Source organism: Phoenix dactylifera, chromosome 1, assembly GCF_009389715.1.
Source record: "Phoenix dactylifera cultivar Barhee BC4 chromosome 1, palm_55x_up_171113_PBpolish2nd_filt_p, whole genome shotgun sequence".
Taxonomy (NCBI): Eukaryota; Viridiplantae; Streptophyta; class Magnoliopsida; order Arecales; family Arecaceae; genus Phoenix; species Phoenix dactylifera.
In genome coordinates this window covers 33,375,350-33,504,162 of record NC_052392.1, presented here as the reverse complement: position 1 = coordinate 33,504,162, position 128,813 = coordinate 33,375,350, and the positions used below count along the sequence as shown (strand labels likewise).

Genomic DNA, 128,813 nt, shown 5'->3' with positions numbered 1-128,813 from the left:
CGGAGATCGTCGACTGCTCCCGGGGGTCCACTTTGTGGCGCCCCGGGTGGAACCACCCTTTCCACCCCTCACGGCTTCTTCCCGAGGTCGAGGGAGTCTGGTTCTCTACGGTCGACCCTCGGGGCATCCCGACCTTAGTCGAGGGATCGTTCGTCAAGTCGGCGGGTCTGGGCACGCTCTACCGACCTGCGACGCTTCCCGAGGTCGAGGGAGTCTGGTTCTCTACGGTCGACCCTCGGGGCATCCCGACCTTAGTCGAGGAATAGCTCGCTTCGGGGATCGGGGATCGTCGACCGCTCCCGGGGGTCCACTTTGTGGCGCCCCGGGTGGAACCACCCTTTCCACCCCTCACGGCTTCTTCCCGAGGTCGAGGGAGTCTGGTTCTCTACGGTCGACCCTCGGGGCATCCCGACCTTAGTCGAGGGATCGTTCGTCAAGTCGGCGGGTCTGGGCACGCTCTACCGACCTGCGACGCTTCCCGAGGTCGAGGGAGTCTGGTTCTCTACGGTCGACCCTCGGGGCATCCCGACCTTAGTCGAGGGATCGCTCGCTTCGGAGATCGGGGATCGTCGACCGCTCCCGGGGGTCCACTTCGTGGCGCCCCGGGTGGAGCCACCCTTTCCACCCCTCACGGCGCCTTCCCGAGGTCGAGGGAGTCTGGTTCTCTACGGTCGACCCTCGGGGCATCCCGACCTTAGTCGAGGTAGGAGAACGAGCCGAGCTCGTTTGGTCAGAGAGGACCGTGCTCATAGATGGAAGTTGATGGAGAACGAGCCGAGCTCGTCTGGTCAGAGAGGACCGTGCTCATAGATGGAAGTTGATGGAGAACGAGCCGAGCTCGTCTGGTCAGAGAGGACCGTGCTCATAGATTGACGTCTCGAGCATCCCTATAACCGGGGCATCCCGACGAACCGGGGCATTCTGACCTTAGTCGAGGGATTTCGCGCCAAGTCGATATTTCGTCGTCCTGCGATTCTTCCCGAGGTCGAGGGAGTTTGGGACTCTACGGTCGAGCCTCGAGGCATCCCGATTTTGGCCGGGGAATCTGAGGATCACAGACGACCCAATATTAGAAGAGAATTACAGCCATCAAGATAAGAGAATTGTTTGCGAAAAGGAAACTGAGTCCATTGTCCTGATTGTCTTGAACCCCTAGGGATTTTACTGGTAGTACATTCGTAGATTCTCGGAGTTCCAGCTTCGCGGGATCAGGGTCCCCTCTAGGGACTTTAATTTATACGCCCCTGGTCATTGTACCCGGGCGATCTGATACGGCCCCTCCCAATTTGGGGCGAGCTTTCCTTGCTCAGTTGGTTGAGAAGCCTCGGCTCTCCTGAGGACGAGGTCCCCCACTTTGAAGAGCTTGGGCTTGACTCTAGAGTTGTAGTATCGGGCCGTTCGCTGTTGGTATCTCGCCATGCGGACCCGGGCAACCTCTCTTGTCTCTTCGACGAGGTCCAAGTTGCTCCTGAGCTGGGAAGAATTGGTGTTGGGGTCGTAATGCTCCACCCTTGGAGAAGGCAGGCCGATCTCCAACGGGATGACGGCCTCAGTGCCGTATGCTAGGTTGAAGGGGGTCTCTCCCATGGGCAGTCGAAACGTGGTCCGGTACGCCCAAAGGACATTGTACAAGTCCTCGACCCACTGTCCTTTAGACCGATCAAGCCTAGCCTTGAGCCCCTGCAAAATAGTGCGGTTAGTTACCTCAGTTTTCCCGTTTGTCTGGGGGTGAGCGACTGAGGTGAAACGGTGATCAATGCCGAGCTCAGAGCAAAATTTCCTGAAATGAACATTGTCAAATTGTCGACCATTGTCAGATATAAGGATACGGGGTAGTCCGAATCTGCAGATTATGGACTTCCACACGAAGTCTCGCATCTTTTGCTCGGTGATCCGGGCGACGGGTTCGGCCTCGACCCATTTGGTGAAGTAGTCGATGGAGACGACCAGGAACTTTCTCTGTCCGGGGGCCAGGGGAAAGGGCCCCAGGATGTCGATCCTCCATTGGGCAAACGGCCAGGGGGCGATGATGGAGGTCAGCAGAGCTGAAGGTCGGCGCTGGACATTGGCGTTTCGCTGGCACCGATCGCACTTCCGGACGAAATCCGTTGCATCCTTCTGGAGTGTGGGCCAATAATATCCTTGTCGCAGGACCTTATGGGCTAATGCCCGACCCCCCAGGTGATTTCCGCAGATCCCTTCATGGACCTCTCGGAGGGCATAGTCCGCCTCGGAGGGGCGGAGGCATCTGAGGAGGGGAGAAGTAAATGATCGCCGGTAGAGTCTATTCTCGTATAAGACATACCGGGGGGCCTGGCGCTTGATTCGGCGAGCTTCCGTCTCGTCGTGAGGTAGGGTTCCGTCCTGAAGGTAGCAGACGAGCCCATCGATCCAGCTTGGCTCGGAGTCGATGCACATGGTGGGCTCGGGTTCCTCCGTGCTGGGGATCCGAAGATACTCGAGCGCTGTTCCCTTGGGAAGCTCGCTCATGCGGGAGGTTGCCAATTTGGATAGCTGGTCTGCCCTGAGGTTTTCCGCTCTGGGGATGTATTGAATATTGAAAGAATTCAGGGCAGATATGAGTTCCCGCACCTTTTGGAGATACTTTTGCATGGATGGCTCTTTAGCTTCGAAGTCTCCTTGGACCTGGTTCACTACCAGCTGGGAGTCGCTGAAGGCCGTCAGGTCTTCCACTTTTAGTTCTTTTGCCAGCTTGAGCCCGGCGATGAGAGCCTCATACTCGGCCTCATTGTTTGAGGCCGAGAATTCGAGGCGCAAAGCTTGCTCTGCCACCACTCCGTCTGGACTGGTGAGGATGAGTCCGGCCCCGCTACCCTCCGAGGTCGAAGACCCGTCCGAGTGCAGGACCCATGGCTGCCTCGGGGCCTCCTCTAAGGATTCGGGTGGCCTCTCGGGGTCGTCCGGAAGGGTGCACTCCACGATGAAGTCGGCGAGTATCTGAGCTTTGATAGCCGGCCTGGGCCGATATTCGAGGTCGAATTCTCCGAGCTCGACCGCCCATTTGGCGATCCTCCCCGCACGATCCGACCTCTGCAGTTTTTGCTTCATAGGCTGGTCGGTCAATATAGCTATCGTGTGGGCTTGGAAGTAAGGCCTGAGTCTCCGAGCCGAGATGATGAGAGCGAAGATGGTCTTCTCAAGTTTAGAATATCGGGTCTCAGGATCCCTGAGAACCCGGCTGGTGTAATAGACCGGCTTTTGGAGCTTGTCCTCTTCCCGGACGAGGACTGAGCTTACTGCAGCTGGGGAGACAGCCAGATATAAGTAAAGGACCTCGCCTTTCTGGGGCTTGGTGAGCAGCGGGGGAGAGGCCAGAAGGCTCCGAAGCTCCTCAAAGGCCTGCTGGCATTCTTCTGTCCACCGGAAGTCTTTCGGCCGTTTAAGGCTCTTGAAGAAGGGGAGGCATCGCTCGGCTGACCGAGAGACGAACCTTCCCAGGGCGGCAACCCGCCCCGCGAGCCGTTGCACCTCCTTAACAGTCTTTGGGGGCGACATCTCTTGCAGTGCCCGGATTTTCTCCGGGTTGGCTTCAACTCCGCGCTGGGTCACTATGAAACCCAGGAACTTGCCCGAGGTGACCCCAAACGCGCACTTCGCCGGGTTGAGTTTCATTTGATATCTTCTGAGCTTGGCGAATGTCTCGTTGAGATCGGCTATGTGGTGTTCTGCCGCTCGGCTCTTTACCAGCATGTCGTCCACATAGACTTCCATGTTCCGGCCGATCTGGTCTTTAAAAATTTGGCTGACCAGTCTCTGATATGTGGCCCCAGCGTTTTTCAGGCCAAAGGGCATCACCTTGTAGCAGTAGGTGCCCTTGTCGGTGATGAAGGCCGTCTTCTCCTCGTCTTCTGGCGCCATTCGGATTTGATTGTACCCTGAAAAGGCGTCCATAAAGGTTAGCAGCTGGTGTCCTGAAGTGGAGTCGACGAGTTGGTCGATGCTCGGAAGGGAAAAGCTGTCTTTCGGGCAGGCCTTGTTCATGTCGGTATAGTCCACGCACATACGCCACTTCCCATTGGCCTTCTTTACGAGGACTACGTTGGCGAGCCAGTCCGGGTAGGAGACCTCCCGGATGAAGCCGGCCCCGAGGAGTTTGTCCACCTCCTCAGCCGCAGCTCGTTGTCGTTCCGGGGCGGAGCCTCTTTTCTTCTGCTTTACAGGCCTGCTGGTCGGTCTCACCTGGAGTCGGTGGACCATGACCTCAGGGTCAATTCCTGGCACGTCCGCGGGCGACCAGGCGAAGACGTCAGCATTGTCCCGCAGGAAGCTGACGAGGCAATCCCTCTCGCGGGCGCCGAGGCCGGAGCCGACCTGCACAGTTAGCTCGGAAAAATTTTCTTGTAGTGGGATTTGAATAAGGAGCTCACCGGGCTCTACTTGCTTCTTCCAGAGGGTGTCCCTCGCATCGAGGGTTTCTATGGGCAGCGAAGGGCCCATCGGGTGGTCCGGCGCCTCGGCTGGTTGCTTTACTGGGTGGGCCGCCATGTAGCATTGCTTGGCGACCAGCTGGTCTCCGCGGACCTCGCCTACTCCTTGGTCGGTGGGGAACCGCATGAGCAAATGGCGAGTTGAAACCACGGCTCGAAGGGCATTTAGCCCTGGGCGCCCAAGGATGGCGTTGTAGACCGAGGACAGACGGACCACCAGGAGGTCCATCCTCACTGTGCTCTCCTGGGGGGCGAGGCCGACTGTGACAAGGAAGCTAGCCTCACCTTCAACCGGGACTGCATCTCCGGTAAACCCAACCAACGGGGCATTGACTCTCCGGAGATGCCCTTCTGTCAAATCCCATTTTTTGGTAGGCATGATAATACAAAATGTTGGCTGAGCTTCCATTGTCAACTAGGACACGCTTTACATCGAACCTATTTACAATCATAGAGATGACCACAGCGTCATCATGGGGGGTTTCGACCCCTTCTAAATCCTCATCCGAGAACGAGATGACTTCACCAGTACGTGGGCGCTTCGGGGGTGCTTCCAGGGCGGCCGTCCCTGCCGAGGCCCGCCCGATCATGTTGATGGTGCCGGCGATGGGCCTGTTGTCGTGCGGATTTTCGGTTGGTGCGACATTCTCCGCCGGCCTCCTTTCCTCAGGTCGGTTCCTCACGAACTGGTTGAGTACTCCCCGTCGGATGAGCGCTTCTATCTCATCCCGGAGTTGGTAGCAGTCCTCCGTGTCGTGCCCACGATCTCGGTGGAAGCGGCAATACTTCCTGGGATTCCGGGGGAATCCCGTGTCTCGCATAGGAGGCGGGGGTCGGAAGAAGTCCCGACCCTCGATTTCCATCAGGATTTCGGCCCGGGGAGCGTTGACGGGTGTGTAGTTCTCGTACTTTCCCGGGTACGTCCGAGGCCGTGGTGGGGACCTCGGCCGAGGAGGGGTCCTTTGCTGAGATCGCCTCTGCTGTCGGGGCGGACTTCTCAGTCTGGGGAGGTTCTTCTCTCGGCGGAGGGATCGGCTCCTTTGTCGGCCGCGCTCCTCGTGGCGTTTCTTCTGCTTCTTGGAGGCGGGCTCAATTGCCCCCCGCCTGGATGCAACTGCCTCCTCGGCCTTGGCATACTTCCGGGCTCGGGACAACATTTCAGTGAAGTCGGCCGGGAAGCTCTTCTCGATGGAGAAGAGGAATCGGTAGGAGCGAACCCCAGTCTTCAGAGCCGACATAGCCATCGACTGGTCTAGCTCGCGAACCTCCCATGTGGCGGCGGTGAAGCGGTCCAGGTACTCCTTGAGGGGCTCCCCCTCTTTCTGTTTGATGTCGAGGAGGGAGTCTGACGTTCGTCGCTGGCGCCGGCTGGCAGCGAAGTTGGTGGCGAACTGCCTGCCGAGCTGCTCAAAAGAGGACACCGTATTCGGCTTCAGCCCAGAAAACCAAAGCCGAGCGGTCCCTCGGAGGGTCGCTGGGAAGGCCTTGCAGAGCATGGCCTCCGAGGACCCTTGTAGGGCCATGAGGGCCCGATAGCTCTCCAGGTGGTCGAGAGGGTCGGTCGTCCCGTTGTAGGGTTCCACCTGAGGCATTTTGAACCTCGCGGGAACCGGCCCATCCTCGATCTGGCGGGAGAAGGGGGACTTGGTGGTGAACTCAAAGTCTCCCTCTTGTCTTGCCTTCTTGCTGTGGAGCGCTGCAATCTGACGCTCCAGATGCTCAACTTTCCGGTCGAGCTCCCCCACCCGTGGGATTGTCGCTGTGGTTTGCGCCGGCTCACGGTGATCTGGGGCTGACTCTGCCTCAGAAAGTTGGGGCCTCCGATCGAAACCTTCTTCCGGTAATTCCCTCCGGGGAGAAGCTCGTTCTCCGTTGTTGGCTCTAGAAGAGCCATGCAAGTTTTGGCTTGGAAAAATCGGGCCGTTGGGGAGACACTCCGGCGGGGCCTGAGCCCGTGGGGGGAGCGTAGGCAAAGCTTCCTCGCGCCGCAAACTCTGAACGGCGGCGGCCAGGGCCTGGACTTGCTGTACCAAGGCGTCGAACTGTTCCGGCTGGACCAGAGGAACTGGGTCAGCCGGAGTTGGAGAATTCTGGACAGAGTGTCCAGGGCTTTGCGGGGGACGCCGGGAGATGTTAGAGGCTCCCTTACTCCTCAACTTCATGACTGCTACTCGGTCCCTTCCTCTAGCGCCAACTGTTGCTGGAAATTGGACCCGGGGGCAGTCTTCGGTCGAGGAGAGGGAGCGGCGATGAGTTCTCACGGTGGGGCGGCGGTCCGTCGGCGAGCGGCGTCCTCCGTCTGGGGCAGTCGGAGAGAAGGGGCGGCAGGTCCTCGTGGCGAAGCGGCGATCCGTCAGTTGGCGGCGTCCTCCGTCCGGGTGCCTGCACACGAACCGGTGGCCGGGTTTTCCGGCGCCGGCCCTCCGACGCTCAAGTCAGGGAGGGGGCAAATAGTGTAGAAAGGGAGATAAATAATGTCTGTAGAGTGTATCAATCTTCCAACCCCCTCTTGAGAGGCCAAGGCTCCCTTTTATAGGCGGGGGTCGGTTTACCTGCAGTGTAACAGGGCGAGGCCGTAGTACGGCTCGGCATGTTGTTCAGGTCGGCGCATGGTCAGGCGAATCATTGCTCTGATGTCGGCGGTGAGGGCGTCGTATAACCCGAACTAGCACGCTGTCAGACGAATTATTGCATTGGTGTCGGAGGTATGGCCGAGATCGGAGACTTATCATAGTTGACTAGACTCTGCTGGGCTGATTTGCCGTGGAGAGCTGAGAGTCCGTAGATGACAGGAGCCATGCGCATTTATGGTGGAGTAAGCCAGAGATCCGCATTTATTATGGAGTAAGCCGGAGATCCGCATTTATTGTGGAGTAAGCCGGAGATCCGCATTTATTGTGGAGTAAGCCGGAGATCCGCATTTATTGTGGAGTAAGCCGGAGATCCGCATTTATTGTGGAGTAAGCCGGAGGGTTACAGCGACCATGCGCAGTAAATGCCAGAGGGGCGTCAGGGTATGGTCCTCGGCCAGACCTCTGAGGCGCACGGCCGTAGTAGGTGGCTGACAAGAGTAGACCTCGAACATCGGGGTTTTTCTTAGGTTGGAGGTCTCGAGGTCGGGCGTTCCGAAGCCGGACGCCGACTTCGGCCGTCCGGGGTCGGAAGTTGTACGGCTTCTTAGGAGTATTTATGTCATTTGGGAAAAAATCTTATTCCCCCCAACAAGACACAAGAAAAATATAGCACTAGGATAAATAAACATAACAAGCTTCAAAATTACTAAATCCACCATATTTTCACTACGCAACTCGGATCCAAATCAACTAAGATTTACTGAGTTCGCTAAAAGGTCCCCAACCAGAATATTGCCTATACGACAGGAAGATTAGGACAAAATATGAACTATAGTTTAGGGGAAAAGCAATCGGAATCAAGATCAACGTAAGAATCATGTGATAATGAAATTTTAGATTTGCAACATGCTTGCTCTTCTATAAATGCTTGATATGATAAGCTCCGGATTTAAGACCATAAAAGGAACCAAGACTATAAAATTTTACTAATATCAGACAAGGATCATAATTGTTGAATTTTAAGCTGAAGTGAAATGAATCGAAAATCATGATATCGATTGCAATTAGTTCTTATCAAATCATATATGTAGCCTATAGAGTATAGAGAGATCATGGGTGCATCAACGTAACATAATAAGCTAAAGTGATAGATGTAAATATTCTTGCATGAACAATTTATCTTAACCTACATCTGATTTAAGCTAAGATAACCTAGGATTCCTTTGATAATTCAAAAAAAAATTCTAAATCAACCATTCTTTAGGAAGATTTACTCAATGCTCTAATGAATCAAAAGATTATCAACTCACTTCTGAGTAGATTCAATTCTTCTTCAAAACTTTTTAGCATTTTCAGCAATCATTTAAAAATTTCATCTTTTTGAAAAACTCTCAAACTAGTTTCTCTATTCAATATTTGATTTTATTGGCAATTACATTAACTGTGGCAACAAATCGTTGAAATTTCAGGTAAAAAGAAATTAGTCATGATTTTTTTTATTTAACAATTTCATTCCTGAAATTATTCATGATTTTTTTTTTCATCCGGCTCTTTCTCAATAAGGCATCTCAAAGCGTCAAGTTGCGGCTAGCAGGCCTAGTAGGTAGAGTGGTCCAATCAGGCCAATCAGGGAAGAGCACCGATCTTTGAATTGATCTACACTCTTTTCCTTCTGTTTGGTGAATCAACCTTTGGCATTACCTAAATTAAATATTCAATTCATAGAAAAAATTACTCCCTTTTCAGTTCTAAATATTATCCATAATTTATGGCTATTGTATAGAACTCTCTCTTAAACTATACCTCAAAAAGCTTCTTAGTGAAATTATTTTGTTTTCAAAGTAAAGAATTATTATAATGCATCCTTTTATATCCTAAATTCTATCCCTCTCTCAATAACTAATCTAAGTCTTAAAGATCTAAAACCTAGGCTCTGATACATTACGTGTCCTGCCCCAAATCTAGAACATGACAAGGCCATGCTATCACAGGGTAAAAAACACAATAACATGAAGCTCAAAAAAACAATTTACACAAAATTTCACAATCAAAAAGTACATAATAGGAGAGGTCCAAAAATTCCTCCATTAAATAATGAAGGTGTTGGTACAAAGCTTCTAAATCCTACATGAAATAAATTCATAATTCATCAAAACTATTAACCAACTTGATTTTTACTAAAAGGCTTTCAGGCATATTATGTCAACATCCAAACCTCAACTATTCCTTTCCGCTCCTAGCAGGCTGAAAGGAAAGAGAAACAAGGAGAGTGAGCTTCACAACTCAGATAGTAACTATGCACTATCTTATCAAATCAAGCATAAGTTTTATATGATTTAATACATTATTTAGAAAATAACTTTTACTGTAAAATAAAGTAATTCATAGACATAATAATATAAGAAATTACATTGTAACAATCTAGTCATGTATACATAAATCATGCAGGTTGATAGAGATGAATTGAAGTGCAATTTTAAATAATCGTAGTTGTAGGCAATTGCCATTTAGCCACTTGTAAAATATTTCATATTTTTCTTAAATCATACTTATATAAATAGGTTGAAAAATGCTAAATGGCATCGTAAAAACTTAAAATGCACAATCATGCCATATATATCTATATATATCATTTTTCTAGCAACACGCAATTTTTCATAATTATAACTCATACATAAGTCATTCACAGTAAAGTATTCAGTAACAATGCTATTTGATCTAAAACATGAATTATTCACAATCATATGCTTGATGCTAAATTTGTAAGAAAATACAAGACTAGTCATGTTAAATATAATTCATAGTTTCATATTTGAAATTGATAAGCAATTTGATATTAATAAGTTTTGTGCAAGGGTAACTTACCTTAGCACACCCAAAGATTACTCGATTCAATTAAGCAAATTGAGTACACCTATTAGAACACATTTAAGAATATAAATTAATTTAAATTTTTAGAAAAACTTTAGAGGATCAAAATGGACTTGATCAAGCTTCATGCCCAAATCAAAAGGCGCAGGAGGAAAAGATTGACCGGGTGGTGGTGCGAGGCATCCCAAATTTGATCAGATCTTAGTAGGGACAACATGATCAAGATTGTTGATCTCGATCAGCTGGGGCTGGATGAGAATCTACCGGTAGGAGCGTCAAAAGGAAGGATCAAAATAATCCAAACATTGACCTTTAATAGAGGATTTGACTTCAAACCAAGGAATAGTTAAATTGGGAAAAAGATACATCGGGATGAAGGACATTTTGATCAAATTTCACTGAGCATAATACCAATATTTGCTAATTTGTCACTGTATTTTATTATGATCTTATAAAAGCATACATGCATGGATGTTGTGATTGCTTATTTTTGCCTCAAGGCTATGATAATACCAATGTAGCCATATTCCTTTTAAGATCATAAGTCCACATGCCTTGATGGAACCATGTAATTCTGAATATGCTTAAATGAGTTATGTCGGATAAGCAACATGGACTAGAGAAAGAAACATCTAATTTGACTAGCTACAGATGACATTACTGCATATATCCAATTTAAAAGGTCATCACTATCAAACTCAAGGAAAACACATGTGCCAAAAGTATTCAAGATGGTCAAGTAAAGCAAGGCACAGACCCCACAACGATCAGAGTAGTTTGATGTTTAGCATCAATAGAATCTAAGATGTAATCCAATATAATAAGAAATGATGAGGTGAGATCAAAAGGGAAAAGAAGAAACAATGGCTTTTTAATGTAACTATAAGATACCATATGATCAAAGGCAAAAACAAGCCAGTCATTTGAGCTAAAGACTTAAACATGCAAATATTAGCTTTATGAAACATAATAGATTATAATTGGATAAATAGACAAGATTCGTATGGCTATTACAATCAAGTTGCCTAACAATGATCTGCACTTTGAAAAATGAGTTCAGTGTCCATATGAGAGAAATAAACATAGATCAAAATGTCAAGGCTGTTTATCTTGGTTGGTCGGCTAAGGCGACGCTCCCAAAACTTTGGTGGTTCAAGAAAAGAGGCCGAGATCTTGATGGACCAAAAATCAGAGAGGTAAAATATAGGGCTCGTTTGGTTTGCGGGAAAAGAAGGGGAGAAAGTGTGGTCAACGGGAAAGTAATGTCTCTTGTTTGGTTGGAGTTTTCAAAGGAGAGAGACGGAAAAATTGCATTTTCATGGAAATATGATTCCCACATTTCATGGAAAAGTCAGAAAGTTACTTTCCCATGAGGCGGGAATCACTCTATTTTTACTTTTTTCCAAAAAAGCCCTTCAACATTAAAGAAGCATTAAAAAAGCATTAAAGACCTAATTTTTATTAAGGGCATAATAGAAATTATACATAACTTTTCCAGAAAAGTGGATGACCAACCAAACATAAGCACTTTGAAAATTTGTCACTTTTCTATGGTCAACCAAACATGCCAAAAGTACTTTCCTAGGCATCCTTTTTCTAAGAATTTGTTTCCTAGGAGGAAAAATGTTTCCCGCGAACCAAACGAGCCCATAGGGATTTGATAGGTTTGGGCTGCCGACCTAGAAATAAGGTCCGACCGATGCTGGTAGATCAACATTCCTGAAGAGATAGAGAGAGAAGGAATCAAGCAAGGGATGGGAATTTCTTTTTTTTTTTCTTTTGATTAACAAAAGAACAATGACCGAATTTTGAGACAACATCTGGTTGAGGCATCTATCAAATTTTTGGCAAGCAATAAAATGATCCTCGTGAAAAGCACCTACTAAACCTCATGTTGCCCAAAACCTGAACCCAAAAAGCCATAGAAATGAGAGGTTAGAAGTGTTCCCGTTTCAGAATAAAGAAATATCAAACCATGTTGGAAGAGTAAGGTTCTTTGGGTAGCTTTCCCTAAAAGGGAATCTTAGCTTATATTTGGTGAGATATAAATAAAATAGGTTGGAGAAGGGATGAGAACCGACGACTCGCCTTTGAAACAAGAGAGATGGAAGGTCTTTGGTTAGTGACTCGATCATACATGCCTGCGAGGCTTGGTCATGGGTGCCAGCGACGACGAAGGCAAGGAGAGAGAGAAATCTGGCTATTTTCGGCAATCATGCGCAGCCACCAAGATTCTCGCATCTACTCGGAATTCCAGCGATGACAGTATGCGCAGCCACCAAGATCCTAGCAAGATTTTCCCCACGTGTTGCTAGATCCTGACGACCAGCCTAGATATTGCTGGGGGAAACAAGTGATGGTCCACGGACCATAGTTCGGCCCCTCCCGGTCAAAAGGCCCAAAAGTTCGGGCTTTACATCAATAAAACCAGCCTATCATTAAAATTCTGTTGGCTGGATCTAGAGAACACTCATCTATATTTAGGTGCAGGAGTTCTGTAGTAGCTCAATTATCCACTCAGTTTTCCATTAGGGATCACTCTAGTATCCCTTGATTTTTGGAAAAGTTCTAATTTTTCTTGCTCAAGTCAGCAGAAATCCTTAAGGAGAGCAGTTAATGAACTATTACAAACAGAATTATAATTACTAGATTAACATATCAACAGATGACTTAAGATAACAGCTACTAGCATCGCAATCTCATACAAAAAGCCCTGCCATGAACCTAGGTAGGAGTTCAGGGATAGTCAGGTTTATATAACAGCTCATATTTTGCCTACTATATTCTGGTGATTCTTATCAAAGCTTTTCCCTCAAAAAACTCTATAGTGAAGTCAAGGGATTATGGGAACCTTATAATCATTAGCATTGTGCTTTAGGGTGGTCTAGCAACTTCTCTCCGTATGTGCGCACATACACGCGTGTGCGTGCGTGCGTGCGTGTGCGTGTATAGTTTTTCTGTTGAAGATTATAGGCTAAAAAGTTGGCTTTAACAAATTGACACACCATTAATGGATTATTAAGTTTTCCATTCATGTTATGTAGCTGCTGTACCATGCTCCTAAGGTCCCCCTGGTGGAGCCTCTTCTCCTCTTGTGAATTGGTGATAAACCTCCATCTTTACAATGAAATCAACAGCTACAAATAAGCAATGCGCAAAACAGCATGGAACCAATGTTACATCTTTTTTTTCTGTCATGTCTAGTAATAATACTTCATGCAAAAGATACATTGGGTGGCTCTTGGTTGCTCCATTGCCATACCAAAGCTATTTCTCAATTATTGTCTATGAGCATGGCGATTTTTTTTTTTTGGTCCAGATGGTAGGAAATTTTAAAAAAGAAATTTTAGACTTTTCCTTACTGGAAGAACTTATTGTATAATTGAGACCTTAAATTTTAGGGATTTTTTTTTTTATTCCAGATACTTTAGGCACTTTTTTTGATCCGAGGAATGCTTTAGCTAGGTAATTTAGTTGAGACATTAAACTATATAGCTAGTGAATTAGCCATAATAGCATTGTTGTGAATTAGCCGACTAGGAAGGATAACAATTATGTTGAGTCGCGAATCAACGGGAATTGAACAAAGGTGGATGCCTAGTAATCATGCCCAAATGTTCTTTCAATCATATTTTATGAAGTTTCATACTAGTTTTATGTTTTTTTTTCCTTCTAGCCTTAAAGCTATTAGAATTGTTTTTATAGTAGTAGCCCAAATGTTTATCTTTAAATACTGTAGGCTTTATGAGCATTCAAATCTTGCAACACCCTTGGAGAATTTAAAGAAAAAAAAAATAGCTCAGTATTTCTAAGGAACAAAGACTGGACCTCTATAAACCAAGTTTGTGTTCCGTATCTTTATAAATACAGAGGCAGACTAAGATCAAATGATGAAGATTCCGAGCCTATTTCAGCCTGGTGGCTTTCAACTCCTTAAATGGATGACCTCGGCCTTGGCATTAATACAGGCCTTTGATACTTCTAAGAGACCAATGTCAATGTGAACATGTGAATTAAAGACATCGCAACAGTATCTGTTTTAGTTGGATCTTTCTAAAGCAACAGTATATGTGGACTTTCAATCCCTCCCTTCGTTTGGTTACAGACTTTCCAATCCACTTTACTATGAGATAGCCCTGCTTTTTCTCCACTTTAGATGTGGCTTAGCCATTAAGCATGGACTCAGCCACCTTTGCCACTCCACTCAAATTCTACTGCCACAACTTTTTTCAAGAGGAATCTCCTACACTTATATCACATGGAGTTGTTTGGGTTTGGAATGAATCCCCCCATGAGGAAGCATGTTCATCTTTGTCATCGACAAGAGATAAACATTAGCCATTTGCCCACACATAGCTAAGATCCTCCACAGGAAACATCAGGAAACACACAAGTCAAAGAAAGTCTTTCTTAATCTTGAAACTAATCCTTGGTTTGCACATTTATTACTCTATCAACTATTTAGCAGGATTCTACTCAATGAGGGACTTAAACAAGAGAGAACTTCCACTTACTATCTTCATCAGGTTCCTCACTGAAAATGTCTACCATGATCTAAGGGTTTATTAGTAGACTAGCCTAACACAATTTTAATGGGTTTGACCTGCATGGCTTAATTTACAGTGCTTCAGAATTAGTCTATCTGGTCTGGCCTATTAATGATTTCGTACATGATCTGCCTAGAAATGTTGTCCTGATGTTACTACTTGGTCTGTTTAGAATTGCATGCAGAGGATGTCAGCTGAATTGAGCTCCCATGTTTATAATCTTGTTTATCGCATTGCATTTTCAATTTCTAAGTTCTAGATTAAGGTTCTTTTACACACATACATGGAAAGGATGGGGGGAGGTTGTCGTTTGGGTTCAAAGATTCAGTATTTATGCAGTCAAAATCTAATGATGAATGTTTAGGTACCATTTTCCTGGAAATGAAAAAAATGCTATGGTTAGAATTTATAGTTGTTTCGAATATTTTATTCAAATGTTTTTCATATATATTTTTTTAAAAAGTGATCTCCACAGGAAAATGCAGAGATCTTGTTCGCCACCCATAAGAAATGGGCATTTGATCTTGTGCATTCATCTGGTTAATCACCACAAGTAAAATTCATCACATTTCACTCTCAAATACTTCTCAACTACGAAGTAACCGTGGCAGCATCCTATTGTGAAGGAAAAAGATATAGTTCCCTGCCTTGGATTATACAATTCTAGCTTCAGGCCAGTATATCAAGCATCAGAGATATAGACAAGATCATAGCAAAATCATGAACAAAGAAAGGGAAAAAGAATTTCTCACAAACTATATAAGAAAAGAAGAAAGAGGAAAAAATAGTGCAGTCAAAAATTAGTTCCCCATATCCCTTTAGATGAGAACTTATCTATCTTGATAACTCTTTGTTTCGGGTGGCGACATCTGCTATCATTTTCCTTAATATTAGCTATCATGATGTCTACCTTTACAATGTGATGATCTGAAGTCCCTTTCGAAGAGAGAACTCCATAAGATCCAGGCACAAACTTATATGGTGAATTTGGTGAGGCTAGTATGTAATCAACCCTTGTCCCATACTTGCATGTCCCTTGCACATCTGCAATGGAGAACAGAAACAGTGTGAGGAGCAAGATAGTCTATCTGATCACAATTTCCACTGCTCTTTAAAAGTGGTGTCATTTAATTGAAGCATCTACTTTTCTTTTCTTCTACAACCTAAATCTTGCTAGAATTGTAGTTGAAGTAACTCCATTACCTTGCCCTTTTGCGACTACGACAACAGCTTCACATTCCCCTGCAAAGTTCTTGGCATCCAAGTAGTGTTTCTCCTTCAAGAATTTCATCACCTCAACTTTTGGTGTTGGTTTCCCAATCTCTTCATTATACTGCAATGAATATTTGAACTTGTGTGAAGCCTTGAAATCTGAAACTGACATCCAGTTACAAAAGAAGGCCAGGCCAACCCAGGACCACATGAAGGCTAAAGAAAGTTAAGGCCCTTTTGGTATTGCTTCCTTTTTCTGTTTTTGTTCTCAAAAACCCTAGAAGAAAACTGAAGTAGACCTGACAACATCTATGATAAAAACCCTTTTGTTTTTGAAATTGTTTGTAAAATCTTTAGAGCATTTGAAAGCGAAGATTTATCGCTTTCAAAAACGAGTAAAAGCAATGAATAGCAGAAATTCTGTGCAAATGCTGCCTTCGACATCAATCTGAACATGGTATTTTACTAATTTGTAAAGAAACAAAACACTAAGGCAGCAAAAATGACAAAGTGGCCCTTGGTTGTCAATCATAGTTGAGATATTTACCTTGACAATATCAGCCCATCTTTCAGCAGAATAGTCTGTTTCTTCAAGAGCATTCAATCCTCCGGCTAGTATATGCGGTCCATCACTGAATCTAAGTATGGAGTTCATTTGCTTCATTCTCCAATTTTCGTCGAGATGGTCGAGATGCGTGCAATGGAAGTTTACTTCTCCTGCGTTGGGGACCTCGATCGTGGCCTTCAACACATTTCTGTGGGCAAATTACAGCATTAAAGAGCATATGGTCAGTTAACAGATTCATGGAGCTAAAAATCTTCCAAACAAGGCAAATCGTATGCTCTAGATTGGGATTCCTCATCTGATCATAACTTAAGTCCAAAATTAGATAAAGCATTGCAGATGAATTATGATCAAGGAGTTGAGACACATGATTTACTTAAAAATTCAGAAGAGTTTGCAATAATACTCTGTTCAGTCTTTTAGCTAGGCCACTGAGACAAACTGCTCCAGGTACTCAGATGTCAAAGTAGAAAAAGGCATTTGAAATTAAGATATGTGGAAACCAAACAACTTCTAGAGACACTAATTTGTATTGTTTGCTTCATCTTTCCCATCTATGTGCTGTATTGCCAGAAATAAAAAAAAAAAAAAAGAGGAACCAAAGACTCCCCACCTTTAAATAAATTTTGACAAGCATCTACGACAAAGATTTGTTTCATTCTTATTAATTAATGAAAATAAAAGTTCTTTTGGCATGACAACCATGTTACAGAGCAGCTGCGATTAGCTTATGATTACCAAACCTAAGAAGAAGTTTCCTTTCTCTTTACAATATAGTTGCTTATATTAATCAAACTAAGCAATCTATTAACATGGGCACGGCTTTTCAATAAACAGTCTTCTTCCTTGGATTCCAAGGGAATGTCAAGTCACTGCTTTCCATTTCATTACTCTAATTCCCTTTCCATAGAGTAAGCAAATTATCATCAATAATGTAGAAAACCAACTCCTCTATGTCCCCATAGAAACCAGATGATTGAAGGATTCATCCCTCAAATCACCTTCATTTCTTCTTTTTTTTTTGTTGTTGTTAATAACTGTCATATGGATTTTATGATCATTCGGTTGCCAATTCAGAATCACACTTCCATTACTAATAATATGCATAAAAGGCATAAAAGATTTGAACTTCCAAACAATTATTTGCCAGAGATTCATATGAACAAACAGAAGAATTTTCATAGAAAAACTGACCTGAAGTCAGTGTCGTCAAAGATTTTCTGAACTCTCCAATGTTTTATAGGCCATTTCGAGAGGATCGCATTCCCATACTCCGGCGCCCAACTCTCAGCAAACACATAGTTCATCCCCAGCCCGGCCGCCAAGTCCGATAAGGGCTTCATCCCCTTCTCCTCCTCCGCCTTCACATTCTGCAGCCCAATTATATCAGCACCAACCTCTCTCAAGACATCCAAAACACTCCTACTGCCCCTGAAGCTCTCCCTCCCCCTCTCGCCCCTGAGGGGGGCTGAAAGGCTAAAGCTATAAGACACAGGAGCTTTCCCTTTCCAATCCGCTCTCGTACTGTCATAGCCTTCTTTAGTAGAATTCATCTGCTTGCTTCGCTTCGCCGAGATTTCATTGTCAGGGAGATTGATAGAAACTCTTAAATTAGACCTTGCAAAACTCTGCTGCTTTAATATGCTCTTTGGCCGATCATTTGCTGTTTTGCACCGGATGTCGAGCTCCACAGGGTCGACGTTCGAAGATCTTTGGACCTCCGGGACGGCAGGAGCCATCGAAAACATGGCAGCATTGAAGGTGGCGATCCGAACCGGCCTACCGGCTTCTTGCGCATTTGGCAGGCTGTGGACTCTTATCGAGGCCTCACCACCGGCGGCGGCGGCAGCTGATTCATCCTTCATCTTTGACCGGCCGAACCTCCGAATGACCACCCGGGACTTGGCCCGCCGTCGAGTGGGCCACCGGCGCTGCGGGCAAAGGTGGCGGAGCTTGAGCTTGACCGTTCTAAGCATCGAGGTGAAGTGGGAGCGGCAGTAGCGGAATGAAGGTGTTTTTAGTTGGGAGAAGGAGAAGAGATTTGCTATGGTTTTCCCAAAACCATAGCTCTTGCTTCTTCTTCCTCCTCCACAGAGGGATGACATGAGATGAGACGAGATGAAAGAGAGAGAGAGAGAGAGAGAGAGAGAGAGGGCTTCGTTTTGCTTTAGATTGGGTTTAGTTAGGGAGCAGGCCAAAGCATTCATCTTCTAGTTTTGTTTGGAAAATGGTAGGAGGACACGTGGCGGTGAGATGAGAGGTAGAGAGAAATAAATCTATTAAATCTCCTTCCTCAACTGCCCCGAGAAGGTTAGGGTCCCTCATTGGCTTTTGGCCGGCAGGGTGATGCTATTGAGCCTATTTTAAGGGGATAAACAACTGGCTTCTTCAACGACTCCATGACCTCGAACCATGAATACCATGCAAGTAGGCTTCTTATTCCGATATAGTTTCTTCCATCTTGTTGACGCTCAACTATATATAAAGACATATACAGCTCACTCATTCATATAACTACAGATTAAAGTATTGATGCAAGGAGTGCTACACTACGAAGAAATTATATCCTGCATCATATGGCGGTGCATCATACCAATCATGCATCTCAGTTTGAGCTCATGCACCCTGCGCACCTCATGCACAGCTGATATGGTACGTATGATGCAGGATATAATTTTTCGACAACACGGAGCCTATCTGAAATGAAGGCTCAATTCTCTAGAATGGATAAGGCATGGATATATAGTATTCAATTTTGAGCCTGAAGATAACTGAATAGATGAATAGGAGCAAGAGATACTGTATGGAAGCTGTGGAATATTGTTAAGGCTGCGTATGGTCCTCACCTCAGAGAAGAACATTAGAAGCCAACCGTAAACAATAATTCTGACTAGGTCCTTGTAGCCTAAAGGTGGCACTCCTCCCGGTGGAATAAGGACGGGAAACTCAAAGCATGTATATAATGTGACATAATGTAGAGAGCTAGAATATAATGCTAATGATTTGGTTTAGGAGGCACGGATTAGCATAATTTAATCTCAGATGGTATCAATTAACACAAATTAAAACATTCCTGTCTCTGGTTAGCTGTTATGTGTACGTTTATATGCGATTCGAGCGCGGTATTAGTTTTGGTGTCATGAATTTTGAACATAATTTGGTATTATTCGGACTTCAGATGGCTAGATTATGTAATACTACCAACTAGTCATGTACAATGCATGTTAAAAAAAATTAAAAGTTTTAAGAAGACCGAAGGATAAGAGAAACAAAATATTTAGATTAGAAATATATATATATATATATCAATGTTAAAGAGTTTGGTTCATGAGGGATATGGATAAGAGATGAGTAGAGTCAATTTAAATTAAGAAATTGTATAGATGACAGACCGGTGCAGCGCATGGGTTATATATCTAATCTCTTAACCATATTTTTTTTTTATATTTGTGCTCAGAGGAACTAGGGATGCCTTCATCCACAAAATTTGATATTCTTATCTTATTTGATAATATAGTATAAATTTAATAGTTCACTGGTTCTTATAGCGTATTATTGTACTAAAAAACCATAACCAACATGTCCAATCTCACCAATTTGGGTTGACCTTGAAAAAGACAAGAACCGTAGAGCCATTAAGCAAGAAATAGCAATAAGATGTCCCATAATTGAACCCTATGGGCAAAATTTTCATCATCATCAATGTCCCAACTCCTATTGGTGCACTGCATTGCAAATGTAATGGCCTCTGATTTCAATCACAGGGGGACAAATTAAATGAGTGACAATGAGGGGTGTCCTAAATCCAAAGAATGTCCCAATTTAATATCCCTTAATCCTACTCTTGATAAAGAAATGTTATCTCATCTACAAGGACTTGACTCTACTGATGAACTTCCTTAGGAGTTAAGTTCACCACAATATGATGAGGTATGCACTTGAATAGGACAACATTGCTGACTTGCACCATAGTATAATCCATCTGAAGCTATTTTATGTGTACACCAACAAGTAGATAGTAGACATCTACATCCACCATAACTTACTTCTCTGAATTATTATTTGAGCTCCAATTTGTAAATAAGATAATATCCACACAAATGAAGTTGTTTTTGGCTCACTTATGTGCAGGCACTATCTTTGCAACAGCCTTGTGGAATAACCATAGTTATTACTAGATATCACCATAGTCAACCACCCATAAAAGCGTTATTGTTAGGACTTATTTGGTTTGCAGGAAGAGGAGAGGGAAAAGCATGATCAACGGGGAAATGGAGAAATATCTTATATTTGCTCGAAATTTTTAGAAAAGAGAGATAGAAAAGTAGATTTTTATAAAAAAAAATAATATAGAATATAATAAAATTTAATTTTCTTCGGTTAGGAATTAGAGTAATTGTCCTCCAAAAATACCGTTAAGATTGTATATAGAATGAGATAAGTTCTTTTTTTTATTAAAGATATATCAGATATTTTATATAATTTTTTAGAAAAATAAATATCCAATCAAACATTAAAAAAAAAAGAAAATAGTTGTGTAAGCATCACAAAAGGCAACATGACTTACCTAATATTTGTTTTGATTGGGAGGTCATCTATGAGGTTGAAACTGGGCCCAAGCCAGCGTCAAAGGTGGACGAATGTGGGGGTGGTTATTTTAATGATGCCATGCTGGTGTAGGCTCTGAGTCGTACCAAACTTTTAATAAAAATTGATGCGATTGTTATCATAAACTAATAATTCTGGGAAAGAAGACAGCAGGTATAGGCCAAATGGACTCTAGGATGTTGATGACAGGAAAAGGAACATGCCAAAGAGATGGGCCTGTTGGGATCTCACCATGTGCAACCCTTAATTTTCTGTGTTTCTTTCTTCCTTCTTCCTACCCTACTGAATTATCTTGGAAATAAACTCTTTAAGCACCAGGAATATGGGATAAATAATTAGCTAATACGGGGTTAGTATATCGTATATGTAAGGATCCGTATGAGTGTGTGTTTAGTCCTACATCGGTTATTCGCTTGATAGATTTGGGTACTTATAAAGAATCAAGAAATCCAAATAATATCTTCCGACTAGCCATTTTGGGTGAGGTCCTAGATGTTACAAATGGTATCAAAGTAGACCCAGCCCATAACCTATGTGGACTAGGGAACACTACAGCACATTCCATTAAGGCTGACTATAGGCCGATCGTAGTGCTTGTGAATAGATTTGAACCCTTAGCCTGGCAAGGACGTCAGGACTTAAACGGGAGAAGTATGTGAGAATCCGTGTGAGCGTGTGTTTAGTCCCACATCGGTTATTCGCTGGGTAGATTTTGGGTACTTATACAGGGTCAAAGAACCCAAATAATATCTTTCGACTAGCCATTTTGGGTGAGGTCCTGGGTGTTACAATATCCATGCTTGATGATTAGATATTAAGTGATAAGGACCACATCAAGGATTAGCTCAGGAATATAGGGACCGATGTCGGATCAAACACCGATGGATCCCGATCATATGGGGTCTACATGCTCATAATAGTAAAGAACAATCAATGGATTGGAACAAGTGAATTAGTGAGCTTGGTACCTACCAAAGGTAGTTGCACTCTCAAATGTATGGCTTGGCTTGGGCAAGTTCACATCAAAATGATGCTCATGATACCATTAGCTGAGAGGTTATTACCTAAGACCAGAGTAAAACACACGCAGCACCCTTCATTCCAATTTTCTTACTGAACTCCAGGATAGGAACAATTTTGCATCGAAAAAGTAATATTTTCATCTGTTCTGTTCTATTATCTGGTTCATATAATTAATCAATAAAGGAGACATTGTAATGTAGCTTTCAGCATTAAAACAACATAGCAGTATAACCTCCATGATCTATCAGGATAAGTAGTGGTTTCGAAACTTACTGATCCAAACGACAGACTTGGCTAAATTGGATTGGATTGATCAAAAACATGTACATAAATTTGAGTGGACTGGTGTGGCCAAAATATATTCAATTTTCTGGCCAAATAATTCAAAGTCTTGGTAGCTCAGTGAATCACCCCAAGTCACTAGAATGATAGGTTGATCCCATCTCAATATTTGGGTTCATACTTTATATCACAAAATCACATCTCAAATAGATCTATTCACAAAGAGCTGAGCCTGCGGGCTTATGACGGGGTTTGCCCAATGGTCGGCACAATTTACTTAGGCCTAGGCTTGGCCTGGCCCATCCTTTAAGCCTACCTTCCAGGTTCAAGCCCAAATATTTACTAGGGCTTCTGGCTGAGCCTTAGGCTTCATGACCGTTTTTAATTTTTAAACATACTAAAAACTCATTAAAATACTTAAAAAAAAAAGCTAAGTATGTGTCATGCTCTCAATCAGAGATCGCAAGCTTAGAGTCGCAGCAACTGCCACATACTTATAGTGAACTCTCTCGACAAGCATGCAAGATATCTCAACATGATATCATATAAAAGTAGCAGAATAAATTCAAATAAGCAATGCTTAAACTTCAATTTAAATAAGTAGAACCAATTTAATGTCTCACCGAAATAAAAGATCTTAAATCAAACTCTAATCAAATCTTGATCTAAATTAAAGATGTCAAATTTGACTTCTAGTCACTCTTCTGATCATAACCCTATGCCATCTTAGTTCTCAGAATCTATAAAAATAGTAAAATATATAATAATAAGCTAGACAACCAATAATCAATGAATATTTTAACCAAATTAATCTGGGGTCAAAGGACTCACGGTCGGCCAACAGGCGGCCAACGATGCCAAAACTCACTAATAAATCATAGAATCCACGACATTCTGATGGTCGTATTTCCGACTATGGCTTCTAGCCACTGCGAGCAAGTGAAGGAATACCTCGGTGATGAGCGCCAACAGCAAAAAATTGCGGAAATCAAGAAAAATAGGGGTTTGCCTACCGAAACAAGGAAAGCAGGGCGTCGCCCTTTTCTGCCAAAAATTCCACGATCTTCGGCTGGAATCAAGGCTCTAAGGAGTTCGGAAGAAAAGGAAGAAGAGTAGATCGAAGGTGGTTGGGTCTTTACCTAGTTTTCGGCAGTGTTTAGCCATGGCAATGGCATGATCGATGCTCGAGGTTCGAAGAGAAAATCAAAGATAACTTCGATGGGGAGCTCTGATAGAGGCTGGAATCTCCAATAGGATGACAGAGGAATCGAAAAAAGGTCTCTAAATAAGCTCGATTGTGATAGAAATCTTGCCTGGAGTCGAATTCCATCTGATGATCATGAAGACGAAGAAGACTCCCATCGGGAGTCCTCTTCCCTTCTCGCACATGCATAGCAGGTGCGTCAATTTTTTTTTCTTGGGCCAAATACTCTGGGCCAGGCAAATGGATCAGGCCAAGATATTGGGTGTCATAGTATGAACGATTAAATATTGCTGAAAACCTAAAACATATCTATTATATCATTTAGTTCACATATCGATAATAATTGTCAATTGTTAAAAATAGATCAAACAAAAATAAATAATGAAAGGAAAATAAACAAGGGGGGCTTCGGTGGGTCTTTAATCTTTAAGACCAAGCTCTGCCCATTTATTAGACGAGACTATTTTCTAGGCCCAGTCCGGTCCACTGGGCCTAAAACAAAAATAAAACGTAAGAGCCAAATTCTCCAAGAGCCTGCTTTGGGCCTTTAAGAATCAAGAGGAGCGTGAGGCAGTCACTTTTTAGAATGACAAGATATAGTCCAGGTTCTTTTACCTTCAAAAAAAAAATAAAATCAATACCTATGGTTCCTACTTCACATGTAGTCCTTTGCATTGGTCCTATGCATGAAAACCTAGACTATTGAAACAATGTTATGCAAGTTTCCAACTGTGTAAAATAAAGCTTTTTATACTATAATTATAATGAAAGGACTAATCTATGGTTACTGCTTCACATGTAGTCCTTTTATACTATAAACATTATTAAAATACCTTGTTCTAAAATTGAAGCACGGTAATAGTTAGAGATTGTGTTACTAATCTATATCTTAGTATAAATGAAGTTAATTTTATGTTCAAGTGTTCGTTATCATTAGGGGATGGTTTATAAATAGTCATTTTTTGATTAAATAGTGAAGGGTCAATGATTCTAATATTTTTTCACTTTTTTTGGCATAACTTATTCAAGTTTCTAAGTTGACTTGCAATAATAAAATATTTGGAGCTATCAATTTGATAACGTGTTCGAAGATTTTGAACCATAGGGTAATAAATATTGTTATATTTTGTTTTCTTCACAAATAACAACATCTAGTAAATTATTAACAAGTTGAAATATTTGGAGTGGAGTGGTTTTAAGTTTACATGCCATCCTTTGCAAAAGTCACCTATGCATGCATTGTATTTTACCATTATTGTTGTTAGACACGCACCACCTAATATTTGATGCAGAACGTACATAACTACTGTGGAGTTGCATGGTTTTTATCACACAAGAAATGACTCTCATTTGCGCACTTGCATAATGTAAAACATAATATTGAAAATTTATAGATTATTTTCCCATTTTCTATAATTCTTTTTGATTTTTTCAATGGTTTTCTCTTTTTATTTGTAGCGTGGGCAAACATTTGTTTTGGGGTTGAAAGGTTTAAATGTTATGGTCTTCTGCTCGTGTTTCCTCTCATTGTTATTTATGAAATAGATAAAAGTGTAATTATGCGGATTATAGGCCTCCCTAATGACCATTAAGATTCCAATAGTCGACTGCACTTTTCCATATCTAAATCTCCCGCATAGAGACCTTTGTATGATGAGTTGGACGAATCATATGGTGACGATGCGTAATTGTAACAACCCAGGACATATCCAAAAAGGCTAATCGGAAGGTTTTTATGACCTCCTTAGTCCTATATAAGTACCCAAGATCTTTTTGGTAAATAACTGATGTGGAACTAAATACATGCTTGCACGAGTCCTGATATATTTCTCCTGTTCAAGCCCTGACATCCTTGCCAAGCTAAAAGTTCAAATTCATTCAAATCTAATCACAAGCAATACAACTGACTCGCACGGATCCTCACAATAATTATCATACTTAATAATCTTAAATCTTAGAGATAATAGATATCATGACAATTAGTTTGATAGCTTCATCTCATTTAGTTGTCTGCAATTACAATCTGCTTGCAAATAAACCGGCAATGGAGCTGCTAGCCAACATTTCAAGTTGTTGATGTTTAACTAATTTAGTCGAAACAGAAAACATAGTCGTGTCACATGTGGAACCCAGTGATGAGTTTGGAGCATGACAAATTATATTTTGGTTTGTCCAGGATGTAATTATAGGTCAAGGTTTGAGATACAACAAAAATGACCTCAAGCATTAATAAGAATAATATTGAGGCTTTTGAAGGATGATTGTGATGTAATTAACAAAATAGTGCGTGAGATGCAAATTAATCTGCACTTGCTCTTTAAAAGATAGCCTGAAATTTGATTTGCATTGGAACAACAAGATGAAATTGCAAGGATTGATGCTGCTAATCCACTGGTTGTTTCGTAATCTGTATGGATCTGCTTGCAAGTGACTTCGAGGTTTCTTTGGCTATTTGCAAGCGCTTGGATGCATACTTACAGTGACTGAGAAAAAAAAATAAATCAATTGAACAGGAGGAAAGAGGTTCTGCTTGATATCTCTGCTTTCACATAACTTTGGAACTAAAATGTAGAAAGCGAAGAGAAGTGGCAATATTTTTCGATATAATTTTGGAACAAAATAGAAAGAAAAGAGTTCAGAAAGTTTGTCAACATCAGGATTCAGAACCTGCATGGGCGAAGCCCAGAACATTTTAAATCTGTCTCCTTAATCACTCCGACGTATCGAGGAATTTAACTTCTTGGAAGCTAACTCATCCTATTAGTGGATGCTACAAGGTCAGTGTATGTGATTTGATTAATGCATTCCTCATTTATGAAGATAAAGGAATCCAATAGCGCTTCTGAAATTGAGATACAGAAGTGGTGTTGTTCAAGTTCTGCAAAAAGCTCTGAAGGACTTTTTCTGAATGAGGGGCCTTGTGTTCAAGGAAGACTGCTAAAGCCCACTTGGAATCTTTGAGAAGGTGTCTTCGCTCATTGGTGCCACTAGTTAATGACTGCCTTGCTCTAATCTTTTTGATAAGAACTGTCTTTGTTCTGCTCAAGTTCCTTTATGTTATTCTTTTTCTTTTCTTTCTTCCTCTTTGTTTCCTTTTCCATGTACACTACTATGCATTTTAATAAAGTTCTAAGGTGGGAGGAATCCTTCGTAATTCTCAAAAAAGAAAAAGAAAAGGGCGATTATTAATGCAATCCCCCAAGGAGTCAGCGTGAGCTGGCCAGGATTTGTCATTGTCGATAAGATATGAGTAGATGATTGCAGGGACCCCAGTAAGAAAAGAAAGAGGCAGGGATGGGCCAACATTTGTCACTGGCAAATCATTGTAGACTACGAATTGTGTTCTTGTAAAGTGTGAAGCCCAACCCCTAAAAAACAAATGAGGGACAATCCACTGACCGGCCTGAAATGACCTGAAGGCCTGTTGTAATTTTTGAATAGGGCAGAGCTCTAGTCGAACATGGAGAGAAAGAAAACTCCTCCACCTCGACTTTTATTGGAGACTAGGGATCTCTGATCTATATAAAGGCCTCCTAACTTCTCTTCGAGCATCACCAACAATAGTCGACCACCGTTTCCCCTTTTCCCCTCTTTTTTTTTTTTTTTCTTCTTGAGCGTCGTTCATCTAGGGTCCCTGCTAGAATTGCAACCACAATGCCCTCCGGGGACAAGATAAGGCCTTGTTTTTCTTTTTCTTCTTCCTAGAAACCTAAATCACCCCCACCGACTGAGAAATCGGACAAAAATCGATTGACAAAAAGAGACCATTGTTCTACCGTATTTCGTCACTTTTTTTTTTCTGGCCATCAACGCCACTACCTCTTGACATCGGACCTCTAGTCCAGTCCCATGGCCTCTCTATGACCTTTTCCGTCAGAGCCATGAACGCCGGTGGGCGGCCGATGACTACAATCAAGAAAAGGCCCCAATTACCCTCTTTTTCTGGGCCTTTTCCTTGGATTTCTCATTAGCCAACAGCTTAAATAAATTATCCTAACCTCTCTTTCCTCTTTCTCTCTCTTAATTCTCTCTCTTCTCTATCTTTCTCTCTCTAATAGACCTAAAGACCCTCAGTGAAGAGTCCTATCTTTCTATTCTATAGACCCAAGTTGACCCCCTAAAGAGACCTTGAACCGCTCTGCCCAGGCAGCCTGTCGGACGGATCACCTCGGCCCTATTGAGTATCCTTGAAACCCACTATTGATGACCCTCGTTGAACGATTTTGGCCTTAATTGAGTTCGTGCTTTATAATTTATTGATCTAGTCGCTTTGACCTAATCCATTCGGAGCTACCAAATGTCGTCATCTGACCAATCATCCTTATTTCTTGTTATTTTAAATTCAAGTCATCGAATAAAAATTAATGTCATTTTTAATGTCTTCAAATAGGTTTACTAGAATCATCTAATGAATTTTGAGAGTTTAATGCGAAAGAGGTAACCTTGTCACTCTTCATTAGTTTTTAAATTTCCACATATTTTCTATACTTGTTATTTATATAAAAATACAAAAGAATATTAAATATTGATGATATCATATTTTTTTAAAATTAAGGATCGATCATACAAAATTATGAAACTTGTAATTTATCATGAAATAATGATTCCATGACTGTTATTTCTACTGCTAGTGATTTATGGACTATGAACTCAATAATGTAGTTTAATGCTTTTTACCTATTTATTTATGTATGATTTATGATCGAGCATATGTCTTGAGAAATTATGAGAAAATATGATTCAATGAATATGATCTTAGAAAATATACTTTAATAAATATGGCAAAAAGGCTCTTAGATATCTATGTATGACTCTTGAAAGTATGGTAAATCGACATCCAGAGTTAGTTCCATACGATCCTATTGTTAACCCTAGTGGTCGCATGCATATATTTTTAAAAATTTTACAGCAGAAGCATGAATTAAACTATTTAATTTCTATGCATGCTAGAGATCATATCTCTACAACAAAAATAGATCCAGGACTTTAAACATTTATCCTAAATAAGTGGGCATGATTCTATGTCTAACATGTAGTCATGCAGAATTTCAGCAACCTAGTTGATTTCTAATTTGAATTTTTAATGAGATCAGATCCCATACCTTTTTGCTTGAGAACTTTGATGATGCCTTGATCACCTTGTATAGCCGCACACGCGTTCGGCTTCTACGGATAGTCCACGCGAAGCTCTAGGAAGATCCACAATTGCAGGAGTGCTAGCTCGTGCAGAGGTGCTGCAGTGGTTAAACTTTTCTCTCTCGAACACTCAATTTTTGATTCTTCTTCAAGAGGATAAATGATGGAGATGAAGGAAAAGAAGGAGGAGAGAAGGAGGCTGGCTCTCAGAATTTTTTCAGAATTTAGAACCCTTTCTAAAGACCATCTCATCTAAACCCTAGGTGTGGGGGTCCTTTTATAGCCAAAAGACCCCCCACGCCTCACATCTCTTTTGGCCAATAAATTTGGCTGATAAAATTTTCAAAAAATTCTGGTGAATCGGTAGCTAAGAAATAAACAAATTCTCTATCAATCTTGTGCCAAGAATCCCTAAAAATCAGGGGGTTATTGCGCCCCAAACTTCAGCCGCACGCCACCCTGCTTGATGTGTCATGCAGTCCCTACAAATTAGGGATTTGATTCCTATCTTTTTAGGAAGATTTGAGGTGCCATATTTTTCTGAAAAATATCCCCACGCCTCCTCTTTCCTCATGCCAAAAATTGGCCAAAAATAAAGAGGATAGGCACCACTACTTTTAGGGATAAGGATGAGGTGTTTTTCTTTTCCAAGAAAGAAAGCTAGGGTCCTAAATTTTAGGAATTCTTCTCCATAGTAAATTCTGATTATTTGGACTCTTAATCCTCATCAAATAAGGACTCTTAATTGACTTGAGTCAATCCCAATCCAATTGGGTCAAGTCCGATCAATTAGGTTATGCCCAATCGGTTCGGGTCGAACCCGATCGAATTAGGTCAAACCCTAATTTAGCCCAAATTGAATCTAATTCAATTTGGCTTAGTTAAAGTCCAATAATTTAATCAAATTGAATTTATTAGTAATCCAATTACTAATTAACCCTCCAATAATTTAATAATTATTTTAATGCAACTTTTGCTTAGGATAATTTATCAATCGAATTGACCAAATTACCTCTGAATGATTCTTAATCATCAATCAGTCATTTGATCAACCTAGAAACTTCTATACGTGTGACCCCTTAGGTTCGAACCTAAGCCGGTAGCATAAGAACAACTTCTTGTACTAATCGAAATGACCATCTAACAATAATACCCGACGTCCGGATAGGACGAATATATGCGAAACAAATATTCTGAAACCCTGGACTATGGTTACTGTATAATTCACCCTTTGTCTCCTAATGCCAGGATGACTTCAGAGTTCTGTCAACTCTGTAATAAGTACATCCTCTATGTGATCAACTTTAGAAATCCTATGACTCCTCACAAGGATTACCCTGGTCAAGATTTTGCTAAATTGAACACAAAGCATTATCTTCTGTTTTCAGGAGGGGTCAATTCCATCTTGACTCACGCACTGATTTCGCAAATACTTGACTGCACCCAGTAACCTTCCATTCCAGAATTAGAAATTTTGCTAGTCCGGTACCAAAGTACAGTGAGTTGCTTGTTAGTCACTATGGTGATCTCAAGTCTAAGGGATACTTATACCCATATCCACTCGAAACATCTCTCGACAGTAGAGTGTTCCGAAATTGGTCACGTTCAGTGAAATGTACTCCTATACGTCACCTGTGCGACATATCAGTGTCTCCACTTCTTGGTTAAGAGGACAACCAACGTATATATCTCACAACGACCTAATCTCGACAATGCTATCGTCCTATTAACAGCAAATCATTTGGTCGCGAGTAGGTTTAAGGACTTGAAGATAAATCCTCTTTTATCATAAAACAAGTCCTAAGGACTTCATCATATAAGAGTTCATTTAAAGATATACAATGAAATGATGAACAATGCCAAATAATACTTTATTAATTTATCAATTCATTTACAAAATTCAATCATCAGCACACTGACGATTGACTCTTAGGATACAATTCCCAACAGATCCTCCCAATAGATAATAATAGTTGGCATATGACCCTACTAGCAGATAGTAGTAGTTCGTATATGACTTTGCTAACAGGTAATAGTAGTTGGTATTTTGTTGATTATGGCCTTGTTACGAGTATAATAGTAATATTAGTATTTAGTCTAAGAGAAATAATCTGATCTATGGCATTAGTTAAATAACAAATGATTTATGATTTTTTTTATACTATACATTTAGAACTATATTTATGAAATATTGATGATTGATCCATGCATGTTTGGCTTTATGACATTCTCTATCATATGGTACTATAAAATATTTTATCTTGTAATAATTGTTATTTTCTGTAAATGATGCATCGATTCATCCGAAAACTTATCTTGATCAGTAAAGTAGTGTAAAGTTTACTTACTGCGCTGTGTAGCTCTTTCTTTTTTTTTTCCAAAGGAATAGGGTCACTAGTAATAAAGAATGGTCCAAGCTTGGAGTTCGTGCCAGCAAGCTTGGAGATTATGTAGTGGAGGATTTTAGCTCTTATATTGATTATGAATTTGTAGTTAGTGACTTTATGAATTTAAGGTTATAGATTTTGGTATTTAAATTTGGATTTAGTTGCTGTGAGCGAGTATTTGCTTTGTTACTTAATGAATGATGAAATTGGAACCTTTTATTATATTTTGTTTGTGATGGATTTGGAAGCCAAATATAATTATTGACTTCGTATTATCGTAGGTTGTACTCTTCGGTAGTATCGTCATGTTATATCCTGGATTTGAGACATAAACTAAAGCATCAACTTTTTTGAGACGATGATTATAGGAATCGAGGACCTCAATCAAAAAATGAGTATTTGAGTTCCGTAATTCTATATAACTACTCAAGCTCTCACTGACAAATAACCATGAGATTAGACAAATGTCGGCATAGGTCCTTACATACTTCTTTTGTTTAAATTTTGGTGTCCTTGCCTAGTTCAAGATCCAAATCTAGTCAAATCCAACCACAAACACCATAATTAATCTATGATTAAGCCTAATGGGCCTGTGTTGCAATATTTCCTAGTCTATATGGGCTATGGTTCAAATTTGCCCCAATATTATTTGCAACAATTTTGAATCTCATCCAAAAAAATTATCTGAAAAGTATTATTCAAATTATTTAATCCTATATAAATATCTAAAATTCTCCTGAGTAATTGAAGTAGCACTAAACATATGTTCCGCAGAGATTCTCACATATTTTCCTTGTTTAACTCCTAGTATCCTTACCATGATCGATTCATGGTCGAGCCCAAAAGAGCCTATGTTATAATATCCCTTAGTCCATATAAGTCATAGGCTGGGACGGCTTTAATATCATTTGTAGCAATCTAGAACCTCACTCCAAAAGACTAGTTGAAAGATATTATTTGAACTCTTTGCCCTAAATACCTAAGATATTCGAAATACATAACCTATATGACACTAAACACATGCCTAGATGGATCCTCAGAATAATTTGGGAAGACCCATTGTTCCCTTCAACTAAAAAACTGAAATGGGTATAAAATTTATACACCAACCTAAAACTACCTCACAAAACCTGAATCATCACTCTACAATATTCATCAATTCTAAGGTTCAGAATGTTGTCTAATATAAGTTGATTTTCACAACATTCTAATTTAATGCTATCTCTGAAATACAAGCAGATAATGCAATTCCATGGTATTATACAGCAAGATGATCAACATTGATCATTGCATGCAGGACGAAAAAAGAGAAGTTTATTATTATGCTGGCATCACATGTTGAACACGGAATATACATTCCACTTAGGTTTAAGTTTCTTATGAACAGAACTAGGATTATTATTGGGAAGCACTTATTACTGCTCTCTGCAGTATATATTCTGTGCTTTCACTGCTTTTCAGATGTCGACCTGATGTTCTCCATCTATGTGCATGTCTTGGGGTCTTTTCTAAGTTGCCACTTGAGCTGCTGCTAGCCTGGCAATTGGAACCCTGAGAAGAAAAGAAGAGAGTTAAATGAATTGGATTGTAAAGAAAGTAACCAAATGACTAGTTTCAAATGATGATTGTTTACTTGAGTGTGCACATTTGAAAGAACTTTTTTTATTGAAAATAAGAAAACATGGTGGGGGAAAAACCAATATTTACATCGTAACAATTAAGTAGCCCACACAATCATGACATGTCCATATAACTCCATTTCAATGGGATATTCAAAAATACGTTGATATACTAAGTAGAGTGAAGAAAAAGGACTTGGTTTCAGAAAACAAAGTAATTTAAACACATTTTAAGAATAATTACCTGAAGCAGATGTAGAAGGGTTATTCTATCTCTGAGATATAATGTCTAAAGTTTCTTATTTCTCCTACAGGCTGCAATTTGCAGTAATCTTGGTATGAAGAACACTTAACTAAAATTTATAATAACAATATATTAAGTTGAGATCATGGAAAAGAATCTCATAATTTTGTGCTAGACCTACCTCCAACTACAACTAATAGAGTGACAAATTTGCTTTGTACTCATTAAGGTGAATAGCTATCGCTTCTTCATTCTGTATTTACCTATCAACTGATACAAAATACACATACAACATTTGCAATACTGAAGTAACATATCATGATTGCCTACACTATGCAAGTTCCTATTTTTTGGAAGAATGAAAAACAAAATGAATAGATTGAAAACTTTAAAAAGTTTTGTCTTAATTTATCTTTCTCTACTTGATTTTTTTTTTTTTTTAACATTGTTGGATCCACATTTATCTTGTCTCAATGTCTCATGTTTGCTCCATCTCTTTATTAGCAAGTGCTAAAGATACTTATTTCCACAAATGGTTCAGAAACGGTCTCCTAATCCCGCAAGTTGTTATAATAGCTTCATGCATAAACATTCTGAAAATGTGATGAATAAATAATACAAACTGTTTAAAATTGCAAAAAATGATAATGCAAGCAGAGACCTGAATGGGGAACATGAGACATAGTCCAGCCCAGCTTCTGCGAAAAATGCAACTGAAGAAGGCTCTCCACCATGTTCACCACATATGCCAACCTGTTTTACCAACCCAACACTCATACCCATGTAGAACCTCACCTTTTTTCTATCATAAAAGAAATTTATGTAGACATACACTCCACATTTTCATAAAGATCCAAAGCACATTCATAAACCACTTACCTTTAAGTCAGGCCTAGCTCTCCGCCCTCTTTCTATGGCAATCTTAACGAGCTGGCCCACTCCTTTAGTATCAAGAACCTGAAATTTCACAAACAAATAAATTAGTGGGTCATAAGCACTCCAGCATAGAAAAATAAGACTTATTTTGGTGTGAACATTGAATGTTAAGCATAAATTTTAAGGTAAACAAGATGTCCTCACATTGACCAAGGGTTCAAAAATATTGAGAAAATGAAGCAAATCAGAGAGAAACAGTTTAATGTTGTAACTATGTCCAACTTTTAAAAAATGTCCTGTTACTTAATTATTATGATTAGTCTCAATTTTTTGATAAAGCCCTTCGATGGCATTGTAAAGTGCACTGCAGATTGGTGTATAAAATAATGATTTTAATAAGATTTAAACAAAGTCTTACAAAGATTAAATGCAACTGAACTGTAGTTAAACTAAAGTGAAATAAGAACACAACAAAAGCCAAATGTAGAATTTAAGCTTCATTATGAAGGCCCTATAACAGAGCTTTTACTGGTTATAGAATTTCGAAGATTACAACCGTAGGAATCTCAAAACCTTCAAAGTTTCAAAAACTACTGGGTTTAGGCCAGCCCAGACGTACTGTGTGCTGTAAATTTTAAGTCCAAATACAGCTTAACATGAGATAGGCTTAGAATTCCATCTCTCCACCACCAATTCCATTTATGTTCCCCAACCACTAAGCCCTCACAGATTTGAAACAAATTTACCAACTGAAAAAAAAAAGATCACTTGTTCTCAATAAGAAAAAAAATAATATCCCCATGTAACTACACTTCATAAAATATATGATATGCCAAAAATTTCAGAAGCCAACTTGAAACTATGTTGCAACAAGAGAAAATCAGGGAATTGTAGGAAAAGATGAAGTCTCGGTTTTCAATAGCTTAGTGCCTCCTACATTGCTACTGGTCTTCACAGAAGCCATGTTATCCAATACATTAAAGTAGTTTAATCTATTATCTAGACATAGAGAGCCATGTGGATTCTATGAAGCCTATGCATATGGACTTTATAAGAAATACATGCAGTACTCTTACCTCAAAGGGATCATTTTGGAGGATACCCTTGGATAAATAGATAGGAAGAAACTTTCCAACATCATCTCTACTGTAACCGAATGCCATTTGAGTAAGATCATTTGTTCCAAAAGAAAAGAACTCTGCCTGCTCTGCAATCTGCCAATGACAAATTAGAAATAGAGTAAGGAACAAGGAATCAAAAAATGATAAGACATTATATGTGGTCTGAAAAGGATTTTGTTTCAGCAAGGCATCTACAGTTCAAGTATGCAACTTGATGAGGGTTTAATGAAAGCTTGTCTCTAACTAACTAAATCCTCATTGTAAATTATCCAGATTCGCCTCAAAAACAGACAGTTGACAGTCCACAACTGACCTCATCTGCAACAAGGGCAGCCCTAGGAACTTCAATCATTGTCCCCACTTTGTAGCTTATTGAGGTGCCCTTATCAGAGAAGACTTTATCAGCAACCTTTCGTATCAGACTCACTTGATGACCTAATTCCTGCCAATCAAAAATTTTAATAGTTGAAACTTGCAAAAATGGGCTTTGCATATAACATAATACAATCGCATAGAAACCCCATGCGGTGTCCTAAAATTCACCATTTCATACCTGACAAAGATTAGAAAATAATATGAAGAAAAGATGTATTGAATGGAAAATCATGAAACATACTATAATTTCGTTTATAACCTTATAACAGGAAATGGTTCTAGAATATGGAAAGAGTCTATAGGCATGAGAGTAAAAACTAGGCAAAAAATGGATTAAGGTGACTTCGAATGCGGAGATACTGATAAACCTAAAATGCTTCCATAGAGTCGATGATGAACTAGTTTTTTAGGAAATTTTTTTAATTCTCCAGTAATTTCTCAATATTTTCAAACTAGGGCAACCTTAAAGTGGCAAGTAGTTATTTAGTTACCTGAGTTATGCACAATGGAGGCATGGAAATAAGTGTTTGTGTTATATAACTAAAAGAGACAAATTGGTTTCTAAGTGTGACAGTTATTATTTCCTCGAACGACTCAGCACTCCAGAAAATTCAGATCATTTTTGAAAGTATTCTTTAGAAGAACATGATAGCACGGTCCTCTCCTTCTTCTTCTTTTTTTTGTAATTATGAATTATATAGCATGCTATCTTATAAAAAAGTGGAAACGGAATTATAGTGAATGACCAGATGGAACAATTCAATTACTTTCTTCAAACATTGCAAATGACAGGAAAAAAGAAAAGGGAGCTTACCTGAGGTGTTCCAACTAGAGGTACCATTATCTCTGGAAGAACTTTGACACCCTGATTGCTCATGGAGATAGCAGCTTCAAAGATAGCACGTGCTTGCATTTCGGTTAATTCTGGGTTTGATATACCAAGCCTAATAGCACAAGAGTATGCTGAGAATGTAGTATAAAATATATTTAAAGGTAAACAGTTTTTCCTGTATAAAATAACTAAAACACTGTAGAAATAAATTCACATGTGATCATTCAAACAATACAAATGCCTAAATACTAACGAAAAGATATCACCAAAGACATGAGCAGCCTCGCTTGAAATAAAAATGAATTCTAAGCATATATAAGGAGAAAATTATGAAGAAGAATCAGGAAAATCCGCATAATGATATGGCAAAAACTTAGCTATCAATGAGACATGCAACCAAAAGAAAGCAAAAGACACTCATAGCTCGATAAAAATCCGTAATAATGCATAAATTGCACCATTTTACAAACTGAGCAGTGAACAAACCTGCAGCCACGGAAACCAAGCATGGGATTTACTTCAGAGAGCTTTTCAACTCGTGCAAGGACTTCCTCTTTTGTCATGCCAGTGTCCAAAGACAGTTGATCCACAATGTCCTCAATGCGACCCTCTGGCAAAAACTCATGGAGTGGAGGATCTAATAATCTGATAGTCACTGGAAGTCCTGAAATTTAAAAGTTTACGAGTAATGATGTAAATGATTAGACTGGAACTACCATACCAAGTAATCCATGGGCTAATGTTAATCACATGACATGAATGTGTGTGTGTGAATTAAATGAGATTTTCACCCCATAAAATGAAGAAGAGAGGCAAAAGATGGGGGAAAGATGATGGATATCTGAACCACTATCTGTCTCATGACCTTCACTGACGTTATCAGCAGCTAGGATTTACATCTATGCACATGAATAGTGGGATCCTTTACAATATTTACTTGAGATAAGAACTGCACATTTGATTAGTCACAATCACGGAGAAATATCAATACTTGTTAAGCCAGACCATGATATACGAATGTTTTCTTTGTTCCCATCAAATCACAAGATACCAAATGAGCGTGGCAATAATTTTATGCATGATACGTGAAAAAACACTAAAAGATGCAATTTTAAGGTCTCACCATCCATAGCACGAAATATGCCTTCAAAGTCAGATCTCTGGTAGGGTAAGAGGAGATCTAATGCTCTTTGCCTCTGTTCAAGATTTCCTGCCATTATCATCTGTCTCATAGCCTTTATCCTTTCATCTGAAGCAAAGAACTGTGACACCATGCACAAATTAAAGAAAGTTTGTAACCATAGCTTCACAAAATTTTTGAAGTAGAAGTGATTAGTGCTCTGCTGTTAATTTAAGTATTATATTAACATAAAGTAAAAAATTCCATGAATCTATGCTATTAGCTTTATCCTATCTATGCACTAGTGAACCCAGAAATACTGCCATTTTCGTGGGGAACAATGAACTGTCTCAAAAGTGCCTAAGAGGTCCATATGGTTAACAAAATGGTCAAAGCATTTTCTTTGCCTCAATATGAGACTAGTTTCATTGAATCTGAGGATTTTCCATGACAGTCTAAATGTATGAAGTAAAAGAGAATGTTCAACTTACCATGTGCTCTGTCCTACAGAGTCCGATGCCTTGTGCACCATTATTTCTAGCTGTCAATGCATCTGCTGGTGTGTCTGCATTTGCCATCACCTAGCAAGGCGATCATTTCCCATAAGAAATTATGAAAAAAAATGACATGGTGTATAGAGGAGACATGAATAAATGTTGCCCGATCTATTGTGTGTGGAGAATTCACTTGCTTTGAACTGGGCAACCCCATGGACAAGCAAGTCCATGTATAACTAGAACCATCCTTGACAGTTGACAGAAAAGGGGGAAAAAATGCAGAAGCTTTCCTTTCTGATCCATAAGATAAATGTTGTTTCCAATTCTCAGTGGTATTCGTACTAGTAGTAGCTAGCTTTTACAGGGAATCTGTACCTTAAGTTGCCTTATTTCATCAACCCAAGGCATGAAGGTTTCCAAGTCACCACTAAGAGCTGGTGGAGAAAGTGGCTGTTTCCCCATGATTACGTCTCCAGTTGATCCATTCAACGATAGCCAGTCACCTTCCTGTATCACTTTGTCTCCAACCATACAGACCTAGATGGCAAAGCTCAACAGTAAAGAACTATTATATGACAAAGATATAGGATATACTTTCTCCTATATTCTCATATAAAAATCCCTAAGAATTATAATAATTTAAACGTTCATTGTGATTACAAATAGTATTGAGCCTTCATAGCTACCTAAAAATAGTCAGTTATTTACATGTATTTGCATCCCCTGGAAACTGCTCTTGAGGCCACAATGATGATTAGAGTCCTATATTTTTTCTTTATATAAAAGTACAAAACACTCACCAATAGATGTGCTCATAAAAAATTAAGTTACCTTATCTGCATCATTCACATGGATATCAGAGCAGCCAGATACACAAGGTCTTCCCCATCCACGCGCTACAACAGCTGCATGAGAAGTCATGCCACCTCTTGCTGTCAGAATTCCGGCAGCTGCATGCATGCCACCAACATCCTCTGGGCTAGTCTCTGTCCTCACCTTCACATATGAATGATGTAGCTAAGTGTTAAAAATGGAATTATAATGAGAACATTTGGTCAATCCATCTTTCTTAACATAACTTACATGACATGAACATCATTACAATCCCCCTAGATTTGATATTGTCATAGGTATAGAATTATGTTTACTAGAAACTAGAAGTCAGGTAATATGGACCACTATCACAAAATGCAAAGTCTATTCAATAAAGTATATAGAGTAACGCAATAGAATGATTAGGTAGAAGTAAAGGAAGGTAAAATCTAACCTTGCTGTATTTTGCCAAAAACTTAATTTTTGGCCAACTAGCACCCTACAGGCCAAAAGCCATACACTTTGATTTGAATGAATCGGACCCAACTACGCAGAAAAATTCCAGATGAGGGAAGAATGGGCCAAAACCTATACCAAACCACCATTACTAAGAAGGAAGCTTTCTAAACCCTTTTTCTTGGTTTTCCAGAATTTAGAAGGTGGGAATGAGTAGAGAGTAGGAAGTCTACTAAAGTACTAATGGAAAGATGGGCAAACACAATAGCAAATACAAATTAGCTTACATGAATATTATTAAGTAAATGAAATAAACTTTGTTTATTTAAAAGTGTAAATAAAGAACAAGCCTCTATCTGAGTTCCCATCCCTAAAAAAAGTTGAATTCCAGCCCTAAATTTTTGGGGTTGGATCAAAATTCCAGCTTTTAAATACTGGTAATTCACAAATATTTAAAGCCCATAAGTTTTAATTTAGTAAACATTGATACAAGATTCATAACACTGAAGACAACACAGAAGATAAACCAAGCATAGTTGGAGAGTCATAAATCCCCCGCACACATTAAAATGAAGTAAATCAGCTCATCAAGAAGGCTTAGTCTAACAATAGTTAAAGCAACATTCAAATGTTATTTCAAAATTTCATACCATAGAGTTTTAAAAGGTGAAAAACAACACTAAACTCAACGAAAGTGCAAGATCCTGCATCTAGATCAGTTTTGCGGCAAGTCAATGTTGCAACACATGGAGTGAAAGAACAGGGCACAGCAAGCTTGGCAAGGTTGAAAGCAGAAGTATAAGCAAAGAAAGTGAAGATGCTCAAGATGATAATCCCAAATTACTGATCTATTACATTTTGCAGATAGTAAAAAGTTGACAAGAATAAGACAATAAATCAATCATTCCTTTTGCTTTCCTCCCTTGATTACACTATACCTGCGTGAATGTAATTAAACAGATGAGCCTCTAAAGAAATAACAATTAGCCTTTTGTAATGGAAAGTAGTGGAAAGAAGAATTCATGATTTATAGATTACAGTAATTCAACTTCATAGGTAGAATAAAAAGATAGTGGAAATTAGATATTTAGGAGACAAAATAGCTGAGGAAGTTGTAATGGTTGTGCCATTGTGGCATATGTGGTCATGTTGATAACCATGGAGTGCAACAACTATGAATCATATTAGAAAATTCTAGTAAGAAAGAATTTAATCCCTATCTGATTATAGTATTGATGGTAATTTCAGCTAAAATTTGGCTTTTATTCTTCATCAACTAGAAGAAAATTTTGACGTAGAATTTTCATTAGGTAAATTTCTTATGCATATCTAAAAAAATCATAGCATAAACCCTCATAACTATCAATAAGAGCACATAAAAGATCAAAACAATGGCCCATGCAGTGTAAAATTACCAAAAACCAGCCCTAGAGTTACATAAAGAGGCAATACATCTTCATTTTTGTATCTTTTATTATGAGGGAAACTGAGTTACCAAAATGACAGTCTTTCCTTGGGCATGCCATGTTTCAGCATCATCAGCAGTGAATACAACCTGACCAACTGCAGCCCCGGGTGATGCAGGCAAGCCTGTAGCGATCACTTTATCTTTGTATGCAGATGGGTCTTCAAACTAAATAACAAAAGATGAGAATATCAGAAATTCAGCAATATATATAAGGACATGTGACTATGCTAGTCTTTGTGATTTCCAAACAAGTTCTCAGGCACAACCATGCGGGTGGACAAAAACAATCATGCCTGCATTTTTAAACATTGCTACAATATAAGACTTCAGTTTGAACCAACATGAACTTTTTATAGGTTGCATGTCTCCTATTCTGTCATAATTAATAATCATCAATAAAGTAACAAAATGTTGAAAATAACAATTTAGTAGGACAAAGTCTCAACATCCTTCAGTGCATAAGCAGTCAATGCTTTAACTCATGATAATTTACATTGCCATAAGTCATACAAATGTACCTGTGTATGTCCATACATTGCTGTAATGCTCCATGTATGAAGTCTATAAATGAATGCAAGAATATCCACAATATCCTGTTTAAGTGTTATATATATTGTTTACTCAACATGCTGTAGTACTGACATGTTGTAATTAAGAAATCCAGAAATCCATGGATTTATGTCATAAAGCCTCACTTCATTTTAACTCATTAACCTAACCAAAAGCCTTAACCGGCATTCAACCCACATTCATCGAAATGCAAGTTATTCTTTCTTTCAAAATTCCACCTGTGGATGCAGAAGTTGGTCCAGATGCCCTGGTTCTACCATCTTTATAGCAGAACGAGTATCAACAATGCCTTCTTTAACCATGTCAACAGCAATCTTGACAGCAGCTTTGCCAGTGCGCTTTCCTGATCTGCACTGCAGCATCCAAAGCCTATTTTCTTGCACTGTAAATTCAATATCCTGTATTATAGGAGAAAAGTCAGTTGATTTGCAAGTCAAGAAATACAAAATATCCATTAAATCTAATGTATCATTAGTTCTCTGTAGATTAATGACAACATGACCTCAAAAGATAACAGACAAAATTCCAGATGACTTATACTAGGGAAACAGATAACTGCACATTCGAGAATGAAAACACAACAATTGGGAGACACAACATAGATAGGCATGCACATGCAAACATACATCAGCAGGAATGTACACTTGTACGCATGCTCAGGCACACCAACAGAACATGCCTGCATGCCCGCACACAAGCATGCATTCATACAAAAGCATGCACATGGAGACCATGCTCACAGACATATATTTGATAGGGCCATGAAATTAACAATATGACTTTCATATCTTTTTAATAGCCTTTTAGCTTGTTGCATATTCTAAGAAAATATTTCTCTGTCTACGTATGTATAAATGTAGATATATGCCAGTACATATGTATGTATATGTACGCTTTTATGCATTCATGTATGCATGTGCTATCTGAGGGAGCTGTGAAATAAAGGATCTAACCATCATATCTTTATAATGTTGCTCTAGGATCCTACAATTCTCAACAAGCTCACTGTAGGCATCTGGCATGCTCTGCTTCACAACATCCAAATCCTGTGGAGTTCTGATTCCAGCAACTACATCCTCACCCTGTTTTATGAAAAGTCGATTTTATTAGATATAAACAATTACTGAATAGCAATACAGTCTCATCTTAGAATGATCTAATCAATGGAAATACTATTTTAAATATCAACAATTAAGATAATATTATAAGTGGTATCTAAAAATAACAACTGAAATGTATTGTGACAAACGCTATTAAGCATTGCCTTCCCATTTAGTTTGGTATTAGGAGGATACTGTATTTTGGCCTAACAGAATGGGAAGTCATCCACTTGAATGATTTAAACTAATGAAACTCATATTGGTACAAGTCGCGACTGTAAGATCATGGACTGTATAAAGGATTGTGCAGCAAAACACATCTAAACAAAACATTATGTCATGCATATTACATATCACATCATATATGAGCAGCAATGGTAATAATCATAACTATGAGCTTCTTGTACCTGATACTAAATTATTGTACCCAAAGTTTGGAATCTTGGAACCTGGTATCATACCGATACATTACTGGTTCAATTCGGTATAGCTTGGTATGGTACGTACTTTGTACCAAGACAGCTCTCGAGCCATTTTCTCATTTTTTATCCTAATACACCTCGGTATAGGTTGGAACACACCCCGGTTCACCTAGATACTTCTCGATACGAGTCGTTACGAGGCCTGTTCTGACTCGAATATGATTTTCGTACCGGTTCCAACCCAGTACGGTATGATACACCCTAACCGGGTGGTTTAGAGTGGTACAGTAGTTCATGGCTGTACTTGTACCTTTGCAATTATTAAGGCATGCTCATCTTACATTATGTTGGAGTCTATAATTGATTTATTTGGTTGATAAAGATTTCAAAGACATTGTGAAAGACCCATGCATTTGTTCATGAAAACATCCATGACATGCAATTGCCTCGATATTATGGATAATTGCTGTCCAACATCATCAAACATCTTCCAGAATCTAGCCGCTTCTTAGTGCTGATGAGCCCCTAAAAATTCATTCATGATCATCCCCTAAAAATTCATTCAATCTTCATAACTTATGGTTTTTCCTTTCAGAACATAATCAGCTACGGAGCATATCTATGTTGAGGAGGCTCCATGGAAAGATTGCCTAAATTTTTATAACTGATTACTAGCTAGATGTCAATTCTGTACAATCAGTACCTATTACAGGTCAAGTTTAGTCAAGAGGGAGTCCTTACATGAAAACAAGACCAACTATCATGTATGACAGCCTATGTTATCATCGCAATTTAAGCACATCAAAGCAAGAAACAACCCTCTGAATTTTCTCTAGAATTAAAGGCCTTTGCCTATCATCTTGAAGGCTTAAATCAAGCGCATCATCGACCAGCACCATCTTTATCGAGGTCATAGTTGTCAAGAACTAATATTCCTCCTTGTGTTCCACTTTGCTATAACAAGTGACTCTAGCACTATCGGCAGGATTCAACAATGTTGATGACTCAAGCTGTAGTCAAAAGTTTGAATTTGTCATAAGCATGATCGGTTCATGCCATACTTGTAGGTTGCTTTAGTGCTTCCCCCAAAATGGCATTCTGCCATAGTAACCAAAATGCTGTACAAATCGGTAACAATTCAATGTTCCAAAATCAAATGACGCCGATCGAGATCGAATTTCAACTTTATTCAACACTTCTATCCTCATCTTGTTTTGATTCCTCAATATACCCTCTATTGGCAACTTGTAGAGTTCTCGAGAAATATGATACCTATACTCTTCTTTAATATGAAATATGATACTTGGGATCTCTCCCCAACATATGCACTGAGGAGAGGGACTAAATTCCTACTATCATAACAATCAAGAGTTTGCATGCAAAAATCCAGCTCTTGCAGTAGTCGATGATAAATCTAATACACCAGTGGAATCACCATGCTCCACTTGGCTTTTAAGTTCATGAGAATAAAGATAGATTCTAAAGGCATCATGCAGAAACTAGAACCACAACTTTTCAACTCAGAGAATAAAAAAGAAGAGCATCAAACCTGAGCATTGATGAGGAATTCCCCATAGAGCTTCTTCTCCCCAGTGCTGGGGTTCCTCGTGAAGAGCACACCAGTCCCTGAGGTGTTCCCCATGTTCCCAAACACCATGCACTGGATATTAACCGCAGTCCCCTTCAACCCAGTGATCTGATTAATGCTCCGGTACTTCTTTGCTCGTGGACTGTCCCATGAATCAAACACCGCCACCACTGCCAAGTACAACTGCCTCTTTGGGTCTGCAAACAGTCCAAATATTGCTTGAGACAGCCATTCATTAATCACAAAGCAATAGGAGCAAAAAAAAAAAAGAACATCAGAACCTCATTCTCATGTAAAGATGGAAAGCACATAACAAATTCATGGAGAACATGAAACTGGAACACCAAAACGTTAACAGACCCGAACAACTTAAGAAAAGGAGGAAGTAATTAAGTATCAGAAGTACCAAGGCATTGCTGTAAGTTATAATACTTTACCTGAAGGGAACTGCTCTCCTTTAGCCTGAAGGTATACTTTCTTATACTGGACAACGAGCTCTTTGAGGTCTGCGGCGGTAAGGTCGGTATCGACGCTAATTCTCTTTGCAGCTTTCAGGGCTTCCAGTTTCTCATCAAACCGTGAGTGTGGAATGCCCATCACCTCCAGTATATCCACCATCACAAATAGAAGACGCATTAAGGAAAGCCACCGCCAAAATAATCTATATGCTGTAAATTGCACGTCTTGGAACAAAATTAACTACTATTTATTAATAAACATATTTATTGGCTCTCTCTCTCTCGCTTGGAAGTGGCTCTCTTGATGCTAAGATTTTTTTTTTTTTTGGTTAGTGGCCGAGTTACGAAGTCCTTGTATATGCACAGCTCCTAACATCAACCTCTTTTGTAATGTCCTGAGTTGTCTATGTAATGCTGAAGTAGCCTCTCGTAAAACAATACCACCGTGATCGGTCTGGGGTGGCAATTTACCCCATCCTGTAACTCTAATTCGTCGGATTTGTTCAAATCCTAATAGAATGAATTTTATGCAACCAAATCTAACCCTAAATCCGATTTGGATATATATAACTCTTCAAAAATTTTCTTCTGATCCATTATCCTATTTGCTCTTAAACATGAAAAAGCTTACACGCCATGATGTTTAGTTATTCATTTATTTAGTTGATTATTTTTTTAATTTAAAATATATTTATTTTTTTTTATTTGTTATGTTTCTATTATTATTAAAATTTTGTTCATATTATATTCTAAGTTTTTAATTTTTATTTTGTTTAATGTTATGTAAAATACTAAGATTTTTTATATATTTTTTTTTATTTATTTGATTTATATGAATTTTTTTTTTAGTACAAACAAACAATGGCTTACCGAACCCATACTCAATCTATTAATATTATATAGGGCCTGGACTTAATTTTTAACGTAGATGAATGGTGCCAGAATCTGGAAAGTGTTTATAGGTTGCTATAGAACAACGTCAAACATGAACCTACAAGCCTACCATCTACTGTACCTTGGGATGACTCATTTGGACCGTGCAACAGACCTAAACCATGCTTTGTTAAAAGACTTGCCACTTTAATAAGATGGAGATAATAGCTAGGACTATATATCAGGTCGGCCTTGTGGCAACCGCCGGGCTGGGAAATAGATTATCAACCCAAACTGGATTCATCTAATAACAAACTTGATGTTTATTAAACAGGTAACCTGGTCATGTTATGTCAAGACATATATGCTCTGAGAAAATAATGAATCAAAGTCCAACACATGCAATAAACAAATCAAAATCAGAAATTCAAATCAACTTGTTTATTAAAGAGTTAACTTGCATAACCCAAACAAGTTAGATTGCATAAATTTGACTTATAATTAAATAGATTAAATTAGGTCACACAAGTTTAGACTTTAAACTCGAGCACAGCCCGTTCAATAAACAGATTAGGCAGTTCGATCTATTTATAAGTTAAATCTATTTATGTTTAACCTAAACTTGTGTAATGAATCTATATTCAGTTAGCGGGTTGGATAAAGATTGCCTCCCCTACCATACTACATGGCAACAATATGGGTGCTTTTCAAATCCTCTTGGGCTTGAGATATTTAAGGCCCAATCTCCACATGTTATCATATACTAACTCCATTAAGAAAATATTTGATTGGAGAAAGTTTCATTTCAATTTCAATTTCGAGAGAAATGGAGAAGCCCCAACCCTCCGAACCCAATTCCGACTTTTTCCTGGTATTCAAATTTCATTCCAATTTCAATTCCAATTCCAGCTACGAACCAAATATACTAGAGAATTTGACCATTCTGATTGTAATTATGATCACGAATCGATCACATCCTAAGGGTAGACCAATTAAGCCATTGCTCGAGGAACTAGAGTTTTGCTAATTAGGGTTGATGCAAGGGATGGCATCAGTTACAACCGAACTCCAAGCTTCCGTCCAAGTGACAAAAGAGGTGGTTATGCCTCTTTGTCATTTCCCCCGTTGGGTCAACCAATGTAATTGGCTAAAAACAAGAGTGACCAAAAAAAAGCAACCTGTATATTTTATTGGCGATGCAAGGAAACAAACAAACTAATCAACAAAGAGACAAAAACGGGGGAGAAATCCGAAATCCACTCACCACGTCGCCAAACATATCCAAAAATCGCCGGTACGAGTCGTAAGCGAAACGCTCCCCACTTTTGGCCGCAATCCCGGCGACCACCTCGTCGTTGAGTCCCAAGTTCAGCACCGTGTCCATCATCCCCGGCATCGACACCTAAATTTGTTCGACCAAAATTAACCATCAAACCCACAGCCATCCATGCAACAAGGATCAGATGGTTGTCGACATACCGCAGCACCAGATCGGACGGAGAGGAGGAGGGGCTTGGAGGGATCGCCGAGACGAGCTCCCATGTCTTCCTCCACAGCATGCAGTTCTTCCAGTATCTCCTCCCAGAGGCCTGGCGGCAGCTTGTGGCCGTTCTCCTGGTACTCTCGGCAGGCCTCCGTCGATACCGTCAGCCCCGGCGGCACTGACAGCCCAATTCTCGCCATCTCCGCCAAGTTTGCTCCTTTGCCACCCAACTGTTCACAGAGTTAATGTATAAGCAAAGATCTAGAAGGGAACAGCAAGAGTGTTTGGAAGAGGAGGAGGGATCGATAGATGGTTATACCAAGGACTTCATGCCTTTGTGGCCTTCGCTCTTGCCCTTGCCGAAGATGAACACTCTCTGAGAATGGTTTCTAGAGGGAGCCATCAGTTGAAAGAGAAGATCGAAGAACTACAACACAAAAGGAGATAGAGGTTTTTTCAAGGTTTTGGATGGGTTGAGGACTTCTCTTGTCCTCCATATTTATAGTTAGTGATGCCTGCATGCTGCCAAGTGCAGCCAAGACCTGAAAACTAGTGGGAGACGAGAACAAGACCTACAGTGCACCTGCGACTCGGTCCATGGCGTGGAGTTCTTGTATTTATCCGGGTTAAATTGATGAGGATATGAAAAAGAGAAACAGAAAAAGATGGAGGCTAGCATATAATAACTGAGTGAGGTAACAAATAATTAATGCATTAACAAGCAGTGGGTTGCAAACATAAATTACGTTGCATGCACTGCCACAAACATACGTGGTGGCATAATGTGTTGCCACTATGAAAATGCTTTTGGAATTTGGGGTTTTCTAATTTATTGAAAAAGATTGAGGGAGTTAAAAAGTAAGGTTGTTTGAGTCGATTTCGTGCTCAAATGCTACTTGTATGCTTTTCTATTACTGATCGATTTCTTATAAATAAATTATTTAAATAATTCTTAAATGATAATTTTAATTAATGATCGAGATTCATCTTCTCTATGAGAATGGGGGCCATCCCTGCACCGCTTCATCATCTTCTCTTCCTTGATTCTGCTGGCTGTATCCATGCTAGAATGGTATGAGCAGCCGTTGTATCCAAAAAAAAAAAAAAAAGAAAAAAAAAAGAAAGAAAGATCGAGATTCAAGTTCTGAGAAACCAAATTTAGACACTTCCAACATCTATGAGGAAAACCAAACTCTTAATTGGTCAAACAAGTTCTTTGGGCATACGACACTAACATAGTTACTAATTATTTAACCACCTCTGTTCTTTAGCTCCATTTCTTGGGAGTCACAAGAGTTCTCTCATGCCACGAGTCAATTTTTTGTGTGGCCAAACAAGCAACCATAATGTTATTTGGTTAGCTGCTTTATTTACATTTTGATTCTGCAAGAGAGGATTACTGCGGATTATTCTTCAACAAGAAGTAGGTACTAAGACTAAGGAGTCACTTTATGCCCTATTTGTTGATAATAATCAATAATGACATGTTGGAAATTTTGTTTGCCCTTGGAGATCCACTTGAAGACGGGCTAGCCCAAATCTGATCCATTCTTTGGGTCAGGTTGGGCTAATGTGTATCTTACTAGGATTTGGGTTCAGAATGGAGGTTACCCCCCAATTAGGCTGAAGGCTTGGGCAATCTATCCTAATTCAAATCAACCAAACATGAATCTGTTCCAGAGGTCACCTAACATGTTCTAACCTGAAACTAGCATGAACTAAATAAGCAGCTCTATGATAGATATTCCAAACCTATTAACTTGATTAATGGTCAAAGCACATGACATGTCCCAAATTGACCTAACCTAGCCAAACTGAAATATATACCTGTTGCTGGTGGTCCAAACCGAGAACGATTGGCACAGCGGTGTGAACGGGGTTCCGTTCAAGTTGCCTTGGTTGGTGTTGATTGCGCTCCACCTTCCACCGGAAAACCTGCAAGCAAGCCTCGCACCACCACTGGGGTAGTGGGGGCCCTCCGACGATCAAGTCAGAGGAGATTGGAGGAGAAGGAGAGATAATCGTAGCAAGTAAGAGAATGCACTGGAAGTTCTTGCTTACCTCCCCCCTTTTCCCCCCCGCCGCATATATACTAGGCTGGGGGGTCCTTCTGGGGGGTTGGTCATCGTGTGGCACGATGGAGTTGCCACTGACATGGCCGTTACAGGGCGTCGTGGGGCAGCGCTAGGTACGGCCATGACAGGGCGTAGTGGAGCTCCGCTTTGTACGGCTGTTACAGGAGATCGTGGAGCAGCGCCGGATACGACCGTTGCAGGGAGTAGTGGAGCAGAGGGTCGCGGCGTGCTTCAGGGGAACAGCCTGTCGTTGTCGAGAGATTGCCGACTCGGGGTCGGACTGCTGGATCAAGGGGCAGCCGACTCGGGGTCGGGCTGCGAAGCCGAAGATATCCGACTCGTGGTCGGGTTACTGGATCAAGGGGCAGCTGTAGTCTTCTTGGGCGCGCGTGCCGGTCACGTGGGGCATGGTGGCTGAGTTCCCCCGTAACAGTAGCCCCCCACTTCCGAGCCTGGAACCGGAAGGGGAACGGGTGAAGGAAGTGATGCTTCGAGATTGCCGCCATCCCTCGGAGAGGCGCGCGCGCTTCGAGCTCCCCGCCTTCTTTATGGCGTATGGCGGTTGTTGCTGACCTGGCAGTCTGAGGATTTCGGCGGACATCCTTCCTTAATGGCGTCGATTCGCCTTTGGGGCGCGAGCGACCCTTCGGCAGCCAGGCGTCCTCTGGCGTCACCGAGGTGTCACCCACCTTTCCGCCTATTTAACCGAGGGTCCTCCTCCGTCCGCCTTTCTCTTTACAGACATCTTCGAGTTTCTCCTTTGCGCTGCCGTCATTGCCGTCGGACTGTTCGCTTGCTCCTCCTTTGACGCTCTCGGAGCCGTTCTTCCTTCTCTCCCGGTGAGTTGCCCCATTCTTCTACTTAGGGCTCTCCATACTTTCTCCTTTTGTACTAGTGTACTCCAGTCGTTCCGGTCTCTTCCCCCTTCTTGACCCCGTCTTGACCGTAGATTTATTGGCCATTAAGGATGGGCGAAGTGAGAGCAGACTGCATTAAGTCGGAGCTGGTCGCCGAAAACTTAGATAGATTCGTGGCTCGGTACCACCTTCCCGAAGCCTGCAACGTTACGCTCCCGGGGCCTGAGGAGAGGATGTCCCATCCTCCTCCAGGGAAGGTCGCCATCAATGAGGGCATCCTCCAGGCCGGATTCCGCTTTCCCCCTTCGGACTTAGTCGTGCAGGTGCTCCGGGATTTAAGAGTGGCGCCGACGCAACTGGTGCCGAACTCGTGGCGCGCCCTGACGGCCTTCCAAGTTCTCTGCCGCATGCACGAGGTCCCCGCCACCCTGAATGTCTTTTGGGAATGCTATAGCCTGAGTAGCCACCCCCAGGACAAAGGGTGGTGGTGCTTTGCGGCGCGGCGAGGGTGCGGCCTCGTCAAGGAGGCTCCTTCCTCCATTCACGGCTGGAAGGAGCGTTTCTTTTTCATTGATGTGGATCCCTCTTGGGGAATCAGGGCGACCTGGGAGACGCCGATGAAGTCCCCGATCGGCCTATCGAGGCTGTCGAGGGAGGAATCCGATGGCGTCGCTGTCTTGAGGGAGTTGGTTGCCAAGGGCCGGCTCCCCCCGGTGGCCCGCCTTATTTCCGAGGATACCTTGGTGAATGTCGGTCTGAGCTCGGTCCCTGCCGACCGTGAGCCCGCCACCATTTCTTTTTTTGACTCTTTTCTCCTCTTTCGTCTTGTTCTTTCCTTCGGTTTCTCAGCCTCCGACCATCTCGTCCCTGTTGCAGAGATTGACGACGTCATGCGGTCGGACAAGGGACCGGCTGTTGGTAGGTCGTCCCTGCTGGAAGCGGTCCGGAGGAAGAAACGACCTCCTCCGAGTGGGGCCCCACCGGCGAAGAAGTCCCGCAAGGAGGAGACTCCAACGCCGACCAACGAGTCCGGGCCCACCGATCAGGGGGACGCCGCGGGCGCGGACCGGCAGCTGACGCTGTATCAGCCCTCCAGTGGTGAGACTGCCGCTATTCCGGAGGTATCATCCGAGCCCGCTCGAGACGGACGGGTCGGACGTGATCGGTCCCCAGCCCGGCCTTCGACTCGGTCGGCTCCGGATGATACGAGGAGGGACGCGCCGAGGCCCCAGCCGAGCGGGACCCTGTCAATTCCTGGAGCGACCCCCGCCCCGAGCACGATCAGCAGGACTCTTCCCCAGGCGATGGATAAGGGTAAGACTGCAGAACCACCGTCCGGCTCCGGGGAGAAGTCGGGGTCGGCCTTCACTTCCGACGGCGCCCGAAACCTCATCGAAACGGTGCTGCTGGAGAAGGACCGTAGGCAGGTCCGGGAGATGAGGGTCCCTGACGTCGGGGCTGCCAGCTGCGTCTGTCTTATGTCGGTGAGTGTTCTTCCGGCCGCTTTTCATCATTTATTAGCTCTGTTGATCTCCGCCTGACGCCCTCATTTTTCCTATCTCTTAGCTCGCCCAGTATATGATCCGTCTGGAGGAGTGCTATAAGGAACAGGCGGGGCTTCTGGCGAAGGCCGAGGACCGACTGAAAGCAATGGAAGAGGGAGGCCAAGCTGCGGCGGGGAGGACGACCGGGGACCTCGAGGCGAGGCTCCGGGAGGCCGATGAGCGGGCACTCGGCTTCGCCACCCTCGAGAAGCAACTGTTGGAGGCTCAGGAGCAACTCAAGGTTGCCTCGGGTCTCGAGGGCGAGATCAAGAAGGCGGAGGAGCGGGCCGAGAAGCAGTCCCGGAAGGCTGCGGACTATCGAGAGAGGTGGGAGAAGGCCCAGCGGTCTGCCGACAACGCCCGCAACCGAACTCGGTCTCTTGAAGTCAAACTGGGCGAATTGGAGTCGGCCTTGGAGAAGTCCCGCGCGAACGACCAAGAGCTTCGTTCGCGCCTGGAGGAAGCTGAGGCCGCCCGCACTGCTGCCGAGGCGAAGCACAAGGAGGCTCAGGCTAATCTGCTGAGGGTCTCCTCCGAGGCTGACGACCGGATTGTGGCGAAGGTCTTGGAGGCTAAAGCTCAGATTACGGAGCGAGCAGAGGCGGCGCTGGCCGAGAAGAGTGCGGAGATCGGGCGTCAGGCGGTGCAGGCTTATCGTCAGTCCGCCGAGTTCACCCGTGACATGTCGGAGGCGGTACGGGCCTATCGTCAGTCTGACGAGTTCGTCCGTGACATGTCGGACGCGGGGTCCGACTCCTTTATTTTAGGCTTCGAGGAAGGCCTGGCAAGGGTGTCAGCTAAGTACCCCGAAGTTGACTTGAGTGGGATCTCCCTTCTCGACTCTTCTCCGGCGCCATTGCCTGCTGACTCTCCAACCGCCTCCCTACCTCTTGCGGACGTGCCCGTCGTTCCCGACCCGGAGGTTCCTCCAAGCTGACCTTCTGTACCCTTCGTTGTCCTTTTCTTTGTATGTCGGCGTTTTGCCAAGTTGTATGGGTCTCGGCCCTGAAACAATGAAAGTTAATGCAAGTTGAATGTTTCTTCATCTCACTTTCGTCCTTTTTCTTTTTAACTCTTGGTAGCATCTCGCCGACTCCTGACTCTTGAAGTTCTTCCGGCGCTAGGCCAGGCATCCGAGGGTTAGGCCTCAGGAAATTCTTCCGGCGCTAAGCCAGGCATCCGAGGGTTAGGCCTCAGGAAATTCTTCCGGCGCTAAGCCAGGCATCCGAGGGTTAGGCCTCAGGAAATTCTTCCGGCGCTAAGCCAGGCATCCGAGGGTTAGGCCTCAAGAAATTCTTCCGGCGCTAGGCCAGGCATCCGAGGGTTAGGCCTCAGGAAATTCTTCCGGCGCTAGGCCAGGCATCCGAGGGTTAGGCCTCAGGAAATTCTTCCGGCGCTAAGCTAGGCATCCGAGGGTTAGGCCTCAGGAAATTCTTCCGGCGCTAGGCCAGGCATCCGAGGGTTAGGCCTCAGGAAATTCTTCCGGCCCTAGGCCAGGCGTCCGAGGGTTAGGCCTCAGGAAATTCCGCTCGTTGGTCGGTCAAGGCTGGCGCGAGCCGAGGCGACCGGTCGGGGCTTCAGGCTAGTCTGCTCCCGGGATGATCATCGGGTTAGCCTGGCATCCGAGGGCCGAGCCTCGGGAAATTCCGCTCGTTGGTCGGCCAAGGCTGGCGCGAGCCGAGGCGACCGGTCGGGGCTTCAGGCTAATCTGCTCCCGGGATGGTCATCGGGTTAGCCTCGCATCTGAGGGTTGTCAAGCCTTAGGAAATTCCGCTCGTTGGTCGGCCAAGGCTGGCGCAAGCCGAGGCGACCGGTCGGGGCTTCAGGCTAGTCTGCTCCCGGGATGATCATCGGGTTAGCCTGGCATCCGAGGGCAGAGCCTCGGGAAATTCCGCTCGTTGGTCGGCCAAGGCTGGCGCAAGCCGAGGCGACCGGTCGGGGCTTCAGGCTAGTCTGCTCCCGGGATGATCATCGGGTTAGCCTGGCATCCGAGGACCGAGCCTCGGGAAATTCCGCTCGTTGGTCGGCCAAGGCTGGCGCAAGCCGAGGCGACCGGTCGGGGCTTCAGGCTAGTCTGCTCCCGGGATGATCATCGGGTTAGCCTGGCATCCGAGGGCCAAGCCTCGGGAAATTCCGCTCGTTGGTCGGCCAAGGCTGGCGCAAGCCGAGGCGACCGGTCGGGGCTTCAGGCTAGTCTGCTCCCGGGATGGTCATCGGGTTAGCCTGGCATTCGAGGGCCGAGCCTCGGAAAATTCCGCTCGTTGGTCGGCCAAGGCTGGCGCAAGCCGAGGCGACCGGTCGGGGCTTCAGGCTAGTCTGCTCCCGGGATGATCATCGGGTTAGCCTGGCATCCGAGGGCCGAGCCTCGGGAAATTTCGCTCGTTGGCCACGCGCCTGTCGCTTGCCGCTCGACGGGGTTTCTCCGTGACAAGCTGCGATCGTGTTTCTCCTCCTCTCCAAGCGTCGCCTGGGGAACACCAGAAGGGCATTAAATGCTAATTGAGGCGTTACCTGGGAAATCGGATCGCCTGTTGCTGCTTGCAAGGAGTGTCAGTTAAGCGGCCGCGATACGCGCGTTCTTCGAGGCGGAAGCGGCCTGGGCGCGAGCGGAGATACGTGGTCCTAGGGGTACATGCCACCCGGAGTGTCCTGCACAAAGAATGCGACTAAGGAGAATGACGCTTAGGAAATCGCGGGAAGATACGCCTCGAGAGCTGGAACGGCTCCGGATTCGATACGCCCGCATTTATTGGAGCCACCCGCATCAGAACGACCGGGGGGCCACAGTTCGGCTATAAATATAGGTGCAGGTACGGTGGAGCCTGCCAAGCCGGAGCTGTTCAGGTTACCATGGATCGTGGACCTCCTCTCCGGCGCGTGGCTGAGAGACCCCTGCTGGAGGAACGGGAGGCGCGCCCTTCGCGACTTCCGCCAACTAGCCGTTTCATCTGGGATCAACAAGGAGGTTCTCCCCGGCGGAACTCCGCTCTAGGCATTTCATCCGGGATCACGTCTCCCCTCCTTGAAGTTCAGCCTTCCGATTGAGCTCCGCACCAGATGCTTGATCCGGGACCGCGCCTCCATATGCTCTTCTTCCTCGTATTCCTTCTCTCCCCTAACACTGGAGAGGACCGGAATATCCCTTGGAGGTGGCGTTCCCCTGGAGGCAGCGGGAGCTTCTTCTGCGGCGGCTCCTCGTCTTTTTCGTGAGGCGTGGATGGCGCCTCTGGGTAGGAGCAGTGTGGACTTCTCCTTCGTCCACTTCTTCTTCATCCGCGCCGGCTCTTCGTCTTTTTCGTGAGACGTCGATGGCGCCTCCGGTTGGAAGCACCCACTTCCGGTGGGATTGCAGCCGCTTCGGACGGAGGTTTCGGGATCCCAGATCTTCAGCTCCTCGGAGTCTCCACCTCTTCTTTACTTTCTTTACACCCTAATTCCCCTCTAGGACTTCCTTGTAATCACACGAGCACGCCATTGTAACCAGAAATTATTGGAATGAAAAGTGTTGTACATTTTTGAACTGTCTTTCTGGCATTGTCGTTCTACTGGTAATACATCCGCAGGTTAGCGGAATTCCAGCTCCTTGGAATTTCTCGACCATCTAGGGCCTCCAACTGGTAGGAGCCAGGTCGGTTTACCCAGCGAACCCTATACGGGCCTTCCCAATTTGGCGCTAGCTTCCCACCTTCCGCAGGTTGAGATGCTTTAGCTCGCCTTAGCACCAGATCTCCGATTCTGAAAAGCTTCGGTCGGACCTTGGAGTTGTAATATCGGGCCACCCTCCGTTGATACATCGCCATCCGAACCTGCGCCATTTCCCTCCCTTCTTCCAAGAGATCCAGGTTCCCTCGGAGTTGCTCCGAATTGGCCTCGGGTCGGTGCGCGGCCACCCGAGGTGAGGGGAGTCCGAGCTCCACGGGGACAACGGCTTCCGTGCCATAGGTCAGGCTGAAAGGCGTCTCCCCGGTAGGGGTCCGATGCGTGGTCCGATACGCCCAAAGGACATTCTCGAGCTCTTCGACCCAAGCTTGCCCCGTCCGACCGATTCGCGCTTTGATTCCTTGGAGGATTGTCCGATTCGTGACCTCGGCCTCGCCATTGGTTTGGGGATGCGACACAGATGTAAACCGATGCTCGATTCCGAACTCCTCGCAGAAGTCACGGAAATGCTTGTTGTCGAACTATCGACCATTATCCGAGATGAGGACCCGAGGTACCCCAAATCGGACAATGATGTTCTTCTTCACGAACTTCCGGACTTGCGCCTCCGTGATAGTGGCCAGCGGCTCTGCCTCCACCCACTTGGTGAAGTAGTCGATTGCAACAATCAAAAATTTCCGCTGAGCTGAAGCGACGGGGAATGGTCCGAGGATATCCATTCCCCACTGGGCGAAGGGCCAGGGTGCAGTGATTGGTGCCAAGGGGACAGAAGGGACTCTCTGGACGTTGGCGTGGCGCTGGCAGGCGTCGCATTTCCGTACATGATCCTTTGAGTCCTCCAACAAGGTAGGCCAATAATAGCCTTGCCTCATGATCTTGTGCGCCAAGGACCTAGCCCCCAAGTGTGATCCGCAAACGCCTTCGTGGACTTCGCCGAGGACGTAGGCCGCTTCCGAGGGGCGGAGGCATCTTAAGAGGGGGGGCGGTGAACGAGGTCCGATATAGCCTCCCTTCATAGAGTACGTAGTGGGCGGACTTCTTGACAAGTCGCCGAGCTTGATCTTCGTCTTCAGGGAGGATCCCTTCGGCGAGGTAGGCGACGAGCGGGTCCATCCAAGACGGCTCCGGATCCATCGCCATCACAGCTCCAGCCTCGCCGATGCTCGGGGCATCCAGGGTCTCCAGGCAGATCGCCCTCGACAAGTTGTGCGCGTCCACGCCCACTAAGCGGGACAACCTGTCGGCCCTGGCATTTTCACTTCTTGGGACCTGCTGGATGTCGACACTGCCGAGGTCGGGAATGAGTGCTTGCACCTTCCGGACGTAATTCTGCATAGTCGGGTTCCGGGCCTCGAACTCCCCACGGACCTGCCCGACCACCAGCTGGGAGTTGGTGAAGACCTTCGGGCGCCGGATGCCGAGCTCCTTGGTGAGTTTGAGTCCCGTGACTAGGGCCTCGTACTCCGCCTCGTTGTTGGTCACCGGAAATCCGAACCTCAAGGCATACTCGGCTATCACTCCATCAGGACTGGTAAGGACCAGCCCGGCCCCTCCACCTTCTGGGTTCGATGATCCATCGATGTGAAGCGTCCAGATCGGGAGGTCGAGGCTGGGCATTTCCGGCGGTCTAGGTTCCACCTCCTGCATCGTGCACTCAGCGAGGAAGTCTGCGAGCACCTGGGCCTTGATGGCGGGTCGAGGCTGGTAGCGGATGTCGAACTCACCAAGTTCTATTGCCCACTTCACCAGCCGTCCCGCATTCTCAGGATTGCTGAGGATCTGCCGTAGTGGTTGATCGGTTAAGATGGTGACAGAATGGGCCTGGAAATAGGGGCGAAGCCTCCTGGTCGCGGTCAGCAGTGCGAAGGCGATTTTTTCAGCCTTCGTATACCGCGTCTCGGCATCCCGTAGGACCCGGCTGATGTAGTACACAGGCTTCTGGAGCTTTGCCTCTTCCCGAACCAGTACCGCACTGACTGCGGTTGGGGAGACCGCCAGATAGAGGTAGAGCATCTCCCCTTCTTGCGGCTTGGACAGCAGGGGAGGAGACGCCAAGTATTCCTTGAGCTGGTCGAATGCTGCTTGACACTCGGCCGTCCAGAGAAAGTCTTTCGGGCGTTTCAACACCTTGAAAAAAGGTTGGCAGCGTTCGGCCGACTTTGCCACAAATCGTCCGAGCGCGGCGACTCTCCCAGCGAGCTCCTGAACCTCCTTCACTTTGGTCGGAGGGGACATATCTTGGATGGCCTTGATTTTGTCCGGGTTGGCTTCGATCCCCCGCTGGTTAACAATGAAACCGAGGAACCTCCCGGCCGAAGCGCCAAAGGCGCACTTCGCTGGGTTCAGCTTCATGCGAAACTTCCGCAAGGTGGCGAAAATCTCCTCCAGATCCGCGATGTGCTGGTCTGCATGGCGGCTCTTCACCAGCATATCGTCCACGTACACCTCCATGTTCCGGCCGATTTGCTCTTTGAAGATTTTGTTGACGAGGCGCTGGTAAGTGGCGCCAGCATTCTTCAGACCGAAGGGCATTACCTTGTAACAGTACAGCCCCCGGTCTGTTATAAAGGCAGTTTTCTCCTCGTCCTGTGGAGCCATCATTATCTGGTTGTAGCCGGAGAAGGCGTCCATGAAAGACAGCAGCTGATATCCGGAAGTCGCGTCGACCAGTTGGTCTATCCGCGGAAGCGGAAAGCTATCCTTGGGGCATGCCTTGTTCAGGTCGGTGTAGTCGACGCACATCCTCCACTTTCCGTTCGCCTTCCGGACAAGTACGACGTTTGCCAGCCATTCGGGGTAGCTGACCTCCCTTATGAATCCTGCCTCCAAGAGCTTGTTTACCTCCTGGTCGACCACTCGGATCCGATCCGGGGCACAGTGTCTCTTCTTCTGTTTTACAGGTCGGTGGGTCGGGTCGACGTTGAGGGCGTGGGAAATGACCTCCGAGTCGATCCCAGGTACATCGGCCGCCGACCAGGCAAACACATCGACATTGGCTCGGAGGAATTCCACCAACCGGGCCCGAGCTCCCGGGTCGAGATTGGCGCCGACCCGGATCGTCCTGTCCGGGCGACCTTCCTCGAGGGGAACTTCGATCACACCCTCGGCCGGCTCCCCGTGCCGCAAGGCCACCTCGTCTCTGGCGTCGAGGGACTCGACGCTTAAGGCTTCTACGGGCTTCTTCCCTTTGAGAGTTGCTAGGAAACATTGCCTTGCGGTCGGTTGGTCACCTCGGACCTCTCCAATCCCGGCCGCCGTGGGGAACCGCATGAGCAAGTGGTACGTAGATACCACCGCGCGAAGGGCGTTCAGTCCGGGTCGTCCGAGGATAGCGTTGTAGGACGAGGGAACACGGACGACCAAGAACCCGAGCCGCACCGTGGCTTCTGCGGGTGCAACGCCCGCAGTCACAGGCAGCTCAACGACACCTTCGGCCGAGATAGCGTCTCCAGTGAATCCTATGAGGGGGGTGGATGTTTTGTGCAACAATTGTCGGGACAAGCTCATCTTTTGGAAGGCCTCGTAAAACAAAATATCAGCTGAGCTTCCACTATCCACAAGAACGCGCCTTACATCATAGTTCGCCATAGTGAGGGAGATCACCATGGCGTCATCGTGGGGGGTCTGAACCCCCTTTACATCTTCATCACAAAAAGTGATTACATTTCCGACCCTCTGCCTCTTTGCGACGACTGTTGCTCCGGACGCCTCAGTCGAGCCCCCTGCATTCCTCTCGGGTCGGGGGCAGCCCCCAGTGATGGTGTGGATCACGCCCGCGACGGGTCGATTCTGCTCCCGAGGCTCCTGAGGGGCCGGGTCGGCCGGACGCGGGTCTGCGGGGGGACGTCGGTCGTTCACATATCGACCGAGACGCCCTCGGCGGATGAGAGCCTCGATCTCGTCCCGAAGCTGGAAGCAGTCTTCGGTATCGTGGCCGTGGTCCCGGTGGTACTCACAGTACGCCCGAGAGGGCCTCCTCCCAGGGATCTTCTTCATCTGTCTCGGGACCGGGAGGTCCTCCCGCCCCTTGATCTCCATGAGGATCTGGGCCCGGGGAGTCAGGAGAGGAGTGTACCGGTTGAAACGTCGGGGCGGAGAACGAGGGCGTGGGGCACCGTGGTTCCTCGCCGGCGACGGGCTTCTGCGCCGACGCTGGGGCGTCGGGCTCCTCCTCTGGGGTGCCTCTTTTCGCCTTTTCTTCCCGAGCTTTGGAGGGATCTCAGCGGCCTCCTTGCTCCGGTGGGCGGCCGCTTCCTCGGCGTCCGCATACTGGTTCGCTCGGGACAACAGCTCCGGGAAGCTCCGCGGCAGGCGTTTGTCCAGGGAGAAGGTGAGTCTGCCCTTTCGGAAGCCACGCTTCAGGGCTGAAAGAGCCACCTCCTGGCTCAGGTTCCGGACTTCCAGGGTAGCCTTGTTGAAGCGGGTAAGATAATCCCGCAGGCTTTCTCCCTCGTTTTGCCGGACATCAAAGAGGGAGTCGGAGACCAGTCGCCGCCGGCTACTGACGGCGAAATGGGTGATGAAGAGGCGAGTAAACTGGTCGAAGGACTGGATTGAGTTAGCCTCCAGGCCGGCAAACCACGCCCTTGCCGGGCCACGGAGGGTCGCCGGGAAGGCCTTGCAGAGGAGAGGATCTGATGCTCCGTGGAGGAGCATAAGGGTCCTGAAACTCTCGACGTGATCTCGCGGGTCCGCCGCCCCGTCGTAGGGCTCGATCGCTGGCATTTTGAACCCCGGCGGATTTGGGGTCCGCAGGATCCTCGAGGCAAGCACCGGCTGGGAGGAAATCTCCAAGTCGGCGAAGGGATCTTTGGAGTGGCCCTTCAGGACCTGGAGTTGCCTGTGGAGATCGTCCACCCGCCGGTCCAGGGAGCGCGACCGATGGGTGGGAGACAAGGAGTGGCGTGAGGGGGACCGACTGGAGTGCAGGCTCCTCGAGGACTGGGGGGTCTGGGAACGCGCCCGGGTCCGCCTCTCGTACCCCGTGCAGCTCCGATGAGAAGGTCCCGGCAGAATGGACCGTGCTCGAGAATCCTCCTCGCGCCGGCGCTCCTCCCCATGGGAGAGGAAGGAGCGCGGGTTGAGGAGAACCGGCGAGCGCTCGGGGAGCAACGGCTCCTGAGCCCGCTGCGGCGCCCGAGACATCACATCCTGCAGATTCTGCACTGCCTCCGCGAGGGTGCGAACCTGCTGGGCTAACTGGTCGAACTGAGCGGCTTCGACCATCTGAATGGGAGGTGGAGCGGTGGAGTGTTGCTGAGAATGTGTTGGAGACGCAGCGGCCTCCCGGCCGGAGGCGCGAGAGGCCCCGCGACCGGAGGCATTGGAAGCTCCACGACCACCTCGCCGTGCCATTACGATCGCTCTGAGATTCGGCCCTTCCTCTAGCGCCAACTGTTGCTGGTGGTCCAAACCGAGAACGATTGGCACAGCGGTGTGAACGGGGTTCCGTTCAAGTTGCCTTGGTTGGTGTTGATTGCGCTCCACCTTCCACCGGAAAACCTGCAAGCAAGCCTCGCACCACCACTGGGATAGTGGGGGCCCTCCGACGATCAAGTCAGAGGAGATTGGAGGAGAAGGAGAGATAATCGTAGCAAGTAAGAGAATGCACTGGAAGTTCTTGCTTACCTCCCCCCTTTTCCCCCCCGCCGCATATATACTAGGCTGGGGGGTCCTTCTGGGGGGTTGGTCATCGTGTGGCACGATGGAGTTGCCACTGACATGGCCGTTACAGGGCGTCGTGGGGCAGCGCTAGGTACGGCCATGACAGGGCGTAGTGGAGCTCCGCTTTGTACGGCTGTTACAGGAGATCGTGGAGCAGCGCCGGATACGACCGTTGCAGGGAGTAGTGGAGCAGAGGGTCGCGGCGTGCTTCAGGGGAACAGCCTGTCGTTGTCGAGAGATTGCCGACTCGGGGTCGGACTGCTGGATCAAGGGGCAGCCGACTCGGGGTCGGGCTGCGAAGCCGAAGATATCCGACTCGTGGTCGGGTTACTGGATCAAGGGGCAGCTGTAGTCTTCTTGGGCGCGCGTGCCGGTCACGTGGGGCATGGTGGCTGAGTTCCCCCGTAACAGTAGCCCCCCACTTCCGAGCCTGGAACCGGAAGGGGAACGGGTGAAGGAAGTGATGCTTCGAGATTGCCGCCATCCCTCGGAGAGGCGCGCGCGCTTCGAGCTCCCCGCCTTCTTTATGGCGTATGGCGGTTGTTGCTGACCTGGCAGTCTGAGGATTTCGGCGGACATCCTTCCTTAATGGCGTCGATTCGCCTTTGGGGCGCGAGCGACCCTTCGGCAGCCAGGCGTCCTCTGGCGTCACCGAGGTGTCACCCACCTTTCCGCCTATTTAACCGAGGGTCCTCCTCCGTCCGCCTTTCTCTTTACAGACATCTTCGAGTTTCTCCTTTGCGCTGCCGTCATTGCCGTCGGACTGTTCGCTTGCTCCTCCTTTGACGCTCTCGGAGCCGTTCTTCCTTCTCTCCCGGTGAGTTGCCCCATTCTTCTACTTAGGGCTCTCCATACTTTCTCCTTTTGTACTAGTGTACTCCAGTCGTTCCGGTCTCTTCCCCCTTCTTGACCCCGTCTTGACCGTAGATTTATTGGCCATTAAGGATGGGCGAAGTGAGAGCAGACTGCATTAAGTCGGAGCTGGTCGCCGAAAACTTAGATAGATTCGTGGCTCGGTACCACCTTCCCGAAGCCTGCAACGTTACGCTCCCGGGGCCTGAGGAGAGGATGTCCCATCCTCCTCCAGGGAAGGTCGCCATCAAATTCCTACCATCTAAGTATCTGAATCTGTAAGGAAAGAAAAAATAATGAGCTCGACAGCCCAATGATCAATAAACACTTTAACTAGATAATTTAGGCAATAATAGTAATTTTATAGAAAATAAGCATACTAAATATGTCAGTTCAAAATTGAATCTAGATATGCAGTAATATAAAAACATCTTACATGTGAATCAAATTTGATCATAAATCTATTTTTTTTAATATCAAGTTCATCTTGTCTGCCATAAACTATGTTTTTTTAAATAATTTTTTATTTTATTGTCTCCATAAATAATAATGTCTACTAAATTATCGACAATTTGAAATATTTAGAGTGGAGTGGTTTTATGTTTACAAGCCATCATATGCAAAGTCACCTATGCATGCATTGTATCTTACCATTATCCTTGTTAGACAGACCACCTAACATTTGATATAGGACCTACATAATAAGCTATCTTTCCTTTTTGTTTTGTGCCCCCATGTCCCTCCCGTGTGACGGCATGGGGACGTAAAAAAGAGAATCCTATCAACTAACTTGTTCCAACCTTGGATAATAAGCTCATGAGCTTGATCTTACTTCACTTCATCATCGAGAAAGGAAAGAAGAATTCCATTTCCAAGCTTAGCTCAGATGTAGCTCGCTTCTTTTTGGATGTGAAGCAGTGTCAAACTAAAATACCCAACAAGCATAAGCATTAGGTCTTCCTGAAAAAGAGGTGATCCAGCCACACTTTCTAGTACGACTACCTTGTTACACTTTCTAGTACGACTACCTTGTTACGACTTCACTCCAGTCACTAGCCCCGCCTTCGGCATCCTCCTCGGGATTATGGTAACGACCTCGGGCATGGCCAGCTCCCATAGTGTGAAAAACCCCATCCATTATAAAGTTGTGTGGTTTCCATTTTACAAGAAAATGAACTATCTGTAAAGTGTAATGTAAAGCATTATATTAGGGGTCTTGTGTTCAAGAAAGACTACTAAGGCCTACTTGGAATCTCTGAGAAAAAGTGCATTGTTCTGTTTAGCTTGCTGCATGTTGCTCTTTTTCTTTTCTTTGTTCCTCTTTGCTTCCTTTTCTATGCATACTACTATTCATTTTAAAAAAAGTACCAAGATAGGAAGATTCCTAATCCTCCTCCCTACTTCTCCTAATATCGAAAAAAGAAGAAGAAAAGATTAATACATTCCCCATAGAAGTCAGCATGAACTAGCCAAGATTGATCATTGTCCATAAGATGTAAACAGATGATTGTAGTCAAACCAGGGAGAAAGATATGCAGGGATGGACCAACCTGTGTCACCAGAAAACCATCACTTATGATGAATTTTGATCATGAAAAATGAAGTACCAACTTTTTTGAGACTGATTTGGGAAGGCCCATTGATCACTCAACTAGCTAGAATGAAACATGTATGAAATTTACACACCAACCTAAAACTACCTCTGCAAAACCTGAATCATCACTCTACCATATTCATTAATACCAAGGTCCCGAACATTGTCTAATATAAGTTGATTTCCACAACACAAGCAGATAATGAGATTCCAGGGGATTATATGACAACATAATCAACATTATCTCCACATGCATGACCAAAAAAGAAAACATTATTATTATACTGGTTTAACATGTTATACAACATATTTACATTCTACTTAGGTTGAACTCTAAGTTTCTTATTAACACAACTAGGATTTAGTTATTGGGAAGCACTTATTGCTGTTTTTTGCAGCATATATTGTGTGCTTGCACAACTTTTCAGATGTTTTGTTTGTCTGTACACGTCTTGGAGTCTCTCTAAGCTGCCACTTGAGCTGCCGCTAGCCTGGCAATTGGAACCCTGAGGAAAAAAAAAAGTTAAATGAATTGAATTATAAAGTAATCAAATGATTGGTTTATGTTGATGATCATTTACCTGATTTTGCACATTTGAAATAACTTTTTTTATTGAATAAAAAAGGTGGTGGAGGAAGAAAAAGGACTTGGTTTCAGAAATAAAAGTAATTAAGACACATTTAAAGAATAACTACCAAAAGCAGATGTAGAAGGGCTATTCCATCTCTGAGATTTGCGGTACTCCTAAGATTTGCTTATGGCTGCAATTTGCAGTACTCTCGGTATGAAGAAAACTTAAATTTATAATCACAATACAATAAGTTGAAATTTTTTATAAGAATGTCATAATTTTGTGCTAGACCTAGCTCCAACTATAACTAATAGAGTGATAAAATTGCTTTGTACTCACTAAGGTGAACAGATGTATCTCTTCAATCTATTTTTACCTATCAACTGACACAAATCACACAATTTTTGTATTACCGAAGACATAGTTCATGATTTTCCTACCCTGTGCAAGTTCCTACTGAATGGAAGAATGAAAATCAAAAATGAAATACTGAAAACTTCTCGTCTTTGTTTATCTTTCTTCAGTCTATTTTTCTTTAATATTGTTTGATACACATATATCATCTGCCTCAATGTCTCATGTTTGCTCCATCTCTTTACTAGGAAATGCTAAAGATGCCTATTTCCACAAATGGTTCAGAAACTGTCTCCTAAGCCTGCAAGTTCAAATAGAATGACTCGCAGGCTCACACATAGACATCCTAAAACTATGATGAATAAATAATGCAACCATTTGAAATTGAAAAAAAATCAGAGACCTGAATGGGGAGCATGAGACATAGTCCAGTCCAACTTCTGCAAAAAATGCAACTGAAGAAGGCTCTCCACCATGTTCACCACATATGCCAACCTGTTTCACCAACCCAAACACTCGAATCCACATAGAACCACTCTTTTTCTTTCATAAAAGAACAGTAGACCCACACAATTTCATGGTTTGAAACAGATCCAATGCACACTTGTAAGCCACTTACCTTTAAGTCAGGCCTAGCTCTCCGTCCTCTTTCTGTGGCAATTTTAACAAGCTGGCCCACTCCTTTCTGATCAAGAACCTGAAATTTCATAAACAGATAAACTAGTGTGTCGTAAGCACTCCAGGATAGAAAATTAAGACTTAATTTGCGTGAACATTGAATGTCAAGCATAAATTTTTGAAGGTAAACAAGATGTCTTGGGTTGGCCAAGGGTTCAGAAATATTGCAAAAATGAAGCAAACCAGAGAAACCATTAATGTTATAAGTATGTCAAATTTTTAAAACATGTCTTAACTTAATTAATAACATGAGTCTAAATTTTTTTCTTTTTTTTCTTTTGATAATGTTCCTCCATGATATTATAGAGTGCATTGCAGATTTGCGTTATAAAATAATGATTTTGATAAGATTAAACACTCTTACAAAGATTAAATGCAACAAAGCTGCAGTTCAGCAAACTGAAATAAGAACAAAACAAAAGCTAAATGTAGAATTTAAGCTTTCCTTGTGAAGGCCCTGCAACTAAGAGATTTTACTGATTTTAAAATTTCCAAATATATAACCATATCAATCTCGAAACCTTCAAAGTTTTGATAACTACTGGATTGAGACCAGCCCAGCTTGTTCTGTAAATTTTAACAGATTTGACACAAATTTACCCACTGAAAAAAAAAGAACCCTTATTCTCAAAAAGAAAAAAAATATCCCCAAGTAACAAAACTTTGTAAGAATATGCTGAAATTTACAGAAGCTAATTTCCAATTATATTGCAACAAGAGAAGCCAGCCAGGGAATTGTAGTACAAGATGAAATGTCAGTTCTCAATAGCTTAGTGCCTCCTATATTTCTAAGTCTTCACAGAAACCACAGTATCCAATACATTAAGATAGTTTAATCTAATTATCTAGACACAAAGAGTAATGTGGATTTTATGAAGCCTATGCATATGGACTTTATAATAAATACTTGCAGTATTCTTACCTCAAAGGGATCATTTTGGAGGATGCCCTTGGATAAGTAGATAGGCAGAAACTTCCCAACATCATCTCTACTGTAACCGAATGTCATTTGAGTAAGATCATTTGTTCCAAAAGAAAAGAACTCTGCGTGTTCTGCAATCTGCCAATGACAAATTAGAAATAGAATGAGGAACAAGGAAACAGAAAAAGACGAGACATTATATGTGATCCCAAAATGATTTTGTTTCAGCAAGGCCTCTATAGTTCATGTATGCCACTTGAAGAGGGTTCAATGAAAGCTTGTATCTAACCAGCTAAATCTTTATTGTAAATTATACAGATTAGCCTCAAAAGTAGACAAAGTTATTAGTCATAATTGACCTCGCCTGCAACAAGGGCAGCCCTAGGAACTTCAATCATAGTCCCAACCTTGTAGCTTAATGAGGTGCCCATATCAGAGAAGACTTTATCAGCAACTTTTTGTATCAGACTCACTTGATGTCCCAATTCCTACCAATAAGAAAATGTAATCATTGAAACTTGGAAAAATAAGTGCCTCGCATACAACAAAACACAATCCCATGAGAAACCTCATGCAGTATCTTAAAATACACGATTTTATGTCTGATAAACAGTGGAAAAATAATACGAAACAAAGACCTATTGAATGAAAAATCATGAAAGATACTAAAATTTCTTTAATAACCTTATAACAGCAAATGGTTTTGAGACTATGGAAAGAGCTTATAGGTATGAGAGTAAAAGCTAGGAAAAAAATGGAATAAGGTGACTTTGAATGGCAAGAAACTGATGAAGCTAAAAATGGTTCCATGGAGTCGATGATGAACTCTCTCTTCAGAAATTTTTATTACTTCACAAGGAATTTCTCAATCTTTTTAAACTAGGGTGATATTAAACTGACAACTAGTTATTTAATTTTAAAATGATTGAAGACACCTGAGTTTTGCAAAATGGAGGCACATCTTAGAAATAAGAGATTGTGCATTATAACTAAAAGAGATAATCAGTTTCTAATTTTGACAGTTATTATTTCCTAGAACATAAAAGACTCAAGACACCAGAAAATTCAGATCATTTTTTAATGTACTATCTAAAAAGATTAGGTAGCATGGCCCTCTCTTTCTTCATTTTTTCTTAATTATGAATTACAAAGTATGCTAGCTTGTAAAGAAGTGGAAATAAAAGTATATCGAATGACTAGATGGAAATGTATGACGACTTGCTTCAAAGAACATTTCGAACAACAGACAATAGGAGAAGGGGCTTGCCTGAGGTGTTCCAACTAGAGGCACCATTATCTCTGGAAGAACTTTGACACCCCGATTGCTCATGGAAATAGCAGCTTCAAAGATAGCACGTGCTTGCATTTCGGTTAACTCTGGGTTTGATATACCAAGCCTAATAGCACAAGAGTATGCTAAGAACGTAACATAAAATATATTTAAAGGTAAACAGATTTCGTGGAGAAAATAAAGAAAACATTGAAGAATAAAACTTACATGTGATCATTCAAGCTATACAAATGGGCAAATATTAGAGAAATGGAGCCAGGATAAGATAAGTTAAAAAGAAATCACCAAAGACATGAGCAGCCTTGCTTGAAATATAAATGAATAATAAGTATATATATGGAGAAAATTATGAAGAAGAATCAGGAAAATCCACGTAATGATATGGCAAAAACTTAACTATCAAAGACACATGCAACCAAAAGAAAGCAAAAGAGACTCACGGCCAGATCACAATCAGCAACAATGCATAGATTGCACTAATTTACAAACAAAGCAATGAACCAACCTGCAGCCACGGAAACCTAGCATGGGATTTACTTCAGAGAGCTTTTCAACTCTTGCAAGGACTTCCTCTTCTGTCATGCCAGTGTCCAAAGACAGTTGACCCACAATGTCCTCAATGTGACCCTCTGGCAGAAACTCATGGAGTGGAGGATCTAATAATCTGATAGTCACAGGAAGTCCTGAATTCAAAAATTGACAAGTACGATGTAAATGTTTCCACTGGAGCTCTTGTACCAACAATGAGATAGTGTTGATCACATAACATGAATGTATGTGTGGACAAAATGAAATTTTAACCCCATATAAGGAAGAAGAGCAGCACAATTGAGGGGGAAATATGATGGATGAATGAACTGCCATCTATTTCATAACCTTCACCAACATCATTATCAGCAGATTCTGGAATTTACACAGGATTTACATCTATTCACAAGAACAGTGGGATCCTTTACAATATTTACTTGAGATGAGGACTGCACATTTGATTAGTTATAATCACAGAGAAATATCAATGCCTGTTAGTTAAAGTTACAAACTGATGCCTGATCCAAAACAGACCATGACATACAAACGTTTTCTTTATTCCCATCAACCCAGAAGATACCAAATGCGCTGGGCAAAGATGTTATGCATGATATGTCAAAAAACACTCAAAGATGATCTTAAGCCGTTATTGTGTGATTTACTGTTGGTCTGAGGTAAATCATCTTACCATCCATAGCACGAAATATGCCTTCAAAGTCAGATCTCTGGTAAGGCAAGAGGAGATCTAATGCTCTTTGCCTCTGTTCAAGATTTCCTGCCATTATCATCTGTCTCACAGCCTTTAATCTTTCATCTGAAGCAAAGAACTGTGACACCATGCACGTATTAAAGAAAATTTGTAGCCATAGATTAATAAGATTTTAAAACTAGAAGTGCTTAGTGCTCCCCTATTAATTTAAGTATTATGTTATAACAAACTAGAAAATGACTTCAATATATGTTATTAGCTTTGTCCCATCTATGCACTAGCGGACCCAGAAATAATGCCATTTTCATGCGGAACAGTGAACTGCGTCAAAACTGCCTAAGAGGTTCCTATGGTTAATAAGATGGTTAAAGTACTTTCTTTGCTTCTGTCTGAGACTGGTTTTATTGAAACTGAGGTTTTTCCATGACAGTCCAAAAGCAAGAAGTAAAACACAATGTTCAACTCACCATGTGTTCTGTCCTACAGAGTCCAATCCCTTCTGCACCATTGTTTCTTGCCGTCAGCGCATCGGCTGGTGTGTCTGCATTTGCCATGACCTAGCATGATGATCACTTCCCATAAGAATTATGGTCATAATAAAAAAAGATCACTTGGGGTATAGAGAAGACATGAAATAATGTTGCCCAATCTTCATCATACATGGAGCCTTCACTTTCTTGAACTGGGCAACCCCGTTGGCAAGCAAGTACATGTATAACTAGAATGGGTGAATTTTGATAGCTGAAGAGACTAGGTGAAAAACAGACATAACATAGCTTTTCTTTATGATCCATAAGACAAAGACTGTTTCTAATTCTAAATGGAATCCATATTAGTACTAACCTTAAGTTGCCTTATTTCATCAACCCAAGCCATAAAGGTTCCCAAGTCACCACTAAGAGCTGGTGGAGAAAGTGGCTGTTTTCCCATGATTACTTCTCCAGTTGATCCATTCATTGATAGCCAGTCACCTTCATGGATCACTCTCTCTCCAACAAAAAAGACCTAGATGGCATAGATCCAACAATAAAGAATTATTATATGACAAATATATGGGATATAATTTCTCTTCTATTTGTATATAACCAATCCATAAAAACTATATGAAAAAAGCTAACAGTAATGAACTGACCATTGGCTCTCAAATAAAAATAAATATAACAATTTAAATGTTCATTGTGATTATAAATGGTGTTGAGCCTTCACAGCTACCTAAAATAGTCAGCTATTTACATGTACTGCCATGCTAAAATTTTCGTCCCCTGGAAACTGCTGTTGAGGCCTCAATCATAACGAGGGTCCTATAATTGTTTCTTCATATAAAAGTACAAAACACTCGCCAATACATGTTCTCATAGAAAATTAAGTAAGGTTACCTTGTCTGCATCGTTCACTCGGATATCAGAGCAGCCAGATACACAACATTTTCCCCATCCACGTGCCACAACAGCTGCATGAGAAGTCATTCCACCTCTTGCTGTCAAAATTCCAACAGCAGCATGCATGCCCCCGACATCCTCTGGGCTAGTCTCTGTCCTCACCTTCGCATATGCAAGATGCCGTTCAGTGTTTAAAAATGAGAGAATAATGAGGACAATTGGTCAACCCATCTTTCTTAAAAAAAGTAACGTGCCATGAACATCATTACAACCCCATAAAAATTGATATCAAGACATAGGTATATAACCGTGCTTACGAGAAACTAAAAGTCTCAGGTAATATGGATCATTATCAAAAGATGCAAGTCTATTCAGTAAAGAAGATAGAATAAAGCATTAGAATAACTAGGTAGAAGTAAAGGAAGAGTAACAACTAATCTTGTTGTAGTTTGTCCAAGAATTTAAATGTTGGCCTACAAGCTCCCAGTAGGCTAAAAGGCATACACATTGACTTGAATGAATCAGGCAATTCCGGGTCAGGGCAGAATGGGCCAAAACTGATTCCAAACCACCAGTGCCAATCAGGAAGCTTTTTAAACCTCTTTTGTTGGTGTTTCCACCATTTAGAAGGTGGGGACAAGTAGAGAGTAGGAAGATTACTAACGGAAAGGTGGACAAACTTAATACCAAATACAAATGTATTTACATGAATATTATTAAGTAAATGAAAATAAATTTCATTTATTTAACATGTAAATAAGGAACAACCCCCTATTTGAGTATACAAAGACTCAAAATCAAATTCCTTAAGAACAAAAAGTTGATTTCCCAGCTCTAAATTTTTGGGGTTGGGTCAAAATTTCAACTTTTAAATACTGGTACTTCACAAATATTTAAAGCCCATAAGTTTTAGTTTACGAAACATTTCTAAAAACCAAAAGTCCAGTAAGAAATGTCATATAGCTTAGTCTCTAAAGAATCTCACCTAACATGCAGAAAAACTGATATGCAAGTCTTATACACATGTAATTACACATGTAATATATAAAATTGGTCGGTTGTTAGACATCTATGAGGTTGTGCTCGATAATATGATAAATGTATTCTTTCTTGGTTCCTTTGCCAATTCATTTATCAAATCATGTCATTCACTATAGTGATCCATATCGAACATACTATATTGTATTGGTAGAGAAACAATACCTAATATGCCTCCTACACCAAGTGTTGGCATCAAGAGATTTTCTGTATTGGCACTCTGTACAGGGTGTAGCAGTTGGGTACCAATACACTGAAACCGGTACTCAAAACTATAATGTATTACTATCAATAGGATGACCAAAAAGAAAGTGCACCTCATAAACATTATGGAAAATATGAAAGCTCAATGTGGTTGGGTAAGGTAGACCATCCAAGAGCTATAACAGTAAGTAGGACCTAGAAGAGACCATCCACCAGCTAGTGGACTTTAACAATGCGTATGTTAGTGTTATCACATGATTCAATGAAAAAGTAGTTTTTATTATAGTAACTACAACTGAGAAAGAAAGCGCCTCAAGTCCCACAAAGTAGTGAAGGCGCATGTGACCCATCAATCCTAAATAATGTTCATGATGATACTTCTCTTTTTCAGCAAAATCACAGGACGAGCATGCTGCTCATGATGCTACCTTAGATGAGCTGTTATGTTAGCATCACCACAAGCTACAATTGCTTCATCTTCTAGAGTAGGATAGTGATGCCACATGGGCAATGTCAGTGAAGAGACCATAAGTGATGACTCATGCAGGCATGTGTTTAGTCCCACATCGGTTATTTGCCGAGAAGATCTTGAGTACTTATACAAAACAAGAAATCTAAATAACACCTTATGGCTAGAACTTTTGGTTCTGGGTTGCTATAAATGATATCAGAACAAACCCGGTCCATAGCCCACGTGGACAAGGGACATTGCAGCACAGGTCTAGATTGAATTTGTGGTACTTGTGATTGAATTTGAATAAATTTGGATCCTTAGCTTGGTGAGGATGCTAGGTCTTAAACGAAGGAAGTATGTGAGTACTCGTGCAAATGTGTATTTACTCCCACATCGGTTATTTGCCGAAAAAATCTTAGGTACTTATATAGGAACAAAGAACCTCAATAACATGTTCCGGATAACTTTTTTGGGTGAAGTCTTGGGTTGTTAAACCATCATCATGATGAGCATGCAAGGTAACTTGTTGGAAAGTCACATGATTGTACAAAAGGCTTGAGATTGAATCCTAGGTGGTTCTTGGGAGAGACATTAGGCAATGTTGCATGGATATAAGAATCAGATCTGGACACCTTTCCGCAAGTCTGACTCGGCATAAGGAAAAAGAGGAGATACAGAACTACAAAGAAAAAATAATGTAAACTAAAAATTGTATATCTAATATTGCATAAAACAGTTATTATTTATTAAGGTCTTCAAATATGCATGTTTCTTATCTAAACTTCCTGATTACCTAAAGGATTTTTGAAAAAAAAAGGAGATATTTCTCAAAGTTATCTTAATTCCAACATTTTAACCAATTTCCAAAATGAACAAAAGCTCACTTTTAGCACTATTATAGTGCATCAAACTCACTAATGGAAGAGTCCAAATCCTTACTAATTCTAAAAGCTATAGTTAAAAAAATGATAAGTATCCGATTGTCCAATGCACATGTGATTCAAATACGTATCCAACAGGGATTTTAGAAGTTGGACGAGTCCCTAGGTAACATAGATGTTAGGGTAGGGGAATGACCACCCCCCATTTGTGAGCTTGTCTAGACCAATAGAAGGCACACTAAAGACTAATTGAAGGTACACTAAAGACAACATTAAAACTTAAAGGATGCTGAATTCAAAGATAATATCATAAGAATGGCAATATTCAGAAACCTATATGATGAAATGGCCAAATTTTAGTTTAGGAGTCACCTACTTTGGGTATTAAACTTGCTTCAGAAGTGCAATTTTGCTATTGCTCTAGCTCCAAAATTCTTCCAAACTATCGAATCCTGCAACTAACTTTTGCAGTGTTCATCATATATTCATTGTATTCCAGTTTAACTGACCAACCACTGATTGGAACTTTTGCATTGTTTGAGTCTAGAGATAAACATAGCAGAGAAAAACCATCAGATTAGCTCTATGAGGACTAAGTTTTAAGTACAAAGGTTATTTACACAGATTTTCTCTAGGCCCTCTTGCCTCATTTTCCGTCATCTTTTAGGACCACCACTGCTAATTCTAAATCCAAGTCTACTTCTATCTCTGAGCTCACTGCATGCAACTAATTCTAAGGCGACCAAAAACTGAGGTAGCAAGAATGAAGATGCACAATGGTCATCTTGACCCCAATACATAAACTATCTGACTATAGTCAATGGCATATTTTAGTGAAGCAGAAAGCAAATATACATAATGCTTAATCAAGCCATCAGAACTGTTTGCAGTTGACAAGATCCTCGGGAAATTCAAATCAAGAAAAACAAGGCCCCCAAAATAAATTGAAGGCCCTGGTTTTTTTAGTGTAAATATTATGGATGCGACGCCACAACGGAATGGGATCAAGGCTCTTGATAAGAATAAATGGATACATGAAATGCCTAAGCATACACAGAGGAGAAGGAATTCATAATAATTAGGAACTTGAATTTTGCACATATGATGATAATATGGTATGACAGGAAGTGGGGTAGAAGGGCCAGGATAAGGTAGCAAAAATGTTTGGCAGGCAATAGGGATGAGGGGATTGACAAGAGGGGTATTAATATTAGAAGCAGCAGAAAGAACTTAAGTGGGGGAATAGTGAACCCATGGAATCAACATCGGCGGGACCGGTACCGGACACTATACCGGTTGTTTGGCAAGACGAGTCGGTGTGGGCTCGCGTCGTGTCGTGCCTGCGCCATGCCATGCTTGGCTCGTACCGAGACAGTGGAGAGGGAGAACAGGAGAGGAAAAGAGAGAGAGCAGAGGAGGGAGAGGGAGAGGAAGGAAGAGAGAGGCTGGCCGGCCTCTCTTCCTCCCTCTCCCTCTCCCTCCCTTCCTATCTCTCTCTCTCTTTCTCTTTTTTCTTTTCCTTCTCCCCCTCCAGTGACGACGTCTGGGTTTCAATGTTGGAACCGTCCCGGTCCGTGCCGATCCGGCCCGAGATGTCCCAAACCGGGCAGTTTGGGACGGTTCCGCAGATCTTGTATGGAATAAGTAGTTCAAATATATAGCATAAGCAACCACTTGGAAGGCAATAAGGAAGCAGGTTTTCAGTAGCCAAAAAGTGAACATTCGCAAAATACTTTGATCAATTCCCAAAAATTGGGGAAGTCATGGGGGTGAAGTCATGATTGATACAAGACTCATCATACTAATGACAACACAGAAAATAAACCAAGGCAGAGTGGGAGAGTCATCAATCCTACAGACATATATTAAAAATGAAGTAAATCATTTAATCAAGAATGCTTGGTCCGATAAATAGTTAAATCAATGTTCAAATACTATCTCAAAATTTCATACCATATAGTTTTAAAAGTGGAAAACAACCCTGACCTCAAGGAAAATACAAGATGCTATATCTATACCAGTTTAATCGTAAGTCGATTATGCAACACATGATAGCAAAAAAAAAAAAAACAGGGCACAAGAAGCTTGGCAAGGATGAAGGAAGAAGTATAAACAAAGAATGTGATGCTCAAGTTGATAATCCCAAATTACACATTCTATTACCTTTTGCATATAATAAAAGTTGAGCCATTGTAATAGTTGTAATAGTTGGGCCATTGTGGCATACTAGTCATGTTGATAACCATAGAGTGCAACAACCATGAAACATATCAGAAAATTGTAGTAAGAAAGAATTTAATTCGTAGCTTATTATAGTATGCCCAATACACAGATAGTAATTTCAGCTAAAGTGTGACTTTTATTCATCAACGACAAGAAACTTTTGATGTGGCATTTCTATTAGGTACTTATGCATATCAAAACAATTGACAGCATACACCCTCATAACCATCAATAAGAGCATATAAAAGATCAAACCTGTAGTGCAAAGTCAATAAAAACCAGCCCTAGAGTTACATAAAAAGGCAACACATCTTTCATTGTGTATCTATTGCGACATGGGAAACTGACTTACCAAAATAACAGTCTTCCCTTGGGCATGCCATGCTTCAGCATCGTCAGCAGTGAATACAACTTGGCCAACTGCAGCCCCCGGTGATGCAGGCAAGCCTGTAGCAATCACTCTATCTTTGTATGCAGATGGGTCGTCAAACTAAATAAGAAATGATGAGAGTATCAGCATTATATACAAGAACATGTGACTGTGCTAGTATAAGTGATTTCCAAGGAAACTCTCATGCATGCATGCAGATAGACGAAAACAACCATCCCTGCATTTTCAGACATTGTGGCAAGATAAGATCTTCAGTTGTAACCACATTATAGGCTACATGTCTCTTCTTCTATCATAATTAATAAAAATTAATGAAGTAAAAACCTGTCAAAAATAAAAATTTAATGGGATATCAAAATCCTTTAGTGCCCAAGTAGTCAATGCCTTAATGCATGATAATTTACATTACCATATGGTATACGTGTATGTGTGTATGTACATTTATTGTTTCAATCAAGGATGGCGGAACCAATACCGGGAACCGTACCAGTTGCCTGGCGGGAGGAGTCGGTATGGGCCCGCATCGTGACGGGCCTGTACTGACACCGTACAAGAGACGAGCGAGAGAGAGAATGAGAGAGAAAAAGAGAGAGAAAGAGCGGGGGAGGGAGGGAGAGGAAGAGGAAGGAAGAGAGAGGCCGGCCGGGGCCGAGCGGGAAGCCTCCACACAGAGGAGGCGGAGGCCGGAAGACGCGGAGGCGGGGCTCCGCCTCCGAGGCCCGGAGGGGGCCCCTTTTATTTTTGCATTTTTTAAGTTGAAGTCGGCAATCCATTGCCGATTTCACTTTTTTTTTAATAAAATAAATTAAGTAAAGTCGATAATTGGTTTGCCGACTTCAATTTAAAAAAGACAAAAATAAAAGGGGCCTGGCCTCTGCGTCTCCCCGGCCTCCGCCTCCGCCGGCCAGCCTCTTTTTCTTCCTCTCCCTCTCCCTCCCTTCCTCACTCTCTCTCTATCTTTTTCTCTTTTTTCTTCCCTTATCCCCCTCTAGTGACGGCAAGAGGCATCTCGGTTTCAATGGTGGAACCGTCTCAATCCGCCGCCGATACGGCCCGAGACGCCCCGAACCGGGCGGTTCGGAATAGTTTCGTAGACCTTGGTTTCAATGCTCCAAATAAGAAGGATATCCATGTAAGAAGGCTATACACAAATGCATGAATATCCACAATACATCATGTTAAGCAGTGTATATATGGTTTACTCAACAAGTCAACATGCTTTAGTACTGACTTGGTGTATTTAGGAAATCCAGAAATCCATCAATTTATGTCACAAAGACGCACTTCACCTTAACTCATTAAGCTAACCAAAAGCCTCAACCATCATTCACCCCACATGAATCAAAATGCACTTATATTCTTCCTTTTGAAAATCTACCTGTGGATGCAGAAGTTGGTCCAGATGCCCTGGTTCCACCTTCTTTATAGCAGAATGAGTATCAACAAGGCCTTCTTTAACCATGTCTACTGCAATCTTGACAGCACCTTTGCCCGTGCGCTTTCCTGATCTACACTGCAGCATCCAAAGCCTATTTTCCTGTACTGTAAATTCAATATCCTGTATTATAGGAGAAATTTCAGTTGGTTTGCAATTCAGAAAATATAAAATCTCCCCTGAGTCTAATGTACCATTACTTTTTCAGTAGATTAATGACAACATGAGCTCAAAAAATAAGAGAAGAGTTCCATATGACTTATACTAGGAAAAACAGATAACTGGACATCAAGAATGAAAACTCAACAATTAGAAGACACAACATAGACAGGCATGCACATGCAAAAATATGCTAGCAAGAATGTACACTTGCACACATGCTCAGGCGCAAACATGCATGCATATATAAAAATGCACATATGCATGCGCATGGGAGACCATGCTCAGAGACACATATATTTGATAGGGCCATGAAATTAAGAATCTAACTTTCCACATCTTTGTAATGGCCCTCTGGTATGCAGTATAGTCTAGAATTAAGAAAATATTTGTGTCTCTATGTATCTATTAATGTATGTATTTGTAAATGTATGCTTTTATGTGTTCATGCATGTACGTATATGCACATGCTATCTGAGAGATCTGTGAAATAAAGGATCTAACCATCATATCTTTATAATGGCGCTCTAGAATGCTACAATTCTCAACAAGCTCTTTGTAGGCTTCTGGCATGCACTGCTTCATAACATCCAAATCCTGTGGAGTTCTGATTCCAGCAACTACATCCTCACCCTGTTTTATGAAAAGTCGATTTTATTAGACATAAACAATCACTAAATAGTAATGCAGGATCATCTTAAAATGATCTAATCAGTGGAGATACTAATTCAAATCTCATCAATTAAAATCATAATATAAGTAGCATTTGCAGATAAAGGAATAAAGGACATTACCCAGTGATGACCCCAGCAATCCCCAGCAACTCAGCAAATTGCAGCTAAGTAAAACAGCATGTCATGTGCATTACATATCACATCATATATGAGCAGCAACGGCAATAATCATATCTATTGACCTCTTTCTTCCTAATACCGAATCATTGTACTTATCAAGGCATGCTTATCATACATTATATTGGAGCCCGTGATTGGCATATTTGGTTCTTGATAAAGCCTTCAAAGACATTGTACGAAAGACCCATGCACTTGTTGATGAAAACATCCATAACATGCAATTGCCTCGACATTATGGATAATCACTTTCCAGCATCTTCAAACATCTGCCAGAATCTAGCCACTTTAGTGCTGATCTTCACCTAAAAGTTCATTCAATCTTAACAATTTATGGTTATTCCTTTTGGAACAGGATTAGTGGCAGAGCATATCTATGTCGAGAAGGCTCCATCCAAAGATTCCCTAAATTTTATAGCTGATTATCAGCTAGATGTCAATTCTTCAAAATTAGTGCCTTTTTCAGGTCAAGGCAACTATAGGCAACAGAGGGTCCTTCTAGTGAAACCTTAAAGACCAATTATCCTTTATGGCATCCTATATTATCGTCACAGTATAAGCTCATGAAAGCAAGAAACAACCCTCTGAATTTTCGCTGGAATTAAGACCCTTTGCATATCATTTTGAAGGCCCCAAATCAAGTGCATCATCAATCAGCACCATCTTATCGAGACCACAGTTGTCAAGAACTAATGTTCCTCCTCGTGTACCACTTTGCTATAATAAGTGAATCTAGCACTGTCAGCAAGATTCAACGATGTCGATGACTCAAGCTCTAGTCAAAAGATTGAATTGGTCATAGAATGATCGATTCATGCCATGCTTGTAGGTCGCCTTAGTGCTTCCCCCAAAAGGGCATTGCATTCTGCCAAAGTAACAAAAATGCCGTACAAATCGGTAACAAGTCAATGTTCCAAAATCAAATGACGCTGATCAAGATCGAATTTTCACTTTATTCAACATTTTTTATCCTCATCTTGTTTCGATTCCTTAATATACCCTCTATTGGCAACTTGTAGAGTTCTCGAGAAATATGATACCTATACTCTTCTTTAATATGAAATATGATACTTCGGACCTCTCCCCAACACATGCACTGAGGAGAGGGACCAAATTCCTACTGTCATAAAAATCAAACGTTTGCACGCAAAAATCCAGCTCTTGCAGTAGCGATGATAAATCTAATACACCAGTGCAATCACCATGCTCCTCTTGGCTTTTAAGTGCATGAGAATAAAGATAGATTCTAAAGGCATCATGCAGAAACTAGAACCACAAGTTTTCAACTCAAAGAATAAAAAAGAAGAGCATCATACCTGAGCATTGATGAGGAATTCCCCATACAGCTTCTTCTCCCCAGTGCTGGGGTTCCTCGTGAAGAGCACACCAGTCCCTGAGGTGTTCCCCATGTTCCCAAACACCATGCACTGGATATTAACCGCAGTCCCCTTCAACCCAGTGATCTGATTAATGCTCCGGTACTTCTTTGCTCGTGAACTGTCCCATGAATCAAACACCGCCACCACTGCCAAGTACAACTGCCTCTTTGGGTCTGCAAACAGTCCAAATATTTCTTGAGACAGCCATTCATTAATCACAAAGCAATAGGAGCAAAAAAAAACAACATCAGAACCTCATTCTCATGTAAAGATGGAAAGCACATAACAAATTCATGAAGAACATGAAACTGGAACACCAAAACGTTAACAGACCCGAACAATATTAAGAAAAGGAGGAAGTAATTAAGTTTTAGAAGTACCAAGGCGTTGCTGTAAGTTATGATATTTACCTGAAGGAAAGTGCTCTCCTTTGGCCTCAATGTATACATCCTTATACTGGACAACGAGCTCTTTGAGGTCTGCGGCGCTGAGGTCTGTGTCGACGCTGATCCCCCTCGCAGCTTTCAGGGCTTCCAGTTTCTCTTCAAACCGTGAGTGTGGAATGCCCACCACCTCCAATCCACCAACACAAATAGAAGATGCATTAAGAGAAGCTATTGCCAAAAATCAACATTAAACAGTACAAAATATAAACTATAAATTGCACATATTAGAACAGAATAATCAAATAAACATATCAAAATCAGAAATTGAAATCAAGTTGTTTATTAGATAGTAGGTTGGATCAATATTATGGGCACTTTCTAAGCCCTCGAGCCTGAGAAACTTGAGACAGAGAAGGGCCATTGTCCACCAGCCATCTTGTGCCCAAGGCTTTGCCTTCCTCTTTTTTCTTCTTCTTCTTCTTTTTTCTTTCTTTTTTTTCCTTTTTTTGTGGGTACCACGGTGGTTCCCACACAAGACTTTGCTTATTGGGTATCCATGGCTGGCGCGTTTCGAAACCGCACTCCAGCCTCAAGAGTGCAAATGTGTCGGGTCAAATCAAATCATTAAGAATTCTAATCCAAACTGTTTTGTTCGTGTTTTAATTTTGGATCCAGACTCAACCTAATAGAAAATCGAATTAGGTTGGACCGGATCCACCGCTACAATTTTTGACTTAACGAGTCATTCGAGCCGGATCAGATCTATGTATAATTTAGACTCAACTCAAAAAATTCGGATCCAGCTTGGATCAAACCATTTATAGCTTCAAAACTTGTTTGCATCCTCATAGACTGCGGCTTGCAAGCCCAAATAATTTTATAGATTCGGGTCGGATCGTAGAATTGAAAATTCAAAATTATCCAAACTTCAAATTGATCGAGCCGAATTTGAATTCAGTAAACTTAAATTCAGCATAAAAAATGGAATAGATCATAGAATCCAATCGGACCCCATAGATCCTCCAAAATACGTCTGATTGAATGTAAGCAGGTGGAGTTGGGCCGGATCACGGACCAATCTGATCTATTTGCAGCCTTTTATGTATAGCCGTCGACAGGTCCAACAGGTCAACTAACGTCATTGCTACAAACAAACATTAAAAAAAAAAAAGCAGCAAACAAACAAAGAATCAAACAAAGAGGAAAAAAAAAACGGATCAAATCCAAATCTACTCACCACGCCGCCAAACATATCCAAAAATCGCCGGTACGAGTCGTAGGCGAAACGCTCCCCACTCTTGGCCGCAATCCCAGCCACCACCTCGTCGTTCAGTCCCAAGTTCAGCACCGTGTCCATCATCCCCGGCATCGACACCTACATTTGTTCCATCAAAACCATCAAACCACAGCCATCCATTCAACAAGGATCTGATGGTTGTCGACATACCGCAGCACCAGATCGGACGGAGAGGAGGAGGGGCTTGGAGGGATCGCCCAGCCCAGCTCCCATGTCTTCCTCCACAGCTTGCAGTCCTTCCAGTATCTCCTCCCAGAGTGCCGGCGATAGCTTCCGGCCGTTCTCCTGGTACTCTTGGCATGCCTCCGTCGATACCGTCAGCCCCGGCGGCACCGACAGCCCGATGCTCGCCATCTCTGCCAAATTTGCTCCTTTTCCACCCAACTGCTCGCAGAGTTAATTGTCACGTAGTTTAGGTTTAGCATGTAGTTAATATACGAGCAAAGAGAAGGAAAAGGCAAGTGTTTAGTAGAGAAGAGATAGAAGTTACCAAGGATTTCATGCCTTTGTGGCCTTCGCTCTTGCCCTTGCCGAAGGTGAACACTCTCTGAGAAAAGTTCTTAGAGCGAGCCATTAGTGGGCAAAGAAGAGTAACAGGTACACAAACGATCTAGAGGTGGTTTTAAGGTTTTGGATGGAGCTGAGAGTTTCTGGTCCTCTCTATTTATAGTGGCGATCGACTCCCAGTTGCAAGTGCAAGCTAAGACGGGATAAAACGACGAGAATAAAACCTGCGGCGCGGTTGGGACCAGGTCCATGGTATGGAGTTCTCGTATTTATCCAGGATAAATTGACGAGGATACGAATGAAAGGAGATAGCGACGAGCTCTTCAGCCAGGTCACAAGAAGGCATTTTTTTACGAATAAAGAAGGCAATAAATTGTAACTGGTCGCAAACACGGATACGTTCCGACGTGGGATAAGCTTCCCTTTTTTTTATCTCTTTTTTTTTTGATACAAAGGGAGGCTAAACTCTTATAAATAAATTATTTAAATAACTCTTACATGATAACTGTAGGATCAAAATTCAAGTTTTAAGAATCCAAAGCTACACGCTTCCAATATTTAGGATAAAAAAACAAACTTTTTGCTTGGTCAAACACGTTCTTTGAGGATAAGATACTGATGTAATGACTACTCATTCTATCATGCAGAAGCTGCTATTGTTTGGGACAAACAGGCAACCACAATATTATTTAGTTCACTGCTTTATTCACCTTTTGATTCTGCAAGAGTGGATTACTGTGGATTAAGGGTGTTTATCCACTACAGGAACAGCATACCATGTACCTTCCAGATTCCGTTACAATGGAAGAAGCATTGGATTTTTTCCTTAAAAGAAAAAGAATATATTTACTCTTCAGCAACGAGTAGGTATTAGGATTAATGAGTCACTTTATGTCCACTTTGTTGATAGTAATTGATAATGAACATGTTATTTCTTCTTTATTTTTGGTCCAATCTAGGATAGGTTAACCTGAATCGATCTGATCCATTCTTTGGGTCAGGTTGTGCTAATGTGTATCACGTTGGGATTGGGCTCAGAATGCTAAGTATCAGTCTAAATTCCATTCAGATTGAAGGCTTCACAATCTAAGCCAATTCAAACCCAACTTGAATCTATTCGGGAGGTCTCCAAGCATGATGTAACTTGAAATTAAACTAACATGAATTAAATAAGCAGTGCCAACATTTAAACCAACCAAAATTTCTGCAATAGAAATTCCAATTCTACTAACTTGGTTAATGCTTGAAACAAACGACTCGCCCCTAATGACCTAACCTAGGCAAACTGAAATACATTCGAATTAAGAATTCAGTAGTCAAGATAATTTGTGCTTCGATGACAGGGTTAATTGTTCCATCAGATCACATTCGAGTATTTTGTTAGTTTGATCAGGCCTTTACTAGAAACAACCTGCACAAGATGTGCCTCGATCTACTTTTCATATCAGTACAAGAGCAAGTTTATTAGTTTGTGTTCTTACTTCAATTGGCATCTACGGTTCACCACTCGTAATATAGTAAATTCAAGTCTCCAAGGACCATGATGGGCCATGTATTAAGCATTTCCTCATTAGAACCTTCCCTGGAAAGAACCTTTTAGGATTCCGGGACAGCAAGAAATTCACCAGGCACAGGTGGAAAATACACCCCTTATTGCTAATTGAATTATAAGCCTCGGCTTCGGCTAATGAAGTCACCCCTTTCCTTTCCGCAAAGAAAAAAGAAGGATAGGCCAGGCTTGATTTGGAATCAATTTTTCATTTAAAAATGCATGCTATAGAAAGTAATGTGGATCATGTTGAGTGGAACATGTCACCTATGGACAATGGAGAGGTGAATCATCAATCTCATGGCTAATCTTTTATGGAATCACCTTCTTTATCAAATGGAATCAAGGATGTGGACAAAGTGATGTATTCTAGGACCATATGGCAGCCTTCTAGCAGATTATATATGAATGTTATATATTAACCAGTTGGTGTACGTTGCATGAATATTTTACATGAGCATGAATTATTTTGTTGCATGATAGCTTCAATATATTGAAAGGTATGTTGCTCATTATTGATTCTTTGTGCTTCCTTATATGTTCTGATTACTACTAGCCTTAGCCAATTGCATATTGCTGCTCTTTGTTCTGGCCAAAATTAATGAACAAAGGTTTTTGGTCATCATCAATACATCACGGGTGAAGTTTTTGCATGGATCCAGTCATAGGAGTAGGCTAGCAAATTTGGGCAATCTTTGATGGACAAGTTAGCTAAAATATCGACATTTGCTAAATGTAGTACAAAAAGTGATGTCATATATATATATTGGTACATCTATCTTAGCCATTAATTCACTAAACGAAAGCACAACAGTCTCTATTCTCTAGTGTCAGCTACATCATGATAATTAGGCCAAGTATGACCATTCTTATTATAGGAATGGCAGCACGTGTTATGACATGAATAACCATGTAATCTTGAATCAGAACAGAGACTCAGAACCAGCTAAATCCGGCAAAATGGTGCAGATCACATCCGACAAAAACCGTGCCAACAATGCTGTCTCTCCTCCATCCCCACTAGTTTGGGGATGTATCTTTCGTATGAAAGAAGGATTCATCTTTCTTTGCACGAATCCACCACTGGATCATCCACTGATTACTTTAAGATCTATACAGAAAAATGAATGACAGAGTTTAGAATGTATAGAGATCTATACAGTAGGTGATCCAATAGTAGATTCATACTTCTTTCGCATGAAAGATACACCCCCGACCCCATACCTCTCGCTAGCTTTCCTGATCCCAGAGTAACCAATCCCAAACAAAGTCACCAATGGTGCCCTTCCGAAATATCTCAACGGATAAAAATTTCAGAATGTTAAAAAATATTTCTTATCAGATCCTAATTCTTTGTTGGATCCTCTCACTTTCTTCGTGCTTCATTAAACACGTTCTGATTGTTACCAGCTTTGGACAGTTGCATGCTGCTCTTTCTTCTGCCCGCAATTGTTGAAGAAATTAAGGTTTTTGGTTTTCGTCAAATGTCACGGGTGAAGTTTTTGCATGCATCCAGTCATAAGAGTCGGCTAGTAAAGTTGATGGGATATGATGTCTCTCCTTCAAACTGATTTACATGAGCTTTCCTGGAAAGAACCTTTTAAGATTCTTGATTTTGAACAAAATTTTCATTTAAAATGCATGCAATAGAAAGTGATATGAGTCACGTCGAGAGGAACATATCACCTATGGACAATGGAGGGGAAAATTATCAATCTCACGGCCAATCTTTTACAGAAGCCCCTTCTTTAATATCAAACGGAATCAACGATGTGGACAAAGTGACGTATTCTAGGAGAGCATGGAAGCCATTCAGGAGATTATATATGAATATTATTAGCCAGTTGGTGCATGTTACATGAATATTTTACATATGGCTGAATTATTTGTTTGCATGATAGCTTCACTATATGAAAAGATATGTTGCTCATGCTTGATTCTTTGTGCTTTTCTTTTTTTTGTTGATGAAAAGGGAGGACCGTACCAAGCAGTTTATTAAAAAAGAAGGGCAGAATATGTACAAGATCAATCAGCTTAGAAAATTTGGCTTGACCTTTGCTAAGAGAGCTAAGTCATTCCATCACCAGAGGAGAGGAGAAGAAGAGACAAGGAAATTTGGCTTGACTTTTGTGCCTCATCATATGTTCTAATTGTTACTAGCTTTAGCCAATTGCATACTGCTCTTTTTTTCTGGCTGCCATTGTTGAAGAAAGATTTTTGGTCATCATCAACGATCACAGGTGAAGATTTTGCATGTCTCCAATCATAGCAGTGTAACAACTTAGGACCTCATCCAAAAAGGCTAGTCAGAAGATTTATTTGAGTTCCTTATCTTGTATATGTACCCAATTTTGGAACCCGGCTTAGCTCTACAGGTCCTCCAAAATCGGTCAAGTCGGGTTTAAACGGGTTAGATCAGGTCACGGGTCAATCCGACCCATTTGCAGCCTTATCTATCTTAGCCATTCATACAATAAACTAAAGCATAACAATCTTTATTTTCTAGTGTCAGCTACATCGTGATAATTAGGTTAAGCATGACCATGCTTATTATAGGGATTGCAGCAGCTATTATCAAATGAACAACCACAGAATCTTGAATCACAATAGAGATTCAAGTCCGGCTAAATCTAATGAAACAATGTGCATCACATCCAACAAAAATTGTGCCAACAATACTCTCTCTCCTCCATCCCCTTTGGGTTGAACGTATATCTTTCATGCAAAAGAAGGATTTGCTTTTCTTCGTGTGAATCCACCATTGGATCATCCATTGATCGTTTTGAGATATGTGCAAGTGGATAATTAATAGAGTTTAAAGTGCATTAAGATCTGTGTGGTAGGTGATCCAATGGTGGATTCTTTGGAAAAAAAAGTGAATCCTTCTTTCGTGTGAAAGATGCACACCAACCACCCGCCCCAAATGAGGTCACCAATGATCCCTTCCAAAATATCCCAATGAATAAAAAATATCATACTGTTAGAATATTTCTTATCGGATTCTAATTCTTTGTTGGATTCTCTCCCTTTCTGTATGTATAAAAGTGACCCCTCTCTTGGTCAAAGGCAAGATTTTTAACTTGATTTCCATTTCGATGGTGACCAAATCGACGCTAGCTAGTAGTGAAGCAGGTGACGGTGCCAACACGATAGGGGACCTCTATGAGGACATGTTGACGGAGGGTGCTCTAGCATGTGGACGGTCGCTTCCAATCACTCTCCATCTAGCCCCACCTCCGGCATGATATCTAACAGCCTACGCCTTGTTGAGATTTATTACTAAGTCTTTATTTTATTTTAAAATTTATTTTTAGTACTAGTCCAAGTTATGTTTGGTTGAGTCTTAGACTCAATATACAAAATTTTATCTTTTAGTGATAGTGGGAGATGGTGATGTTTTTGTTTCATAGTAGGAGAGAGATTGTAGTTTTATAAAAAGAAGGAGAGAGCGACATCAAGAGTTAGAGAATTCTTTTTGGTGAGATAAGATTTTTTTGAGAATAGGAGTCAAACTCATTGCTTTAGCATTTATTTTCTTATGAATGATTTTATTTTTCTCCCTCAAATTTTTTTTCCACTATTGTTGCTTGATTTATTTGGTATTTGTTTGGATCATGGGATGGCACATTCAATCTATGCTGAATAGCATGTCATTTAGAGCGAGATTGGAGTGTGGTCAAAGAAGTGTGTGGCTTTGATTAGATTTATCTGGAGAGTAGTTTTCAGAGAAGCGAGTTAATTATCGATGGTTTGTGTATCTGTAGTTTGGTATGGTTCTAGAGTTTTCAGTAATTCATTGTGTATATAAGCAAATGTGTACTCTATTATAATTTGATATTTAGATCATAATGGCCGATTTCACCAACCTTTCTTCTTTTGCTGCCACCACTTGTCTTGCTAACTTAATCAACATCAATATGTCTAGTTTTGCTACTGTCACTTATCTTTGTAACTTGTTTATCCAATTTGGAAGTCTATGATCAAAGCATATTTGATAGGATAAGATTTGTGGGATGTCTTAGAAGAGTCAGGAATGATGCTAATGGATACTCTTAATAATGAGATTGTGAGAAAAAAGTGGAATCTAAGATCCAGAAAGGTGATGTGGATTCTCCAAGCCCCAATGGATAAGGAGAATTATCTCTATATTTAGGATATATAAGAGTCAAGAAAGCATGTAATATTCTCACAGCTATCCACTCAAGATCTAACAAGGTGAGACATCCTAAACAAAAGTTGCCTAAGAGGTGGTTTTGCTTCTAAGATTTTCCGAAAATCTAAAAAGAAAGCAAAATTGGTTCAAAGACGAAGATTTAAAGTAATGGGAGCTTGATTAGTTAAACATTGGATCAAGTTTAGAAGAAAATCCAGAATATAATGAAGTTGATTAGCTCGAGGATCAACTAAGTCTAGAAGATGATCTGGAGCAAAAGGAGCTTAATTAGATAGATAGTACGGTAACAAATTCAGAAGGATTGCGATTGAAGAGCAAGTTGATTTTAAAAGTGCCCAGAAAGAGTCAAAGGACATTATACTTAATCCGATCATAGAATTCATATTGAGGAGTCAAATTATAAAAAGAGTCTTATACTGAAGTTATCCAAGATATGAATATTTTCTGTAAAGATCAAATTGGCTATGAGGATGAGGAGTTGACTAATTTTGAAGTAGGTTCAAAGATCAAGCAACAAGAAAACATGCTTGATGTAGATAATTTATATTATACTTTAATACTCGATAAGGGTTTTGAGTTTGTTTTGAAATTACTCCAAAGTTCAAACAATTGAAAGACTCTTCGATAAGGATTTGATTTTGTGTATAGGTGCCAATTGTATGCAGATACATAGTCCTACTCAACTGGAGGCATATGAATATAACCAAAATTTTGTTGTTGATTTCACAAGTGTGTAGGTAATAGCCTATACTCTGAAAAGTAGTGATTATAACCGGCAACTTGATATTGGATGGTGCAAGCTAGATTGTGAAAGCCTAGGTCCGTTCCACTTGATAGACCCAAGCTCGGCCCAAAAGGGCTAGTTGCACGTGCACTGCACGTGACCGGCCATGGTTAGGAGTTTTTCTCCTCTTCGACAATTTCGGCCGGAAATAGGAGTCCTAAGATCATCGGAACCCTAGACCTCCTCTATAAGAGAAAGCCCTCACCCTCCAAGGCTCTTAACCTCGAGCAATTTCTCTACCTTCTCTCTCTTCCTTCCCTTTTTTCCCATTGAAGTTCGTGGTTGCTATCATTGTGCCCCCTCCAGAAATTGGGGTCGTCGATGCCTCCTGAGCTAAGGTAATGCCCCAGCCTTCTTTTCCTATTCTTTTTCTTCTTCCCACGACTTGAAATGACCATCGCCGGATAAGAGATTGACTGGCGATTGACCGGCAAAGGAGAGCCCTATTTTTGCCTTGTGTTGCCACTTTTTTTCTTTTTTCCGGCCACCAGTGCCACTATTTCTTAAAGCCAAGCCCTTAGTTAAGCTGCCCGATGAAGCCATGGCCGCCGATAAGCGGCCAATGGTTAAAATCAAGGAAAAAGCTTCGGTTATCCTAGTTTTTTCGAGAGTGACATGAAGAATTAGAGAGAATTTGTTTGGTCAAGTGAGGCATCTTTGAGAATGCCCGGAAATTTGATAGGAGAAGGTGGTTTTGTTGGTTCATATAGAGCATCGGTGATGGCAGTGATCAATCGAAGTAATCCAGACTTGCAGTGACACTAATGTACTAAACGGGCTAAGCCACTTTCTTGTTCGCCTAATATGCCTTAATGGATTAACTATCTTTTTTGGCTGTGTTGGCCACTTAATCTATCAGGGAAAATAAATGTCGGATGGTAGCCCATTGCCATCACAACCCAATTAGAATTTGATAAATCTAGTTAGAAAGAATCTCATCACGCTAGATCTAAGAGGATCTAGCTCATTCCTTATGTAAACTAACTTTTCATGACTTTTATCAGGGACAGGATCAAGATTTCTTTTCTTTTGAGGGCTAGAAAAAGACACATGTTAAATAACATAACATTATTTACAAGTAGAAAATAAATATTCTAGTTATTTATATTATCTCATGTAAGAAAAAGAAGGTAAGATTCTGAGAGGACTATATAATATGCAATTCTAATGCATAGTGTAATGATATTGATTTGTTTTATAAATCTGCAAGAATATGCTTGCAAATATTAGTTGATCCCAAAATTTTGAAGGCAAGTAACTCCATGATTCAACTAAAAGGTGAATAAAATTTACTAAAAGTTCATGGGCTTTAAACTTGTAAATATTTTTATCAAATAAAATATGCCATCATTAGAAAAAAAATCTGATGATAGCTTCTTGTCATTAGTGGGAATTTGTTCAACATCCCCTGAATCAATGTAAAACAGAGGATAAATCATTACATAAAATTGAATCATTTCTCAGTGAACTACAAATGACTTTTATTGCTTGTTCGCGCTTTTGCATTTTTATTGATTCAACAATTTGTCTATGAGACAAAAGTCATAAGGTCAAACTTACATTACATTAATATTCTTAATGGTTCACTTGAGCAAACAGGTTTAGCATGATCTTTTGGCCATATGTTATTGCTACCTATGCTTATGAATTAGAACTTGTCCTGTTGATTAGACCCTTTATTGATATATTTTCTAATAATAATTCAATTTTTGTTTTTATTTTTTTTGAACATTGATTTTTTAACTTGGCTGCTGCTGGAAAGTTACCAATTCCTGTCTCCTTCCCAGTCTCTATACCTTGGTTACCAACGGGCACTTGTCTCATTCAAATTTTTTGAACACTGGGACCGAGGATGGTTCCAATAGTTGCTACTTTTGATTACTGAGTTAAAAAATGACTGTAATTTTTAATTCCTTTAACTATAGGTGTCCAACACATGTATCTTTGGATTTTTTTATTTGAATATTTTTATGGAAAGGTAATTTTTCATGAACAATCATTTCTTTTCAGTTTTATGACTATTTTACGGTGAACTATGATTCATGAGGATCTCCTTATCGATATGCATCAATGTGGCCACTACGAATAGGGATCGATAGGGCCTAGGAGTAAGATCTGCTACAATGGAATGTCGAGTCGCATATCAAACTTTTGGAGGCCATAACTCGATTATATGACGTCCGATTAAGATGATCTTTTTTTTTTTATATTGAATATTTTTTTGAGATCTACAATATGACACCGCGCACTTTAGGGGATAGCGCCCCTAACGATCGAACCCAAATTATATCATTTGAGACTTGAAATAGGCTGGTCAAACTGAAAGTTTCTTTTTGAGATAATCCTTTGACTAAGTGTAGCTCTTTATTCGAGAAGAATCAGGTGGAGCAACAAAGGCAGAGTTGATGTAGAAGTCAAGATCTACTTTTCAAAATTTTTAGCTTTCTCTAAAAGATTTCTACTTGTGATGACTATTTTAGGAAGAGAGTCCTACTAGGATTAAGATAAGGAATCCAACCCAAATTGTGTAAAAGCGGACCTCACTTAAATAGAAGCTATGTACCTCAACTTTTTAAATATTAATGAAAGAAAAGGGAACTTAAACCCTAGTTTCGCAATTACTGTATCTTCTTCTAGTTATCTTTTGAGAGATTCGAGTTGAGTGTGTTGAAGAAAATCTTTCTTTTTTTGGGTCAGATCAAACTGTCATATGCTTACACCTTTTATTTTCTAGATTTAGGATTTTGTTTTGTGAGTACAATATTTTTTACACCATATTTTAGCTAATGATGGCATCCAAAGGGTACATGCATCAGCAATGTAGAAAGGTCAAGAAAAGATAAAGATGGAAGGGTCTCAAGCCAAGCACCCGTATATGGATAGGCTGAGATAGCTTATAGGTTGAAACGTTGGCACCCTCTTAACTTCTTTTAGGGAAACATACAAAGTAAGCTCGGAAGTGGTTCAACATGGAAACTGTATTACGCTCTACAGACCGAACAAGGAGAGCATCGGCTAGAGCAAGCTAGTAACTTTCAAAGATAGATTGAATAAGGCCTAGCTGTGTCAAGTTTAAGGTCGAGCAGGTATGGTGATATATGAGGTTTCCTTATTGGCCTTATAGAGAGATTGTGATATGGTATGAGACCTGATAGTTATTAAAACATAGAGAGTGGAAGGTGGTTAACGCCAAATATTGCAACTGTCAAAAGTGGAAGATTATATGCCAAAAAAAAAGGTGGAAGATCGGAAATGGATAGGTGTCGGCACTAGAGAGATGGTCACCCGACTGATTATAATATGGTGTATAAATAGGAGGATGTTACTCTAAGAATGAACCCTCCTTTTGCCAATCAAACTACCTATTATTATCTTTATCCTTATCTTTGCTTTATTGTCACATTTACCTTTACCTTTACTTGCTTTAGTTATTTTAGTTTATCCATAATTCATAGAGTAGATTCGCAGCCCCGGCTACAACTTACGTACTCCTCTTTCAGGCAAGTGGTATGACGATAGCGAAAGTTCTTAAAGTTTAAGGTATCAGAAGTCATACTATCAACTCTTCACCCTCTCTACTTTTCGGTTGTTGATAGTGATGGCATGCTTATGCACTTGCATAAATCTACTAGGGATGTACACATTGTTTCCCCCTACCCTCCTAGCAAAGAATCCAGCAGCGAACAAAAGGGCACTAATAATCTTAGAATCTAGTAGCGAACAAAAGGGCACTAAGAATCTTAGAATAGAAGATGGGGCTCAAGAATAATGATACCCAAAAGGTCCTAGATCTGTACTTGCGAGTTGATTCACCTAAGAACACCAAAACAAGTGAGGTCATCCCACTATTGTTGAGCAATAACTTAGAATGGAGCTTCAGGATCCATAGTGGTTGGGTGGTTTACCAGGAGATAGGGATAATAACAAGGACCCTGAGGGTTGAAGGTTATAGTAGAAAGGATGAAGAAGATGATCAATTTATAGCCAAATTGTGCTCCATACAAGACATGATCTGAAAGAATTCATTTTGATTACAAGATCTTTGAAGATTAGGTTGCAACAATTTCTAAGGGGCAGCTATACATGTGGGTACATGGCGACTATATTGAGGGAGAGGAAGCAATATCATATGATTCCATTATGGCGATAAATATGATGATAATGATAATTTAAGAAAGATGGAAACCCTGATAGGCAGATTTATTTTAAATACCTTTCAAGTGTTGGCGTTTTACACGAAGTACGAACATGCTCGGTATATCCCATCACCCTTTCTGATTGATGGCTGATGGGATCTGGGGGCATTGTTTGCATCACATTTTATGTAATGCTGGTATTCAAAATGCCCATGCATATTTAGCCACAAGGCAAGGATTGGACAAGATAATGATGGAGGGGTCTCGATCCAAGCACCCTCAAATGGATAGGCTAAGGTGGTAATCGGAGGTCAAAGCCCTAGCACCCTCTCAACTCCTTTTAGGGGAACAAACCAAGTAAGCTTGGGAGTGTTTCAACATTGGAACTTTATAACATCCCACAGACTGAATAACGAGAGCATTAGCTACCACATGCTGGATAATCATCAATGATAGATGAATAAGGATTAGCTATGCCGAGTTTAAGGTTGAGCTGGTATGGTAATCTATAGGATTCCTCTATCTATCTTACAGAGAGATCGTGATAAAATACGAGATTTGATGGTTGTCAAAAAATATGGAAAGTGGAGGGTGGTTGGTACCAGGTACTGTAACTGCTAGAAAAATGGAAGACCAAATATGGATAGATATTGACACTAAAGATGCATGGTTATCAGATTGATTATGATATCATGTATAAATAGCAGGATGTAACTCTAGAAAAGAACCTTCCTTTGGCTAAACAAACACCTATTGTTATCTTTATCTTTATTTTTACTTTATTTCCGTATTTACCTTTAATTTTACTTACTTTAGTTATCCTAGTTTGTTTGTAGTTCTTAAAGTAGAATCATAGCCTCGACTATGACCTGTCTCCTCCTCTTTCGAGCAGGCAATATTATAATAGTAAAGTATTTCAAGCTCAAGATCATATCATGACCTGCATTATCTATCCTTCACCCTCTCTTCTTTTCAATTATTGACACCAGTGGCACGCCTGCACACTTGCATGAAGCTGCTACGAACGCACACGTCGTTCTTCACCTCCAACGGAGAATCCAGCGGGTAGCAGATACATACATGCATAAAACTCTCTCCAACTTCGTATTAATTTTTACTTCCTTTTCATATTTTACCTGTTCATGTTGAATGTTCTAATTTGGTAAATCAAGTTCATAGGGCAAAGCTTGAGTAGATTTATCATTTAGGCATTGTATCCTAGGGTGGGGTTACTAGTAACCTACCTTCATTTATAATATGGAAGGAATTTTTATCTTTTTTTAATCAAGGGAATGGATCATACAAGTCCAGAATGGATCAAAGAAATCCAAAAGCAAAATATCTTGAAATTAAGAAGGAAAAGTGGAGATGTTCTCTAAGATGGTACTCTTGGAGTGGTTGGTTATATAGGATACCATTTAGTCCATAGCATTATTCACTTCCTAATAAACAAAAATTGTATGTTTCTAGTATAATATTTTGATTTTCAAGTTTGCTGATATTTTTTTTATTTAATTCCCTTCATTCTCTCTCATTATCCTTTATTCTTTCTATTTCTTCCAATATTTTGGAGCTCCTCTATGCAATAATTAAAGATTCTAGGTTTAAATCTTGGATGGTGCACTTCAATATTAGGATCTATATAATTATAGTACCTCCTAGTCTTCCTTTCTTTTGCTCTTAAAAAAGGAAAAAAATACTACTATTTTTTCTTAGAACTATCACAATTGTAATGATGTTAAATGCATCACCCTCTTAGTGCATGCGTATAGGTAGATGCGCTTCACTTTTTTAAAGGAAGGAATGTAGCTCATTGGTGGACAAATCCAACAGCAAACCAACATGCATAGACATAGAAAAAGAAGAACGAGGAGGAAAAACGGAGCAATACTGGCATATGCATATGTATTTTGCCATATAATTTAGGCTTGCACGCTATTAAACTAATTTAACTTTTAGTGTTAGGTTGGATTAGTCTATTTATCATAACCTAGACACAGTCGCAAGAAATAAAAGTAAATTCAATAATATCTATCCGGATCCATTTTTATATTCGAATTTATCCGTATATAAATAAAAATTAAAGTATCCGACTAATATCTATTTTCTTATCTATACCCGTCAAAGAAAAACAAATATAGATATGGATAAACGACTATTTAATCCATATCCGAATATCTAATTCTATTTATAATCTTATTTAATTTTCTATAGTACTCATAAAATTTTAAGAAAAGTATATAGTTATATTAATATGCTATTAACTTGATTTACCATCCACTTAGTAATATCGTTGATTTTGGGGTTATAAAGTTTAGTTATTCGATTTATATCTATATTAATATTCATTCATTCAATATTTGATTTCTAACCATATTCATTTAAAACAAATATGCATATAATTTTTTGCATCCTACTAATACCGGATCCAATTTGATTCCAATCTTACTAGCTGCTAATCATAGGTCAAGCCACTCTTATTTTTTTTGGAATTATTAAGGTCAACTTTCTCCATACCAAACCCACAAGATTTTTTTTATGGTATATTAAGCCCACGAATTCAAGTGCAGATCAAACAATACAAGTCAGAGTATAATACCTTCTTTGTCGTAGGTATCGGTGTCACCACGGCTTGAAGTCGCGAGCAGCTCCGACTCCGAGCCACCCGCGACTCAAACCCATGCCGCTTGGAATCTACACATCCCTTGACCTTGACCGCTCCAACTTCACACCTAGCTGAGCTCTGGACGAAGCCACTCCTCTTGCTGTAGTCTCGTCGCCTACCAAGCCAACCGAGCTCGTCCACCTGGCGGCTAAGCCTTCGTACGTATAAATACAGCGTAGACCGTATGTATAGACTCTTCGTATCCCAAGGCATCTTCTTTCTTATTTTCTCTATATTCACTTATTCAGAGAGAGAGCTAGAAAAAAAAAAAAACCTGAATATATTGCTGGAATGATAGGAGACACAATCGTAGCTCAAATGCATAAATATGATCAGATTAACCCATTCAGTTATTTACGTAATAACCACAATAAAGCACAGTAACATCATTACAAAGATGAACAAATTTAAGATGGATGAGCCAGTGATCAACATCCACATAAAAGACTCATTTTATTTTCTCTCTATGAAGAGGGTCATCAGAAGAAAGAGTAAGAAGTTTTTGTATGACTCCATCGATCGGCATAAGTCCCAGCTTACTCTATGGAAATTACAGTAGCTATGATCTGTTTTATTCAAACAATATTCAACAGTTTGATCAAAAGCAAAAGATTGCATAGAGATAATAACATGCTATTCCATTCGGAGAATATATCAATATTTCTCAAAAAAAAGAAGAAAAATCTGAGGAAGGAGCTGAGAATCATCATACCTTTAGATAGACGATAGCTTGAAGTCTTTTCTTCTTCTTTTCTTTTCTCTTTTTTTCCTTTTAAATTATTTCTCTTGAGACCAGAGCGGGGGAAGACTGGAGGGCCTCGGCCCTCGATGGTATGAACAGACTAAATACTTCATCATTTATCAAAAAGACATATTGAAATGACATCTAAGTCCCAAGATTCTGCCACAGCGGTGCATGTCCCCAGGGGTATTTACGTAAATTAAGACGTAATCAGTTTATCTTCTTCTTTGTTGGTCTGATATGGAAGAAGGAAGGGTGGGGATGATGGAAAAGTGATGCTGTGGGCCCGCAAACACCTAAGATCTGGAATATACTTATTGAGCTATGGCTATTTGCCACGTGGCTATATCACGTCCACATGCGCCTCCAATGGCAACGGCCTCTCTCTCATCTTATCCTGAGTCAGCCTTGGCCTGTGGTGCCGGACTCCCCTCCATTAGTGAGGTTTGCTAAATGGACGAAACTGGATCAATTATGTGGATGGAAATAAACTTGAAATTGGAAAAATAATGTTATGCACAAATTAATTTACCAATTATAAGGTTTGCTTCAACAAATCAAATTCTCTTTTGTGAAGGTAAGTTTTGATGGATCAGTCCTGTTGATGCCATTCGAAGCATAACTTTTATTTGCTGTTCGGGAAGCTTTGGATGGAAGGAGACTCAACTACCATTGTAGCCTAAGGGTGTTGGCCAATGGAAAATACTGAAATATTTTTTTTAAGGAAAAATTATTAGAAACTCACCATAATTTTTTTGGATTTTTTGCATGAATACCTTTCTAAAAATTCAAATTTGCATGAATACTTTTTTAAAATTTATATTTATTTCTGTACCCTCATAAAACACTGTTTTTGTACAAAATGCCCTTAACATAACGGTTCTTCTAACACCATTAATAAAAACCATATTTATTTTAATTAAAAGTAAAATAAAATTTTGAAATTATTTTTTTGTTCTTCATCACAGACGACTTATAAATATATATTTTTTACACATCTACCTATTATAGATATTTTAGTCATTTTAATTTGAAACCATTAATTTTTTAATGACGTAGATGGCATGGGTACATATGCAAAAACAAAGATTAAAAAAGGATAGAATAGTAAAACAAATGTTTTATGAAGGTATACATGCAAATATTAATTTTGGAAGGGTATTCGTACAAAATTCGATATTTAGGAGGGTATTCATCGGCAAAAATCCAATTTTTTGTGACAAATGGAATGAAGTATAGGCCAAAGCCAAGAAAGAAAAGGATAGAAAGAAAGGGAAAAATTCCAGGAATGGAGGCGGCGGAAATTAAGCCTACATCCAAGCAACCAAACTCCAGTAATACAACCCCACCCCGTAGACTTAAACTCAAGTAAAACATACAAATACACCAACTTGAGGCTAGAATAGCCCAGGAAACCATTAGTCTAGCCCAATTATCTTACTACAATTAAAATTCGATTCTTCGTTCTTGAAAACTCTTGACACGAACCACCTGACACCTAACCCAATTGACCACCATTTGGATTTATCTCGACTCAATTCAGTTTAGATAAACTGGACTACGCGTTGGACGGGCTCGAGATCATTGCAACACCACCATTGCCTCCTTGGCTCCTATACCATTACGTCGACATCTACAGTGGCACGACCCCATTGATGCAGATCAACTCTATGGATGCTCGATGCTCCTCCACATCATCTCTTTTGCGGCCTTCTTTGACTCCATGATCATTGTCACTATTGTCCACCTCGCCACTATATATCCAACCCTATTGAAATCGTAGCTTGAGACTCAACACTATCACCTCATTGCGTTGCTCCATTGCCAAAGCCTCCACTTCTCATCCTTAATCTGAGATCGCTGTTGTAGTCTTGCCTCAACACCATAACACCACTGCAGCCTCCACGCTCTACCACTCCATTGCCACAACCACCACCTGTTATACCTCCGTCAATCTTTACGTGCCGTCACTTCATTGCCACAGCTTCCTTTTGACGTCACACGTGCCACAAGCCACCAACTGGATGATCACTGCCACTGTTAAGACTTCTAGCTCACTCCAAATAACTCAATATAGAAGAGGACTATGCTCACTCTCGAGACCTTACCTCAATGCTGCAACACCATTATGGCCTCAACACTCTATTGCTCCACTCACAGCCACCAGGTGCCGCTGCTCTATCGTGACCTTCGACACCAACCTCACTTCGTTTCCATAGCCTCCCTTCAATGTTGTGGCCTCCATATACCACCAGCTAGGCTATAGCAATCACTACTAGGGCTTAGGACTCGCTCCAAAAGAAGTCCTACACCGAGGAAAGAAGAAGACAAAGAAGGATGTGAAGAGAGGAGATGGCAGGGAGAGAGAGAGAGAGAGAGGGAATTAAGAGACGGTGTGGTGGTTGGGGTTCTTGGATAGAAAGGTAGAAAAGGCTAAAGAGGGGTCGACGTGATGACTAGGGTAAGGGTTTTCTCAGGCAGAAACCAAAAAGAGAGAATTTCCAGAGTCTCTTTGTAGAAAGTCTAGAAAGAGCGTCCAGAGATATTAAAGATTATTAATCTCTTCAAGCTTATGGAATCTCTCATATCATGAGAGAGGGAAATTAGCTAGTAGACTTCTGTTCGCACATTCAAGCACCTTATTTGCTCAACTGTGTTCAAATCCAAAGTTTTACTATTCATCGTGTCTGCTTAGCTAAAATTGATGCTTTAAGATATAGATATAAGAGATTTCAATTGGGACAAAGCGAAGCCTCTCCTTTTTCCCCACCAATTTTTTTTATTTTCTTTTTCCTTTTGCATCCATCCCCTCTTGCTTGCTTGCAATCATTTAGATATAAATACTTTAATTCATTTTATACATTTCAAGGTCAAGATGTCCTATATCTCATAATTCCTTGATAGGATGTTAAATTAACATTATTTTAGTTATAATCAAGTATTTATTGTTATGCCCATTTTATCTCTCACTTGGTCCTTTGAAACTTATATTTAGCGGAATAAATCACTCAACAACATCGTTCTCTTAAAATTGAGATAAATCAAGATTTAATTTTGGTGATAGTGGACAAAGTGCTAACACAATAATGACAAATATTGAAAATGATGAGGGGCTCATTAACTAGAAGATATAAAGGGTTAAATGATGGAGAAATGAGAAAAAATAATGAATATTTCATTATTGCTAATGCATTAGTGGGAGTTCTGGAAATTTTTAGGATAAGAAGGTTATAAGCAAATCAAAGAATAAACAAAAATTCATAAACCTAATGCAACCACCATCCACTCGTTGGGGTGCATCGCACTAGGCGGTACAACTGCCCTCGAGCTTATCCACTTCGGATGCCCTATAAAAGTCTCCCTTCATCCATCTGAGAGCACCGCAGTCAAGATCTCTCCCTCTCCTCCCTCTCCATCCTCCTTCTGCTCCTTCCCCCGTGGCCGGCATGCTGCCCTAGCCAAGCACCACCACCTGAATACTCTTTCTCCTGTTTTTCTCCTGATTCAAGATCTACTTTGCCGTCGAAAGTAGCCACCAGTCGCCGCTAGTTGAGCAGCCGCGACCGAGATCCGCCGCCTCCGTCGACTGTCGGTAAGCTCCTTCCCTTCGTTTTCTATTTCTAGCCGAATCAGTTTGTTCTTCTTCCTTTGTTTCGGCCCCAAACCGAGACTACTCTTGCGAGGATTAATTGTGGCAATGACGCCATGAAACGGCCAGTGGCCATTCTAACTCTCCGCAAGGTCGGAGAGTTTAACTGCCGCGGAGTGGCCACAACTCCGCGCCAGCTTCGCTCCAAGGAAGACAAAATAGGGTTTTCCCTATTCTAGTTCTTTGGGCTTGAGCTGAAGTCGGCTGGGCCTATCGGCTTTAGCCCATTTAGGCCATTCTCACAACTATGGTCTCTCCTTCATGCTGGTTGCTGTAGTAGCCAAGAAGAGGTAAGTAACCTAATGCTTAAAAGTATATTTTTCAAACTATTTGGATAAATTAATTATTAGTTGATTAAATTTTGATATATATTTTGTATTTAGTTAATTAGGTCATGCATGTTAATAATCAGTTTAAAATTACGTTATATGTTATGAAATCTAAAAAATGTGACTGGACAAATTATGAAAAATCTATTTTATATTCATGTATGTATATTCAGCATGGCTATGATCTAGCTCTGCCAATGGAGATTATTCGTTGGCCCTGCCAATGGAGTGGTATTTGGATACTATTGCCATTGGTGGTTAACAATAGTAGTTTTTGGTATTTTATGCGACCCATACCACTTGGTTACGTGGCCATAGCTTATTGATATTGGAATTCTGGTATTAGATTTTTTTATGAAAATGCTTAGTAAATTTTAAAAAAAATGTTATTTGTGATTTATTTTCTAGTCATGATTTTGTGTTTAAATTAAATATTGGGCATGTTTTGACCCTCCTCTAGGGTACTATATTGCTTGTTGGGCTAGTGTAGCTCATTATCTTATTTTTTTCTATTTTTTCGGTCAAGAGGCATAATCGCACGGGATTGGAGAGTGCAGTAGATTTTGAAGATTTTATTCAATTATTGAAATTTTAGATAGATTGGTTAAAATATTTGATTTATGTTGATATATGTTATTTTGAAACTTTGTATGATTGCTTTGAATAAATTATTAATTAAAAAAAATTAAAAATTTATTATTGTTTTGATATGATCTGCAGTCTTGCATGCCTGTACGGTCTGCCGCAAGTGTGCGGTGTTTATTGTGCTCTAAGATCGGGGCATGTCAGATTTGGTGGTATTAGAGCCTACGTTTTAGAATTTTTAGGATTTGTCAGAAAGACTGAAAGATGGTAGAAACTAGAGAATGGGACAATGTTAATGCTTTTGGCTACTAAGCTTTTGTTATTCTAGCTTGAAGTTAATTATTTTGATGGCAAGTTAGGGATCATTCATAACTTATTTAAGGCATGGACAATGAAAGATTTTATGATATTCGTTGAAATGTTCTTCGAGGTTACAATCTATGTGAGGATCATGCACGAAACTCTTATAAAGAAGAAAAATATATTTGGGATGAAACTCTAGATTTTTTTTCTTTTGCTTTATCTGAAATTTAAAATTTTAGATCCTTTTAGTTTACAATGCAGATTGGTATTTTAATGGAAAGTCATTTAGTAAATTACAAGAAAGTGTGGCGGTTTGAATTATTTTATAGCTGGGCAACAATATTAACTCAGTGATTTGGAAATATTTTAATGGTTTTTATGGGAGAATAGTGTTTTTGATTTTGACTGATATGAATATCATTGTGTCATTAGTAGGTTCTTCTACCTACTATGTAAAAAAAAGGAATGAAGGAAGAGAGATCAGGCAACTCAAGTCAAGGATTAATAGAATATTGGTTTCTGCATTAGCTGGTCTTAGATTTGGAATGTTTTAGTATAAATCTCTTTTCTCTTAGATTTGCACCTTATGCTTTTGAAAGAATTCAAGAATAATTATCAATCTTGAAGAATTAATTTTGTTGAAGATTGTAAAGTATTCATCTCGATAGAATTATTAATAATTTTAATTATCATTTTTAGATCCAAATAATAAATGTTATTTATATCTATTAGAGACTATGTGATGTATATAAAACTTCAATTCAAAGTTTAGATTTATAAGTTGATCTAGGGTCTTTTGTCAATATTGTTGAGGTTGCTGATGAAATCTAGATTTGTATGAAGAAATTGAATTTTAGAGGCTTACGTGGTTATGATAGAAGAATTTTGATAAATGCTAAAGATCTCGCTGAAAAAAACTCTAGGAGAGATGATTGAGTCGGTTTTACTTATTTGTGTTGATTTAAGGTCATTTAACTTGGTAGAGCATTGAGAAAATTTTTCTGGATGTTTTTACTTATAGGAGTAGACATGGAATCATCTACTTGAATTGATAAGAGAATTAAGAAACAATTTGTTTTGAATTATAGTAACTAGCCTATATGACGGTTTTGAATATATCCATTGACTTAAGGGTAATTCTAGATGGATGTGTTCAAGATAAACAAAAAAAATGGGGAGGGGGGGGGGACTATTACTAAAAGGATGAAATAGTTAATGAGTTTGCGATGTTTTGAGTAAATTCTCTGAGTCTAGAAGATTTACAAAATTCTAAAATGTTTGTAGTATTGCAAATAAAAATATTTTTCTTACTTGAGGAATTCATTTCAGTGTAAAATCATAGAGTTTATATCTTGATAGAATATCCGGTAAATCTTTGAACCGGATTATTAGATTTTTATGGAAAAAAATATTATAAATAAAAGCCATGAATTGATCATGAATTTTGTATCACCATAGGAGAAATACTAGTGAAATTTCAAGAAAGACCTCAACGAGTTTAATCTAGAAGATAAGATTTGAGAAGGTTAAATATGCTTATGAGTAAGTTAATCTATAATTGGAGCATCGAAATAATTTTCTTAAAAGAGTGATCAATATCAAATTGTAGAATGGAATTGTCGAGAGAATCTAGAGTTGGCTTAGCTCAAATTGGATCTAGAATATGATTACTTAATCATACGATGGTACAATACGGCAATTATCTTGAGGGTTAATCATGATCTAGTGTACTTGAAAAGTAAGGATAAAATTTTTCTTGAATATTATTAAAAAAATGTTGATGATATAGAATTATTAAGAAATTTTGGAGAATATTGATTAGAGTTGCGCAGCGAAAGTATGGTGGATTGAGTCATTTTAAACTGGTCAAAAATATTGACTGTGTTTTGGTAACGTGTCATGATGACAGACTAGATTGTTTAATAAAGAAGGCTTTTGTTCATAAGGGAAGGTCAGGTTAATCATGATAAGACTTTGTTATCTCTCTGATATATTCTTCTATTGTTGGTATGCTAAAATTTTTTTTGGGCATTTTATGACTAGGGTGAGTTGATCATGATCTAAATTTTTAAGTATCCAAATAAGTCATCTGTAATTGTTTCATCTTTATGATTTATAAGTTTAAACTAAATTTTAAGTTTTGTGACATATCGAATCATGGTAACAATATTTTATTTTCTCGGACTTGCATTTGTGATTTGATGCCAATCATTTTCGAGATAGATCGTTTTTGTCTAAAGCCCATCATTACATGATCACTTTGTGAATCGCATTCCTAGCGATAGCGATATGATGATTTGACTCTAATTAAGGCTGATCATTATCTTTTGTGGGATCAGCTTTCTACTATAATATGTGTGTCGAATTTATTTTAGTTCAAGTGTTGTCCCATATACAATTAAATTTAATCGATCATATTATGGATTGATCCCAATCCGATCTGGAGTGAACTTGCATCAAGATGATAATTTCAATCTTAGATTTTAGTTAGTCACTTCTCTAGTACTAATCTTACTAGTTTATATGAAATTTTTTATCATTGATCCAAAGTTATCTATCACACTGATTTTGATTAAGAAGAATGAGATCGTGGATTTATACTTACTCAATGGGTTGAGCATCTTCAAATTTGGAAGACCTAGGTTCTTTAAATTTCGAGGGTGAGATTTTTCTTAAGGAGGAAAGAATATGAGAATGGCCTAAATGGGCTAAAGACGGCAAGCCCAGCCAACTTCAACCCAAGCCCAAAAAACCAAAACAAGAAAAACCCTTGTTCCATCTTCCTTGAAGCGGAGCTGCCGTAGAGTCATGGCCACTCTGCGGCAGTTGAACTCCCCGACTTTGCGGGGAGTTAAAACGGCCGCCGGCTGTTCCGTTGTATTGTTGCCATGATCCTCGCAGGCGGGGCAACCACCCTCAAGCTTATCTACTTCGGATGCCTTATAAAAGCCTCCCTTCATCCCTCTGAGAGCATTGCAACCGAGATCTCTCCCTCTCCTCCCTCTCCCTCTCCGGTTCCAATGACAAAGTAATAGTTAGTTTGTCAACTAATACATAAATTTTAACTTTTTATGTTTATCAAGTCCTCAAATTACACTTTCTAATCAGCGGAAGTGACAACACATAACATAGTAGGGTCCGTCTATAGGGTGGGCTTTTCTTTGAGTTTTAATAACCTTTTTCAAAATGCGCCATTCATCATGTCATGAGGAAACATTTCTGGTAACATGTATCTTTTCCTTTCATTTTTATCTTCTAACTTTCTCTAATTATTTGAAACACCCTCTTCTCGCATCGAAATCATAACACAAATTAAAACCTATAGAGGCTGTAATTACGAAACAGTCTACAAGACAAAATATTGCATACAATAAGTATCCACAACTTTTATTTATACTAGCTAGAGGGTAATTCTATTGCTATAAGATTCATCGCGGTAGTTGTCAGCAGTTGGTAAAGAGATTTCTTTTTTTATAATATTTTATATTCATTATGTTATTTACTTAGCTTATTAACAACTTTTTTGTTGCCATCAAAATCTATAATGGTGGCTCTCCAAGAGGCTCAATTTGGATACTTGATTACAAGTAAATTTGCAGCTTTTTTTAGCTAGAACATGTCAAGTAATTAAGTGTAACTCAACTTTGGTTTTATTGGAGATCAGATGGGTGCACCACATCTCTTTTAACTGTTTTTACTGTAACTGATCCATGGAGCAAGAAGTTGTTGGATATTTTTTTTCCTTCATTTTATTTTTTAAACATATATATTGATAAGCAACTAGAGTTGAAGAAAAAGATCATGCATCATGAATTAGAAAAGGCATAAAATCATATAATTTTGGAAATAAATTGCACTAGAACTAATAAATTTTGTGATTTAGCTTTTTGAAATATCAAAATAACAGATTTATGATATGAGTATCCATGTAGTTTTTGGAAAACTTGGAAAAACCCAATCCTTTTTCCCATCAAACATTAGTTACCTATGGTCTACGGAGCATGTCTCAAAGTTGAGATGGCTATGGTGAAAGTTTAAGCACATTTACTATCAGCTGACGGCCTCACATCAACACTTGAAGTTGGCTAAAACCTAGTCAACAACAAATTTACAGAAGAGTACTTGCCAGGAAACCTCTATGGTCAGTTGGCAAGTATGGATATCTATCTTATTAGTCATATTTTAAGATCAAGAAATCAAGAAGGAACCCTCGTAAATTCTGTAAGGCTTGTAAATTGTAGACAAAGGGTTGATGTGGAGGTCCACATTAATTTGAAAGGCAGAAGTGAGCCAAAAACCAATGAAATACAATCCAATTCAAAATCAATAAAAAAAAAATTGGTCATGGAATTTAAAATTTCTACTTTCAGTAGTTATCCAAGCTCATGACTTTTCTCTTGTTATGACAGATTGTTCCCAATTTAAGCTTCCTTTTTCAATAGTACCCAAGTTATTTTCGTCAAAAATATCTCAACTTTAAAATGATTTATTGTTTGAAGATTTAACCAGGCTTGCTTTTGGAGTACTTTCAAATGCAACCTGAAGGAGTAAATATACTCTATTGCATGAAATACAAACATAAACTGGAAACAGGACTAAAGAATGTGATAGTCATTGGAAGGGAAAAAAGATAATACAAACTGATAATTTTAAATAATTTCTAGGAAAGCCAAAACCATGAAACAGATTTGGCAAAAGATTTTTCTATTTTGGCGAGCAAATGTGTGACAGAATATGTCAAAAATTTAAACTTAAAACTAGCAAATCATTTTTATGGATCCCATGATAACATAGTGCATTTGTATTAAATGCAATGTGCTTAAAGGATGATAACCGAAACTGTATTGAAAGCATTTCCAATAACTAATACCTGAACATTAGTTGGTGTACATTTAAGTTCATAACCATGCATGTCCATATATTTATACTGCCCATAATCACACAATCATATTCATGTATGGAATATCCAAACACAAAAGCAGCAATGCAAGTTTAGGATGAAATGTAATGCACTGATAATACATGAGAGTTCATCAAGAATTTAATTTGTTTAAACGCAGACCCTAATATATCAATACCATTCTGGTGGGCTTGTCACTCCCCTCTCCCATTCAAACTGATTGTTTAACCTCCAAGATAAAATGCTTGGCACATTATTCACTTTCATGCGAGATATCATGATTCCAATATTTCTTTAATTTCTCCAAGGTCAGATGTTGCATGCAGAGCGGACGCAGATCCTTTGCTTAATGGGGGTCCTGCAAGAGGGGCAATCTCCCAAGCCTCGATTCTTGTGCAACTCGTTGCATTTTGTGCAAAGAACTTGGTGGGCGCAGGGAAGGAAAACAACTGAAATCTCCTCGGCCAAGCACATCACACACTCCCAATCACGCTGTACCTCTCCAGTTCCAGATTCCTTAAAACCCGTTACATCTGTAGTAAAATAAGCACTCTGGGCCCAATCAAGCCTTGCGAAGTTTGAGGAGTTTATCATTAGCTTTAGTTCTGCAGTCTCGTGCCGAAGTCTCCTGATATCATCTATGCAACTTTGCATATCACTTTCGTTCTTTAATTGGATCATATCCTCCTTTGATTTGACTGAAGCCTCCAGTTTCTCATGTTCTTTTCTTTCATTGAGGACCTTTGTGAGTTCTTCTGACTTCAGCCTTTCTTCTTGTTTCCATCTAGCCTGTGACATTAATCCCGAGGCAGTAAAAATTCAAAAAAAAAAAAAAGAAAGGAAAAGTTGAAACATGCATTCAAGGAAATGACATACAGATCTCTGCTAGTAGTACATGTATTATGAATGACATAACTCCAGATTAAAATCTTCGCATGTAACACAAATGGCAAAACCTAAATTAAAGTCTTGACAAATGCATACATATACGCTGCTACAAAGGATTAGGGAATGACAATTGACGACATATCCTTGATAACTGAAATCCGATGTAGTCCTTTCAGATTCCTATTATAAAGTACTTCATTCTATCTCTTTCTTTTCACTATTTGCAACCATTGAATATGCTAGATATGCATCATTTTTCAGCCTCAAAATGCACAATGATTACTTTCCTAGGTAAAAGTTAGCATCATATACTATCAGAAAGACAGCTCAAAGGTGACAAGAGATATAAAACTGAAGAAAAAAGAAAAAGAATAATTTACAATAGTATCTACAAATGAAAGCCAAAACAAAGAAGAGCTCTCGGGAAAACTTATATGAAATAGAATGACAAATAGAAGAGACAAAATGTTGGTAAAAAATGTTACTGTTTGATAATATATGTGTGTGTGTGCGCGCGCGCGCGCATGAAAATTAGATGAGTATTTTGAACACATCATTTATTCCTTAAATTGTTTTTGTACATTATCTTAGTGACTCCTTGCATTCCTTCTATAGTTTGCTTGTCTTTTCTTTTGTGGAAAGAATTACAATATGAGGGACTTAGGCAAAGATGAGGGTGAGGAATATTTTAAAAGGTATTTTGGCTTATAAGGTTCATGCTATTATCGGGTTTGGGAAGAGTCAAATATAAATAGCCTTATTCTTATGAATGACGAGATTGTTTCCATATTTTGAACTCATAATACCGAGGTCACAATGAGGTAACTTAATTATTGTGCCAACCACACCCTCTAGGGTGAAGGATTTGTCATCCTTATAAGTCCATAAATGCTTCAGGTTTTAATTAGCTAATTATATTGGCAAGGTGAATTTTTCATCTTCCATTTAAAGTTGGCTTTTATAGTAATTAACACATTTATTTTTTGTGGGTAAGTACAATTAATGACCAATAAATAAGATTTTAAAGTCATATATTGAGCCTCAAAAAGAAATAAGACAAGAGTACGGTAATCTTAATGCTTGAGACTAGGACCTCGAGAGGTTTGGATTGTATCTTCCGCACTAAAGTCCATTAGATCGAGCATTGTGTAGATCTCTAAGCACTCCAACCTCCTTCCATACATCTGTATGGATCTTGAAGCATCAATTGCCCGATCAAACGACTGACGTTGCGAAAGGAGGTGAATCATTCTTTCGCGCAAAAGATACAACCCGAACCCAACATAGAGAGGCCGGGTTCGAAGCATTGATATCAAATGTAGAACCAACACAAAATTTAAACTACAAAATGTATTACGAAACAAGTAAATATATAAATAATAATCACCTGAAAATATTTTCTGCAAAAAAAAATAACAAACAATAAACCTGGAAGTAATTACCTCAATTTGGCCATGAGACACCAGAGCTTGTTGAAGTTGCCGCTGTAGTTGCGACAGCACGCGCTTCTCAGTCAGAAGCTCCTCTTGAAACAATGTTCTCTCTCTTTCGCATGTTTGGGCCTTCTTAAGAGTCACAATCTCCTTCAACGAAGCTTCCTGAGAATTGGCTGCTGACTCTGAAGCACGTACCTTTGCAGCTTCCAGCTCTTGTTCCAACCTGGCTTTCTCCAATTCAAGCTTGCATATACCAGCACTAGCCACTTGAACCATGGTTTTTGCCCTCGACAGTGCAGTGTCCATCTCTCCAATTTTCTTCATTGTTCTCTCTGTGAAAGCCTCCTTCTGCTTTATTGCCTCCAGTTTTTCTTGCCTTAGGGTTTGGAGCTCAGCCTTGTCCTTGTTCAGTCTATTTGTAGCCTGCATCACCTTGCGATGGGCCCAGTTTGTCCAATACTGAAGCTCGACTTGCAGATCCGGACCACGAGAGAGTAACATCTCCAGCACATATGGGATGCAGCTGGCAACATCATAATCAGGTTTGAAACTGGCATCACTGCTGCTTTTAGATGGCATTGATGTAAAAGCATCAACATTTGCTGCATGGGAAAGAGATGAAGTGGTGGTCACTGTACTCATGATAAATGATGAACTAGCAAATGATTGTGACGATTCCAGACCAACTGTTTTATCAAGCTTTGGCAAAGAGCAATATGAATCTAGCATGCTGCTCCTTGTGCTCTCCAAGATCTGGTTTGTCAAGGTGACAAGCTTCCCTGCCTTGCCTATTAATCTAGCTTGGTGTCTCCTCTCCGGGGTGCAGCGAAGGGTGAAATCTCTCCTGGAACTATCTGCATGTTTCGAATTAGCATATGCTGGCTTTTCTTCTGGAATAGATGATTCAGATATAGTTAGGGAGGAGAATTTGTCAAGTGGAGAATCAGATGATGACATTGGTTTCTGTTTCGCTGCATTTGGATCAGAATTCGAGAGACTCAGAGATGTCGCAGCAGCAAATCTACCAGAAGCCAAGCCTGGGTCGCCTGTCGCAGGGGGTAACTCAGGTTCGGAAGCATTCTCTGAGTGAGAAGATGATGCTTCCAGCTTGTCATCTTCAGTGACACCAGCCTCGGGCATAAATTGAACAGTTGAAGTATTAGCTGTAGACTCCCCTTTCCATTGGAGATTAGTAGAACTGCTTAAATTCTTAAGATTTGCCAAACCACGGAACAGAAAACTAGCCGGTTTCAATACATTTGAAGGATCTATCTTATAGATCAGCAACCAGAGCAAAAAATCATCCTTACATAGAAAAGGATAATTCTTCTTCTGCCCATCATATACGATCATCGAAACCAACTTCACCAATGTCTTCATCTCCTTGGAAAAGTTTTGCTTCTCAGATTTATGCACCCTCAACCCACACTTCAGAAATGTCAATGCATGCTTCAGAGCATTACCAATGGGGTCTTTACAACCATAACAAATCCCGGTGGCCAATACAGCACTGGTTGCATTGGCCTCCGGATAGCCATAAATAGAAGTGAGGTCTTTTATAGCATTCCTGTAGATCACATCCAAATGACCTAAGATCATGTTCTCAACTTGGGTCTCTGTGAGGTTAAAATTGGAGTCATAGGCACGGTTCAATTGGGGGCCATCCCCGGAGCCATAGGTAAAACTCTTACATATATGGCAGATATAGGCATGACTATTAAGAAAACCATGTCTTAGCTTCAAGTATTTCGCATAGGTCGGAGGATTACATTCAAGCATTCTCTTGATATTTCTCGCTCTCCCTTCAGTAGATGCAGGAGAGGATGGTGAATTCCCACTCGGAGCAGCCATTGATGCCACTTAACTAGCAAATGACAAACCAAAATCTCATTTCCAGATCATTAAAAAGGGCAAAAATAAAAGCAGCAAAAAGAAAAATCATCAAGAACAATACATGCGTGATCAAAAGGAGGGACCACAACTAGCAGGTAAGAAATCAGTGGAAGCATTGAGTCATAAAATTATAATGAAAAAAAAATTAGACCATGTCAAAGCTGGAAAGCAAACCTTATTGAATAGAAGTTTAAGCAATTATATGCCAAATTTCTACATTAAAACAATTGATTTCTTCAGAAAGCCAAACAAATCTAGATTAAAAAACATTGAATAATGATTGACTAAAAATAATGAAATATAAAAGGGACAATAATGTAGCAAAATATAACAAGAGGAAGCAACGAATTAAGACATCATAGAAAAATGACCAAGCCTATCAAAAATACGTTATTAAGAAAGGAAAACAGCATCCTCGATTGAATTCAACCAAAACAAATTGGAAAAAAATGGAGAAAATTGATTGAACTAATTAATACTATGAAAAGAGCCCGAGAGAAGCAACAGACAAGAAGGAAATGAGTTGCACTACATGAAAACAAGTAGATCTAAAGATTGGAGCTTACCAAGATTCAAGCTAACACTTATTAGACTGATGAAGAGACTGACTAGAGATCACCCATAGAAGCAATCAGAGAGGACAGATCTCTAACTCGAGCGTCGGAGTTAGAACATTTCTTGTTTCATAGTTTGTCTCAATTTTGCTTTGGGGTTGCCGTTGTGAGAAAAAATAGGCGGCTCAAAAACAAAGGAGAGTCTATAGCTAGCAACCAAAAAATCAGTGGGAGCAAAAGTTATACACATTATAATCCAAAAAAAAAAAAATCAGACCATGCCAAAGATGGGAGGCAAACCTTATCGATATAGATGTTTAAGCATGTAGATCCAATTTCCTGCAAGAAAACAGTCGATTTCATCAAAAAACCAAACAAACCCAGATTGGAAAAACATCAAAGAGAAATCGATTAAAGATTATAAATAGAAACCAAAGGGATAGATTCATAGCGAAATATATCAAGTAGAAGCAACGAATTAAATAATATCCATACACAAAGAACACAAATTTATCAAGAAAATACATCATGAGGGGGAAAGGAAGAGTGATCAGTTTCCGTCAGAGGAAAGTAGGAACGAAAGGAGGAAATCGATCATAAAATGGCATAATCTGTCACTACGGAAAGACGGCAAGAGAAGCAAGAGATAAGGAGAAGGAAATGGATGCGCTGCATGGAAGCACGTAGAAGGATTGGAGCATACCAAGCTTCGAGCTAACGCTTATTAGATCGACGGACGAACACATAGGAGATCGTTTAAGGAAAAGAGTGGGGAGGACGGAGCTCTAACTCAGAGATCGATCCAGGGTTAGAGCGTTTCTTCTCCCATTCTTCTCTCCGTCCGTCTCAAGCTGGCTGTGGGTTGATGTTTTGAGAAAGGTGGGGGGGGTGGGGGTTTATATGGGCACGTGGAAGCTCACTCGAATGCTGCCATGGTTGCCTGTTGTTTCACGCACCAACCAGCCGAGCAAAGGTTTGCCAATGTGAACGGAATCTTTAGTGATATTTGTACAATGAATTACTACATTTAATTCAAGTTTATCATTTTAAAAAATAGTGGCAGGTTTGCAGTGTGGGTAAGGGATTAGTTTCTGGTATTCTGACAAATTTGGTTAGGCTCGTGAATTGAGGGGATGGGGGTTGCATCTTTCTTTGCACGGATCCACCGTTGGATCACCCACCGTATGGATCTCAAAGCACTCTGAAATCTATCATTCATCTATGTGCATAGATCTCAAAGTGACCAATTGATGATCTAATGGTGGATTCATGCTAAGGAAGGTGAAACATTCTTTCACACAAAAGATGCAACCTGAGTTCGACTTTAGGAGCGGCGGGAGTGGTTTAGGGTTTGTAGTCTTTCTATTGAGGGCACCTATGAGAATGGTTCAATATTAGGGTTTACTTGAGCAAGTTTGGACTAACATTGAGATTCGAAATTTTGAACAAAATAAAAACTAATGAACTTAGCCACAATCAAGAGGATAGTGGGTACTATTTTTTCAATGATGGACGATTCGATTCGAATAAGTAGAGTTATTTTCTGTTCTTGTTTAATATCGACTCGAACAAAAGTAATTCTAAGTAAAGTTGGGCCCAATCACAAGGATTTTGGAGATATATCCATATTCGATAATCCAAGATTCGATCTAGATAAGGGTAAATATAGCTAGTTTTGTTTTTTGTCGTTACTGATTAAATACAACTTGCAATAATACATGTGTTTCAGGAGAATCTAATGACTAGATATGGATTATAAATTTTTAAGAAAATTCTCTGCCGGTGATACACGTGTACTGGTCTCACTTGCTGCTATAAACAAAGTTGGCTTAGATCACGGAATTTTGGAGATATATTCATTTATGATAATGTCATTTTCGATTTGGATGAGAATAATATAGATCTCTGCATGCGATACACATGTGTTCATGTCGCTATTTGCTATTAACCGTTAGTTCTGATAAACGGAACTATAAATCATGTTGGATTAGATTTCGAGATATACCCATCTTCTGTAACGAAAAGTTTGATCTAGTGGAGAACAAATATAGCTAGTGAGGTTTTCCTTTTTTATAGTCAACTACAACTTAAAGTAATACATGTGTTTGATGAATGATCAAGAGAAATCTAACGCATGGATAATGTTTTTTAATATTCTAAGAAAAATTATCAGCATTTGTTGCTCATGTAATTTTCTTGCTTGCTACTATCAAATTTTGTGGGATAACCAATTATGAACGCATAAAATTTTGTGGGATGTAGTTGATAGGATTGCAGGGATCTATCAATTATAAATGATGCAAGATTTGATTCAAATAAAGTAAAAATTACTTATTATTCTTTTATATTTTTATTTATTAACTATGACTTTGAATTAGTGCAATAGATTATCAAATTTGAGAAACATAATATGTGTACAAAATTTTACAACTTTTTAGTTTTCTTCATATGATTTATATTTAAACTACTCTCCTTTCTATGTAACTCAGCACTAGCACATCCAAAGTGATTAATGCCAAAAGCAAATTTCTAGCAAGGATATGATCATGAGAATAGTTAAGAAATATCAATTTTTAGTATTGCAATGTCCATTTCCAATGAAAATCAAAAATTTGTTTGATCTGATAAAAAAAAACAAAGTAATTTCCTTAACTCGCTTGACTCAAATATCTAAGAAAATTTAAGAAAGTAAAAACAATGGTGAAAGTAAGGTCTAGGTCTCCTTTTTTTTATTGATGGATCATAAATTGAGATATATAGCCTCTGTATATACTAGTGAGATCTACCCTTGCATAATTTTGTTCAAATTCCTCTTCTAGTTAAAAGAGAAAATTGTTTTCCCAAAATAGCTATGATAAGTGAAAATAATCATAAAAATGCTAACATAATTAACTTCTACATTAACTTTCCTTTCAACCACTCTACCTAAATCTTTCTGGACTGGGAAATATACTGGTCAAAATTATTCTTGGAAATTTTTTTTTGCTTTGTTCAATCTATTTCGAGACCAAAATGATAAAATTTAGCTTTGGTCGCTTGGTAAACAGGACTCTTTTGGAGATGGCATGACATCATAGAGATCAAAAGTTACCTAATTTCGAAAAAAGAGCACTCAATTAAGCATCTTATGGGCAAGTCATAAACTTTGAAAGTTTGGCATGCGATTCAACCTCTCAATTTAATAGATCTCGCTCATGGATCCTATCTACTTTTTAATATGGCCAAAGTGGTCTATATCAAGTCTGGTAATCCTCTTGAATCAGTATTATTTGTTCTATTTTGCTACTTATAAAAATATCTTGCAATAAAAATGTAAGAAATTGCCATTTAGATGAGGTTTCATGTTTTTTGATTTCTTAAAATTATTTGTACACATTACATACTTATTGCTCTCACTTGTTATATATATTACTATATACTATTTATCTCACTAGGATAATTAATCATGAAAGCATAGAGTTCAGCAAGGATATCATCACAAGGATCACGTAAGCCTCACTATTTCCAAATTTAGTATTGAATTTGGATGGGAATGACCTTAACATTTTCTATGAAGTCAATTAAACATACTTGTGAAGGAGAGGTAGGAAAGGTGTAGGTTGAAGTATCTCTATTTTATGTGGTTTTGCTATGTTTCTAATTGGATCTTACTTGATCGAGCATAACAAGATATTGGGGTAAAAAATTTGGTGAAAAAACAAGAGTTGAACATGGTTAGGAGGACTATTAGATATATTTAACTTAGATAGTGCAAAGTTGATTTGGAAGTGATGAATGCAACCATTCATTGTTGTTGTTTCAGTATTGATTCAAATATTAAAGGTACACATGGTTACAAATAGAGAATGCATTTTTTCAATTTAGTTTCTTACTAATTCTCTACAACATGATGCAATATAAGTATGTTATAAGTGTCATGAGGAACAAAAACTTACATAATATTTATGACTTATTAAAAAAATGCCTATAAGTGATATACATGCATTGATTTTTCTTTCTATTTTATTGTCCAATATTATCTTACCTACAATAACTAATTTAAAAGGATAAGGCTTATTGGGGATATGAATGTGAGGTTCATACATATCTATCTATTTTAAAAAGTTAGAAGACTCAATCTGGAATAAAATAGCCAGTACTTGTTTCCATTTTATTAATTTTAATTATGGTTTGGAGGTTTTTTTTCTAATAGCACAATAGGTTTGTAGGTACTTACACCACATCCTAACTAATATTTACAACTAAGGCTTATTAAGGATATGATATCTTTGAGTTGCACCATGAAAATAAACCAAATAAGCTAAGGCGGGACAACATGATATAATTATACTGTATGATGTCTCATAGGCAGAATAAAGAAACGTCAACCATGATAGGCCGAATAACTATTAAAAGCAAAAACCAAAGGAATAGACCAAGCGAAGCATGTTAAGTCTCTAAGCTCATAATAATACTCATGTTTTATGATGATCATAAGGGATGTAACTCTTATATAAGGTTTCATGAATTTCATTTGTTTACATGTAACGCACATCCATTGCTCTTGCTTGTTGTTTTATTATCTAGTATTAGTGTATCTAGGGTGCAAATTATAAATTCACATATCTTTGTAGGATTTGGCTGCGAGGATCATGGGGATCTATTGATTTTAAATTATGAATGAAAATAAATATAGGTATTTCCTATTCAAGTTTCTTATTACTTTTGTTAAAAACAATGGGAAATAAAGTTGTACTCTATTGCAAGGATCATTGAGATATAACCATCTTCTATAGTGCAAGATTTAATTTGAATGTGAATAAATAAAATTAGTTTTTTCCCTATTATTTTGGTATTGGTTAAGAACAATTTACAATAATACATGTTTCATGAGTTACATCACTAGATTGATAAGGTTTCATTAATTTTCAAAAAAAAATGCATGATTATCTAGGAGGATCACTAGACCTGTGTGAACCACTCTAGCTACTCCTTATAGGTTGGATAATATTTTCAAGCAAGATCTCCCCACATCCAACACTCAATCACTCACCTTAAATTTTGAAGGCTACAACTTTCTCTTTTGACACCTATTTTTAGTATTCTAGTCACCAAAAGAAAGCTCCTAACAAGTACAATAATTGTACAACCATCAAAGGATTTTTTACAAAAAACAAATATTGTCATAAAAATAATTTTAGCCCTTGAAATAGGCTGATCAAAGTAAAAGTTTGATCCGAGGTGGGTTTAGAGTCACCACTAACTCCTTTAAGGCTAAGAAAGGTGAAAAATTAAGAGACAATAATGGATAAAAGCAATCATTAAAGACCAAACCTAGAGTAAGGTTTAAATTTGCTTTCAAGGAAGGGTTGAAGATATGTTATCCCCTCTAGCTTTAGGCATAAAAGCCTAGGCCTATACTTCCATATGTAGAAGGAGCTAGGGCATGCGTGACATACATCTACTCAATGGGTATATCATGGCCAAGGTTCTAGAAACCTAAGGTCTAGCCCCCTTAAGCATACCCTAGAATGCTATATGATTAAGGCTTAGATCGTACGGGAGTTTTTCGAGGGGTTAGATCAAAGGGTCCTAGATCCTATCCACCCATTTAACTAAAAAAATAAAGAAAAAATAAAGATCTACAAGTTGCTCAACAAGAATGTAAGAATTACACCAAAATAAGCAAGAAAAGAGATACACGAGCAATTCTATTATCAAGGAGCAAGAAATTCATTTCCACCAAGTTAATTACATACTATTCATGGAAGAAAGAGAAAATGAGCTTCTCCAATGGTAGATCAACATGATTTGGCTCACTTGCCTCTCTTTTGGTGGAGATCTCTTTGGAATCTCCCTTAGCTTGGTCTCCTCTTTACTATAGGCCTTCTTAGATCACCTCCCCTTCTCATATAGAACTAAAGGAAAAAATCTTGTTTCTCCTCATTTCTTTTTTGCAGTAATTGTTATTCGTTAATAAAGGCTACTTGATTTACCCTTCTTTCAAACAAGAATGGTGAAAGGAGTTTCTTACTTTTCTTTCATAGGTTTCTTAATAAGTAGTCGTTCATTTGAAGCCTTAAGAATTAGATTACTCCTTAAGTTTGGAAGATCTAGATATAAGAATATTGCGGTAGAAGAAGGAAGGGGAGGGAGAGAGCTAAAGCTAAGAAACTCTTAGGCTAGAGCAAAGAATTCCATTGGAAGAGGAGAGCTAAAGAATTAAGAAAGGAGATCATCTCTATCCTCTAAGGCTCTACTTATAGCTAGAAGAAAGGACATAAATGGTAAAATTAGAATTTTTTGAATAGAAAAAAGGTTGAAATAATACCAAGTGGCATCTTAGGATTGGCTTAAGAAAAGAATCGTGGATCAATTTTTAGTTCAAGGGATGGATAATCTCTCCAAGATCTGATAACTATAAGTTCCTCCCTCTTTTTAATTGAAGAGAAAAGTTAGACAAAGATCAAAAATATTAAATTTATTTGATATTCTTATATTTTCCCCCTTTTTAGTGATCTTGGGGTGGACATTGAGATATTTTAGGGTGATTTTTTTATGGCGAGGTAAGAGATGTCCAAAAATATAAAAAATTTGAATTGGGATACTTTGGTTTAAAAGGGAGGCCATGGTTTAATTTTGAATCTAATCTGAGCTCATTTGACCCAATTTCAAAAATTATCAAATTTAGGTTCAAAAGTGAGCCGAGTTGAGTCAAATCAAGTTGTATAAGTAAAAATTAATCAAATTAACCTCAGAGAAGTCTAATTCAACCCTAAGATTATTGATTGGGATAAGAGGGAGATGGAATCGAGATGAATTAGAGATACTGCTCAACTAAACCTACAATTAGTTCGTTGGATATGAAATTACGTAGAAGAGGAAATGAATTTAGTTTGAAATGAATTAGAGTAGGTGAAATAGGGAGGAGAGTAGGGTATTGAATTGGGAGAAATGGATCAATTATTATAATTGAGTGTGATTGGGTCTAACTGTGAGCACAATTGATCAATTAAAGAGTAATTGACAAGTTAGCTAACTGAAATCTAGAAAGGGGTTAGTGAGATGAAGATTTATAAAAGCTAAAGAGCTTTTGATTTAGGATCATGATCCTTATTATTTCTAGGTTTAGGAACTTGAGCATGGATGCCCGGGGATGTCTATGCTAGAAGACTTTAATAAGCATAACTCACAACTTGAGAAGAATTATGCAAAGGAACTAAGAACAAAGTTGATATGGATGTTAAAATCTAGCCTCAAGAAGATTTTAAATAAGATCTGACCGGAATTTCTAAGGGCAGCTTCACTACTATAAATAAAGGGATTGTGATCAAGTTTACTATAATTAGATAAACCAACTAATGACAAAATTGATATAGAAATCAAAATCTAGCTCTAGAAGGATTTTAGTTATGAATCTGAACCAAATTTTGCAAGGACAAACCTCATTAGTTTAAATATAGGGATTGTAATTAGTCTCATTACAATTAATGAAAGAAAAGAGAGGCTTAGAACCATACTTACATACTTATTCTATTCTTAAATTTTAGAGATTTTAGCTAAGCGAGTTGAAGAAAAAAAAAATTCCTATCCAATTAGTGTGTGCATGTGCATAGTTCTCACTTTCAACAGGATGATCAACTACTAGCATATCTAGATGGCCAATTATGAGAATATATGCTTTTGTAGGAAGTGATTTTTAAATCATATGGATCTATTAAATTTTAGATCATATAAGATTTGATTGGATAAAAAAATAGCTAGTACTCATGTCATGCCCCTGGCCTGAATTCATGAGTTAGCAAGGTAAAATCACCACATACTTATAGAGCACTTCCCCAGAAGCATGTAAGGCCTTCATCATGATAATATAATATGGCAGCATAATCAAAGTAATTAGAATCCAAATTCTGATAGTAATAAATCTAACTAACAAGAGATATCTAAAATTTACTTGTGGAAGTTTTATATCAACTATTCATATACTATTCAAAATATAGGGCTTATAACATATTTTTAATAATAACTAAGAAAGCAATACTAATTCTAAGTGGCATCTATATAATTGGCTTTTATTTCTGATCACATTATGAAAGAAGAATACAAATAATGAGCTCAATAGCTCGGTAAGTAATGAATGCCTTAGCTAAATAATTCAATAAATTTTCTCATTAATACCAAGAATATAAGAAAAGAAAATATGTTTGAATAAGACAAAATAAGAATATCAATAATTTCTCAAATACTTAGTTCATGTTCATAATAACAAGTTAAAATATCATATCAATATTGATATTTATATTCAGAAGAATAATTTAAAAATATCATAATTCAACTCAACAATCTTTCTAGCCATGAACACAATTATACCCTATGGCCAAGCCAAAATAATAAGCTCAAAAAGTATCAAAGTGCCAATGCATAACCCATAATGGTAGGGTATCGAAGTCCTAATGCATAACACCTCTAGTAGGGTAACAAAGTGCCAACATATAATACTTATTGGTAGAATATCTAGGTGCTGATGTAACTAATGGGGCATTGAAGTATCAATGCATAACCCTCACTAGTAGGACATTGAAGTGCCGATGCATAACATCGACTAGCAGGGTAAAAAAAAGTTAGTGCATAACTTCTAATGGCTGAGAATCAAAATGCCAATATATAAACCCTAATAGCAAGATTTTGAAATATAGACCAACTAAGAGTCTAGATTATGTATGTTCCATATACGATTAATCAGCAACATACATAATATTACATAATAAAAATATTGATTTCAAATTATAAATTTTATTTTTCATTCAAAATATAATTCCAAAAAAATCACAAACTCAATATAAATTGATTTACAGTTTACTTAATATTGTCAAAAAATTATAATAATTAATTGAAAATTTTAGAAAAGGTCGATCATTGCTTATCTTGTAAGAACAACTAGTAGATAAATCCATATAATTATAAATCCCCTTCAAAATCTAATATCCAAAATTATGGTTTTATCAAAATATAGCCATGACCAACTTTAAAAATAAAATCCTTTCGATATCCCCATATAGAACCAAATCCAATAGTTAGAGAATAGTGCGATGGAAATCAGGCAATGGTAGATAAACCATGAGAAAAAGGTAAAGGAAGGATAGGATTAGCCAGGTGGTGGCGCCCGATAGCGCAAGTTGATTCGATTTAATATGAGAGAGAGGGGAGAGGGGAGAGAAAGTAGAAAGAGAAATAGAGGAAGAGAGAGGAAGAGAGAGGAAGAGAGATAAAGAGGAGTGAATAGCAGAGGGGTTGTCCCATCCCTGTTAAAAAGATGAGGAGGAGGTGGGATGTGGTGCTGGTCTGGTAATAGTGGTGATTGGCAGTCGGAGGACCGATGGTCATCAAGAACATAGCAGCCGAAGGTGGGCAACAACATTAGATGGCTGACAGAAGATCGAAAAAAAAATTATGAGCATTTTCCAACAAAGCCATCGGATGGCCCACGGAATAGAGGAGGGTCTTGTGCTACGAAACTCAACAATCTCCTGAAGAGATTCTAGCGAGATGCTTACTATAAAGAAGAGAGAGAAGCGAGAGAGAAGGGTGATCCATTACATCATCACCATCAAGGTCCTAGCGATGGCTCCATAAAAAGTGTCGATGACAGAAACAAGAGAATCAAAGGCTAAAATGACTGTGGTTGGTGGTGGCAGTAAGCCCATGCAATGGGACATGTCTAGTAATAATGGAGACTAGAGTTTCTTAGCCTTCGGTGGAGTCCAAGAAGGAGTCAGAGTTGGTCTTCTCCTCCAACTCCACTGCTCCCTTGCTCAAACATGCCACCAGCTCACTTGGGTTGGTTCGTGGCTAGGCTGGTGCAAATGTGAGGCTAGGCCTGACAACTCTTGTTTATTTTTTTTATTTATTAACTTCTCTACAACTAGTAAAAACATTGTATCATCAAAAGTGAGAAAACTTGGATGGCATTTACAAATTTTTAGTCAAAATTTGAATGATTTATCCAATAATGTTCTCATTGCTATAAAACTCATTACTAGCATTTTAAATTTATTACTGGTAAAAACATAGGGATAGAAAAGATATGGAGATTAGGATAAGCAAGGACCTATCAATTTCAGCAATGTTATAACCATTTTTAATGAAAACAAAAGTAGCTATTGTTTATTTTATTTTGTTATAAATTAAAAATTACTTGTAGTATAATAGGTATACTAATATAAGAAAGTGTTAAAAACAAAACATCTAGATAATATTTCATTCTTCTTTTTCGGTTTTCTTAAAAAAAAAAAATTGGATGTTTTGCTTGTGCAATGCTCTCACTTGCTATATTATTATCCATTAGTTACCTTCCTAAGATAAAAAATTTTGAAAGCATAAAGCTTAGTAGGGACTTAACACAAGGATCATGGAAAGTAATACGTTTTTAAGAATTCAACATGTAATCTAGCCCAACAAAGTCGGCTAGGATCATTAGTGAGGTAGAGCTAGGAAATTACTAGGTTAGAGTGTCCATTTTTGTATGGTTGTCGAGCGGTTCAGAATTAGATCTTATTTGATCAAAAAAAAAGTGGAAAAACATTTAACAAAAAAAACATAATTGAAGTTGAGCACAATTGCAAAAGATGTCAAGATCTTCATCCTTTCGACTAAAAGGATGATTAAGATCTATTTATTTCAATTTAAAGTTGATTCAATGAGAATACATATAGCTATACCGTATACATGTTTTCATGCTAATTTTGATAAAAGTATTCACAATTGAAGTACAAACTTATCCTTCTTCAATAGGAAAGGATTCGACTTAAATTGGAAAAGCCAATGTTTTTTTTATGTTTTCTTCCTTACCAATAAAATTTCCTTAGAGTAGGATAGGTTTCTCAAGAATGAGCCTCCAAGAGGTTAAGATTTATTTATTTCAATTCAAAGTTGATTAAATGAGAATACACATAGCTATACCTTATCCATGTTTTCATATTAATTTTGATAAAAGTATTCATAGTTGAAGTACAGACTTATCCTTCTTCAATAGGAAAGGATTTGATTTAAATTAGAAAAGCCAATGCTTTTTTATGTTTTCTTCCTTACAAATAAACTTCACTTAGAGTGGGATAGGTTTTTCAAGAATGAGTCTCCAAGAGCGAAGGCAAGCACTGAGGCTACCCACAGAAGGGTTTTAGCTTATATGGCCGAACAACACGAAATAACAAATTGCCAGCTACAACATGACCTGCATTTTAATGAGGTATGCTCCATGATTGAAGAGCTCTCACTTTCTTCCCGATGAAGACATATTTCTCTGATCCTTGAATGCTTCCTCATTGCTTTTCTTTTGAAGGATTCTCTTCAACTTCTGCAATGATATAGTGCTCTTTTTTCTAGGAAATCCCAATTCTTTCTTTCCAACTTAGTGCTTTCAGTCCTATCAATTTTTTTTCACTTCTTTAGGCCTTTAAACCAAGTAATGAGAGAGTTTTTCACTGATTTGATTTGCGAATCGGTCTAGTTCGTGCTTTAGTTTCTTCTTGCACAAGCCAATCATCCTCCCTGACATCTGAGGGAGAAAAAGAGGTTCCAAAAATTATCTTGAGTTTCCTTGAGCAGCAAACAAGCCTGAACCAAAAATAAAGGATAAGGAGCTGAGCTGTGAGAAAAAAGTACTCAGTAAATATAGCATTTAGAAGATAGTTGAGTTGTCGAAGCCCCATCACAAAGAAAAATAGGAGTAGTTATATGTAAGATCTTATCTTTCCCGAATCAATCAATGAGACTTGATGATCAAGAAGAAGGTCTTTCATCGCAAAAACCAGTCTTGCATGCAATCACACTAAGAAGTTAGAGAAAATATGCCTCCCATAAAGTGGAACAAAATTCCAATCTAGTTATGAAGGAAAACCTTGGTGAGCCATAAAATCCCCCTTGGAATGACTTATAGAAAATTCCGGATGGGGATTCTAAAAAGATTAATGTTGTGAGTGAAGAATCCACTTTTTCATATCCAACTTTTTTTTTAAAACAATTGCATGTGATATACATGCATTTCTCTTGCTGTTTATTTTATCAATCATTATTATTTAGGGCTGAAATGGCTTGGATAATATCCATCCATTTCCATGCCATATCTGAATAAGATCGGTTCAGATCAAAATTTTTTATATTTGATCCTATTTAGATAATAATCAGAATACATACTTATAAATGTTGTTGGATATAGATTTAGATCTCGATATATGGGGAAATAACAACAAAATAGCACTTGAAATTGGAATGGAATCCGTGCTCTCATATATTTGGTATAGAACTTAGCAAGCGCTAAGTAATATTGAATGTTATTTTATAATGATAATTTATTATAATTATTTAAAACATATTCATGCCATTGAATAGATTTATTCGAATTATGTTGTGACAATTTGTATTTAAATAATTAGTTCTTGTTATCCAAAAATCAATTCTTTTTCCATGGAAAAATGCATATAATTCATTTTATTCTTTTTGAGATTTTTAAAACTTATTTATGTTAAGCCGACCCTCATCTAGTTTGAGATTAAGGCTTAGCTAAGTTCAATTGAGTTGAGCTGAAAACATTACTATTTTAAAAAATAAAGAATATCAGTGATTTATACATGTTTCTAAATTATATATAAACTTTTTATAAGTTTTCTAAAAAAATTAGATGATTTATTATTATTTTCTATTCATGGTACAATGAAAGAGAAGTGTGGAATACAAATTCACATGACTTAAAGAGTGATATTTAATACAAAAAATTTATTAATATTTTATATTATATATTTTGTTTTTGAATAATTTAAATTTTAATATTTTTTAATTCAAAATTTGTCTAATCAACTAAGTCGATGGTCATACTAGTGACTCAAACGTTTGGTCCGGTTAATTTCTCTATGAGTTTAATACTATGTCATATATCCTTATCTAGTTTCTTGTGCATCACGTGCGCATCCTTTATAATTTTGTCATAGATGCTAATTCTAATTATTGAGTTATATATCAAAAATAATATTTGACTTGCCATATTTGGATAGAAAAAATTGGATATAACTAATATCTATCCCTTGTCAATATCCTTCTAGAACTATTATGGATATGCTTGATATCTATTTGTGTCCATATCCCTTTAGAACCAATATGGATATTGATTTTGGTATCCATTTCCACATTTGTATCACTAAAAAGAATATGAATACATTGCTAGTATCTGATAGGCAATCAAACTATTTTAAGTCCTATTATTGATATATCTAGAATGGCCAATTCATAAAGATAGTATTTGCTTGGGATATGATCTCAAAAATTGGATATAACGAATATCCATCCCGTCTCAATATCCTTCTACAACAATTATGGATATGCTTGATATCTATTTGTGTCCATATCCCTTTAGAACTAATATGAATACTAATTTTGATATCCATTTCCACATCTGTATCTCCAAAAAAAATATGGATACATTACTAGTATCTGATAGGTAACCAATCTATTTTAAGTTCTATTATTGATATACCTAGAATGGCCAGACAACATTTGCTTCGGTATGATCTCTAGGGTCATGGGGATCTCAAGGATAGTAGGGGATTTATTCAATTTAAATAATTTAATACTCTATTTGGATGAAAATAAAATAACCATTTCTTGTTGCCATATTGTTATTGCTAATGGCTTGGAGCTTTTTTTTTTTTTTTTGGTTTAAAGAAGGTGGTTTGTTTGTAGTAGGATATATAGGGAACTTTCTCAAATACCCTAAATGTTTGCAAATGTAAATAGAATCTTTAGTAATTATATATTTAATGCTTTGTAAAAAATTACTATATTTAATTGAAATTTGTTAGTTTATCCTGCCAAGTGGAATGATAGTGAGGGATTGATTTTTGGTTTAAAAATCGATATAGTTGGTTAGGCTAACGAGTTTAGGAGACCTAGGAGCGGTTTAGATTTTGGAGACATACTAATAAATGTAGTCATAAGTGGTTCAATTTTGTAGGAAAAAAATTTTTGGCAAGGCATCAGCAATAGAATTTTGATGGAACAATAGATGGAGTTGGCCAAAATCATGTGGATGACCAGATTCTAGCAATTTCCAGTGGCCCAAAACTGCATTCGAATGGGGAAGATATGGCTACTTCTATTTTTGTGTTTCAGTAGTAATTTTGAAAAGTAAACATAAAGATAAAAATTGGATATATTCATCAAGAATCACAGAGAAATATCCAACTTTGATTCAATTTAATTTCAATAATGGTAAATATGACTAGTTTTGTTTTCTTTCATTACTAATAAATTTACAACTTGCATCGGTATGTGTTTCATGAATGATCATGAAGAACATAATGCTGTGATGAGCTTTCATGCACTACTCCCACTTGCTATTTAGCACCCACCATTGGTGTACCTAGGGTAACATCAGGAGCGGCCCAATATATTTAGAGTCCTAAGGTCGTTCTGTCTTTGAGGCCTTTTTTGTAGTGGGTCGGCCTAAGGCGAACTTACAGAAGAAATTTTTTTTCTTTCTTTTTTATCTTTAAGGCCTTTTCTACAATGGATCTTCTTTGGATCGGAGCCGTAGGCGACCGCCTAAGGGTTGGGTCAGCTGTGGATACCATCAAATTGATATGAAAAGCAGCTACAAACATTAAATTGATCACAGGTCATCAGATTACAAGGTGTTGAGACTAACATGGTCCTGTGTCTCTGGCTCTTTTTCTTTCTATCTTTGGTTTTTTTTTCCTTTTTTGAAATGCATCTCCCTCTAATTGTCAAAATAAGAAGAAGACGGACTTGACAATGTGACCCCAAAAGTTGACATACAGACTAGCTCCATGTGGCTCCCACGCATATCGGCACTAGGGTGCGGATCGAACAAAAAAACTAGTGCACAAAAATTTTCCGCTCGACAAACGCCCGCATCACGAGGCTCGCCCCGGGAAGCGAGACTCATCGCAATAAATAGTGTCTAAAAGTTTGGGGTACTTCGGAGGGGCTGGTTGCCGCTCGCCAAGGCCATCGCCGAGTCCGACACGAAAAAAAACATAGCGGAGTGCGCCGGAAAGCTATGGAACAGGTAGTATAGATTTCCTTCTCTTTCAATTCTGCAAATTTTAGCTGCAATTTGAGCGTTGTTCTTGACAGATCTGATTGTTCCTCTGAGCTGCTTTGGTTTGGATCTTTGGTTCTTGTCTCAGTTTCGGTATATCTGGCTTTATTTTGGTTTCGTTGTTTGTTTTTCCAATCTTTTCCCCTTCCTTTGGATCCTTCTTCTGTTCTTAGTCCTCTGTTTAGTAGGTATTTCTATTTTAATCTGGGTTTATTTGTTTGTTTTAATTTGATAGCTTTATGTTTGTTTTCTTGGAATTTTGGGAAGAATCAGGTTTTGCTTGATTGCGATTCGATGTTCCTTAGCTCATTTCTTGTTGTTTTGAAGTTTTTTTTTGATCAAAGGTCCTGTTTTGAGGTTAACTGAGCTTTTGTTGGTCAGCTGTGGTTATCAATCTCTGTTGTAGAACTCCAATGTTTAGCTTTTTCTTCTGTCCTTGGTGGAAATTTGTGAAACTAAATAATCATTTGCCAATTATGCCTTTTAAAAGCACTGCTGAAGGATGGGTTTGGCTGCCAGATTCCTGAAAAAATTTATACTTCTGTACATTGTTGACCGCTGAATGTAAAATATAGTCGAATATTAGTTATGATGTAGTATTGCTTTTAATAATTAATTTTTAACCGGTGGCAACATTGCAATGTATTAGATATTGCAATTTATCATGGTGGTACAAATTGAATCTCTTTGTGAAGTTATTTGTTCTGAGTGTGTACAAGCAATCTTGTTTAGATAACTGTTGGTGGCTTCAAGCAATGTCTCTTTTAAAACAATAGAAAGTATAAAAATTTATAAGCAAAGAGAATTTGGGAACATATGGAATGTTAAATTTGAAATTCCAAAGCCTAATGTTGAAAAAATTAACCAAGTTTTGCATCGGTGTGGTATGTCATTATAGATTTATGTCCTGTCCAGTATAAAGATAATATATTATGCATTTTATGTGTGTGTATGTATTAAAAAACATGCAGGTTTTGGTGCTTGAGATTGTTATTATTTCTCGATATAGTTATGGTTTAGATCTGATATATTTTCAATTGGTTGGATGATATTCAATTATGTTTTCTGTTTTCTTTTTAGTGTTTGTATGTGGGCGAAGAGAAAAATGGCACTTTTCCCTAAACACATTCACCTTCGAGTGTTCTAGTAGGTAGCCACCCATTCCATTGATGTCAAAGTGAAGAAGTCCCCTGCCTTCAATTGCTCAACTAGATTAGATTCCTCTTTCCTTGCTTTCTACTTCCCTCTCAATCTCTTTAGTTCACTTACTTTTTTCTTGAAGTTCCCTTTAACTCTTAGCTTGTCTTTAAAGAGCCAAAGACCAATCATTACTTTTTTTCTTCCTTTTTTTTTCTAATCATCGTCACCGCCATAATCAACTAATGACTGTTTTCATTGTTTGTTCAACCATGGAGTCAACCTTGAAAAAAAAAAGCTTGGTAAATTATCATACTTCTATCAAATCATTCTTATAGATCATGGTTAGGATTTCTCCCAGGATAAATGTAAGCATAGACAGTGAAGAGGAAACTATATAGATTACAATAAATCCTTATTTGAGCATTCTTGTGTAGGCTCGCCTTTAAAATCATAATGTAGTCAAGATGTATGAGAATAAACTGGAAATAAATAAGCTTACAAAGGTTTTTCAAACAAATTGATGACCTACTGTCTCACACATGCCAACAATTTGAACTGCAAGACTTCTTATCCTTTCTTCTGCTTTTGTGCAAATTCCTCAGGTGGGTGGATGGGATTTGGGGGGTCTCCACCCCTTTATGTATCCTATCTCCACCAACTTCACTAATAAATTTCTTCTAAAGATATGTTACAACTCAAACTCCAACTTTGCATCTCAACGATCTTCTGGGTAACCATTTGCACCCACCTCTATAAACAATGATAAGTTCAAAATAATAATCTGGTTCAGTTCTCCCCATCTCAAATAGATTGAGAGGGGGAGAACTGAACTATCAACAGGCCTGCTCAAAGAACTGAGTCTCTTCTTCCTTTGTTCTGGCTTTGGAGCATCCTTTCTTCCACATAGTACGAGCTTTAATTTATTTCTTGAACTTTTCCCTATGTGCTTACAAGTTTTTTCTTACTGTTGATTGTTCTGGCTCTCTCTTTGTTAACTTAATGTCCAATTTACAGTAGCTCTCATTCTTTTATTAGTTGCTTTTGTTGATAGAAATCTTGGTAAAAGATAACTCCTTTTCTGTGCCAATCAAGGCCGTACACCTAATATTTTGCCGTAAATTTGTGCGCTTCTGAAACTCTGTATGCCTTTTAATGCTTTTAAGGCATTTTAGCACCATAGCTAAGTGCAGGCTGCTGAAATGCCTTTGCCTATGTAAATTATTGTCCAAGTCTGGTATAAAAGTTGGAAGCTTTGCAATATATATTTGTAGATAGCCTGACTTCATATTATCTGTGACAGAAATTAGGAAACTCCAAATATGCTGGTGCATATGCAGTACAATGTGGTAAATGTTTCAAATTCAGGCTAATTCCAACAAAAGAAGAATTTGAGACTATTAGACATAACTTCATCGAGGATCCCTGGTTCTGCAACAAAAATCCTAATGTTTCTTGTGATGATCCTAGTGATATAGAGCTAGATGCAACTCAGATATGGGTTGCTGATAAGCCAAATGTACCTAAGGCTCCCCCTAATACCGAAAGAATGCTGACCATGAGGAAGGATTTATCCAAAATGGATTGCAGCTATATCATGCCCAATGGGAAGAGAGTCAGGAGCACTGTGGAGGTGGAGAAGTTTCTAGAAGCCCATCCAGAATATGAAGATCAATTTTCTGTATCAAGCTTTAGTTTTACATCCCCAAAGATAATGGAAGAGTTAGTTTCCAGAAATATGGAGGGGAGAGAGTCAGCCAAGAGTATGAAGCTGAAGGCAGAGAGTCCAGAGGACAACTTTCAGAGTAGTTCCAAAGGGAAAGCATCAGCAAGAATTAAGAAACTGAAGATAGAAAATGCACAAAACAATTCGGAGAGAAATTCTATGGGGAAAGCTTTGTCCATAATAAAGAAGCCCAAGACAGAGGGCTCAGAGGACTATTTAGAGCGGAAAGCTTTAGCAATAGTTGAGAAGCCGAAGGCACAAAGTTCAGACGATTCTGAAGGTAAATCTTTACTTGTAATTGAGAAGCCAAAAACAGAAAGTTCAGAAGACAATTCTGAGGAGAAAGCTTTAGCAATAACAAATAAACCGCAAACAGGAAGTTCAGAGGACAACTTTGAGGAGAAAGCTTTAGCAATAATTGAGAAGGCGGAGACAGGAAGTTTAGAGGACAATTCTGAGGATTTACATATGGAAAGCTGCATTAACTCTTTCCCAGAGGAAGCTGGGGAAGCTTGAGATTGTTGATGGTGCCAATGGGCTTACCCTTACATCTATTTGCCACAGTATATAGTTAGGCACATGGCCATGTAATATTGATGATCATTCATTGCTTTTTATTTGTGATCGTATATTTTACTGTCACCAAACTATTTGCATTTGTTGCCAACTTTTGCCAGTTCATTCATTGTCTTACAGTATTTCTAGGATTTGACTGATAAATTTTTGCAAGTGAAATGAGTGTGAGAAGGAAGAATGAATGTGACCCCCATAGGAGTGTAAAATTTTTATTATGTTGATATATATGCTTTTATAATTGCTCTATGTACTTCTTATCTCTGCATTTCAAAGATGCAGAACTAAACTAAATGTGGTGCATAATCCTTAGAAATGACTGAGACTCATAAATGTGCAGCTTAGGGACTTAGGCAAGGAATCATGAAGGAGCAGCTCGTGGACTTGTTTAGAACACTAGATTGGTCACAATAGCTTAACTTCTAACATTTATCAAAACTTCATTTCTTGTCCCTCTTCTTCTATTAATTGATATATCACTGTTTACTTATTCTGCTGATGGAAATCAAAGTTAGTGTATAATGCAGATGTTGGGTTTTCAGTAGATTTGAGATGTTTGGGTTAGATGAAGTTTGTACTGTAGGCATAGAAGAGTAAGTAGTTCAATGTAGATGGGAATGCATCAAGAATGGAACATATACTGGAATCTTTGCAAGAAGGCATACATTTGGTTTTACTAATTTACAACTTAGAGGCCCCTTTACTAATTTACATTTGGTCTAGGAATATTGGCCATCCTTTTTGTGCTGGTTTACTGCCTTTGCCATGCTTGCATGGTTGTAGTAAACAACAGCTGCAGTTTTGAAGATCACTTGCACAAGCTTGTGAAAACTGACTCCAAGATATGGATTAAATAATTTTACAAAAGATTTCTACAAGTGTTAATGTTGAAAAAGGGTTGTGAGTATCTCTACTACTGGACCAAGAGCATGTGGGTATACTGTAGTGGTAAGGTCAAGAGAATTTCCATCCAATGGTAAAAAAAATGTCATATTCTAGCAAAAAAAAAAAAAAGAAATAAACTAACTGCATTTCCATTAACAT

General features: G+C 40.0%; 5 protein-coding genes across 7 annotated transcripts; 1 reads left to right on the top strand and 4 right to left on the bottom strand.

The window, feature by feature from the left end:
• Window positions 1-15,031: 15,031 nt before the first annotated feature.
• Window positions 15,032-18,403, bottom strand: LOC103710938. Its single transcript, XM_008796872.4, has 4 exons — window positions 17,411-18,403; window positions 16,199-16,406; window positions 15,643-15,772; window positions 15,032-15,483 (listed from the first exon to the last, which is right to left on the bottom strand). Exons 1-4 carry the CDS (start codon window positions 18,319-18,321, stop codon window positions 15,233-15,235), a joined length of 1,500 nt encoding a protein of 499 aa, XP_008795094.3. The 5' UTR covers window positions 18,322-18,403; the 3' UTR covers window positions 15,032-15,232.
• Window positions 18,404-32,148: 13,745 nt separating this feature from the next.
• On the bottom strand, window positions 32,149-47,246 carry LOC103710936 (pyruvate, phosphate dikinase, chloroplastic-like). Its single transcript, XM_008796870.4, has 19 exons — window positions 47,091-47,246; window positions 46,768-47,001; window positions 46,553-46,690; window positions 44,395-44,557; window positions 43,919-44,154; window positions 41,801-41,929; window positions 41,066-41,245; window positions 40,305-40,442; window positions 38,372-38,536; window positions 37,916-38,077; window positions 37,535-37,624; window positions 37,047-37,185; window positions 36,410-36,587; window positions 35,906-36,035; window positions 35,030-35,158; window positions 34,672-34,809; window positions 33,599-33,676; window positions 33,381-33,472; window positions 32,149-32,407 (listed from the first exon to the last, which is right to left on the bottom strand). Exons 1-19 carry the CDS (start codon window positions 47,172-47,174, stop codon window positions 32,365-32,367), a joined length of 2,646 nt encoding a protein of 881 aa, XP_008795092.2. The 5' UTR covers window positions 47,175-47,246; the 3' UTR covers window positions 32,149-32,364.
• A 16,022-nt stretch (window positions 47,247-63,268) lies between these two features.
• On the bottom strand, window positions 63,269-94,797 carry LOC103710937 (pyruvate, phosphate dikinase 2). Of its 3 annotated transcripts, none has more exons than XR_003386454.2 (21): window positions 94,676-94,797; window positions 93,898-94,219; window positions 80,639-80,695; window positions 80,299-80,532; window positions 80,089-80,226; window positions 78,876-79,038; window positions 78,403-78,638; window positions 76,740-76,868; window positions 76,020-76,199; window positions 74,603-74,740; window positions 69,448-69,612; window positions 68,915-69,076; window positions 68,539-68,628; window positions 68,051-68,189; window positions 67,340-67,517; window positions 66,811-66,940; window positions 65,908-66,031; window positions 65,544-65,681; window positions 64,563-64,640; window positions 64,347-64,438; window positions 63,269-63,523 (listed from the first exon to the last, which is right to left on the bottom strand). XR_003386454.2 is itself a non-coding variant. In XM_026806182.2 (21 exons), exons 2-21 carry the CDS (start codon window positions 94,174-94,176, stop codon window positions 63,481-63,483), a joined length of 2,898 nt encoding a protein of 965 aa, XP_026661983.2. In that variant the 5' UTR covers window positions 94,177-94,219; window positions 94,676-94,797; the 3' UTR covers window positions 63,269-63,480. The 3 variants fall into 3 exon arrangements, 1 of the variants encoding a protein (XP_026661983.2); XM_026806182.2 differs by having other exon boundaries at window positions 65,903-66,031; XR_003386453.2 differs by having other exon boundaries at window positions 64,347-64,640; window positions 65,903-66,031.
• A 9,735-nt stretch (window positions 94,798-104,532) lies between these two features.
• LOC103710969 (putative E3 ubiquitin-protein ligase RF298) lies at window positions 104,533-108,652 on the bottom strand. Its single transcript, XM_008796913.2, has 2 exons — window positions 106,802-108,652; window positions 104,533-105,260 (listed from the first exon to the last, which is right to left on the bottom strand). The coding sequence occupies exons 1-2, from the start codon at window positions 108,644-108,646 to the stop codon at window positions 104,781-104,783; spliced, it is 2,325 nt and encodes a 774-aa protein (XP_008795135.2). The 5' UTR covers window positions 108,647-108,652; the 3' UTR covers window positions 104,533-104,780.
• A 15,448-nt stretch (window positions 108,653-124,100) lies between these two features.
• On the top strand, window positions 124,101-127,931 carry LOC103710935. Its single transcript, XM_008796869.3, has 2 exons — window positions 124,101-124,300; window positions 126,774-127,931. The coding sequence occupies exons 1-2, from the start codon at window positions 124,292-124,294 to the stop codon at window positions 127,710-127,712; spliced, it is 948 nt and encodes a 315-aa protein (XP_008795091.2). The 5' UTR covers window positions 124,101-124,291; the 3' UTR covers window positions 127,713-127,931.
• Window positions 127,932-128,813: the final 882 nt, after the last annotated feature.

Bases quoted from the DNA above. Each gene is read 5' to 3' on its own strand.
- LOC103710938 (XM_008796872.4), bottom strand. From the start codon at position 18,321: ATGTCATCCCTCTGTGGAGGAGGAAGAAGAAGCAAGAGCTATGGTTTT. The intron at 16,407-17,410 runs GTCAGTTTTTCT...ATTTGCCCACAG, and splicing joins TTTGACGACACTGACTTCAG to AAATGTGTTGAAGGCCACGA. The intron at 15,484-15,642 runs GTAATGGAGTTA...TCTCCATTGCAG, and splicing joins CGTAGTCGCAAAAGGGCAAG to ATGTGCAAGGGACATGCAAG.
- LOC103710936 (XM_008796870.4), bottom strand. From the start codon at position 47,174: ATGGCTCCCTCTAGAAACCATTCTCAGAGAGTGTTCATCTTCGGCAAG. The intron at 44,558-46,552 runs GTGAGTGGATTT...GATATACTGGAG, and splicing joins TGGATATGTTTGGCGACGTG to GTGATGGGCATTCCACACTC. The intron at 36,588-37,046 runs GTGAGACCTTAA...TTTAAATTTCAG, and splicing joins CATATTTCGTGCTATGGATG to GACTTCCAGTGACTATCAGA.
- LOC103710937 (XM_026806182.2), bottom strand. From the start codon at position 94,176: ATGCCTTGGGATACGAAGAGTCTATACATACGGTCTACGCTGTATTTA. The intron at 80,696-93,897 runs GTATTATACTCT...AACTTTTCTCAG, and splicing joins CGATACCTACGACAAAGAAG to AGAGTGTTCACCTTCGGCAA. The intron at 64,641-65,543 runs GTAAGAATACTG...ATGAAATTTCAG, and splicing joins TCCAAAATGATCCCTTTGAG to GTTCTTGATCAGAAAGGAGT.
- LOC103710969 (XM_008796913.2), bottom strand. From the start codon at position 108,646: ATGGCTGCTCCGAGTGGGAATTCACCATCCTCTCCTGCATCTACTGAA. The intron at 105,261-106,801 runs GTAATTACTTCC...TTAATGTCACAG, and splicing joins TGTCTCATGGCCAAATTGAG to GCTAGATGGAAACAAGAAGA.